Source organism: Ranitomeya variabilis, chromosome 4 (assembly GCF_051348905.1).
Source record: "Ranitomeya variabilis isolate aRanVar5 chromosome 4, aRanVar5.hap1, whole genome shotgun sequence".
NCBI lineage: Eukaryota > Metazoa > Chordata > Amphibia > Anura > Dendrobatidae > Ranitomeya > Ranitomeya variabilis.
In genome coordinates, this window is record NC_135235.1 from 563,041,908 (window position 1) to 563,186,086 (window position 144,179).

The 144,179-nt window shown below is 45.3% G+C and overlaps 1 protein-coding gene across 1 annotated transcript; it reads right to left on the reverse strand.

Moving 5' to 3' along the window:
* Positions 1-5,105: 5,105 nt before the first annotated feature.
* On the reverse strand, positions 5,106-116,511 carry ADA (adenosine deaminase). Its single transcript, XM_077252796.1, has 11 exons — positions 116,411-116,511; positions 45,091-45,152; positions 43,255-43,377; positions 37,950-38,093; positions 37,015-37,130; positions 19,641-19,765; positions 15,467-15,538; positions 15,262-15,363; positions 9,205-9,272; positions 6,270-6,399; positions 5,106-5,951 (listed from the first exon to the last, which is right to left on the reverse strand). Exons 1-11 carry the CDS (start codon positions 116,444-116,446, stop codon positions 5,847-5,849), a joined length of 1,083 nt encoding a protein of 360 aa, XP_077108911.1. The 5' UTR covers positions 116,447-116,511; the 3' UTR covers positions 5,106-5,846.
* Between the last annotated feature and the right edge of the window lie 27,668 nt (positions 116,512-144,179).

The window sequence follows — 144,179 nt, forward strand, 5'->3', positions numbered from 1 at the left end:
AGTTGCGGCCTTACATATCAGTTCTATTGGAACTTCTGCTCGCTCGGCCCAGGATGATGCTATCGCCCGAGTGGAGTGTGCTTTTACAGTCTCAGGCGGGTTCTCCCCTTTGGATGAATAGGCCAGACATATTGCATCCCGAATCCACCGAGATAAAGTGCCCTTCGTGATTCCATCTCCTTTTCTATGGCCCTGGAAGGAAATAAAGAGAGCCCTGCTCTTCCTCCAGGCGCTAGTTCTATCTAAATAGGCTAATATGGCCCTCCTCACATCTAATGTGTGGTATTTTTGTTCTTCCTGATTCGTAGGGTTATCATAGAAGGAGGGAAGAAAAATTTCTTGTGATCTATGAAATTTAGTGCATACTTTGGGTAAGTAGGAAGGGTCTGTTTTTAGGACAATTCTGTCTGGAAATATAGACATAAACAGTGGATCTATCGATAATGCCTGTATGTCGCTTACTCTTCTAGCTGATACCAAAGCAACAAGAAGAGCTGTCTTGATGGAAACATGTTTTATGTGAGCTGAATGTAGTGGCTCAAAGGGGTGGTCTGTTAGAGCTTCAAGGACTAAATTAACATCCCAAGGTGGTACATGGGGAATTTGGACTGTCTCTGACCTTTGGCAAGCTGCGATAAACCTGGCTACCCACCTGTCACCTGCAATATCGTGACCATATAAAGCACCAAGCGCAGAAATGTGTACTTTTAAGGTACTGACTGCCAGACCTAAATCGCGCCCTTTTTGAAGAAATTCTAGGACCATAGGGATCTGAATCTCGTTTGATAGTGCTGTTGGGTAGAGGTTTAAGAATTTTTTCCACACTCTCACATAAATGGATGTGGTAGATTTTGTCCTACTTAGTAGCAGAGTGTCAATTACTTTGTTAGAAAATCCTCTCATTTTTAGCAGCCGCCTCTCAAATGCCAGGCAGTCAACCGCAGACCCTTCACCTGAGGGTGGTTGAAGGGGCCTTGGGAGAGCAGATCCTGATCCTCCGGAAGGATCCACGGGTCTGAAATTGACATAATTCTCAGCCAGGAGAACCATGGCCTCTTGGGCCAAAATGGAGCTATTAAGATCACATGAGCTCTGTCCTCCCTTATCTTCCTGATCACCGTTGGAAGAAGTATTAGTGGGGGAAAGGCATATGCTTTCTGGAATGTCCATGGGACTTGCAGAGCATCGAAGATATCTGGATTGTCGGATCGGAACAATGAAGCGAACCTTTTGACTTGTCTGTTGTGTCTCGTCGCAAAAAGGTCTATCTCGGGAGTACCCCATTTTTTGATTATCATTAAAAAGATACGACGGCTGAGAACCTACTCTCCTTGGCGGAGAGTGTGGCGGCTGAGGAAATCCGCTTTTGGATTGTCGACTCCTCTTACATGCAGTGCTGATAAGGATAGGAGGTGCTCCTCTGCTATGGATAGAATGTCGCCGGCTATACACATGAGAGCTTCTGATCTTGTTCCCCCTTGGTGGTTTATGTATGCCACCGCTGTCATGTTGTCTGAAAAGATTCTTGTATGCGTTCCGTGTAACTGCGGAAGAAATTTACATATGGCATGATAGATAGCCTTCAGTTCTTTTTGATTAGAGGAATCATTCGATTCTCTAGGAGACCACAGACCTTGAACTATTTGATCTCCTAAGTGTGCTCCCCAACCACTAGGACTGGCATCGGTAAAGAGTGTTTTTGAAGGTTTAACCACCCAGGGAACCCCACTGGTAAAATGACTCTGGTCTAACCACCAGGTAAGAGAATCTACCACGTCAGATGGTAAAGATAACCGACTATCCAATTGGCCTTGTAACCTCTCTTCTTCCTGTAGAATTTTATATTGTAATTTTCTACTATGGAATTGGGCCCATGGGACAGCTGGGATACATGATGTAAAGGAACCAAGAAGGGACATCCCTTCTCTTAGGGAAATTAGGGGTTTATTAATCACCGATTGTACCTTGTTTATAATTGCTAATTGTTTAGAGTCGGGAAGAAAGCACCTTTGATTTGTAGAATCTAGAATAAGCCCTAGGAATGTTTGTCGAGTTGTGGGGGACAACCTGGATTTCTCCCAGTTTACTAACCACCCCAATTCCTGTAGGGACGAAATTGTATCAAGTACTCGTTGATGGCATTGGGAAAGAGAGTTGCCCACTATAAGAAGGTCATCTAAATATGGTATTACAAGAGTGTCTTTTAATCTCAAATATGACATTACTTCTGACATTAATTTTGTGAAGACTCTCGGAGCTATCGACAGTCCAAAGGGCATTGCTGTATATTGATAATGCCTTATCTGACCTTCCATTATAACTGCCACCCGTAGATATTGCTGATGTTCAATGAAGATTGGTAGATGGTAATACGCATCTTTAAGGTCAAGTACTGCCATAAAGCAATGGGGAAACAGGAGCTTTATAGTTGATCGTATAGACTCCATTTTAAAGGTTTGGTTTTCTAAGAAGACGTTTAGTCTTTTCAGGTTAATTATTGTTCTAAATGATCCGTCTGGTTTTGGAATCAAAAATAGAGGGGAATAAAAACCCCTTCCTTTTTGATGAGAAGGGACTTCCACTAGTACCCCTTTGGACAGGAGATTTATTATTTCCTGTTCCAAGGCCTCTTGTTGTGAATGAGACTTTAAGGAAGTCAATAAGAATGAGTCCGGAGGGACTCGGGCAAATCTTAATTTAAGACCCGTAGATATAAGGCTAGTTGCCCATGGATTGGAAGTCATTGTCAGCCATTGTGAAGTGAAAAAAGACAACCTACCGCCAACGGGTAGATCTGTCCTAACGGGTTTTATCCTCAGGTTTGAATGGACGTTTTCCGAAAAACGCTCCTTTCTGCTTAAAGTCTTTATTAACCCAGCGGTCTTGGTTTTTATAGTCCTTTCTTCTATTAAACGTGGGTTTACGGAACGCTCTCCTGTAGGATGGAAGATAAGTATTATTGGGGAACCCCTTCTTCCTCTCACCCGCTTTAGTTAGTATTTCGTCTAACTTAGTACCAAATAGGTACTCACCCTGGCATGGAAGACCACACAATTTAGACTTCGTTTGGGGATCTCCTTTCCACCCCTTTAGCCATAAGGCTCGACGAGCCGCGTTAGTCAGACCTGCCGATTTGGCAGCTAGCCGTATGGAATCAGCTGAGGAATCCGCCAAAAAGGCTGTAGCTCCTCTAATTAACGGTATGGAAGAGAGTAATCTATCTCGGGAAAGGCCGCTCTTTAATCCTTCTTCTAAATCATTTAACCAGACCAACATGGACCTGGCAGTGCATGTGGCTGATATAGCCGGCCTGAAGGCTCCAGTACAGGATTCCCATGCTCTTTTTAAGAGGGTATCCGCTTTCCGGTCCAGCGGGTCTTGCAAGGAGCCGGAATCTTCTACGGGTAGCAAAGATTTTTTAGAAGTGGAAGCCACTGCTGCATCTACCTTCGGGGCTTTTAACCATATAGAGAAATCTTCGTCATTAAAGGGATAGCGTCTTTTTGACGAAGACGGCAATCCTCTTTGTCCCTGGCTTTCCCACTCCTTTTTTACTACATTTTTAATTGCTGGAATTACAGGGAAAGAAGGTTTTTTCCTCTCTGACAGGCCTGCAAACATCACGTCCTGTGGTGTTTTAGGGATTTTTGTGTCTTCAATACCCATGGTGTTACAAACTGATCTTACTAAATTATCGATACTGTCTGTGGGAAAGCATGCATCCCGCTCATCATCTGAGGAAATGATCCTTTGGGAACCATCCGAATCTTTATCTTCAGTCCCAGAGGACTGCTCAGACCTGGGGGAATTATATTTTTTTCTACCCTCGGGAATTTTTTCAGAGTTTCGGAAGGCCTGTAATTCTTCCCTAATCATACTCCTTATATCTTCCGACCTTACTGAAGACTCCTCACGTAAGGTGGATTCGATGCAAGACTGGCACAACTTCTTTAAATAATTGTCGGGGAGCGGCTGAGAGCATAAAGCACATTGTATGTGTTTGGTTTTCCCCGTTCTTTTTGCCTAAGGAATATAGACAAAGAGGGGGAGTGTAATCAGCCTAAGAGGGTACACACACACACTCACCCAGTGAGGTTGTTGTTACAATACCGGCTGATGAGGAGGAGACGGAGGCACAGATGGAACCGACCGGCCTGATTTCTTGTCTCTGGCGCTTTTGGAAGAAGATGATCTGCGACTGCTGCTTGTTCGGCTACTAGGCGCAATAGCTGTGACTTCGGATGAAGCCATCGCCGGGTCCTGTGGAGATGCCATGATGGACGCCGGAGGATCAGTGCCGGCGTCCTTTTCTAATGGGGGCCGCCATCTTCTTCCTGCCGCACCCGGAAGTGACCGCTACATCCGGGTCGCGGCTATTCAGTATGCGCCTGCGCTCCCACCAGCATCAGCGCAGGCGCCGTCCTCCTCCTGTTTCACCCCGGAAGTTGCGATCTGCTTCCGGGGGATAGTATACCGGACCCACGCTGCCTGCGCACCATGAGGGATGGCGCCGCAGGATCTCCTTACCCCAGCGATTTGGTCCTTGCAGGTCTGCTGGGTGGATCTCCATGAGCCAGGTGACTCCCCGGACCTGGCCTCACAGTACCTGCCAGCAGAGGGGGGAAGCTGCCATAGGACCCCCGACGCTGCTTCCAGCTTCTGGAGCCCTTGCCGTCCCATAAAGGTAAACTGCGCAAGCGGCATCCAGGCTGGGCATCCTCTTCTCCAAGGGTCTCCCGTAGGAACAGGAAACCAACTGTGGGAGCGAGGGGGACCGCCCCTTTTATCTCTCCATAGGGTTTCCTGTTCCTAGGGGCGGATCCCCTCTCTCAAGTGGGTGCTGTCGTGGCGAAGAGAAAAAAAAGAATTGCCCATATCTCTGGAACCGTTAGACGGATTAAAAAAAAACAAAAAAAAAAAAAACAGAATAATCAAGTGAGCAGCGGCAATACAATAAGAGCAAAAACTCGCCACTTTTGACCTGGTGAGAGGCCCTCCTTAAAGTATACCTTTTGTTGGAATAAAAATAAAAAGTATCTGTGCATGCAAGATTCTACTTTTAAACAAAAATTAATTACTACGTCAAGAAATACAAGAACATTGGGTTGGAAAATGGTCAGAAAATCGTGTATTATAAGTTTTTTGCGTAGCGGATATTGCCATGCATATAATTACAGAGGTGATGTTCCCATTTGGATATTTCTCCAGACTGATGCTCGTCTCCAGTATGAGCGCTGATGTTCGTCAGGTATTGCTTGACGTCAGCTCCATTACCTGCTCTGCACACTATCCTGAGTATACGTTCCTAGTCCTATAGCTTTACAAATGGTGAGAACTCCTCCCCTCCAGCAGGTGGCAGCAGAAACTTCCTATATATTTCACCTGATTATATAGACCCCTAGCGGGGAGGGGGTGGGTTATAATCCAGTATAGATTTTTGGCAAGAATATTTAGTGGCCACGGGTAAGAAGTGAAGATAACTCTAAATACTGGCATAGTAACTGCTCTGACAAGAGTCCTATATCCTCAGTCAGGCACTATCCATTCCTGCCCACTTGCAATTTCTCATTGTATTGGGTTAGAACATTAGAATAAAGGGTCTTTATATTTATTTTTTTAGAGATCGGAAACACTGCCCCTCTCGTCTATGGCTTTGTTTAAGCTGCAATACCAGACACTGCCTTCGGACAGGAGTGGCGCTGTTTCCTATGGAAAAGTATACCCTTTTTACTAATTAATACAAAGCGGCCTGTCATACAGATATCCCCTCCTGTAAAATGTGTTCTGTTGGGAGGCAGAGCAATCAGGAAAGATGACAACTCCCACAGTCCTGCAGCGCGTTATGTTCAAAAGCCTGTGGTCAGCACCATGTCATACGCTTCATATAATTTATAGACAAGTTCTTTCTTTTCCTTCTCGGGTAGGAAGCTGGACATTGCTGCGTTAATGTTCTGAAATTAGAGAGAAGAATGAGCGTTACAATGGCGGTCTCGTAAGAAGAGAGCTTTTTTGTCACGAAATAGCAAAAATGGTCAGTAAATTCAGACCTTGAGTCGCCCCCTACTGGCAACTTATATCTTTACCTGGCTGTTCTTCCAGCCTGCGACAACTACTGATTGATAGAGGGGGACTAGGAATGTAATGGCTGTCCCCATGTATAGCTGAGGGAAAGCGGGAATTGGATTTTTTTGTACAACATGACAGATGAGGGTGACAAAGATTTCTGTATGGGGGTTGGGGGAGGGCGTTATTTTTAGGATCCCCCTTACCACTCGCTTAAATTCATCCTCTGTAAACTCCATGTGTTTAGCTGCGATGTTATAATCCACATCCAATGTCGATCTGAAGATCAGCGGGTCGTCTGTGTTCAGGGAGTAGTTTGCTTTGTCTTTCATAAATCTGCCGAAGAAAAGGTAGAAGCTGATCACATGAGCAGTAAAAAAGGCTCATACGTGCGCCACTGAATGATACATAATCCTCTAAAATACTCGTCTAACATGCTGTGGTGCATAGTCTGTCTCCCACCGGCCACTGTCTGGGTCATGTGCTCAGTAGTCGAGTTTTTTAAGGTATGCCTACGGAAGAAGCAGAAAGGGCAAAACGCGCGTCGGGGCGTTGGGGAAACCGAGGTAAACACGCACGCCACCGGACATCCACCTATAGGTAACTTTGTATGCCTGGGTCCTTATTATTGAGATAGGGGAGTCTTGTATATGTCAGGGATCACCACGCTATGGCTTTATTTAATATTATTGCATGCTATGAACTGCACATAGTACTTTAGCATGGATATAAAATGGGATGCAATTAGCACCTAATATGAGATCCATGTGATTCTGTGGGCTTTAATGACTTGGTATATGCCATAGTTAGGTGGTTTTCAATACTCCTTTTGGATTAATTGTTTTGGTACGGCCATTTGGGTGTTTTTTCTCCACGGTTCCCCCATGGGGTATGGTTCTGATAAAATGAAGTAGCTTTTTTTAATATGTATGTTTATTTGGTTCTATTGTTCTCAATAAAAGAAATTGAAATTTTATTCATGGTTGGCTTCTTTAAGAAGGCGGTAATCTGACCGTCATCTTTGGGTGTTTTGTATATTTAGGGTTTGTATTGTTTTGTTATTTGGGTACTTTATGGCAGGCTGTGTTCACACGTTCAGTATTTTACCTCAGTATGTGTAAGCCAAAATCAGGAGCGGAACAATCAGAGGAAAAGTATAATAGAAACACTTCACCACTAGTGATGAGCGAGTGTGCTCGTTACTCGAGTTTTCCGAGCATGCTCAGGTGTTCTCTGAGTATTTTGGGGGTGCTCAGAGATTATGTTTGTGTCTCCGAAGCTGCATGATTTGTGGCTGTTAGACAACCTGAACACATCCACGGATTGCCTGTTTGTTAGGGAATTCCCACATGTATTCAGGCTGTCTAGAAGCTGCAAATCATGCAGCTGCGGGAACTCAAACATAATATACAAGCACACCGAAGATACTCAGAGAACACCCGAGCAGGCTCGGAAAACTCGAGTAACGAACACACTCGCTCATCACTAATCACCACTTCTGTATTTATCACCCACTCCTGGTTTTGGCTTACAAATACTGAGGTAAAAAACTCACCAAATACTGAATGTGTGAATGTGGCCTAACATTTCATTCTTGCTTCTGGCAACATGAAGTGAGGTCCAACACTGATAATCTAGTCAGAGCTCATTGAAATGTTCCCAGTTCAGCGTCATATAACTTCCACCAGAAGGGTTGTTCATTTCTGGGGACAATTTATTTTGTTTACTTAAATGTATGAATTTGGGGCAAAAAAATCATGTTTGGTTTCATTAGGACACATCTACCATTTGCTTTTTACACCCTCTGTGTCCAACAAATTTCTTTATCCAACAGCGCCCTTCCTGTACAAAGGCTGTGTTTGGAATTGCAGCTAACAAACCCAGCCATAGACAAGGATGGTGTCTATTATTGCTGGCTGTAGAATGAGTTACTTGAGAATCTTTTAGACATTGGACCATGAGACGACGTTCTTGTCTTTCTTTTTTTCCAACTGCTCTCAACTAATTTATGGCCTTAGACCACATCAGAGTTAATGTGCAGGGACCCAAAGACCCTTTAAAACCCAAACTGTGCAGCATGTATAATGCAACCCAATTTTAAAACAAATTTTTAGCCCCAACTACATGCATTCAAAGGGAACCTGTCACCCCCCCAGGCGTTTGTAACTAAAAGAACCACCTTGTGCTGCACTAATGCTGCATTCTGACAAGGTTGCTCTCTTACTTCGGGTCCCTGGCACTGCTGTAATAATCGTTTTAGAAATTTGTCCCTCATACCTGTGAAATCGCCAGGGGGGCAGGTGTTTCCCCCCCTAATCCAGACGCCTCACAGCCGTCACTCAAGGCCTCTGTGTGTCGGGCGCCGCCTCCTCTTCCTTCATTAGCGTCCCCGGCACCTGCGCTGTAAATTCGAAGGGCAGCGCAACTGCGCATGCCCCCCCCAAAAAAAATAACAGCGTAGGTGCCAGGGACGCTACTGAACGAAGAGAAGGTGGCGCCCGGTGCGCAGAGGCCCTGAGTGATGGCTGTGAGGCGTCTGGATTAGGGGGAAAGACCTGCCCCCCTGGCGATTTCACAGGTATGAGGGACAAATTTCAAAAGCGATTATTGCAGTGTTGGCACGGACCCGAACTAAAAGAGCCACCTTGTCAGAATGCAGCATTAGTGCAGCACAAGGTGGCTCTTTTAGTTACAAACGCCTGGGGGGCGTGACAGGTTCCCTTTAAGTAAAAAAAAAAAAAAGTGGAGAACCACATTAAAATGCCAATGCTGTAGTGAACCCCAATAATCTATGCATAAAACGCAGTGCTGTAGCCCACCTTGCCTTGGAGAGTTGTAACCATAGCAGATTGTCACAGTGATGTGAGGTCCATGCTGACGTTACTTAGGTATGTGACAGGATTGCACTGTAAACACAACTCTACAGACCACGGGTGCGGACCGGCGGAGAATGGAGACTGCAGTTACTAGTTCTGCAGGTGACACTTCTGACAACCTGTTATATAGCGCAACCATCTGTGGCCAGGTGGGGCTGCCACTAACTGTGCCTATACACCAGGAGATGTGACATCAGACAGACGAGTGCGGCTATATTGTGGGGAACATTTTGGCAGCCGCTGGCCATGAGCCTGTATGACTTACTGTTTCACAGGATGTTTGGTAAAGTCTGGATCACAGGCACCAGTAAGGTAACTGGACCACGGACAAGTCTATAAAGTAGAAACACAAGGTAAATGGATGATCCAAGAAGCTTCTAGAGAGAAACAGGTGGAGAGGATCACAGAGCTATATAATATTACTGCACCATTATACTGCTGTCATTGCACAAAGTGTGACTACTGTATGGTATGCCGCACTAGCTATATTATATATATTGCTAAAAATATAAAGGGAGCACTTACACAACACAATGTAACTCCAAGTCAATCAAACTTCTGTGACATCATCCTGTACAGTTATGAAGCAACATTGATTGAGGATCAATTTCTCCTGCTGTTGTGCAAATGGAACCGACAACAGGTAGAAATGATAGGCAATTATCAAGACTGCCCCTATAAAGAAGTGGTTATGCAGGGGGTGACCACAGACCATTTCTCTGTTCTCATCCTTTTTGGCTGTTGTTTTTGTCACTTGCATTTTGTCATTGCTCTCACCCCTAGAGGTGCTGTACAATAGCATGAGGCGGAGTCTACAATCCACAGAAGTTGCTCAGGTAGTGTAGCTCATCCAGGATGGCACATCAATGCGAGCTGTGGCAAGAAGGGTAGCTGTGTCTCCCAGCACAGTCTCCACAGCAGGGAGCAGATACCAGGAGACATGGAAGGGGCTGAAGGAGCAGGACCACTACCTCATCTTTTGTGCAATGAGGAACAGGAGGAGCAGTGCCAGAACCCTACAAAATCACCCCCAGCAGGGTGTTTTTCTTACAGCCCAACACCATGCAGGGCAATTGGCATTTGCCAGAGAACACCAAGATTGGCAGATTCGACACTGGCGCCCTGTCCTCTTAACGTATGACAGCAGGCTCACACTGACATATGAAAAATAGGGAGATGCAGTGGAAAACATTTTGCTACCTGTAACATCCTCCAGCATGACCGGTTCGGCTGTGGGTCAGTAATGGTGTAAGGAGGCATTTCTTTGGAGGGCTGCACAGCCCTCCATATGCTAGCCAGAGGTGCCCTGACTGCCATTATGCCATTAGGTACCAGGATTAGACCCTCAGATTCTTTGTGAGACCATATGCAGGTGCAGTGGGCCCTGGGTTTCCTCTGATGCTTGACAATGCTAGGCTTCATGTAGCTGAAGTGTGTCAGCAGTTCCTGCATGATGAAGGCATTAATGCTGTAGACTGGCCTGTCTTCCCCAGACCTGACCCAATCGAGCACATCTGGGACATCATGTATCGTTCCATCAAGACACCACAGATTGTCCAATAGTTGACTGCTACTTTAATCCAGGTTTGGGAGGTGATCCCTCAGGAGAACATACGTCACCTCATCAGCAGCATGCTCAGACGTTGTAGGGAGCTCATACAGGTATTGTCAGGACTCTGAACATTTTTTACCTTTTGTGCATTACTGCCCTTTTCCAAGATGGCATCTTTGGTCTCATGTGCACTGTGTCTTCCTGCTATATAACTCCACCCCAGCCTTTAGTCTGTGCTAGAGTATTCTGCCTTGCATCCAGCTCCTGACCTCTGATTACTCCCTGGCTATATACCTGCTCCTGTGAACCTGTGTGATGATCCTGCTACTCTGCTCGGAGTTCCTGCTGCATACACCAGTTCCAGTAATCCTCCTTCATCTGCTGCTCGTGTTTACTTCCATCTGCATTTGCTGGACATGTAAGCTGTTTGCTGCTCTGCAAAAACCTGAGACTATTAACCAGGCCTCCCTGGTTGAGCTAAGATATTATTTGAACTGCCTTATAAGCATATCTATCTGTGTTTGGACTAAGACAAGGATTTATTCGTGTCAAGTATCCTCAAGAATAACTGTGCTTCATAGACTTTCTGCTTGATTGCATTTTCCTCTGAAGTTTCCTATAGACTGCTAAGCTGCATTTAATATTTACACCAAGTGTTGTGGACTTGAGTTTCTCTCTGCACCTGTTTGAATCACCGTGTGATAATATAGACTTTACAACTTATAAAACTGTGTCCTGTAGTTGTCTTGTTCCACGCAAAGAGTCTCCTGAGTTATCCCCTATAATTATTACAGGATACTCTAGCCATAAAAAAAAGGAGACTGCTGGGACAATGACTGCAGAAAGCAGATTAGAACAGGTGTTTTCCATAATTAGATCACTGCAGAAAGATGTGGAAGGTCTGCAAAAGAAGTTTGGAAGCTTTGAACACAATCATCAAGTGTTTGGACAAACTTTGCAGGACTTAAGCAACCGCATGGCAGCCCAGGAAAACAAACTTGCCGGCATAGAGTCCCAGTATGGACGGGCTTTTCAGGACATAAGCACGCAAATAGCTGCACAAGTGACTTTACCCTCTGGGCAACCGCCACCAGCTAGCCCACCTAAGTTGCCCCCATTCAGATTTAATGGTGATCGCGACAAATTTCGTGGCTTTGTGAATCAATGTATGCTATATTTTGATGTGCATGCTGACCGTTTTCCTACTGATAGATCCAAAGTATTGTGTGTAATAATGCTACTGACCTCACGAGCGCTTGCCTGGGCAAATCCGATGATTGAGTCTCGTGACCCACGGTTAAATAACTTGGATGATTTCTTGGCCGCTATGGCAATAATGTTTGATGACCCTAATCGCCGTGCAACTGCTGAATCTGCTTTGTTATCTTTACGCCAGGCTAAATGTTCTGTTATTGAGTATGCCACTGAATTCAGGAGATTAGCGGTAGATACCAATTGGGACAGTTATGCACAGTTGCCTATTTTTAAAAGGGGTCTGTCTAGTATTATAAAAGATGAACTAGCTCGCTCTGAGTCACCACAAGCGCTAGAGACATTTATACAGCATTGTGTGCGCATTGACATTCGCCTTACTGAGCGTAGGCAGGAGAAATTTGCTGCATATAACCGTATTTCTAACTTTTCCCTTCCTTCCAAAGAGCTTGCAGGTAAAACCTCTCGGGAGGTGGAGGAGGTGCCCATGCAAATTGATTCCGTTCAGAGGTGCGAGATCAATGAGCGCCGGGAGCATCGCCTTCGTGAAAGTCTATATTTCTACTGCGGCCAGTCTGACCACTTGTTGATCAATTGTCCTAAGTGTCCTAGATGGCCTAACAAGGTGCTAGCAGCAGTAGGGGAGTGTGACAACTGTGATGATGAATCTGACATCTCTGAATGTAGCCTGCCTTTAAACGCTGTATTCCATTCACTTTCTATGACTTCACCCCCCAAGGAGCTGAAGGAAAAGAACTCTCATTGTTCTCTCCCTATTAAGATCCTGTGTTCAGGATAGTGGATTTCCAGTGCAGCTATGATTGACTCTGGTGCAGGTGGCAATTTCATGGATATCACATTTGCCAAGGAACATGGTATTGAAATTCAGCAAGAAGCCTCTCCAATTACCATGGAAACAGTGGATGGGTCACCTTTAATCTCTGGGCCTGTGGATCAGGAGACCGTACCCCTTAAAATTTTGTTGGAACCTAATCATCAGGAGCAACTTTCTTTCTTAATAATTTCTTCTCCTCATTTTCCTGTGATTTTAGGCATTCCTTGGTTGCGTTCTCAGAACCCAATTATCAACTGGGAGACCAATGAGATTATCTTTCCAACAAGGAGCAACTCAGCGTTAACAGAAGCTGTCCCTGAGTCCACGGCTACGGAACCACATGTACAGGTATTTTCTTTACCTCCTGCATATAAAGAGTTCTCTGACATCTGTGACAAGAAGAATGCAGATCAGCTTCCTCCACACAGGCATTATGACTGTCCCATTGAGCTGCTTCCTTGGGCAGCTATTCCTTTTGGTAACGTATACCCATTGGCGGCACCCGAGCTTCAAGCCTTAAAGGAGTATATTGATGAAAATCTGGCCAAAGGCTTCATACGTCCTTCTTCCTCACCAGCAGGGGCACCTATATTTTTTGTAAAAAAGAAGGATGGGACCCTGAAACCCTGTGTTGACTATCGGAAACTCAATAAGGTAACCGTACGAAACCGTTACCCTTTTCCTCTGATTCCCGAATTACTGGAAAGAGTCCGCCATGCTAAGGTGTTCTCTAAACTGGATCTTTGTGGTGCTTATAATTTGGTGCGTATTCATCCAGGGGATAAGTGGAAGACAGCATTCAGATGCCGGTATGTACACTTTGAATCTCGTGATGCCCTTCAGGCTTTGTAATGCCCCTGCAACGTTTAAACACCTTGCTAATGACATTTTCAGAGATTTGTTGGACCAGTTTGTGGTGATCTATTTGGACGATATTCTAATCTTTTCTGACTCTCTACAGGAACATGAAGAACATGTCAAATCTGTTTTAAGATGTCTGAAAGAGAACCATCTGTATATCAAGCCAGAGAAATGCGAGTTCCATCGTTCTGAGATACAGTTCTTAGGTTATACCATCTCTCCCCAGGGGCTGAACATGGAATCTGGTAAGATTCAGGCTATCCTTGACTGGCCGGTACCCAAGAACGTTAAAGAGGTCCAACGTTTTATTGGTTTTTCAAATATCTACAGACGCTTCATTCAAAATTTTTCTGATATTGTCCATCCCATTACTTCCTTGACAAAGAAGGAAAAGCCACATACACTACCGAGCATCATTTCCTTATCTTGAGGCATTTTCTCTGAAGTTGGATCAGCCTGTAATTTGATTTTGAGTACCATTCCAAACCCAGATCTCCAGGCGTTATTAATTTTGATTTACATTGATAATTTTTATGTTTTATTGCATTCCACTATGTAATGAATAAAGATAGATATATATATATATATATATATATATATATATATATATATATATATATATTCTCTATCAGTGTTGCTACATACATGTGAGTGCACATCTCCTAATGACGTGTCTAAAGGCCCCGTCTCACTAAGCGATTTACCAACGATCACGACCAGCGATACGACCTGGCCGTGATCGTTGGTAAGTCGCTGTGTGGTCGCTGGGGAGCTGTCACACAGACCGCTCTCCCCAGCGACCAACGATCAGGGGAACGACTTCGGCATCGTTGAAACTGTCTTCAACGATGCCGAAGTCCCCCTGCAGCACCCGGGTAACCAGGGTAAACATCGGGTTACTAAGCGCAGGGCCGCGCTTAGTAACCCGATGTTTACCCTGGTTACCAAAAAAAACAAACAGTACATACTCGCCTTTCGGTGTCCCTTGCCGTCTGCTTCCTGCTCTCACTGAGCCGCCGTACACTGAGAGCAGAGCGCAGCGGTGACGTCACTGCTGTGCTCTCACTTCTCACTGTACGGCCGGCAGTCAGTGAGAGCAGGAAGCAGACGGCAAGGGACACCGAAAGGCGAGTATGTACTGTTTGTTTTTTTTGGTAACCAGGGTAAACATCGGATTACTAAGCGCGGCCCTGCGCTTAGTAACCCGATGTTTACCCTGGTTACCAGTGAAGACATCGCTGGATCGGTGTCACACACACCGATTCAGCGATGTCAGCGGGGCCTCAACGACCAAAAAAAGGTCCAGGCCATTCCGACACGACCAGCGATCTCGCAGCAGGGGCCTGATCGCTGGTACGTGTCACACATAGCGAGATCGCTATGGAGGTCGCTGTTGCGTCACAAAACTTGTGACTCAGCAGCGATCTCGCTAGCGATCTCGCTATGTGAGACGGGGCCTTAAGTGCAGCCTGTTACACAGAGATAGGCAGTGTCTGTGGTATGGCACTGCTTATCTCTTCTCTCAATTGACATGAGGCTCTTTAGCAGTGTCAGTGTTTTTTATAGGGACCTCACCCTTCCCATACTGACTTGCAGCAACTGAGCTGCATCTTTGAGGTTCTGCAGGAGCTGGGGCACAAACAAGTATAATACACTATCCAGTTGCTAAAGAATGGATTTATATAGACGTGAGGACTACCTGTCAGTGATTCTGTGATAGAGGAGAAGGAACTTCTGTGATAAACTGCTCATGCAGGAAGAGATGACCAGCGCCTAATACAGTGCCTAATAATGCTGCTTACCTCTGATCTGTCAACGAAATTCTACTATTATGTACTGGTGATATTTAGTGCAGTTCAAACCTCAAAATGCATCTTCTTATTCAGGAGCTCCTTGTATAAGTGTGGATCTTCTATGGTGTGGTATCCATGGCCAATCCTTTCTGCTTTTAGCACCTCCACAGCCTGGAATACAGTAGATCACAATGACCTCACAGCATGAGCAGCTCTAATGTGTCTCATCCAACCACACACTGTCCTGGGGGCCCACTTTCATATAATTTCTTACCTCCTTGACAACACTTGGGGGCCCGACTTCTCCTGCATGGACCGTCCTGTGAATTCCACATCTTTCAGCTTCCTGTAGTCGAGGAAAAGAGAAGGGGACATTTTCCAACACAAATACATAATGTTTCAGATCAACAAACAAATTTAAATATTAGACGATAACACAAGTAAACACAAAAAGCAGATTTTACATTAAAGTACTTATTATTAAGGAAAAGAAAAATCCAAACCTACAGAGCCCTGTGTGAAAAAATTATTGCCCCCCCCCAACATAAATTATCTGTGGTTTATCACAAATTTGGGAAGCGGAGTTCAAATTCCCTAGCCACACGCAGGACTGACTGATGCCACACCTGTTCTCAATCAAGAAATCACTTATATAGGACCGACATGACAAAGTGAAGTAGACCAAAAGATCCTCAAAAGCTAGACATCATGCTGAGATCCAAAGATCCTGTGCTTCTTTTACCCTCACATGTTCCTACAGTCTCAACTCTGTCTGACTCCTCCACTTCGGTCAGGAGCTGCAGAACCTCATGTCTGTACAGCTCCAACTCTCCTCTCAACTCTCACTCTCTTCTCCCTCCAACCACATTCTGACCAACTAACTCACTAACTCCTCCTCCAGCCAGAATATATATAGGGAAGCTCCCCTGAAACTGGGTCTATAGCTCCCCCTTCTGGCCTGGAATCAAAGCATGTTGCATGTATGTGCTACATGTTAAAGGGATCCTTGTCGGGATCCTTGTGGCAACACCACTGTAACAACCAGATTCCTGGGGTGTTACAGTTGCATATAATTGGGGATGTGGTTGTGTTCAGAATTAGTCAAAGTAGTCGTAGTAGTAGTACACGGCTGCCATCAGTTACGATGATTTTGATTAACCCCATATAGTTTAGCTGTTCTAATAGGATTTTCCTGACCTTTTCTTAATTAATATTACAACAAAAGCCATGGTCAGTAAACAGCTTACAACACAGCAAAGGGATCTCAATGTCAAAAGTTATTAAATCAAGGGAATGGTACAACAAATATCCAAAGCATTAGATAAACCATGATGCACCATGAAGACTGTCAGAGCCTATGACTAAGGGCGCCGTAGTGCGCCAGAAACATGTCAGGCAGAGAGTTTCCTTCTCTCTTTTTTTTTATTTGTTTTTTAAAATATTCAAATAAAATTGAAATTTTACTTAAACTGGATGGACGTGCTGAAAACTCCCTTCCTTCTTCCCCATGAAGACTGTCATCAAAAGCAGGCTTCAATTTGGCACAACAGTGACATTAGCTAGCACTGGCCATCCTTCAAAAATTGATGAAAACAGAAAAATGATAACTTGTCCGGGAGGCTGCCAAGAGGCCTGCCACAAAATTAAAGGAACTACATAAATTTCTGTGGGCAGTTTTTCAGCAACTGGAACTGGGGCTTTAGTCAATGTGAAAGGAATTATGAATAGTTATAGATATCAATCAGTTTTGCAAAGCAATCAGGCTTCTACTAAAACGCAGAAGATGGGGATACATTTCACCTTTCAGCATGACAACGACCTCCAAATAACAGAAGAATGGCTCAAGGGCAGGACTGGATCAGAAGAGGAATTCAGAATTTTCTCAAATGGATCCAGTAAAGAATTGTTACACAAAGATGATAGGAAGTTGCATGAAAGGGACTTTGTGACTACACCATCTGTCAGAGGCATGACTTCCCAGTAAACTCTCTACACTATACATTAAGCCGGTGTGTCACATCCATCACAGACACAGTCCTTAGTTTACAGTATTGTTAATGTAGGTGGAGATCAGTGCTTCTGTCATTGATTAAGTACAAAGAAAGAAAAAAAGCCAGCTCACCGATATATGCAAGAAGCACGGAACTTCGTCCTGACTCGACGTGATGCAAATCCAAGTAAAAGAGAAAAATGTTCCAGCTTCTTTGATAAAATGTAAAACTTTAATCCATCATATAAAATAGTAGAGGACACACTCCTGGGACAATGCCATATCACAAGTGAAGAAAGCTACGCGTTTCGACCATACGGTCTTTGTCACAGCTGTGACCTGTGTCCCTGTGGGGGACCTGAGTGAGGACTTGCTTTTTTTGTGGATTGAGTTGAAGCTTTTATTGGGAACATTTTACATAACATTCATGATCACATTTATCCAGCGCTCTACGCTGAGCACTTACATCAGGGTTTCCATCTAGATCTCCAAGTAATGTGACAGATGAAGCCCCCAATGGATCCATTCACTATAATGATGCTGCAGAGTTACTTTGGACTCCGTCTCTGTGTTCAGTAGTGTCCTTTTTTTCAGAAGAGCACAAAACTGTGGATGACGGCACTTTTGTGCAATTCTAAAAAGACAGACACTGATGGATCACAGGCCCTATGGTGTCCACAGTGATTCAATCTGCTTCATTGTAGGGAATCTTCCTCCAGAGGTTCCATCTGAATCACGTAATTCAGAGATTTACACAGAAACCGCGGTGTAAGCGCTCGGTGTAGAGCGCAGGATAAATGTGCTCTGAGCCTTACTGCAATCTTTGGGAGGCAGAATGAAAAAAAATAATCAACAGCATGTGAAGAATTGGTTTTATTTATTTTTTACGAAGTTCCTCATCCTGTATAAGTGATTAGACAACTTTATTCTTCGGGTTGGTGTGATTACAGCGAAACCAGATTTATATTTGGGTTTTTATGTTTGGCTGCTGTCATACACTAAAAGACCCTTTTTCTTGCGAAAACTAGTTTTTGCATCACCATATTTTGAGAGCTATAATTTTTCCATATTTCGTCCATCAGAGTCATGTGATGGCTTGCATTTTGCGGGACGAGCTGACATTTTTATTGGTACCATTTTAGGGCACATGACATTTTTTGATCGCTTTCTATTCTGATTCTTGGGAGACAAAATGAACAAAAACCAAGCCGAACCCAAACAGTAACACGGACTTCCTGGTGAAGTCCGTGTTCGGTGTCCGTGCCCGAACAGTAGGTGTTCGGTACGGACTCCGAACTCTACTGTTCAGATTTGCCCATCTCTACAGATTACTTTTCAAGTCTCATTATTATCACAGGCATGATTACGATGACCGGTATCACTCAATATGTAGCAGACAGCATAGAATCTATTTCTGCAGATGTCCATGTGTCCAACAGGCAGTAGGAATCCAATGTTTGGCCTAGTTGCCAGTGTGAAAATTGCATTTCTTTTACCATACAGAAAATGAAAAATTAAATTAAAAGGAAAAATAAAAAAATACATTGAACATAAAAAGCATTCTAGACAATCAGTTAAGACTATGGGGTATATGACTGCCCATAATATATGTCATATAACATTTATAGATACCAATATGTCATCGCTTGTAGCTTTCCTCAATGTTACCAACTGTCAGACCAGTCTATTGATAGGACAACCCCATTAACCATGTCTAGTTTGAAAATATCAAGTCAAAGGTACAATAGTGGGGTTGTGGAGAACCCCTTAATTAACAATCACTGTATATAATGTGAAACTGTAAGATGTAAGATTGTCATCAGAAGGCTATTAGTAAAGATACATCAATAGGTCGGGACTCAGTGTGCAGCCACTCATTCATGTGCCAGAATCAAAATATTCCTTTCTACAATGAACTGATTAGAAATATGAAGCTACCCAAGGTCAGTGGCAGAAGAGGAACAAGAAGCGGGGCTGTGAGAGCACAGAGCTCTACTGTTCCATCCACTGGCTTCTTACACAAACATAAAATGGCCACAAGCGAGAGAGGTAGAGAATTATCCACAAACCTTGGCCACAGAGCTGACATACGGTACCTAAAATAGACAGCACAGCCAGTAATCATTTATGCCATTCACAGCAGCGTTATCCAACCTATACTTCTCCAGAGGTTGTGAAAACACAACTCCCAGGGTGCCCTGACAGCCGTCAGCGCAAGACCTCCACCCTAAAGTGTGTTCCCTGCATCCATGAATATCAGCCATTGTACTTGCTATGCTGTGTTGGTCTGCATTTTTTTCCCAGGGGTGGTGGGCATGTTATAGACTTCTCTGGGAGGCTATTTTTTGGGTTGCGTTCTACAAGAAACCCACTATGTTCACTCTTCACTTTGTGCCCCCTTGGCTAATGTTTTACAACTAGGATATTGTACATAGTAACGTCATTGTATGCAGGTCACCTCATATGCCTTCCTGTGCCCTGGAGCCGCCTCGAGGTTCAGAGATTCGTCACCAGCCAGATCGATTGCTACTACGGTGTCATTCTGATACTTCTTGCAAAGTTCCACCACCTCTAAGGACCAGTCTAAAGGAGATCAGAAGAAAACATTCAATGCATAGATATGAATCACACCTCTATCACTGAGGCTTAATGTAACGTTGTGTCACTAGGGGCATAACTATAGTGGGTGCAGGGGTTACTATAGCACCTGGGCATCCCTAGACCTCTAAGGGGCCCAAAAGATCCCTTTGGCCCACACGAGAAGACCAATAATATTAAAAAGTAAACTTTTGGGAAATTGTTAATATGTTTTAAGCCCTTAAATACTGAGCATATAGATGGGGATCAGGGTCATGAGAACCCAACGCTCTCTCAAAAGACCTATTAGAAGTGCGCAGCTCAGAAGACAGAAGGACAGAGTTCCTGTCTGAGCATGCACATGCAGCGCCCCAGAGTTCTGGTCGTTGCAGTACTGTGGCTTCGCCGCTAAGGGGAGCCATGGTACGTTCGATGGCACCGAAGGAGTTCCTCCAATCAGGTATCACAGACACCAATATATTTCACAGCTGGGCCTCCGGGGGGAGCTAAGGGTGCTATTCATTAGGCCACTCCTCACCATAGTGGGTAAACTGGGGGTCAGGCAGAAAGTTAGAGAGAACGCTGACGGGATTGAACGGAGCAACACCCTGTGGCAGGGGGTGTTGTGAAGGGAGAGACTGTAGGGTCTCTGCCAGGGGTGGGATCCTGGCAGAGGCTTGGCATTGAAAGAACGTAACGGGTCCGCGCAGGCTCCTGGAAGCGGCGGGACTCAGGAAAGGACTAGAAGCGAGATAGATTGTGCTGAGTGAGAAACGAGATCAAGCAGAAGGAGAATACCAGCAGGGGTTTTGTTGAAAGAGGCAGCACCCTGCTGAGGCGCAATACCGGTGGCCGGAACGCCGAGGGAGTGGATTAGAATACAGCTTCAAGCCATACTCCAAACAGCGGCAGGACAGTCGGTCTCAGGCGGGCTGTCTACCACATATCACCTATGAAGTCTTGGGGGGCAATTGCGGGAGAGGGGCGACTCTAGGGTCCCGGAAGAACTCCAGGCCTACCTGACAAACGGGTGCCATTCCAACCTGAATACAGGGAAGGGGTGGATTGCAGAGGAACATCAAATCGAGTTGTGAGGGAACTTAAGAAACAGACACAACCGTTGTGGGGTTACTTTCCGTAAGCACAGCAGGGAAGGACTACAACACATAGCGCTAGAAGGAAGGCACAGATTTCCACCTGAGAGGAGAACTCTGGAGGTGCCATTGGACCGGCCGGACTTGCGTAGCCTGGTGAACCGTGTTCCGGACTGAGGACTCAGAGATCTCCAGTAAAGAGGTAAAGAGACTGCAACCTGGTGTCCTCGTTATTTACCGCGACTTACACCCCACAACTGCACCGTTCCACCTCTATCATTACTACCACCTATTCCACCGGACGTCCCCCACTGACGGACAGGGCCACGGACCGGGTCTAGCCACCGTGACAACCCCGAGACTGAGACCCAGAGGCCCGGCTCCGGGTACCCCTCGGCCCTGCGGCGGTGTGGGGGCGCTCCAAACTCACATCGGTGTACGGCATAGTAGTAAGCTCATGCCATTCTACTGCATCCGTTCTCTGCTCTGCACTCCAGTCTCCTGAGCTGAACACTTCAAAATGTTGAGCAATTGGTGGGGACTTGGGCGCCAAGCTATCTACTCAGAATGTAAGGGCCTAAAGATAAAAAATATTTCCCAAAAGTTTACTTCCTGTTTAAAGACCTGCCACTGGGCATCCAATCACAGGGTCAGCCATTAACCTTTTGTGGTGAGAGTGAATGACCATTTGCCCGTATAGGAATTTGACATAAAGTAAATCTTGTGATATTATAGCTGAAAAGTACAAAATATAGCACATTTTATGCATGAAACCATAGATTACACAGTCACTACTGAAATATTACCAATTAAAATAAGGAGGATCTAATAATAGGAACTTTTGCTAAATATTATAATTTTACTCCCATGGAGCAAACATTTCTCTTAAGCGTGGGTGGTACTTTCTCCTGTTCTCACTGCTGCCCACTGGTTCCCATTTGGGTGAAGGCAAAATTTCAATTGCAGGGGCTCAGGCAACCACTAGGGGCAAGAAATGTCAATCCTCATTTGTGGTTTCAGATTTTGTCAATGTGTTATTCTAAGTGGGGAGGGACTCTGACAACCTGCACCTTTTTTTTTTTTTTTTTACCGACAACTTAAATAGCAAAATCTTTAAAATTCTCCAGTGTAATGTGAGAACTGATCTTGATGCTCTTGAATTCAGGCTTCACAATATAAATGACTTAATGTTGTTATTTCTTAGGGAATTACTGGTATTAAGCAAAGAATAGCTGCTGACAAGGAGTATCAATGACACAGAACAACTGATGACATTATCTTATTATTTCTTTGTAACTTTGTCTTCTATACCGCAAGGTGGAGCGGATGAATCAGTGAAGCGTCAGTTTCCAAAACTAGATGAGGGGTGGATTTGTGGATTAAACAAGGTCTCTACCAATGAAATCACAGCCCTGTTTTATCCTCATGGCTAATTCATGGCTTGACAAAAAAGGTGATGCAACTTATACCAGAGATACGTTCTGTCTATTGAATGCTATTGAATTATGAGACACCTGGAAGTAAACAATAAAGGCTTCAATTCCATGACAGCAAGTAGTGTTTGAAAATGTGGCCACATAATGTGATGGTGTATGGCTCCTTACCGTAAAGTTATCAGAGCGGTAATTTTAGTATCGCATAATGCCTGCAAACTACCCACACTCCTTACCTAGGTAATCTGGCTTACCTAGCTGAAGAGCGCATGCAGCTTGCAGGGTTACCCAAGTAAGGAGCACATGTGGCTTGCAGGGTTACCTAGGTAAAGAGTACATGTAGCTTGCAGATTTACCTAGCTACGTTGCACGTGCAGCTTGCAGGGTTAACTGGGTAAGGAGCACGTGCAGCTTGCAGGGTTATCTCGGTAAGGAGCACGTGCAGCTTGCAGGGTTATCTAGGTAAGGAGCATGTGCAGCTTGCAGGGTTCACAAGGTAAGGAGCATATGCAGCTTGCACGTAAGGTAAGGAGTGCGTATAGCTTGCAGTCTCTATGCTTCACTGCTTGCAAGCATCACTCTAATTTCACCACTGTACTACTTCCATGCAATTATGCTAAACTGTCAATCTTCAGGAGCGCACCGTCCCCGGCAAAATCAGGAAGCTGGTGAGTGGTGTGTTACTGAAGATACAACTTTCGACAACTTCTATTATTGTGATATTCACTATAAATTTTATAAAATTCCGATAGGTGTTGTTCCAGGTCGTAATTATACGTCAGGTGCTAAGGTAGTAGCTGCTCTCAGGTCCTGCTGCCTGAGGGGCACCAAAGGCACCCCTGCCATGTAAGTCAATTCGGTGCCATGTAATGCTGAGCCAGCTGTAATAGTAATAGTTTTTGGTGTCATCGATGACCATTTGTACCAGATCATAAAAAGGATTACTATTTTTCACCTTAAATGACGCCACAATAGGCTGTGTCTCTTATTGCAACTCGGCAGCATTTAAGTGAATGCAATACCAGACACAGCCCATTGGGAAGAATCACACCATTTCTGAAGTATACAACAGCTGCAGGCTTATGTAGTGGGGATTGTGTTCAGCAACCATTAGATGGTGACTTATAAGTGATCTGCCTGTGACTGTACTTTCTAGTAATCCTCTGTGTAGTGAATGCATGTTCGAAGTTAAAGAGTTCATTCTCCCACAAAGTCTGAGGATTCTGCTGATAGTTGAAGTGTGTAACAGTTTAAAAAGGGAAAGAATACCGGTAGCCATTTTTTTACAAGGTAAGAAAGTTAATGAAAAACAATGAACTCTACCTTGTTTATGGCCTTTCCCCTTCTTCAGTCATGCAGCTATAGCTACCTATGTCAACACCTTCCTGTAGTACGGTACAAGTACGAGTACACAAGCCATTCACTCATTACCTGAAGTTATATCACAAACAAACAGCAGAGGAACCAGATAGACTAGTCTAGAGGGATAACTCCAGGGAACTGAATCATCTGAATGAGACCCATATTTGATATTGAAAGAAACATTAGAGGAACTAGTTTGATTTTGACCCTGTCAAATAATCTGGCAAAATATGGACTTGGTTATTACTCTGGAAGCTGCACAAGGTTTTTATAGTTTTCCCTATATCTATGGTGATGCATGTGCAGGGTCCTGGTCATTGCAGTACTGATGCTCCGCCGCTAAGGGGAGTGATGGTACGTCTGATGGCACTGAAGGAATTCACATGACCAGGTATCACAGACACCAATACACTTCATAGTCTGGCCTCCAGGGGGAGCTAAGGGCGCTATGTATTAGGCCACTCCTCACAATCTGGTAAAACTGGGGGTTAGATAGAAAGTTAGTTAGAAGCTGACTGGGTTGGAACCAGGCAACATCCTGTGGCAGAAGGTGTTGCAGGGGAAGATTCAGGGGGGTCCCTGTCAGGGGTGGGATCCTGACAGAGGCCTAGCGAACAGGAAAGAACGTGAAGGAACCGCGCCTGCACTACATCGCGGCGGTATCTCAAGAAAGGACACAAAGCGAGGTTTATTGTGAAGCAGTGAGAAACGAGATCAAAGCAGAAAGGAGATAACACCCATAGGAGTCGTGCTGTAAGATCGAGGCAACATCCTATTGAGGCGCGTAGCCGGTGGCCAGAACGCCGAGGAAGTATTAGGCTCCAAGCAATACTTCAAACAGAGGCAGGACAGTTAATTTTAGGTTGGCTGTCTCACCAAAATCACCTAAGAAGACATAGGGGGCAACTGTGGGAGAGGGGCGACGCTAGGGTCCCGGAAGAGCTCCAGGCCTTCCCGTCATACGGGTGCGTCCTATCCATATCATCTGGGGACGGAGAAGAACATCAGAATAGACATAAGTTGTGGGAAAGAACATCAGAAACAGACACAACAGTTGTGAGGACTATCCCGTGGTACTACAACACACAGGCGCTAGAAGGAAGGCACAGATTTCCACCTGCAAAGGGAACTCTGGAGGTGCCATTGGACCGTCCGGTCTCAGACAGCCCTGTTACGCCGTACTCTGGATTGAGGATCTTGAAGCCTTCAGTAAAGAGGTAAAGAGACTGCAACCCTGTGTCCTCATTATTCATTGCGACCTGCACCGCACACCACCATTTACACCTTTCATTGGACGCCCCTTAGCAGGGTCACGGACCGGGTCTAGCCACCGTGACAACCCCAGAACTGAGACAGAGAAGCCCGGTACCGAGTACCCCGCGGCCCTGCATCTGGGGGCGCTCCAAACTTGGTGTCACGAACAGGATCTACTTAAGCCTGAAGAATTGGAACTGTGATTTATTGTGCTTGAACTGTGACTTACTGCAAAGACTGTGTATTGCCACTTGTTGCCAAAAGTACCCGCCAAAACCGCCGCCATTGCAGTGTCACGGGGAGCGCAGAGGAAGAAGAAGGGCATGCCATGGGAGGAGACTACCAAAGCGGCGCCAAAAGCGGCGACCGCCCCCTCCAACTACTGCTGCGAGATGACGACCTGCCCAGAAGCAGAGGAGAACCACCCCCTGATTTGCAACGGCGGGAACGAGGTGAAGAGGGAGCTCCACCCCGGAGAAATGGCGGAGCCAGGTGCATGTGCAGCCATCGAATGCGGGACAACGAAGATGATCAGCGAGTGCCCGAGCGACGGCGAAGTGATCCCGGCCTGTCCTCGTCCACTGGAGACGGACCCGAGTCCACTGCAGCTGGAGGATCCGGACCTCTCGGTGCCGCACGCGGCGGAGCCGAGCCAGCCCATCCCGAACATGGAGCCAACCGATGCGAAGCAATGGGGGTCGGAGCTGCATCAGGAGACCGTCCTGGAGGAACCGCAGTCCAGGCTGCAGCCGATTCCAGTGTCCTTGTCAACGGAACAGATCGACATCGGTGGAATCACATCAGACGCAGGTATGGAAAGCGTCCCTGCTCCCCCAACCGATCCTGCTCTCCCGACCGACCCTGCTCCCGTGACCGCTCCCCAGCCCGACAATAACCGAGTTTTCACCGCTGAGCTAGTGATACTGACCCCAGGCACCATGGAGAAGCTGGTGCCTCCGCTACCAACCACGATGGGGGAACCGCTAGATGTGAGCTTAGAGGGGGTGACCTTCCAATGGGACACCCCGCGGATCGGGCCAGACGGGGCCAGGCAGGAGGGCCTCAGCATTGCTGCGCTCACCTGGGAACAGTATAAACAATGCTTAATTCGACAATGGCAAAACCGAAGGGAGACAGAACCAAATGACCCACCGAGAGTACAGAGATCAAAGACTGAACACAACAGGAGGAACCTGGTCAGGCAGGGGACTGTACTAGCCTTCTACCCGAAGCGGGGTTGGGGCTCTATACAGGAACCGGGACTGCCGACTGACATCTTCTTTACCAGCTACAATGTGAAAACTCCATCCCGCAATCGATATGACAATCAGCTACCATGTAAAGGGGACCAGGTGACCTACACCCGCCACCGGAGCGTGCAGGGGTGGTGCGCTCGAGACGTCCAATGGTGTGAGCCGGTAGTAGCGCCACCCGCTGTCCCGCTGACGACCAACCCTGATTTGACCAACACCACTACTGTTGCTACGGTGTGTATTTTTGCTGCCACTGAACTTGCAACCACAGCCGATATTCGAATCCAGACACCGGGTGATCTGGCCGTGTCTGGGAGACCAACTAATCATACTGATACTGCATCTGCCGAGGACAGAGGACCACAACCTCCCCGGCCGGCGAGTGTCCGCCACCAATTGATGCAATGTAATCTTCTATGAGGATAAACCTCGGAACCACGAGAATGTATATAGTTAACTGTTCGTCTTTTTGTGCTTCTCTGCTGCTATAACCCAACCAGGGTTATCACTTAAAGGGATCCCTTAGTTGACCCGGGATCCCTATTTTGCCTATTTGATTGGTTCATCACTGTTTTAAAGACTACCGAATCATGGACGGTGAATGATTCACAAACTGTTTTGTAAATAGTTCGCACCCTCTTAAGGGTGCCCTCTACTGGTTTTACAACAAAGAGAACTCTTTGCGAAGAAACTGTTCCTGGGAACAGCCTTGGAGTTCCTGCCTACATTGACTTGCAGCTTGAGTAGCTGCACTACCTCAAAGAGACTTGGCTCCCTCTTAAAGGGAATGTTTGTTAGTTGTATTTAAGATACAATGTCGCCTTGAAAGAGAATAGATAGAAATAATGTTTTACATAGAAAAGTTATATGTAATTAGTTAGTTGATTATAGGAAATGTTTAATAATGTGTTAGAGAATGAGGACAGGAAAGTGAACCCATAGGGGTTAGTGAGTGAGTCCTCCTAGGAGCCATAGAGAGATGGCTCGATGATACTGTACTAAGAAAAGAGGCAGTAGGCCTGGGCAGACAGACAGGCGGTCCTGCATGAGACAATCAGAGAGTAAAAAGAAAATATTGCACTTAGGAAAGAAAGATGAAGAAAAGTTAATTTATATTTTAGAAGTTTTATCATAGGCCTTTAGTGGATCCAGGTTATACGTCCTTAAAGGCAATGTTAAATTATTGTTCAGAATTTGCACTCAGTAGAATACCCGGCTGGGTAATAGAAGTTATTTATAGACTGTTATTTAAAAATAATAAACCATGTTTGTAACGTTCAAGAGTCCTCACCTCCCATAAAGGAAACACTGTTACTTTCACTTGTTATTTGTTTACTGCATTTCAAAATTTGTATGTCTTTTGCTGACATGTATTGTTGTTTTCTTCCCAGTCCGGGAGTACTGGATTTAACCGGGGGGGGAGTGCAGCGCCCCAGAGTCCTGGTCGTTGCAGTAGTGATGCTCCGCCGCTAAGGGGAGTGATGGTACGTCTGATGGCACTGAAGGAGTTCACCTGACCAGGTATCACAGACACCAATACACTTCATAGTCTGGCCTCCAGGGGGAGCTAAGGGCGCTATGTATTAGGCCACTCCTCACAATCTGGTAAAACTGGGGGTTAGATAGAAAGTTAGTTAGAAGCTGACTGGGTTGGAACCAGGCAACATCCTGTTGCAGAGGGTGTTGCAGGGGAAGATTCAGGGGGGTCCCTGTCAGGGGTGGGATCCTGACAGAGGCCTAGCGAACAGGAAAGAACGTTAAGGAACCGCGCCTGCACTACATCGCGGCGGTATCTCAAGAAAGGACAAGAAGCGAGGTTTATTGTGGAGAGTGAGAAACGAGATCAAAGCAGAAAGGAGATAACACCAATAGGAGTCGTGCTGTAAGATCGAGGCAACATCCTATTGAGGCGCGTAGCCGGTGGCCAGAACGCCGAGGAAGTATTAGGCTCCAAGCAATACTTCAAACAGAGGCAGGACAGTTAATTTTAGGTTGGCTGTCTCACCAAAATCACCTAAGAAGACATAGGGGGCAACTGTGGGAGAGGGGCGACGCTAGGGTCCCGGAAGAGCTCCAGGCCTTCCCGTCATACAGGTGCGTCCTATACATATCATCTGGGGGACGGAGAAGAACATCAGAATAGACATAAGTTGTGGGAAAGAACATCAGAAACAGACACAACAGTTGTGAGGACTATCCCGTGGTGCTCAGCAGGGAAGTACTACAACACACAGGCGCTAGAAGGAAGGCACAGATTTCCACCTGCAAAGGGAACTCTGGAGGTGCCATTGGACCGGCCAGTCTCAGACAGCCCTGTTAACCGTAATCTGGATTGAGGATCTTGAAGCCTTTAGTAAAGAGGTAAAGAGACTGCAACCCTGTGTCCTCATTATTCATTGCGACCTGCACCGCACACCACCATTTACACCTTTCATTGGACGCCCCTTAGCAGGGTCACGGACCGGGTCTAGCCACCGTGACAACCCCAGAACTGAGACAGAGAAGCCCGGTACCGAGTACCCCGCGGCTGTTGTGAATTCTGTTTGTGGGCTCCCCCGGTGGTGTTTTATGGTAGTGCCACTTATTTGCCTTCTTCTATCCTTGATCACCTGTTGACACCCATTAGGGGAGTTTCCTATTTAAGGCTGCTTGGCTGCTGGTCTGATGCCGGCCAACAATGTATCAGTAGCATTCTGTTGCATTCTCCTGCCTCAAGATCCTGTTCAGCTAAGTTGAATTTTGTTTCTAGTTTATGCTATTTTTGTCCAGCTATTTGCAATGTGACTCTCTGCAGCTGGAAGCTCTCGTGGACTGAAATTGCCACTCCAGTGGCATGAGTTGTCACTGGAGTTTTAAAGTAATTTCAGGATGGTGTTTTTGAGTAGTGTTTTGAAGTTGACCGTGAAGTGACTCTTTCCTGTACTTCTGCTATCTAGTAAGCGGACCTCACTGTGCTAAATCTGCTGTTCATCCTACGTATGTCTTTTCCTCTTGACTCACCGTCAATATCTGTGGGGGGCTGCTATCTCCTTTTGGGGTTCATCTCTGGAGGTAAGGCAGGCCTGTATATTCCTCTGATAGGGGTAGTTAGATCTCCGGCTGGCGCGTGGTGTCTAGGGCATCGTAGGAAACACTCCCCGGCTACTTCCAGTGTCGTGTCAGGTTCAGGTCACGGTCACTTTAGTTCCCATCACCCGAGAGCTAGTCCGTTGTTATTTTGATTTCCCTGCCATTGGGAAAATCATAACAGTTTGGCCGGCCCACATGTGTTAAAACTATGCACTAAAGCAGGAAAGGATATGAAAAGGTTTTTTTTCCTTCTGTGTTTGGAAAGTGCACCTTAGTTCTTATTTGTACTCCTTGCTTAAACTGCAGTCTTCAGCCTTTTTTTTTTTTCCTCTCCTCTTAATCTCTGAATGGCTTTGGTTACACCTGTTTGAATCATGGATCCTCAGAGTTTGGTTGCAGGTCTGAATAACCTGGCTACAAAGGTCCAGAACTTACAAGATTTTGTTATACGTGCTCCAATGTCTGAACCTAAGATCCCTATGCCTGAATTTTTTACCGGAGACAGATCCCATTTTTTGAATTTCAGAGAGAATTGTAAATTGTTTTTGTCTCTGAAATCTCACTCTGCTGGTGATCCTGCGCAACAGGTTAAAATTGTTATTTCTCTATTGCGGGGTGACCCACAAAGTTGGGCATTTGCATTGTCGCCAGGGGATCCTGCGTTATTAAATGTAGATGCGTTTTTTCTGGCTTTGGGGTTGCTTTATGAAGAACCTAATTTAGAGATTTTGGCTGAGAAAGCCTTGATAGCTCTTTCCCAAGGGCAAGATGAAGCTGAGATATACTGCCAAAAATTTCGTAAATGGTCGGTGCTTACTAAATGGAATGAGTGCGCTCTAGCAGCTAATTTCAGAGAAGGTCTCTCTGATGCCGTGAAGGATGTCATGGTGGGGTTCCCTGTGCCTACAGGTCTGAATGATGCCATGAAATTGGCTATCCAGATTGATCGGCGTTTACGGGAGCACAAATCTGTGCACCATATGGCGGTATCTTCTGAGCAGGAATCTGTGCACCATATGGCGGTATCTTCTGAGCAAAAAACTGTGCACCATATGGCGGTATCTTTTGAGCAAAAACCTGTGCACCATATGGCGGTATCTTCTGAGCAAAAACCTGTGCATCATTTGGCGGTGACCTCTGAAAAGGCACCAGAGCATATGCAATGCGATAGTGTATTGTCTAGAGGCGAACGACAGAATTACAGGCGCAAAAATGGGTTGTGCTTCTATTGTGGAGATCCAGCTCATGTTATATCAGCATGCTCTAAACGCATAAAGAAGGTTGATAAAAAGGTTGATAAATCTTTTTCTATGGGTACCTTGCAGTCTAAATTTCTTTTGTCCGTGACATTGATTTGTACTTTATCATCTGTTACTGTGGATGCTTATGTGGATTCTGGCGCCGCTCTGAGTCTCATGGATTGGTCCTCTGCGGCTGTGGAGGCCTTTCGGGAGCTTAAGCGCCGCTTTTCTTCTGCTCCTGTGTTGCGCCAGCCTGATGTTTCGCTCCCGTTCCAGGTTGAAGTAGATGCTTCCGAGATCGGAGCAGGTGCAGTTTTGTCGCAGAAAGGTCCTGACTGCTCAGTGATGAGACCATGTGCGTTTTTCTCTCGAAAGTTTTCGCCCGCTGAGCGAAATTATGATGTTGGAAATCGGGAGCTTTTGGCCATGAAGTGGGCATTTGAGGAGTGGCGTCATTGGCTTGAGGGTGCTAGACACCAGGTGGTGGTCTTGACTGACCACAAAAATCTAATTTATCTTGAGTCAGCCAGGCGTCTGAATCCTAGACAGGCGCGCTGGTCGTTGTTTTTCTCTCGATTTAACTTTGTGGTTTCATATCTGCCTGGGTCTAAGAATGTGAGGGCGGATGCCCTCTCTAGGAGTTTTGAGCCTGACTCGCCTGGTGATTCCGAACCTACTGGCATCCTGAAGGATGGGGTGATATTGTCAGCTGTCTCCCCAGACCTGCGGCGCTCTTTGCAGGAGTTTCAGGTGGATAGGCCTGATCGCTGTCCGCCTGGTAGACTGTTTGTCCCTGATGACTGGACCAGTAGAGTTATTTCGGAGGTTCACTCTTCCGCGTTGGCAGGTCATCCTGGAATTTTTGGCACCAGGGATCTGGTGTCTAGGTCCTTCTGGTGGCCTTCCTTGTCTCGAGATGTACGTATTTTTGTGCAGTCTTGTGATGTTTGTGCTCGGGCTAAGCCCTGCTGTTCCCGGGCCAGCGGGTTGTTGTTGCCCTTGCCTATTCCTAAGAGGCCTTGGACGCACATCTCTATGGACTTTATTTCTGACCTTCCTGTTTCTCGTAGGATGTCCGTCATCTGGGTGGTGTGTGACCGTTTTTCCAAGATGGTTCACTTGGTACCTTTGCCCAAATTGCCCTCCTCCTCTGAGCTGGTCCCTCTATTTTTTCAGAATGTTGTGCGTTTGCATGGTATTCCTGAGAATATAGTGTCTGACAGGGGTACTCAGTTTGTGTCTAGATTTTGGCGGGCGTTCTGTGCCAGGATGGGCATCGACTTGTCTTTTTCGTCTGCATTCCATCCTCAGACTAATGGCCAGACTGAGCGTACTAATCAGACCTTGGAGACTTACTTGAGGTGTTTTGTGTCCGCTGATCAGGACGATTGGCTTGATTTTTTGCCATTGGCAGAGTTTGCCCTTAACAATCGGGCCAGTTCTGCCACTTTGGTTTCTCCAATTTTTTGTAATTCAGGGTTTCACCCTCGCTTTTCGTCCGGTCAATTGGAGTCTTCGGATTGTCCTGGAGTAGATGCTGTGGTTGATAGAATGCATCAGATTTGGGGACAGGTTGTGGACAATCTGAAGTTGTCCCAGGAGAAGACTCAACAGTTCACTAATCGTCATCGGCGTGTCGGTCCTCGTCTTTGTGTTGGGGACCTGGTTTGGTTGTCTTCTCGATTTGTTCCTATGAAGGTCTCGTCCCCTAAGTTTAAGCCTCGGTTTATCGGCCCTTATAGGATTCTGGAGGTTCTCAATCCTGTGTCCTTTCGTTTGGACCTCCCAGCATCTTTTACTATTCATAATGTTTTTCATCGGTCATTGTTGCGGAGGTATGAGGTGCCGGTTGTTCCGTCTGCTGATCCTCCTGCTCCTGTGCTGGTTGAGGGTGAGTTGGAGTATGTGGTGGAAAAGATCTTGGACTCCCGTGTTTCCAGACGGAAACTTCAGTATCTGGTTAAGTGGAAAGGCTATGGTCAGGAGGATAATTCTTGGGTGACAGCATCTGATGTTCATGCTCCTGATTTGGTTCGTGCATTTCATAGTGCTCATCCAGATCGCCCTGGTGGTTCTGGTGAGGGTTCGGTGCCCCCTCCTTAAGGGGGGGGTACTGTTGTGAATTCTGTTTGTGGGCTCCCCCGGTGGTGTTTTATGGTAGTGCCACTTATTTGCCTTCTTCTATCCTTGATCACCTGTTGACACCCATTAGGGGAGTTTCCTATTTAAGGCTGCTTGGCTGCTGGTCTGATGCCGGCCAACAATGTATCAGTAGCATTCTGTTGCATTCTCCTGCCTCAAGATCCTGTTCAGCTAAGTTGAATTTTGTTTCTAGTTTATGCTATTTTTGTCCAGCTATTTGCAATGTGACTCTCTGCAGCTGGAAGCTCTCGTGGACTGAAATTGCCACTCCAGTGGCATGAGTTGTCACTGGAGTTTTAAAGTAATTTCAGGATGGTGTTTTTGAGTAGTGTTTTGAAGTTGACCGTGAAGTGACTCTTTCCTGTACTTCTGCTATCTAGTAAGCGGACCTCACTGTGCTAAATCTGCTGTTCATCCTACGTATGTCTTTTCCTCTTGACTCACCGTCAATATCTGTGGGGGGCTGCTATCTCCTTTTGGGGTTCATCTCTGGAGGTAAGGCAGGCCTGTATATTCCTCTGATAGGGGTAGTTAGATCTCCGGCTGGCGCGTGGTGTCTAGGGCATCGTAGGAAACACTCCCCGGCTACTTCCAGTGTCGTGTCAGGTTCAGGTCACGGTCACTTTAGTTCCCATCACCCGAGAGCTAGTCCGTTGTTATTTTGATTTCCCTGCCATTGGGAAAATCATAACACGCGGCCCTGCGTCTGGGGGCGCTCCACATGTATGATTTATGTCACCATTGTGTGCTTGGCTAGTAGGAATGTTGGTTAGGCACCCAAGGGTTAGCCATGGTTGGCCAAGATGTAACGATCATGTGGATTTACAGTTTTCATGGAAGAGAATCTACAGGTTTCACAAGCTCTTCTTATGGGATAGTCATAGTTGCCTTCTCGTGTCCATACAAGTACAGCTTACAATAATGTTCTGGTCTAAGATTGTAGCCTTCATGGGGACAATTCTATCCTCTTACCTACTGGCACAGGCAATCGATTGAAGACATCTTTCCACAGAGAGAAACCTTTTGACTTTGAATATGCATTTTGTTTTTTTGCTGGTCTTCGTTTTTAGCACTAACCTACCACTAGAATTCCCAATCTCATACGTCAAGCTCAACACAGTGCCAGTTTCCATGCACCAGTGTATTGTGTTGTGATATTGAGGTCAACTCTCATACCAATATTGTCTTTAGGAGGCAATTGCTATCTCATAAGGGGCATCATGTGATTCCTGTAGCTGGCTAGTGTGGACTGGGCTACTGACAACATGTCAAACTGGTCCTGGAGGACTAAGTGAATCTTTGTCTGACCAGGAAGGAACACTGTGTACTGCATTGTAGTATGGGATTGTAATAGGATGCAGGTACTGAGAGTGTCACCACGGAACAGATAGACCAACAGTTGAGGGGTTTATTAACAGGAATCAGGTTCTCCTCACAGGGGGGAAGAAGTGGAATATAACTAACAATATAATAGTGCAAAAATATGGGAGTCAAACAGTGTAACAGTAGAAAACGGAATTTCTTGGGAAAAAGAACACTTATCAGTCTGATGAGGACTTGCTTGAAGGTTCGTCTTCTCCAACGTAGGTGCCGAGATACAGCGGCACTTGTCGTCTCTCTGTTGTCCATGGGCTGAGTAGTCTGTAGGAAACCGCTGCCTGGGGTTTCGAGAGTTAATGTGATATACACCGGCTCTGAGTCTTTAACTTTTACCGCACAGCCTATCCCGGGAAAATGATGGTCAGTCTATTAATAAGTCTCTCAACAGGAATCAAGGGCTCTGCACTGGTACCGTGGGTACCAGGGGTCACAGTCTCTGCACGTGCCACTGTCTCCGCATGGGTGTCAAGGCGCCCCTCTCCAGTCACAGCAGAGTCTGCTTTCATGTACTCACAAGATGCAGTCTTTTTGAGCGATCTCCCTGTATTTGTCCTCTGACCAGGAGCTCTTTCTTTCCCGGAGTGCAGCTGCGTCCTGCTCTGACCGCTGCTCACGCTGCTCTGACCCTTGCACGCGCACCTTTCCCGCTCTCAGCCCGGCTTCCTTTCTGCCCCGGTCTCTAAGTCTGCCCCCTGGGGAACCTGTAGCACAGCTCAATGGTTCCAGGCACGGAGCCGAGAAGGTAACCGCCCCCGGACTCTTCTTGTGCTTCACCTCCTTACAGGATATTAGCAGTGGGGGAAGACACTCTGTTACTCTGCAACTGTACTGAACATCATTGTTGTTCCGTTTGTAAAGAAACCAAGATATGAGCCTTGCTGATTACACTGGTCAACAGCATTTTTGGTGCCAAAGATATTTCATCGAATTTAGGGTATTTTTGGGGTGCTGATTCTGAATATGTCATCAGTTTTGCCAGATTGGCTGAAGTTTTTGAGATTTTTGGTATCTTATTTATAGCACTTGTTGGTAAATGGGACGCATCATCTCATTAATTTCTTTGGATTAGTACTTGAACTGAGCAGTTCTCAATATAGTTTTGTGTTAATTAGTGTTCTAAAAGTTTGTTCATAGCTTGATTTTTGCACTAACTTTATGTTGTTGTCTGTTTTCCAGTGAAAAGCATGAACTCATCAAGAAGAAGTTGTCTTAACGATCCAGACTCATTCTGTTACATTTGTGGTGAATACACACTGCCAAAACATAGAAGAAACATAACAGACTTCGTAAAAAAAGTGTATTTTGCCTATTTTGGGGTTATGCTTGGGGACCAAGACAAGTTTTGGGCACCACACATAGTGTGCAAAGCATGTATCGAATTATTACGAAAATGGAGCAAAGGACAAAGAAAAAGCTTCAAATTTGGTGTTCCAATGGTGTGGAGAGAGCCAAAAAATCATCATGATGACTGTTATTTATGGTAAACACAGGTACAGGCACATCTTCACAATGAGGGACAGGCCTTCTTGCAGATTCCATGTTACTCCCATTTTCGTTTCTTATGCTTATTGAATCCTTGCACTTGCACTGCACAGAAATAACAGTCATCATGACTGTTACAAATGTAACAGAATGAGTCTGGATCGTTAAGACAACTTCTTCTTGATGAGTTCATGCTTTTCACTGGAAAACAGACAACAACATAAAGTTAGTGCAAAAATCAAGCTATGAACAAACTTTTAGAACACTAATTAACACAAAACTATATTGAGAACTGCTCAGTTCAAGTACTAATCCAAAGAAAGTGCTATAAATAAGATACCAAAAATCTCAAAAACTTGAGCCAATCTGGCAAAACTGATAGCATATTCAGAATCAGCACCCCGAAAATACCCCAAATTCATTAAAATATTTTGGACACCAGAAAAAAAAATTTTTTTTGTTGACCTGTGTTATCAGATGTTGGAGAATGTTATCAAGAACTCAAGTAAAGCTGTTTTTAAACTTTTTAAAACAGTTGTTGGTCTCCCTGATTCATCGCATGAAGTTAAGGACCCCATTCTATCATAACGCTTGTGGTCTAAAAAGGGGTAAGTAACAAGTCCCAATAAAGCACATGCACACTCAGGGGCACCGTAGCAGAATGTTTAGGAATGTGGAAAGTGATGTCGACCAGATCCCTCCCTTACATATCCATAACTTAGAATGCTAGGGTCTCCGTATAGCACCCCGTAGAGGCTGTGCGAATGGCTTTGTCCCTAAGCTCAATTCTAATAAGTTTTATATTTTATGCAATTAACCGAAAAAATATTCATACCCAGTGAACTTTTCAAAATTTTTTCACATTACACGCACAAGATCTCTGGAAATGGACTTGTAACCTTGAGAATGTTGATATGTTTTAACAATATTGGTTCTCAAGTCCTCAGTTTTCTTTTCCTTGCTCTATTTTCCATGCTTCGTGTGGCGCACACAGGCACACAATACAAAGATTGAGTCAACTTCTCCCCTTTTTATCTGGTTTCAGGTATGATTGTCATATTACCCACACCTGTTACTTGCCACAGGTGAGTTTGAACGAGCATCACATGCTTGAAACAAAGTTGTTTACCCACAACTTTGGAAAGGTAGCAAGAATTTTCATTTTATGGAACAATTTAATTTCACAGATGGTAACACTTTCACCCATAACTATATATATGAACAGATTGAACCATTTTGATGAATTTGGAGCAAAACAAAAAATTTGCAAACACCAAAATATATAAAAAAGCAACTTAAAAAAAATGCAATTTATGAATCAGGCCCTCTATCTTCCTATCACATATAGTTATTTTGTCAACCTATATAGCGTATGTCCTAGGCACTGCGCACTGCCATATGAATCAACGCAGGCTATGCTTTACATAGCACGAACCCAATACTTCATACAGGACAGACAGTGTCCTGCTCATTCACTGTTATCTACAATACAAAATATGCCAGGATAGAAGATAAAAGAGAGCAACGGGGGCTGGAATACATTACTTGGCATGTGCCGCATGCAGCATAGAATAGACCTGGCTTTGATGTTGAAGGCTTTTTCTCCTTCCCGTAATCCTTGATTAACAAGGTTAACTACATCATCCGGTGTGATGTTCCCTCTGTGGAGACAAGAGTGGTACAAGGACATTAACCTGTTATTAATGCAGTCCGGCTAGTGCGTAGCTAATGGAAAAGTCTATGGTAATGGTAGACACTAGGTGGCGCTGTGGATGTTAGTCTTCTCTGCCTCTGTTAGATACAGGGATTTGTATTGTAGACCAATAGTTATATAACTAGGGAAAAAACGTGAATATAGCAGAATAATGCCACCCAGGTACTCTTTCCCTCTGCATGAAGTGATACTCTTATAACATCTTTCAAGGGTGTTTTATAGGTCTGAACTAGACTTACAGGTAGCTCTATAGATGACACTACAGAGACAGTTTTATTCCTTATGATGAGCTAATATTCATATTTAAAGAGAATCTGTCACCCTATTTTGCTATGTAATCCGATGGCACCATAATGTAGGAGCAGAGTTCCTGAATTCTGCGATGTGTCACTTATTGGGCTGTATTTTGCTGTTTTAATACAATCAGTGTTTTATCAGCAGGAGATTGTCACTACATGACAACTGACCTTGTGCCTCCTAGTCCAACCTCATGCCCAGCACTGATTGGCAGCTGTCACTATACAATGTAAAGACTTCCCACCGCAGATGGATCACAAGGAGAACTAATACCCAGAAGCAATGTATGATAGGGAACTATAGGCCGCCAGCTATAATGTCTAAAATTTAAAGGGAATCTGGGAAATTTTAGAAGATGGTGAACATATCATCTCATCATGAATCTTTAGGATATGTCTATAATGCGGTGATGGATGTCTTCCCCATTAGGTGAGGTATGGACCCTGCCATCTAAAAAAACATCACTTACTCCTTCTGTCCCCATGGGATTGGGTCCACTTTGGAATTGGCCATAAGATGAGGGCTGTATCTGACCTCCACATACACTACCCCTTCCTTTGCTTTCATTTCGACAAATTCATAAGCGACCCTCTTAATGGCATCTCTGTCACCTCTACAAGAAGAAACAAATCGATCATTCATCATCACAGTGAAACAACATATTTTAAAGGGATTATACATGGAAAGACAACACACAAGTTGTATCTGCTATTACAGCTTAGTTGCTGTTGATTTGTCCTGCCACCTTGCTCAAACCACTTTATGAAACAGGAGTGTTGGACGAATGGCGTACACCTCTCTGTCTGCCTCGCCACAAATCCTACTCCAGTCCCTGCTGGAGTAAGATCAATGGTGTAGCGAATGCCGCCGCCGCTTGCTCTTTGTCTCAGATGGGTGAAAATGACATGAGAAAGGAAAAGCTGCAAAATTTTAGCAAAGCCTCGATTTTCATCAAAATTATGCGACTTTTCAAAGTATTTGACACCAGAATACTGGCATAAAAGCTTTCATGAATCAGGCTCTATGTGTAGACATACCCAAAGGATGTGTTCACACTCAGTCTTTTTGCTGAGTTTTTAGAGTAAAAACCAAACGGAATCTCTTGAAGTCCCCCTCAAAAATGTAGTTTCTGCTCAGTTCCCCTTCAAAAACTCAGCAAAAAGGCTCAGTGTGAACACACCCTAATGAGGAATGTACTAATTACACAGACATCTACAAACATTCCTAATGAGGCTAATCCAGAGGTCTGGAGAAGTCAGATCGTATTGTGTCATCGTTTGGGGTCTTCCCCTTCTCAAGGGAAATAGCCTATTTTCACATCGCATGATGGAGGCCCAGTCATCAATGATAATCGGCTTGTGATGTAGAATCATGAGCCAAACCTGATGTTCTAAAAAATATATTTTTAATTTCCTGCGTGAGCCAACTAAAATCCAATTTTTCATCATAAAACTTTGGAGTGCTGCCTCCATTTGGTTCATGTAATTTTTATAAATAAAATGATCGATAGTTCATATAGCGTACACCTTACATGTATATCGGGTGTGGGATGCGCATGTATTGAGCACAATCAGGAGTTGCATCACACATACCGGGTGCCAGCTGTGTTATAGAGATAGCACCTGCCTCTTTCAGCAGCCACCAGAGCTACCTGCAATCGCTGCTGTTTTACCACTAAAAGGGAACCTATAAGCAGGTTTCCCAATATGCACTAAAGCCAACCACCCTTAACTCCTCCTGTACCACAGTCCAGCAATGTGTATTTAATCCCCCGACTCCTCCTGCATATCCAAAAAAAACCTTGTATCATTCTCCCAGGCAGTATGCTATTGAACGTGGTCTGGTCTAGTGCGATGGGCATTGTTTTTCTTTGCCTGTCTCCTCCTCTATCCCCACTCTTGTGCCTCCTGCCTCGAATCACGTGAATGATCCATCCTACGTCATCCCTACAGAGCTAGAAATCTCGCACCTGCGCAGTTGAAGCACAGGTCTGTACAGCCACACATTGCTCTACCCTGCTAAGTCCTGTAATGAGCATGTGCTGATACTAGCAGAGCAATCATGCTGGTGTCTGTATAGTGCTGGGGAAATTAATGGCGCTCTATAAGCGAGTTTTAAAAAAAATAAAATATCAAATATGGAAGGCCCCTTTCGCTGTCATACCTGTCACAGGTTGGCCTTCCTAGGAGATCGTTAAATGTTGCAATACTGTGGTGTTGCAGTATATAGTACAAACAATCAAACAAATGCAAGTTCAGTTAAAATATGGAAAAAAATGTAAATTAAATAAGAAAGTTTGGATCGCCACCATTTCTCCATACAAAAATAAAGGGGAAAAAATGTGATATCATCAAGTCCGCAAAGGTCCAATCTATCAAAATATAAAATTATTTAAGTCATGCGGTAAACATCATGTAGGAGAAAAATTAAAATGCCAGAATTGCTGTTTTTTTGTCACCTCACCTCCTCTAAAAAAAAAAAAAAAAAGGGTTCAGTACTCCAGTCATGACTAAGGACTCATAATGGGAAATTCATCAAAGTGTTTCTGCCAGAAAGTTTGCGGAAAACACTGAAAACTTTTGCAACTTAGGCTACTTTCACACACAGCATATTTGCTGCGTATTTTTACGCGCGCGTATTTTGCTGCTGCTTTACCTGCGTTTTTTTACGCAGGCAAAAAACGCAGCTGCTTTCACACACAGCGTTTTTTGCTGCGTTTTTTGCAGCTGCGTTTTTTTCAGCATTGTGTACTGAAAATAAAGTTTGTTTGAAAAAAAAAAAAGGGGAAAAAAAAAAGAGTCATTGAGGTCATTTCCTGTCTTTATGACTCAGAATACAATACACACTGGAGTTAACATCACGTCGATTCTGCCAGCTGCAATGGCCTTGAGCCAAAGACGCCTCAGCAAGCGGAACAGACATCAGCTGGGGTTTACTAACCCCACTGTCACTAACCCCAGGTTACTAGGGCAGGCGTCAGTCTGATTTCAATCCTTTTTTTTCAGGACAAAAACCGCAGCTCTTGGCAGAAAACGCAGGTGCGTTTTTGGTGCGTTTTTGATGCGGTTTTTAGTGCGGTTTTTTATGCAGTTTTCTCTGCAGATTGTCTGTGTTTGACACAAATAAAGCTTTAACTGCAGTGGGGGAAAAAAAAAAGAAATGATGTCATTTCCTTGTCCAACCCTTTTCTTCTTCCATCCTTCATTTTGGGACTAAACACCAAAATGAGTGGACGTGTTTTGAATGACAGCGCTCCGCAGAGTGCTGAGCGTAGGCCAGATCACAGCCCGCGGATCCAGCTCTATCCAGCTATTTAAGTCTACGTTCACATTTGCGGTCTGCGCCGCAGCGTCGGGCGCCGCATGCGTCATGCGCCCCTATATTTAACATGGGGGCGCATGGACATGCGTCGCACTTGCGTTTTGCGCCGCATGCGTCACTGCAGCGCACGCATCCGGCCGCAGAGGACGCAGCAAGTTGCATTTTTGCTGCGTCCAAAATCAATCAAAAAAAGGACGCATGCGGCGCACAACGCAAATGTGAACATAGCCTAAGTGCCACGTATTTAAGTGCCACGTATTTAAGTGCCACGTATTTAAGTGCCACGTATTTAAGTGCCACGTATTTAAGTGCCACGTATTTCAGTGCCACGTGCCACGTATTTCAGTGCCACGTGCCACGTATTTCAGTGCCACGTGCCACGTATTTAAGTGTCACGTGCCACGTATTTAAGTGCCACGTATTTCAGTGCCACGTATTTCAGTGCCACGTATTTCAGTGCCACGTATTTCAGTGCCACGTGCCACGTATTTCAGTGCCACGTGCCACGTATTTAAGTGCCACGTGCCACGTATTTAAGTGCCACGTTTCACGTATTTCAGTGCCACGTATTTCAGTGCCACGTATTTCAGTGCCACATGCCACGTATTTCAGTGCCACGTGCCACGTATTTAAGTGCCACGTATTTAAGTGCCACGTATCACGTATTTCAGTGCCACGTATTTCAGTGCCACGTATCAAAGTGCCACGTGCCACGTATCAAAGTGCCACATGCCACGTATTTCAGTGCCACGTATTTCAGTGCCACGTGCCACGTATTTAAGTGCCACGTATTTAAGTGCCACGTATCACGTATTTCAGTGCCACGTATTTCAGTGCCACGTATTTCAGTGCCACGTGCCACATATTTCAGTGCCACGTATCAAAGTGCCACGTGCCACGTATCAAAGTGCCACATATTTCAGTGCCACGTATCAAAGTGCCACGTGCCACGTATCAAAGTGCCACGTATCAAAGTGCCACGTGCCACGTATTTAAGTGACACGTGCCACGTATCAAAGTGCCACGTGCCACATATTTCAGTGCCACATATTTCAGTGCCACGTATCAAAGTGCCACGTATCAAAGTGACTGAGCGCCGGCCCTAAAGTGAAAGTAGAGCGGTGACGTCACCGCTGTGCTGTTAAGGCCGGAGCTCAGTCAGTGTCAGGAAGCAGAGGCTGGGGGACGCGCAGGTGAGCATGTACTGTTTGTTTTTTTTACTTTTAGGCTGGTAACCAGGGTAAACATCGGGTTACTAAGCGCGGCCCTGCGCTTAGTAACCCGATGTTTACTCTGGTTACCCGGGGGCCTCGGCATCCTTGGTCGCTGGAGAGCGGTCTGTGTGACAGCTCTCCAGCGATCAAACAGCGACGCTGCAGCGATCGGCATCGTTGTCGCTATCGCTGCAGCGTCGCTACACACACACACAGGGGCGGGGGCTTCCCTCTTCCTGTCCGACGTCACGTCCGGTCCTGGGTGTCAACCCCTCCGTACAAAGACGCCGACACCCAGGACAAAGGCGCTGTGTGTGCACGTTAATATGGGGCCCTAGGGGGATACGCAGACACGCCGCTGCGTAAAGAATTGACATGTCAATTCTTTTTACGCCGGCGTGTTTGCAGACAAAAGCGCCGCGTTTTTTTGCGGTGTGTCTGAACGGCAAAGTGAATTTCTCATTCACTTTGCCGGCAGACGAAAATGACATTGCGCATTTTTGAAAAGCGCCCGCAAAATAGCGCTCAAAAATGCGCTATGTCTGAAAGTAGCCTTATGGTGTTTTCAAGCCAGTTTTAAGCAGCTCTGCAAAAATGGTCAGAGCAGGACAAAGCTAGGGTGGGACAGTACGTGGCTATGCCTGCCCGTCAAATTAATCAATAGCCAGAAATGTTACTCCAGTCCCTGACTTAAGTGATATTTCTGGCATGGTGCATGAAGATACTGTACATGCCACTGATGAGATGCGCCAAATTCATTAAATGACATGTGCGGCCCTTATTAAGAACGGGGTACAAAATGCCAGTCTTTTGGAAACCTGTTAGCTGTAAATTACTTTCTGATGGATTTTACAACTATTTCATAACAATATAAAAGCTTTTCATCTGGAGAATCAGAATGCTTTTTCCCATGTGCCCACAAATCTGGTAAAGTCCTGCTTATGGCCGCCATATTGGCTCCTGTTACTGTATCTCATCCCAAGCCCAGTTGGGCCTCCAGGTTGTCTGAGCCTTCACCTTATTAACTTTTCCTGTGTTTTCCTTTATATCAATAACCCCAGAAGATTACACAACAACAAACAAAGAATTCGCCTGAGGACGACTTTTCTTCACTGACTATTGGGATCAGCGTTCATTGCACAATCTGGGAACATCTGGTATATAAATGGCTACACATGGGGGAAGACAAATTAGAAATTGTAATGACAGGAAGCTGGCGGCGGCCTGCTAGTGACTCACGCTATGGCAGGCATGTAATGGTTGAATTTGCCCAGAAATTCTGTCAGACTTAGAGGTTCATCATATGATATGACCTTAAGGAGTCCTTCCACCGTGTCCGCTGGGATTTTGATCTGTCTTCTCCTGCATGGAAGAAAATTACACATTAGTAGAAATATAATAAAAACACAACAACTGTCTACAACAGCTCTATAGTAGGAGAACCCTCACAAACAGCAACTCATAGCTTAGCTCCATACCAAAGATTAATATGGACCTCCATTAAGATGTTGGTTTTGCTACCCTGTACAAAAGAGTTTGGTATTCGTTTTCCCAATCCAAGCCCTTTTAAATTACTTCTGGGCCAATTCCTAACCCCTTTGTTTGCCAAGATATATACTTTCTGTGGAGAGGGAAGTCCTGCACAAGTTCTAGAAAAAAAACTTTTTGATAGTGAGGGTAATCAATGAGCAGAACAGGCAGCCACAAGAGGTGGTGAGTTCTCCTTCAATGGAAGTCTTCAAACAGAGGCTGGACAGACATCTGACTGAGATGGTTTAGTGAATCCTGCATCGAGCAGGGGTTTGGACATGATGACCCCGGAGATCCCTTTCATCTTTATCATTCTATGATTCGATGAGTTCTCACTGTTGAATAAGAAAATAAATGGAAAATCCAGGAACATGTCTCCTCTCCCATCGACGCTATCGTAGTCGCATGGCCTGATTCTGAACTTGAACTACACATGCGCTTGCTCAGCTTCCTCTCCTCTGTGAGTATGACATAAGGAGCTTTTCAAAAATTGGATTAATATCAATAAAATACAGGTAAAATTATGGCATATGCAGGACATCCTAGTCCATTCTTCAGCTCAGTATCAATTTAGTCTACAGGTAAAGAAAGAACAACCTGAGAGAGACTGGGACATGCTGTCTGGCAACCATATAAAACAGCTGTGGCTGTTAATCAGTTTATCAGTAGTAACGCACCAAGTCTCTAATAAGTTGTGAAGCAAAAAGTAAAAATGAAGCTGGAAAGCTGAGAAGGAAATAAGATAGTCCGGCTATTGCATACTTCTACCTGCGAAAAATCATGTTATTATTACAAGACTGTTCTGTGAGGCAAGGAAGGACGGCCCTGTGTAAATTTTCCCTTGATTTAAAATGCATTTCCTTCCCCAATACCCATCATTAAAGGGGCTATCCAAGAGTATTAAATATTTTTCACTATGGGCCCAAAAACTAACAGGCAGATAGTTGCTACTACCTGCCTGTTGTGCCCGGCGCCGTTCTCTGCCTTCAAATAGTGGTCACAGACTGCTCCTCATGGTGGTTCTGCGGCTTCTGCTGACATCATGTTGATGGAGCAGGGGCTTCTCATCCACTCTGCTGTTTATGGGGCGTGACTGCCAACGTGATGCTGATTGACAGCCGGCTCTACATTGCCTAAATGATGGAATTCGGCTGTCAATCAGCATGACGCCAGAAGTCACGTGCCGTCGACATAGCAGCCCGGAAGAAGATCGGCTCTTTTGACATGGAGCAGCTGAATCACCGGCAGGAGCAGTCGGTGACCTCCCTGAGCTGGTGCCGGGTTCAACAGGTAGGTAGTTGCCTTTGTTAGCAACGACCTGCCTTTCTTTATTTTTACTATGGCCTAAAAACTAACAACTGTAACTTGGTTAATAAAGTGTAGAGCATTTTATAGTTGAAATACAGTCTATATTTGTTTTCCATTTCAGTTTCTAAATTATTACTACTTTCAGATTGTATTTTTTAAGGTGGTGGTGTGTGTGGTTGTTCTTTAATACATAAAAATATTAACTATTACCAATATACAGCATGATTAGATTATTACTTTGCAAAATGGATGATTGTCTCTGGTTTGAAGCTTCCATCCAGGTGAACATGAAGCTCAACCTAACGAAAAGGAAAACAGAAAAAAAAAATAACAAACATAAGTCGAAAAGTTCATAAAAAACCAATTGTACAATGGAAATTTCACACAGAGACTCCCTTCCCATAGTTGAAAACACAATACCATTGTGCATTATAAGTCTGGGATCACAATCTTCAAATTGGACCCTCCTCCCCACGATGGATACCTTTTATAGATTTAGACCAATGGGAAATCTGGACTACCTGATGCTAGAACAAACATATTTTGGAGCTTTGCGATTGTTAGTATGGTAATTATATATTATATATACAGTACAGACCAAAAGTTTGGACACACCTTCTCATTTAAAGATTTTTCTGTATTTTCATGACTATGAAAATTGTACATTCACACTGAAGGCATCAAAACTATGAATTAACACATGTGGAATTATATACTTAACAAAAAAGTGTGAAACAACTGAAATTATGTCTTATATTCTAGGTTCTTCTAAGTAGCCACCTTTTGCTTTGATGACTGCTTTGCACACTCTTGGCATTCTCTTGATGAGCTTCAAAAGGTAGTCACCGGGAATGGTTTTCACTTCACAGGTGTGCCCTGTCAGGTTTAATAAGTGGGATTTATTGCCTTATAAATGGGGTTGGGACCATCAGTTGTGTTGTGCAGAAGTCTGGTGGATACACAGCTGATAGTCCTACTGAATAGACTGTTAGAATTTGTATTATGGCAAGAAAAAAGCAGCTAAGTAAAAAAAACGAGTGGCCATCATTACTTTAAGAAATGACGGTCAGTCAGTCTGAAAAATTGGGAAAACTTTGACAGTGTCCCCAAGTGCTGTGGCAAAAACCATCAAGCACTACAAAGAAACTGGCTCACATGTGGACCGCCCCAGGAAAGGAAGATGCAGCGCCCCAGAGTCCTGGTCGTTGCAGTATTGTCGCTCTGCCGCTAAGGGGAGTGATGGTACGTCTGATGGCACTAAAGGAGTTCACCTGACCAGGTATCACAGTCACACATTACACTTCACACTCCGGCCACCAGGGGGAGCAAACGGTTCTATGTATTAGGCCACTCCTCACACTCTGGTAAAACTGGGGGTTGGATAGGAAGTTAGGGAGAAGCTGACTGGGTTTTGTCCAGGCTACATCTAGTGAGAGAAGAGGTTGCTTGGGAAGATTCAGGGGGGTCCCTGTCAGGGGTGGGATCCTGACAGTGGCCTAGCACAGGACAGATCGTTACGGAGCCGTGCCTGCACCTCATTGCGGCGGCATCTTAAGAAAGGACACGAAGAAAAGTATATTGTGGAGAAGTGAGAAACGAGATCACAGCACAAAGGCGATAGAACCAGTAGGAGTCGTGCCCCGAGATCGGCAACATCCTTCTGAGGCGTATAGCCGGCGGCCGGAACGCCGAGGAAGTAATTACTTTGAACTACGGCAGGGCAGTTAACTCTAGGTTGGCTGTCTCACCTTTACACCTAATGAAGACAACGGAGGCAATTGTGGGAGAGGGGCATCTCTAGGGTCCCTATAAAATAACTCCAGGCCTACCCCGTCATACGGGTGCGTCCTATCCATATCATCTGGGGGACGGAGAGAGAGAACAGAAACATACACGACAGTTGTGAGGACTATCCCGTGGTGCTCAGCAGGGAGGTACTACAACACCCAGGCGCTACTAGGAAGGCTACTGATTTCCACCTGCAAAGGGAACCTTGGATGTGCCTTCGGACCGGCCGGTCTCAGCGAGCCCTGTTAGCAGTGCTCTGGATTGCGGATGCCGAAGCCTTCAGTAAAAAGGTAAAGAGACTGCAATCCTGTCCTCGTTATTTACTGCGACCTACACCGTCACCTACATCTTTAATTGGGCGCCCCTTAGCAGGGCCACGGACCGGGTCAGGCCACCGTGACATCCCCAGAACCGAGGGACCCAGTACCGAGTACCCCGCTGTCCTGCGTTTGGGGGCCGCTCCAACTTGGCGTCACGAACAGGATCTACTTAAGCCTGAGGAATCAGGTCATGTGTGCCTTGGAACTGTGACTGAATTCTGCTTGAATCGTGATTTATTGCAAAGACTGTGTATTGCTATTTGCCGCCAAAAATTCCCGCCAAAACCGCCGCCATTACAGCGCAACAAGGAGTGCAAGAGAAGAAGAAGGGCGTGGATTTGTGGGCGTGGACAAACTGAAGAGCGCGAAGAACAATGGCCACCCAGTCTAAGTATTTCTGTACCTTGAGGATGTGTCCGTCAGCAGCCGAGATCCGCCTCCTGATTCTCAATGGAGGGCGGAGAAAAAGAAAGAGAAACCGCCCACGAAGGAGAGAACGGAAAAAGGACCAGGAAGAAGAAAACCACGTGGAGGACGCCATGGCGAGCTGCCCAGGACCAGAGCGTGGGGTCACAGCAGGGTACTCCCCCAGCTACCCGGAGGGGCACCGTAACCAGACCTCCACCGCTGTTACTGATTTCCTGCAGGCCGGAATGGAGGAGTTGATTGACCAGCTCCTGCAGATGCGGGTAACCACCAGGACCGCATACCGGACGACACCTGCGGAGAATTCCTCATCACCACCACCGCTCCCTATATCGCTACAGGAGCCGCTGCCAACACCGTCGCGGACGCCGCCGCCAGCAGAGCCAGCCGACATCGAGGACACTGCTGCGGCAGGTAAGGATGCCGACCCTGCTCCGGTGACTGAGAATCTATTGATAGGCCCCGTCGCAGCGCCACCTGCTGCCCTGACTAAGACTACCTCTGAACCGACGAGTCCCAGCACTACTACTACAGTGTGCATTATCTCTACTACTGAACTTACTACCAAAACTGACATTCGAACCCAGATTATACCTGAAAAACCGATTAGTGACATTGATACCGCATCGGATGAGAAGTCGAACACAGATCTTCCCAGGCCAGGAAGTGTTCGCTACCGAATGATGCCTTGCAACCTACCATGAGAATAAACCTCGGAACCATGAGTATGTAAATAGTTAACTGTTTGCTTTCCTCCTGTTTTGCTGCTTTAAACCCGACCAGGGTTAGTTCTTAAAGGGATCCCTTTGTTGACCCGGGATCCCTATTGTTTTATGTTTTTGCACAAGTTCATCATTGTTCTAAAAGACTGCCGAATCATGGACGGTGAATGATTCACAAACTGTTGTTGTATATGGTTTGCACCTTCTTAAAGGTGCCCTCTACTGGTTTTACAACAAGAAGAGCTTTTTGAAAAGCCTGTTCCTGATTACAGCGCAGAAGTTCTTGCTTTAAACAGACTTGCAACTTGAGAGTTTGCACTACCTCAGAAGAGACTTGGTTTCCCTCTTAAAGGGAATGTCTAATTGTTGCACTTAGCTTAACCCATAACGTGCCTTAAATAGTTAGACCGTAATAATGTTTTACATAGTAGTAGTATGTAGTTAGAAAGATAGTGATAAGAAATAGAAATGTTGATAATGTTATATGAATAAAACTGAAGTTAAAGTGATTAATAGAACTGATGATAGGAAGCCAAGGAAAGATGCAGTAGGCCCGTGGGGGTAGACAAGAGAGTCCGGCATATGAGAAAGAGAACTAGAAAAAAAAAAATGTTGATTTGCACTTTTAGTCTTATAGTATACCTTTAGTGGGTCCAGTATACGCCCTTAAAGGAAAAGTTAAATTATTGTTCCAGAAAAGTTTGCACTTAGTAGATAGTAGATAGTAGATAGTATGCCCGGCTGGGTAATGATAGTTATTTATAGCTAGATATTTAATAAGTGTTATTTAAAATCTTCAACACAATGTAAATATGTTTCTGTTTGTAACGTTCAAGTGTTCTCACCTCCCATAAAGGGAAGCACTGTTAAATTTATTTGTTTACAGCATTCTAAAATTTTGTATGCCTTTTGCTAACATGTATTGTTGTTCTTCTTTTCCCAGTCCGGGAGTACTGGATTCAACGGGGGGGGGGGGGGGGGGGGGGTGCAGCGCCCCAGAATCCTGGTCGTTGCAGTATTGTCGCTCTGCCGCTAAGAGGAGTGATGGTACGTCTGATGGCACTAAAGGAGTTCACCTGACCAGGTATCACAGTCACACATTACACTTCACACTCCGGCCACCAGGGGGAGCAAAAGGTTCTATGTATTAGGCCACTCCTCACACTCTGGTAAAACTGGGGGTTGGATAGGAAGTTAGGGAGAAGCTGACTGGATTTTGCCCAGGTAACATCTAGTGAGAGAAGAGGTTGCTTGGGAAGATTCAGGGGGTCCCTGTCAGGGGTGGGATCCTGACAGTGGCCTAGCACAGGACAGATCGTTACGGAGCCTTGCCTGCACCTCATTGTGACGGCATTTAAAGAAAGGACACGAAGCGAAGTATATTGTGGAGAAGTGAGAAACGAGATCACAGCACAAAGGCCATAGAACCAGAAGGAGTCGTTGTTGTGAATTCCGTTCTGGAGCTCCCTCCTGTGGTTGCTAATGGTATTTTTGTGAGTTCTGCCCTTGGGCTCCCTCTGGTGGTTTCGAGTGGAACTGCTGCTCCGTTAGGTAGCTGTAGCAGCTGCCATCACTGATCGCCTTGCCTGGGTTTGTTATTTAAACCTGCTCTGGGCTTTAGTTCATGCCAGCTGTCAATGTCTTAGGTTGGATTTGGTTCTCTCCTTGGATTTCTCATATGGCCTGTCCTTGTCAGCAAAAGATAAGTTCTGCTAGTTCTTGTTCGTCCATTTGCTTTGGACATTATTGCTTTGCAAATATGTCTCTTTTTGTCCAGCTTGTCACTATGTCATATTCAGGCTAGCTGGAAGCTCTGGGAAGCAGATTTGCCCCTCCACACCGTGAGTCGGTGTGGAGTTCATTTTTGTAAACTCTGCGTGGATTTTTGTAGTTTTTAATACTGACCGCACAGTATCCTTTTCTCTCTGTCTATCAAGTTTAGTATTGGCCTCCTTTGCTGAAAACTGATTTCATTTCTGTGTATGTCATTTCCCTCTCCACTCACAGCCAATATTTGTGGGGGGCTATCTTTCCTTTTGGGGTTTTCTCTGAGGCAAGATAGCTTTCTATTTCCTTCTTTAGGGGTAGTTAATTCTTAGGCTGTGAAGAGGTGTCTAGGGAGAGTCAGGAACATCCCACGGCTATTACTAGTGTTGTTGTTAGGATTAGGGACTGCGGTCAGTAGAGATACCACCTTCTCAGAGCTCGTCCCATGTTGCGTTTTAGCCACCAGGTCATATCGGTGTGGCCTCTTAACCACCAGGTCATAACAGTCGTGCCCCAAGATCGGCAACATCCTTTTGAGGCGCGTAGCCGGCGGCTGGAACGCCGGAGGAAGTAATAGACTCTACGCATTAGTTTGAACTACGGCAGGGCAGTTAACTCTAGGCTGGCTGTCTCACCTTTACACCTAATGAAGACAACGGAGGCAATTGTGGGAGAGGGGCGTCTCTAGGGTCCCTATAAAATAACTCCAGGCCTACCCCGTCATATGGGTGCGTCCTATCCATATCATCTGGGGATGGAGAGAGAGAACAGAAATATACACGACAGTTGTGAGGACTATCCCGTAGTGCTCAGCAGGGAGGTACTACAACACCCAGGCGCTAGTAGGAAGGCTACTGATTTTCACCTGCAAAGGGAACTCTGGATGTGCCTTCGGACCGGCCGGTCTCAGCCAGCCCTGTTAGCAGTGCTCTGGATTGCGGATGCCGAAGCCTTCAGTAAAAAGCTAAAGAGACTGCAATCTTGTGTCCTCATCATTTACTGCGACCTACACCATCACCTACATCTTTAATTGGGCACCCCTTAGCAGGGCCACAAATCGGGTCAGGCCACCGTGACATCCCCAGAACTGAGGGACCCGGTACCAAGTACCCCGCTGTCCTGCGTTTGGGGGCCGCTCCAAAGACCAAGAGTCAAATCTGCTTCTGAGGATAAGTTTATCCGAGTCACCAGCCTCAGAAATCGCAGGTTAACAGCAGCACAGATTAGAGACCAGGTCAATGCCACACAGAGTTCTAGCAGCAGACACATCTCTACAACAACTGTTAAGAGGAGACTTTGTGAAGCAGGCCTTCATGGTAAAATAGCTGCTAGGAAACCACTGCTAAGAACAGGCAACAAGCAGAAGAGACTTGTTTGGGCTAAAGAACACAAGGAATGGACATTAGACCAGTGGAAATCTGTGCTTTGGTCTGATGAGTCCAAATTTGAAATCTTTGGTTCCAACCACCGTGTCTTTGTGCGACGCAGAAAAGGTGAACGGATGGACTCTACATGCCTGGGTCCCACCGTGAAGCATGGAGGAGGAGGTGTGATGGTGTGGGGGTGCTTTGCTTGTGACACTGTTGGGGATTTATTCAAAATTGAAGGCATACTGAACCAGCATGGCTACCACAGCATCTTGCAGCGGCATGCTATTCCATCCGGTTTGCGTTTAGTTGGACCATCATTTATTTTTCAACAGGACAATGACCCCAAAGCATAACCTGCAACACGGCTAATGAAGGAAACAATGACAGACATTGAAAAGCCCAAAAACAAAAGAAAATTACAGGACATTTCGAAGCATTTTCATCAAGACCAGTGACACTAAAGCTGGCAGTACACATTAGATTAAAATGGTTTGACGAACAATTGTTCATTCTGTGATGGCCCCATACACAAGTCAGATTGGCCGATGAGCTCCACTATTCAATGCAGCCAGTACCGATCATGTAGAAAATCCAACAATTAATTAATGCTTCGAGAGATTACGAGAGTTTGTTGATGGGTCACTACATTCTAAGTCGGCCATTTCCATTAACTTTAATTTTATGTGTATGAGCACCTTAAAGGAGTTGTCCCAAGACCAAATTTTAATCAATAGATCTTGGAATAATAATACGTTCCACAATTTGATTTGTTTGAAAAAAAATGTTACTGCGTTGAGATAATTTTGTAAATGTGTCTCTGCTGTGTACTGTGTAATGGCCGTGTTTGACCATACAGGGACATGGTCTCATCATACCACAGCTCCTGGGCAGGGGAGGAAGCAAAATAAAGTATACAGACAGGACACCATGGGGTTCGCAGCTGCTGCTTTCTGTAAGGCAAAACATTTCCCTGCCTTTTAAAAACATGTTTTACCTCTGTAGGGATTCATTCTCGCAGGTAGCCATTAGGAAGTATTCATACAGGCAATGCTGTTTGGTGCAAACAGGTGCAGTTTTATTGCTTTCATAAACCTCCAAGAGATTTAAAACCAAAACAGCTTCTTCTGGTCACAAAGGTAGCACAGCAAATAAACAGTTCATGCTGCAGACACATATATGTTAGTGCAGGCTAACTCGAACAGATTACAGTCCTTTTCTCACGGAGCAAACTTCATACACAGAAGAGGCACGATCCCCCTCGATATCCCCTTCAGCCCGAGCTCCAGCAAATTCCATCACACAGACTGCTCAACTTTCCTAGCTTTTTCATGTACTCTCCAAACAGAGAGAGACTCTGGCTTGTCTCTCTACAAGCTACAGCTTACATTTTGACTGGACACTCACCAGCTTCAGCACACTCGATTCTGCTCAATCCAACAGACTGACACACACTGAGTCAACACTGGCCAGGGGTCTTATTCAAGTTAGATGCATCTACTCTAGACCTGCAGTGCTAGGATTTAACCCAGTCCTACCTGGCTTTGCTACACTTCACAGATAAAATCAGCATTGGTCACATGCTGCAATGTCTTGTATAGATTTTTCTTTCCGCAAAAATGCTCTTTTTAGCCTAAAATAAACGCATTTAGGTAAAAAAAAATGCCCCTTTAATTCATAATTCAGTTGTCCCTAGCCTCAATTTTCCTAAATATCTCCGTGATAGAACTGGGCATAGAGTAATGAGTATGATGAATGACCTCCAGGAATAAAGTATGACCTTAATCATCTATTTTTGGCAAAATAACATTTTCTCCAAAAGAATTTCACTAAGACTTATTCCCTGTAAGATCTATATTAAAACAGCTGTGTGAGCATCTGGCTGCCAAATTACAATTGCTGGATCTGGTTCCACCTTCTCATTGGGGAATACAGCTCTGCCATCATAACTATATCCCAAAGAGGAAATTGACTTCTCCATCCATTTGAAGGCCCTAAGTTTCCATTATGAGAATTGCTGCTTACCCTAAGGTCAAATTACTTTTCCCAATAACAAAAACAGCTGGCTTCCTCTATCCCAGGAGGCATTACTTCACAATGTCACATATACAAAACATTACGAAGTGATGAATCTGGTGGTGCGGGCCTATGTGAATAATCTAACCTGCATTCTCTTGAGGGAGGACAACTGTTTGGAGTCAAAGGGAAAGGTAAAGTGCAAAATTAGGGCATATTTTTTGATACACAGTGCCTTGAAAAAGTGTTCATAACCTGTGAACTTTGCACATTTTTTTCACGTTACACCCACAAACAAATGTATTTTATGTGATATTCCAACACTAAGTATCAAGTATTTGTGAAGTGTAAAGGAAATGATACTTGGTTTTCCTATTATTTTAAAACTATAAATTTGAAAATTGTGACTTGCATTTGTATATGTATTCTCAGTATAATGAAAGCTGTTCTGTGAAGGCCTCGGTGGTTTATTTAAGAACACTATGAATCAAACAGCATCATGAAAACCAAAGAACACACCAGACAGGTCAGGGATAAAGTTGTGGAGAAGAGTAAAGCAGGGTTAGGTTATAAAAAAAATAAAACAAGCGCTAAATATCTCACAGAGCTTCAATCCATCATCCAAAAATGGAAGGAGTATGGCACAACTGAAAACCTACCAAAACATGGCCGTCCACCTATTCTGACATCCTAAGCAAGTAGAGCACTAATTAGAGAAGCAGCCAAGATGCTCAGAGATCCACAGCTGAGGTGGGAGAATCTGTCCACAGGACAAGTATTAGTCGTATACTCCACAAATCTTGCCCATGTGGCACAGTGGCAAGAACAAAGCTATTTTTTAAAGCAAGCTATAAGGAGTCTCTTTTGCAGTTTGCAAACAGCCATGTAGGGGACACTGCTAGCATGTGGAAGAAGGTGTTCTGGTCAGATTTAGACCAAAGTAGAGCTTTTTGAGCTAAATGCAAATTCCTATGTGTGCGGAAAACTAATACTGCACATCATTCTGAAAGCATCATCCCCAAAGTCAACCATGGTGGTGGCAGAATCATGCTGTGGGAAAGCTTTTCTTCAGCAGGGACAGGGAAGTTGGTCAGAGTAATGGGAAGATAGATGGAGTTAAATGTAGGGCAAAACCTATTAGGCTACGTTCTCATGATGTGCTTTTGTTGAGTTTTTAATGTAGCAGAATATCTGCACCAATTATTTAAACTAGGTTACTTGAATTTTGGTATTGCATTTTTGTGTGTGTTTTTAGCATGTTCTTAACACTGCAGTTTGTCTATTGTTGGTGTGTCATGCTTTAAATAAAGATGCTTTGTTTTTTATACTTCCTAGCATTTAGCTTTGACAAAACTTTATTGACATACTGAGGTGAGGATTACCTGCATTTTTTGTCTGTTTCTGCCACGGAAACGCACTTAAAAAACGCGTTTTTTACCTGCGGAATTTCTGCCCCTTATGCAAGTCTATGTGGAAATTTCATACAGAAAACTCAGTGTACCTGTAGTATCCCAGTACCTGATCTACAGCTCCTTAGTGAAACATTTGTTGAGTGGTAGTGGATTTGTTCCATTGTGCCAGAACTACTCCCTGAATCCATTCCAGTCCACACTGAGGGGACACCATTGGCCAAATAATCACCACCATAAAGAAGTGAAGCCTGATACAGTGAGGAGAGATAAGGCTGAGCAAGCACCCTCCTGCCTACTGTGCTTCTATCCATCATGTCTGCCACACCACAAACTTTGTCCTACCAAACCCCTGCAATAGGGAACAGTAGGGCCAAAACTGTGTGTAACTCCATACTATTACTGCGTCGCCACAGGGAAAAGCATGTCCAGCTTCACCGAATCCGTAAAAAAGAGTTTTCTTTATTCACATACTATTAAGCATAGAGGATACAGACTTCAGCACAAGCCATATGGGTAAGAATCTCAACGCGTTTCTGGAGACTAAGCTCCCTTAATCATGACCTCACAGGGAGCCAACTCGTGACAGTCCCGCCATCAAGTGTAGCATTACCTGCACTGTGCATAATATTTCCCCCAATAGCAAGTGAAACGAACCGTGCTCCAGCTGCCCTGAGAGACTCTAAACTTGTTTGAGAAGAAGAAGACTCGTTCTTTTATACGCATAATAAGCAGTGTAACCTATACTGTGAACTACCGTCACTTTATCGTCATTAAAATTGCACAAACATCACGGGCGCTCCTGCACCCAGACATCGCCTCTACAGGAGGGCCCCCAGGGGTCCTATACCATCTCTGTAAGTGCCACCTCCTGCTATTGACAATTGTTGTGGACACGATGGAAGTGTTTAGAGGTCCAGCGACCCACTTCAGCTACCATGACATTGAACTCCGCTACCAGTGAAACTACATCTCCCAGCTGGCCCCTCTGCAACATCTGGGCCTCACCATTAACTCAAAACATACCTGTAAGAGAAATGGACATGCTGGAATTTGAAACACTCAGCGCAGGACAGTTTATGCTGCGTTAAAAAAAAACCACAGTGGGCATGACATTTCTATAAATCCTATCCACTTTGCTGGAACTGGAAGACGCTGTGTTTTTGATATAGCAAAAATACACAGCGCACTAAAATTTTATCGCGGGAACCTAGCCTTAGAGACTGCAAAGGACTTTACACTGGGTCGTAGGTTCACCATTCAGCAGGACAACGACCCTAAATACACTGCCAGAGCTACAATTGAATGGTTTTGATTAAAACATATTCATGTGTATGAATGGCCCAGTCACAGTCCAGACCTAAATCCAATTGAGAGTCTGTGGAAACACTTGAAAATTGCTCTTCACGGACGTCTTCATCCAATCTTACTGAGCTAAAGCGAGTGTGCAAGGAAGAATGGGCAAAAATGTCAGCCTCTAGATCAGTGGTCCCCAACATTTTTTACCTTGAGAGCCACATTGCGCTCTGAGAGACAGTTGCCAGCCACAATTTGGGCGAATTATAGAAGCCATATTGCGATCAATAATGGATAACTAGTTATCACTGGGGTTAATAGCGCTCTGACTTTGTGTGGTTGCTGCACTGAAAACCAGCTATTGGGAGGAAATTAACTTTATTCTTCCCAGCAGCCTCAGGCTTTCAGTCCTATAGACACGGCTGGTGCTTCCGTCACCGCTCAATGAGCGGCGGCTGTAACCACATCCCAACACTGACTGTTGGCTCTGCAGTGCATCGGTACAAAACCGCCTGTCAGTCAGTGTCGGGGTGCTGTTACAGCCGCCGCTCACTATGCACTGAGTGACCAGTCATTAAATTGCAGTTTCAGACCTTGATATATATGAATGTGTGACTAAGGCCTTTGGCTAAATTCAGCTGTCCGTGTTTTACATTCCGAGCACAGCCTGTGATTTGTAGAGTAACCATGGTTCTCAACTTTATAGCTTCATAGGTATATACAAATCCACCATGCCTATGGCGTGTCAATTTCTATTTTACACTTAATCAGTACCCTTAGGCTTTGTTGACACGTTGCATTTTTGCTGTTTTTTTTTCTAAGGCAAAAAATAATCTCTTGGCAGTAAGAAACAATGAAAAAAAAAATCTGACTCTACCTCATCAGGTTTTGATATCAAAAACACAGCAAAATCTCATACCTGCATTTCTTCTGCATTTTTTGCACCACCTATTGCTTTCAATGGTGAAAAACTCTGAAAGAAGTGACATGCTGCATTTGGCAAAAAACAAGGTATCTGACAAAATAGTGAGGACAAAATAGTGAGGACAAAATAACCCAAGCCGTGTGCATGAGATCTCTGAAGTCTCATAGACTTTGCTGGTGCTGTAAAACACAGCTGAAGATTAGCATAAAAAAATGCTGAAAAACATGCAATGTGTGAACATAGCCTAACCTCATCCTCCTCTACATGTGTTCCCTCACAGCGTGGTATCATTTTCATGGTCTCCACAATGCCCCCCACACACAGTGTGAGGTCTCCACAGTATGCACACAGCTCTGCTACATATACACATACACACCTTGCATGTGCCCTGCTCCATGTCTCTGCTGACTAGCCATTGGATGTCTCCGCCATAGTTCAGTCTGTGCAGAGACTGAATATCTTGCCAGGACCTTTAGGTCAGGTGACAAACAAACAATGGGGTGAGTCCTGATTGGGATTTGGTTTAAATAACAATGTGTTCAGATTTATATATGACTAGATGGTGGCCCGAATCTAACGCATCGGGTACTCTAGAATATGAATGCGTAGTGTATAGCACAGCCCACGTAGTACATTGAGCAGCCCACGCAGTACATTGCGCAGCCCACGCAGTACATTGCGCAGCCCACGCAGTACATTGCGTAGCCAACGCAGTACATTGCGCAGCCCACGCAGTACATTGCGCAGCCCACGCAGTACATTGCGCAGCCCACGCAGTACATTGCGCAGCCCACGCAGTACATTGCGCAGCCCACGCAGTACATTGCGCAGCCCACGTAGTACATTGCGCAGCCCACGTTGTATATTGCGCAGCCCACGTTGTATACTGCGCAGCCCACGTAGTATATTGCGCATGCCACGTGGTATATTGCGCAGCCCACGTAGTATATTGGGCAGTCCACGTAGTATATTGCGCAGCCCACGTAGTATATTGCGCAGCCCACGTTGTACATTGCGCAGCCCACGTTGTACATTGCGCAGCCCACGTTGTACATTGCGCAGCCCACGTTGTACATTGCGCAGCCCACGTTGTATATTGCGCAGCCCACGTTGTATATTGCGCAGCCCACGTTGCATATTGCGCAGCCCACGTAGTATATTGCGCAGCCCACGTAGTACATTGCGCAGCCCACGTAGTACATTGCGCAGTCCACGTAGTACATTGCGCAGCCCACGTAGTACATTGCGCAGCCCACGTAGTACATTGCGCAGCCCATGTAGTACATTGCGCAGCCCACGTTGTATATTGCGCAGCCCACGTATATAGCAATGTGGGCATGATATCCCTGTTAAAAAAAAAAGAAATAAAATAAAAAATAGTTATATACTCACCTTCCGTTGGCGCCTGGATCCAGGAAGCGGTTGCCGACGCTTGAGATCCACCGAAGCTCCGCCGAGCCGCTCGCGCCGGCCGCCATGTTCCGTTCCCAGGATGCATTGCGAAATTACCCAGAAGACTTAGCGGTCTCGCGATACCGCTAAGTCTTCTGGGTAATTTCGCAATGCATCGCCGGGAACGGAAGATGGCGGCCGGCGCGAGCGGCTCGGCGGACTATGGAGTGTGAGTATAGCAGGTTTTTTTATTATTATTATTTTTAACATTACATTTTTTTACTATTGATGCCACATAGGCAGCCTCAATAGTAAAAAATTGGGGACACACAGGGTTAATAGCAGTGGTTACGGAGTGCGTTACCCGCGGCATAACGCGGTCCGTTACCGCCGGCATTAACCCTGTGTGAGCGGTGACCGGAGGGGAGAATGCGGCGCCGGGCACTGAGTGCGGGGAGTAAGGAGCGGCCATTTTCTTCCAGACTGTGCGCGTCGCTGATTGGTCGTGGCAATGATCGTGGGCGTTTTGCCACGACCAATCAGCGACTTGGATTCCATGACAGACAGAGGCCGCGACCAATGAATATCCGTGACAGACAGACAGAAAGACAGACAGACAGAAAGACGGAAGTGACCCTTAGACAATTATATAGTAGACTAGCTGAAGAGCCCGGCGTTGCCTGGGCATAGTAAATATCTGTGGTTAGTTATAGCACCTCACTTCTCTTATTTTCCCATCACGCCTCTCATTTTCCCCATCACATCTTTCATTTTCCCCCTCACATCTCTTTTTCTCCCTCACACCTCTCATTTTCCCCCTCACTCCTCTTATTTTCCCCCTCACTCCTCTCATTCCCCCCTAACACTTGTCATTTCGACCTCACATCTGATCTGATTTTCCGATCACTCCATTTTCCCTCACTCCTCTCATTTTGCACTCACACCTTTTTATTTTCACCTCACACCTCTCATTTTCACCTCAGTATATACATGTTTGTCATCTCCCTTATATATAGTATACACCTGTATGTCATCTCCTGTATATAGTATATACCTGTATGTCATCTCCCCTGTATAAAGTATATACCTGCTGTGTGTCATGTCCCTTGTATATAGTATATACCTGTATGTCATCTCCTCCTGTATATAGTATATACCTGTGTGTCATCTCACCTATATATAGTATATATCTGTGTGTCATCTCCTCCTGTATATAGTATATACCTGAATGTCATCTCCTCCTATACATAGCATATACCTGTATGTCATCTCCTCCTGTATATACTATATACCTGTAGGTAATCTGCTCCTGTATATAGTATATACCTGTGTGTCATCTCCTCCTGTATATAGTATATACCTGTATGTCATCTCCTGCTGTATGTAGTATGTACCTGTATGTCATCTCCTCCTCTATATATAGTATATACCTGTGTGTCATCTCTCCTGTATATAGTATATATCTGTGTGTCATCTCCTCCTGTATATAGTATATACCTGTGCGTCATCTCACCTGTAAATAGTATATACCTGTGTGTCATCTCCTCCTGTATATAGTATATATCTGTATGTCATCTCCTCCTGTATTAGACCTCATTCACACGTTATTTGGTCAGTATTTTTACCTCAGTATTTGTAAGCTAAATTGGCAGCCTGATAAATCCCCAGCCAACAGTAAGCCCACCCCCTGGCAGTATATATTAGCTCACACATACACATAATAGACTGGTCATGTGACTGACAGCTGCCAGATTCCTATATGGTACATTTGTTGCTCTTGTAGTTTGTCTGCTTATTAATCAGATTTTTATTTTTGAAGGATAATACCAGACTTGTGTGTGTTTTAGGGCGAGTTTCGTGTGTCAAGTTGTGTGTGTTGAGTTGCGTGTGGCGACATGCATGTAGCGACTTTTGTGAGATGAGTTTTGTGTGGCGACATTCGTGTAGCAACTTTTTGTGTGTCGAGTTGCATGTGACAGGTTAGTGTAGCAAGTTGTGTGCAGCAAGTTTTGCGCATGGCGAGTTTTGCGCGTGGCGAGTTTTATGTGTGGTGTCTTTTGCGTATGTGCAAGTTTTGTGTGAGGCAACTTTAGCATGTGTTGCAACTTTTGTGCATGTGGCAATTTTTCCGCGTATGCAAGTTTTGCGTGTGGCGAGTTTTCCATGAGGTGAGTTTTGCACGTGTGGCGAGTTTTGCATGTGGAGAGTTTTGTGCGTGGCGAGTTTTGAGCGGCGACTTTTGTGTTTCGACTTTTGTGTTTCGACTTTTATGTGGCGAGGTTGGTGTATGTGTGGTGAAATGTGCGCTGAGGGTGGTATATGTGTTCGAGCACGTGATAGTGTGTGGCGCATTTTGTGTGTGTGTGTTCATATCCCCGTGGTGGTGTGGTGATTATCCCATGTCGGGGCCCCACCTTAGCAACTGTACAGTATATACTCTTTGGCGCCATCGCTCTCATTCTTTAAGTCCCCCTTGTTCACATCTGGCAGCTGTTAATTTGCCTCCAACACTTTTCCTTTCATTTTTTCCCCATTATGTAGATAGGGGCAAAATTGTTTGGTGAATTGGAAAGCGCGGGGTTAAAATTTCACCTCACAACATAGCTTTGACGCTCTCGGGGTCCAGACGTGTGACTGTGCAAAATTTTGTGCCTGTAGCTGCGACGCCTCCAACACTTTTCCTTTCACCTTTTCCCCATTATGTAGATAGGGGCAAAATTGTTTGGTGAATTGGAAAGCGCGGGGTTAAAATGTCACCTCACAACATAGCCTATGACGCTCTCGGGGTCCAGACGTGTGACTGTGCAAAATTTTGTGGCTGTAGCTGCGATGGTTCAGATGCCAATCCCGGACATACACACATACATACATACATACATACATACACACATTCAGCTTTATATATTAGATTGGTTGTTTGTCTGACAGTGTGATTTTTTGTAAAATTTCTTGTTGTATTTTTATATTTTTCTTTGTCTTATGCTAAGACTGTATTCGATTATGTAGTGGGAATAAGGAGTTTGGAAAAATAATTGCTTATTATGTGTATATTTGTATTAAAGCAAAGTGGGCAGTACCTTGTGAGTGATTGGTGTGCATGTGCCACCACACTATATAAGGCCAGTCTCACACGTCCAAATAATTCCGGTACTGGAAAAATCGGTACCGGAGTTATCCGTGTCCGTGTGTCCGTGAGCTCACGTGGCATATCAGTGTGGCACACGAGCGGCAGCCGTGTGCCGCCCGTGTGCCGACTGAGTACCACACAGACCGTGCAGGAGAAAGCGCTACAGTATTATTATTATTATTATTATTTATTATTATAGCGCCATTTATTCCATGGCGCTTTACATGTGAGGAGGGGTATACATAATAAAAACAAGTACAATAATCTTGAACAATACAAGTCACAACTGGAACAGGAGGAGAGAGGACCCTGCCCGCGAGGGCTCACAATCTACAAGGGATGGGTGAGGATACAGTAGGTGAGGAAGCACTGTCTTCCCAGCGTGGCTCCGGTAAGTGTGGTGACAGTTTTCTCACGTACCAGAGACACTGACTCACGTAGACACATTAAAATAAATGTGTCTCTGCACATGTCAGCGTGTTTTCACGGACCGTGTGTCCTTTTGAAAAACACAAAGACATGTCAGTGTTCGTGGGAGCGCACGGATCACACGGACCCATTAAAGTCAATGGGTCCGTGTAAACGCGTACTGCACACGGATGAGTACCACACGGACCGTGCAGGAGACAGCGCTACAGTAAGCGCTGTCCCCCAGCGTGTGGTGCTGAAGCCGCCATGCATTCCTTCTCTCCAGCAGTGTTCGCTGGAGAGAAGGAATGAAAAATCAATGTTTTTTAATTATTTTTGTGTTTAAAATAAAGATCCTTGTCACCTGCCGCCTCCCACCCCCTGTGCGCCCGCCCGCTGGCATTAAAATACTCACCCAGCTCCCGCGATGCTTCCTCTCAGCGCCGCAGCTTGTCCTGTATGAGCGGTCACGTGGTACCGCTCATTACAGTGATGAATATGCGGCTCCACCCCTATGGGCGCACAGGGGGTGGGAGGCGGCAGGAAAAAACGGTTTGGTTATTGTGATCAGAGTGGCATCAGTTTTTCTCAGAAAGGAAGGGGGAAAAAAAAAGTCTCCTACTTCTCCAGTCTGTCAGACATGGAAAAGCAAACTGCACTCTGATGTCATCCGAGTGCAGTCCAATTTTCTTAATGGACCATCAGCTTTCATTGGCGATCTTGATATGACACTCAGATCAAAATCAGATCTGTGCACAGCCCCATACTATACCATAGGTGCAAGTGCTGTCTGTGAAAACCACAGATGGCACTCATACTAGAAAATCTGTCGTGTGCAAGAGCTCTAAGGACTCATACTCACTTGCGTGAAATACGGCCGAGTCTCGCAGGTTAAAGCCCGGCTCTGCCGCCGGCACTCCAGAGCGGAGCGTGCAGCCACACAGCAATACATGGAGCTCCACGCTCGGCTCCCAAGTGCCGACGGCAAAGCCGGGTGTTACCATGCGAGACTCGGCCGTATTTCACGCAAGTGAGTATGAGCCCTAACTCTGATACTATATTGCATCAATTACAGTGAATTAAAGTGACATACAAATAGCATCCCCTGTCAGATCACTAATTCTTAGTTTGGCCAGTTTTAACCCCTTTCTGACTTTAGACGTACTATCCCGTCGAGGTGGTATGGGCCCGTATGATCACCGATGGGATAGTACGTTTAACGTGATCAGCCGGACTCACGGGGGGACCGCGGCCGATCGGGGCCAGGTGTCAGCTGACTATCGCAGCTGACATCCGGCACTATGTGCGGTCATGGACGGGGTTGGGGCTAAAGTTAGGGTTGGGGCTAAAGCTGGGGTTAGGGTTGGGGCTAGGGTTAGGGTTGGGGCTAAAGTTAGGGTTTGGATTACATTTACGGTTGGGATTAGGGTTGGGATTAGGGTTAGGGGTGTGGTTAGGGTTATGGTTGGGATTAGGGTTAGGGATGTGTTTGGGTTAGGGTTTCAGTTAGAATTGGGGGGTTTCCACTGTTTAGGCACATCAGGGGCTCTGCAAACGCGACATGGCGTCCAATCTCAATTCCAGCCAATTCTGCATTGAAAAAGTAAAACAGTGCTCCTTCCCTTCCGAATTCTCCCGTGCGCCCAAACAGGGGTTTACCCCAACATATGGGGTATAAGCGTACTCAGGAAAAATTGGACAACAACTTAAGGGGTCCAATTTCTCCTGTTACCCTTGGGAAAATACAAAACTGGGGGCTAAAATATAATTTTTGTGGAGAAAAAAAAATATTTTTTATTTTCACGGCTCTACGTTATAAACTGTAGTGAAACACTTGTGGGTGCAAAGTTCTCACAACACATCGAGATAAGTTCCTTGGGGGGTCTAGTTTCCAATATGGGGTCACTAGTGGTGGGTTTCTACTGTTTAGGTACATCAGGGGCTCTGCAAATGCAACGTGACGCCTGCAGACCAATCCATCTAAGTCTGCATTCCAAACGGCGCTCCTTCCCTTCCGAGCTCTGCCATGCGCCCAAATGGTGGTTCCCCCCCCCACATATGGGGTATCAGCGTACTCAGGCCAAATTGGACAACAACTGTTGGGGTACAGTTTCTCCTGTTACCCTTGGGAAAATACAAAACTGGGGGCTTAAAAATAATTTTTGTGGAAAAAAAATATTTTTTATTTTCATGGCTTGGCATTATAAACTGTAGTGAAACACTTGGAGGTTCATAGTTCTCACAACACATCTAGATAAGTTCCTTAGGGGGTTTTCTTTCCAAAATGGTGTCACTTGTGGGGGGTTTCAATGTTTAGGCACATCAGGGGCTCTCCAAACGCGACATGGCGTCCCATCTCAATTCCAGTCAATTTTGCATTGAATAGTCAAATGGCGCTCCTTCCCTACCGAGCTCTGCCATGCGCCCAAAAAGTGGTTTACCCCCACATATGGGGTATCAGCATACTCAGGACAAATTGCACAACAACTTTTGTGGTCCAGTTTCTTCTGTTACCCTTGGGAAAATAAATACTTTGGGGCGAAAAGATCATTTTTGTGAAAAAATATGATTTTTTATTTTTACGGCTCTACATTATAAACTTCTGTGAAGCACTCACTTGGTGGGTCAAAGTGCTCACCACACATCTAGACAAGTTCCTTATGCGGTCTAGTTTCCAAAATGGTGTCACTTGTGGGGGGTTTCAATGTTTAGGCACATCAGGGGCTCTCCAAACGCGACATGGCGTCCTATCTCAATTCTAGTCAATTTTGCATTGAAAAGTCAAACGGCGCTCCTTCCCTTCCGAGCTCTGCCATGTGCCCAAACAGTGGTTTACCCACATATATGGGGTATCAGCGTACTCAGGACAAATTTTACAACAACTTTTGGGGTCCAATTTCTCCTGTTACCCTTGGTACAATAAAACAAATTGGAGCTGAATTAAAAAATGTTTGTGAAAAAAAGTTAAATGTTCATTTTTTTTAAACATTCCAAAAATTCCTGTGAAACACCTGAAGAGTTAATAAACTTCTTGAATGTGGTTTTGAGCACCATGAGATGTGCAGTTTTTAGAATGGTGTCACACTTGGGTATTTTCTATCATATAGACCCCTCAAAGTGACTTCAAATGTGATGTGGTCCTTAAAAAAAATGGTGTTGTAAAAATGAGAAATTGATGGTCAACTTTTAACCCTTATAACTCCCTAAAAAAAAAAAAATGTTGGTTCCAAAATTGTGCGGATGTAAAGTAGACATGTGGGAAATGTTACTTATTCAGTATTTTGTGTGACATATCTCTGTGATTTAAGGGCATAAAAATTCAAAGTTAGAAAATTGCGAAATTTTCAAAATTTTCGCCAAATTTCCATTTTTTTCACAAATAAGTAATATCAAATAAATTTTACCACTATCATGAAGTACAATATGTCTCGAGAAAACAATGTCCGAATCATCAGGATCCGTTGAAGCGTTCCAGAGTTATAACCTCACAAAGTAATTGCTGGTGGGAGCGGGTGATCACATAACTGCAATTTGCATATTTCTGCTCAAATTCTGACTACACGTGCTCATCCTCTCTCAACACACTTCTAATGGAGCACGTGTAGTCGGTACGTGAACGTAAATATGCAAATCACATACCTGTAAACACGTGGCAGCATGTTCGCGCCGCCAATACAGGAGAATCCTGACAGAGTGTGTACCTGTGTTTTTTGTGTAAATTCTTTCCTATATCCTTCATGTGTTTGTTAGTTTAAAGCAAACTAGTTAATTCTCCCACAATGTCAGGGTGCTGATAATTCAGCTGAAAGCTGAAATCTGCAACAGGTATTAGATAAATGATAATTACTTACGGGTAATTTGATTTTCCAGATCCATGACAGCACCGTTACATGAGAGATGGTCCCGCCCCCAAGAACAGGAAACCTGCATAGGAGATAAAAGATGGGGGCGGCACCTCTCTCCTCAGTTTGTTTACAGAGAATGTAAGGTAACCGCTATGTTAGTTTTAGGCATATAAAAAATTATATTTAACTCTAAGACTATTTATCTATTGTTAAGTGGTTATTACCCCATCTTTCATTTGTGTATATATATATATTTTTTTTTTTTTAAGAGATTTTTTTTTTTTTTTTTTTTGTGAAACACACACCATCACCAAGATAGGGCGGGAACTAGAGCGGTGCTGTCATGGATCTGGAAAATCAAATTACCCGTAAGTAATTATCATTTTTTCCCTTCCCCATGACAGCACCGTTACATGAGAGGAAGAAATAGAAAGAACCTCTAGGGTGGGACAACAGCAGATAGTACTTTCCTACCAAAGGCAAGATCTGATAGCCCCAGATTCAATCTATAATGGCGGAAGAAAGTAGAGGGTGAAGACCATACTGCTGCATTACAGATTTGCTCTATCGATGCATTTGCCCTCTCTGCCCAAGATGTGGAAATAGCCCTCGTAGAGTGGGCCGTAACACCAGGTGGAGGGACCTGTCCCGAAGAGGAATAGGAAAGTGATATGGCCATACGGAGCCAACGTGCAATAGTCGACTTTGTGGCCTTTTTTCCCCTGTTTGCCCCCTGAAAGGAGACAAAAAGGGCTGAAGACTGTCGCCATGGTTTTGTCACTTCTATATATTGAAGAAGGCAACGTCTGACGTCCAAGCAATGGAAGGTTTCTTCTCCCTGGGATTTTGGGTTGGCACAGAATGAAGGCAAGATTATCTCCTGGTCCCTGTGAAATTTCGAGTTGACCTTAGGTAAGAAGGCCGGATCAGATTTTATAATTACCCTATCCTCCAGAATTTCAGTATACGGAGGGTCAATAGATATAGCCTGAAGCTCACTAATGCGTCTGGCTGAGGTAAGGGCAATCAGGAGAACTGTTTTTAGAGTTAGCGCTTTTTCCGATATGGAGGAAAGAGGCTCGAAGGGAGAGGAGGTCAAGGCGTTTAAAACTAAATTTAAATCCCAGGGAGCGACCTTTGGACGAGGTTTGAATGGTCTGGCTGTAAAGGAGGCCCGAATGAACCTACACACCCAGGGGTGATCAGCCAATTTTTGGTCAAACAAGGCGCTAAGCGCCGAGACTTGCACTTTTAGAGTGCTGGTAGATAATCCCCTCTCCAGACCCTTTTGGAGAAACTCTAGGATTTCAGATATAGGGACCTTCTGAACGGTATCAGTTATCCCTCGGCCTGAGAATTCTAAAAATTTTCCCCATACCTTTTGGTATTTATCAGTTGTGACTTTTTTTCTACTGGACAGTAGAGTAGTAATTAACGGATCCGAGAACCCCTTTGCTAGCAGAAGTCCCCTCTCAAGTTCCAAGCAGTGAGGTGTAGGCTGTGAACCTGAGGATGTGTCACCGGACCCTGGTGCAGAAGGTCTGGGACCTCTGGAAGTATCCACGGGTCCGAGATGGACATACGTCTGAGCCAAGTGAACCAAGCTCTCTTTGGCCAGAAGGGTGCGATTAAGATTATGCGTGATTTCTCTTCTCGGATCTTCTTCAGGACTGTAGGGATCAATGGGATCGGGGGAAACGCATAGGCTAGTTGGAATTTCCATTGGTGTAGTAACGCATCTACTCCTTCCGGGTTCTCTTTCGGGTCTAGAGAGTAGAACCTTTTTACTTTCCGATTCTGCCTTGTGGAAAAAAGATCCACTTGAGGAAGCCCCCAGACTGCACAGATTTCTCCAAATATTCTTTGATTTAGCGACCACTCGCCCTGGTGCAGGACGTGACGACTCAGAAAATCTGCGACAAAGTTTTCCGACCCCTTTAAGTGTGTACTTGTGAGGGATAAAAGGTGGTTTTCGGCCCAAAGAAATAGTCTTCCTGCTTCTTCCATTAGGGAACTTGATCTGGTTCCTCCCTGTCGATTTATATACGACACCGTTGTGCTGTTGTCGGATAATACTACCAAATGTTTTCCTTTGAGATCTTCTTCTGATTGAAGAATTGCTTGCCTTACTGCTGTTAATTCCCTCAGGTTTGAGGAGGCTGATTGCATCTGTGGATCCCATAGACCCTGTAGGATCCGATCTGATAGGTGTGCTCCCCAACCTAACGGGCTCGCATCTGTGGTCAGTATCACCGGATTGTGGATTGACCATGGGACCCCTTTTTTTAGATTTCCGGAATCTAGCCACCAGCTTAGAGAGTCCCGGACATGTTGTGACAATACGATTTTTCGGTTTAGATTGTAGGGTATTCTTGTTTGTTCTGACAGGATCTCCCACTGTAGGTCCCTTGAATGAAGTTGTGCCCATTGGACCGCCGGAATTGTTGCAGTAAGCATGCCTAGGAGGGACATGGCTTCCCTCACCGAGACGTATTGGGCCACCTGTATTTGTGTTATTCTTTGTTTTATGCCCTCGATTTTCCTGTCTGGAAGGATACAGATCTGTTTGATTGAATTTAATTGGATCCCCAGGAACTCCTGTATCTGGGCCGGAATCAATCTTGATTTTTTTAAGTTTATTATCCACCCTAGTTTGGTTAGTAGCTCTCGTACTGTCGTAACTGCTTTTATGCAATCTTCTTGATTGTCTGCTATCAAGAGGAAATCGTCTAAATAGGGCACTAGCAGAATGTTTTCTCTCCTTACGAAGGATGCTACTTCCGAAATTATTTTTGTAAAAATACGAGGAGCTACCGATACCCCAAAGGGGAGACATTGGTATTGTAGATGGGTGTAGACCTGCCCCAGCTGCACAACCAACCTCAGGAATTGTTGATGCTCTCTGCTGATTGGCACATGATAATAGGCATCGGTAAGGTCTATCACTGCCATATAACATCCTGGATACAGCAGTTTTACCGCCGTTCTCAGAGTCTCCATTTTGAATTTTTCTACTCGGATGAATTTGTTTAATTCTTTTAGATTGAAAATAGTTCTTAAAGATCCATCCGGCTTTGGAGTGAGGAAAAGGGTGCTGTAAAATCCCCTTCCTATTTCCTGCGAAGGTACTCTTACCAGGACTTTTTTGTCTAGAAGAAGACGAACTTCTTTTTCGAGAACCAACTGGTTCTTTTTGGCCACACGAGTAACTTTCATTCGGTGGGGAGGAAGGGAGATGAAATTTAACCGTAGACCGTCTGTTAGCAAGTTGATTACCCATTGGGACGGCTGTAAGGTTACCCACTGATGGACAAAAAACCGTAACCTTCCTCCCACCTGGAATATGGCGTCATTGTTTAGGGTCTGGTTTTGGGGGTTTATTGAAAAGAAAACCTCTTTCTCTTTTCTCACCCCAGGGTTTCCCCCGTGTGGTTCTATCCGTTGGGCGGCCTCGGCCCCTACTCGATCCTCGAAAGGACCGACGATTGTCATACCAACGTCTTCTAAAGAAGGGAGGTGGAGGGAAGTGTTTTTTCTTGTCCGCCGCTTTTTCTAAAATCTCATCTAAAGCGCTGCCGAATAAATATTGGCCCTCACAGGGGACTGCACAGAGCTTCACTTTGGATTGGAAATCAGTATTCCAGTTCTTTAACCATAACGCCCTTCTTCCTGAATTTGAAAGGGCACTAGCCCGGGCAGCAAACCGCACAGAATCAATGGCAGCGTCCGCCAGGAATCCCGCTGCATTTTGAAGTGGAGGGATGACTTCCAGAAGTCTGTCTCTTGGACATTTGTTTTTTATTTGGTCGCTAAGTTCCTCCAACCATTTAACCATGGCACGGGCAGTACAAGTAGCCGCTACTCCAGGTTTAAACGCCCAAGTTGAGGCTTCCCAGGCTGATTTTAGAAAGGCATCCGCCTTTTTATCTAGGGGGTCTTTTAGGGCCCCCATGTCCTCGAAGGGAAGTGCTATGCCCCTGGAGGTACTTGCGATAGCCGCGTCCAACTTAGGCGCCTTTTCCCATTTCTCGCAAATTTCCTCACTAAAGGGATATTTACGTTTCAAGGCCTGGGGAACTGAAATCTTTTTATTCGGTTTTTTCCATTCTTTTTTAATGAGATTTAGAATGTTATCATGAAACGGGAAAACTTTTCGTTTCTTATCCTCCAAATTACTGAACATAGAGTCCTGCACTGTTTGCTTCTCTTTTGGCGTCTCAACCCCCAGGGTGGACCTGACCAGTTTTAGCAACTTCCCCACATCTTCTGATAACACATAAGGCCGGCCACACTCTTCATCTGAAGAGTCCAGGTCCGAACCCTCGTCGGGCGGAAGCTCACCCAGTTCACCCTCGGATTCTACGTCAGATGCCTGGGCAGACGTAGGGAATGGGTTTACGGAGCTCTGCAGTCCATGATGTTTTAACTGCTCCTTTACAGTGCTTTGTACTTCGCTTCTAACAATATCTTTTATATTCTGAAGCAAAGATGATGACTCTTCAGACACAGTTTTTTCTATGCATGAGCGGCACATACGCTTTTCATACGTTTTGGGAAGGCTTCTATCACAGAGTGCACATACTTTATGCTTTTGTTTAGAGGTGACTTTTTTTCCCACGACAGGTTGTGGGATTTCAGCTGGGATCGTCGATTCCTTCGGATCTGCCATCCTGCAGGAGACTGTTCCCAGCGCCTGCTTGCCGCCTTGTCAGTTTTAAATATGGCGGGCAGGAAGCGGTGTGTGCGCCTCTGAACTTCCTCCCCCCCGGGGAGTGTCAGCACACCGCTTCTTCAGCGTGTAGCGTCACTTCCGGTTCAATCCCGGAAGTTCCCCCATTCAGTCGGCGCCAGCGTCGTGATGGGAACGCTCACTCTTTTTCCCTCGGCCCAGCCTCCGGCCAGGAGCGGACGCCGGGGAGTCCGCAGTGGGAAGGACGCACCTGCAGCTCCAGGTATGGAGGCGACGCGCACACGCCGCCACCGCTGCTCCCACCGCGGACCTCGGTCAGAGACCGGCCAAGCACGGGAGACCTCTCCCCATGCAGCACCGCAGGTTCCCCGCAAGAACAGGAAACCAAACTGAGGAGAGAGGTGCCGCCCCCATCTTTTATCTCCTATGCAGGTTTCCTGTTCTTGGGGGCGGGACCATCTCTCATGTAACGGTGCTGTCATGGGGAAGGGAAAAAACATTAGTCTCCAATCATTAGCGTAGCTACCGGGGGCAGAGGGGGCCATCGCCCCGGGCCCGGTGCTCTGAGGGGGCCCACCCGGAGCTACGCTACTGTAACTGCATCGGCGTGCGCAGCGCCGATGCAGTTACATTCTGTGGCAGAGCAGGGAGAATCAATCTCTCTGCTCTTCCGCTATGGGGCCCCTGAGCAGGCAGGGGGGCCCGATGCCAGCAGTGGGCCCCCGCCGTCATCGCATGGTGAGCTGTATCGGCAAGTAGCCGATACAGCTCACCGCATTGATGAGGGAAAGAGCGCTGCGCTCCCCCTGTCAGCGTCTGACGTCACTTGCAGACGCCGACACTGGCAGTGGGCGCGGTGACGTCACCGGCCTGCGCCCGCTGTCAGGACAAGAGTGGGAGCAGGGAGCGCCGCTGGAACAAGGAGGAAGAGAGGTGAGTATTGTGGGGGGGTTTTATGGGGGCTGCCTAATACACTACAGGATCTGACTATGGGGGGGCTGCTGCCTAATACACTACAGGATCTGACTATGGGGGGGCTGCTGCCTAATACACTACAGGATCTGACTATGGGGGGGCTGCTGCCTAATACTACAGGATCTGACTATGGGGGGCTGTTGCCTAATACACTACAGGATCTGACTATGGGGGGGCTGCTGCCTAATACACTACAGGATCTGACTATGGGGGGGGCTGCTGCCTAATACACAACAGGATCTGACTATGGGGGGGCTGCTGCCTAATACACTACAGGATCTGCCTATGGGGGGCTGCTGCCTAATACACTACAGGATCTGACTATGGGGGGGCTGCTGCCTAATTCACTACAGGATCTGACTATGGGGGGCTGCTGCCTAATACACTACAGTATCTGCCTATGGGGGCTGCTGCCTTATACACTACAGGATCTGCCTATGGGGGGGTGCTGCCTTATACCACAGGGTCTGCCTATAGGGGTACTGCCTTATACTACAGGGTCTGCCTATAGGGGTACTGTCTTGTACTATATTGAGGACTATCTGGCACATTATACTATATGGAGGTTATCTATGGGGCCATCATACAGTGTGGGGATTACAGTGAAGGGGCCATCATACAGTATTGGAGCCATCAAACAGTTTGGAGTCTACTAAGGGGTCAGTATACTGTGTGGGTGGTACTATACAGTGAGGGAGCATCATGCTTTGTATAGGGGAGCTGTACAGGGGGCGACTCGGGACATTATTAAATGTAAAGTGGGCACTTATTGCTATAGGGGAACTCGGGTTACTGTGACAATCAAAGGGGCACACAGGGCAATATTACTTTCTAGAGGGCAAAATATGGGCAGTGTTTTCTAGGGCACTTGCACCTGGCATTACTATATTATAGAGGGGGTGCTTTAGAATTTACACAGCAAGTGCAGTAATAGGGACACATACGGCAGCAGCGGCTCAGTATTGGGGTATCAGGTGCAGTAATAGGGACATATACGGCAGCAGCGGCTCAGTATTGGGGTATAAGGTGTAGTAATAGGGACATATACGGCAGCAGCGGCTCAGTATTGGGGTATCATCAGGATGAGGAGTTTGTGCAGGTTGGGAATAGATGATGATGGGGCTGGAATCTGAGGCCGGCGTCACACTAGCGTGTTTTACGGACGTATGAGAGGTGCAGAAAATACGGATTGCATACGGTACAATGATTCTCTATGGCCCAGCTCCTATCTGCCGTATTTTACTGATCCGTATTATACGGTCTTGTACGGCCGTAGAAAATCGCAGCATGCTGCGTTTGTCACCGTATTGCGCAAAAAATCCGCCAATGAAAGTCTATGGTGGCGAGAAAAATACGGATTACACACGGACCATGCGTTTGACTTGCGAGAAATACGCACCGGTGTTATAGAGAAAAGACGGCAATTCAGTGCGGTGTACAGTAAAATCGCACTGACAGAATAGAATAGAATAGGTAGAATAATTGTCTACACATAGAATGGGTATATATATATATATATATATATATATATATATATATATATATATATATATATATATATATGTCAGTGAGACACATATATATATATATTTATATTTCATACAGTGCTAGATATCATAAAAGCCGGTAATTCAATTGCCGACTTTTGCTATCTCCTTCACAAACCCGACATGATATGAGACATGGTTTACATACAGTAAACCATCTCATATCCCTTTTTTTTTTGCATATTCCACACTACTAATGTTAGTAGTGTGTATGTGCAAAATTTGGGCGATCTAGTTATTAAATTAAAGGGTTAAATCGCGGAAAAAATTGGCGTGGGCTCCCGCGCAGTTTTCTCCGCCAGAGTGGTAAAGCCAGTGACTGAGGGCAGATATTAATAGCCTAGAGAGGCTCCATGGTTATTGCCCCCCCCCCCCCCCCCCGGCTACAACAACAGCTAGAGGGCCCAAATTTTGTACACACACACTACTGACATTAGTAGTGTGGAATATGCAAAAAAAAGGGATATGAGATGGTTTACTGTATGTAAACCATGTCTAATATCCTGTCGGGTTTGGGAAGGAGCTAGCAAAAGCCGGCAATTTAATTACCGACTTTTAAGCTATCTCGCGCTGAATTAAATATAAATACAGTATATATATATATATATATATATATATATATGTGTGTGTGTCTCAATGACATATATATATATATATATATATATATATATATATATATATATATATATATATATATATATATATACTGTATATATGTTTTAACGAACATTTGAGCCCATAAATCCATTAGATGTCGGTTTTGCAAGTCTGCGAGAAAATCCACACCCTGCCTACGGATGACATACGGATCACTATTTTGGGAACATTTCTGCGTATTACGGCCGTAAAAAACGGACCGTATTTTCATACGCTGAGTGTGACGCCGGCCTGAGAAGTGAAATGTGTCTTTGTTGTAATCTCTGCAGATGAGTCCTTGCTGTAAGGGTATGTGCACATGTTCAGGTTTTTTCGCTTTTTTTTTGCGATAAAAACGCTATAAAAACTCATTAAAAACGCATACATTATGCATCCTATCATTTAGAATGCATTCTGCATGTTTTGTGCTCATGGTGCGTTTTTTTCCACGAAAAAAAACGCATCGCGGTAAAAAAAGCAGCATGTTCATTAATTTTGTGTTTTTTCACGTTTTTCCCGCTATTCTATGCATTGGGAAAAACGCACAAAAAACGCATAAAAAACGCGGCAGAAATGTCCGGTTTTTGTCAGGAAAATTTCTGCCAGAAATCCTGACGTGTGCACATAGCCTAAGAAGTAATAACCAGGAATGCGAATACATACTAGATAATCCAGGGAAAAGTACCAGTGTACATGTAATAGTGACCTGGATTTAAGCCATTGCTCCAACTGCAAATATTAGAAAATAGGAGAACCAGGAGCCGGAAGTAAATAACGTATAAAAATCTTTATTAATTTAACAATGCTAAAAACACAACACGAGTAACCATAACAGGTGTTCCACAACACCACATAAATGGGGGAAAGAAAACCACCCTACACCTCAAGACCCCCAATGTTAGGAGCGGTGAAAAATAGGACTGCTTAGAAATACTTAGTACATATCATTGATCAAATGTAGCAGAGAGAAGTATCACATAAACACCGCAGCCCCCATGGATCAGGGGCAATTATAAGCAAGGGAAGCTGAAGGATAAATGCTGCCGTATATATATGGGCTGAAAGGTATAGTACAGGTGCCAGCCGCTGGCTATCATAAGTGAGCCCTCATATGGCAGTGCAGCGAAAATAGCAAAATGCTTACCAAGGCATGGAGGACAGGAGGGGAAGGGGGTCCCGCCGGTGGACGAGCCCGACGCGCGTTTCGCAGCGTTTTCGCGCTGCTTCCTCAAGGGGATGTGGTATCAGGTAAGATAGGACCTGCCTATAACCCCCTGACCTGAATCACATGTGCGGCAGCAGCCAATCCCAGTGGCGCTGTCGGCGCATGCGCACTGCGGCAGGCAGGCCCCGCACAAGGACCTGGCGTCAGACCGAGCACGCAGGCCGGGAAAGGAGATTCCAGGCATGCGTGCAAGGGACAGAAGACGCCAGTCCATGCGCGGCAGCCGCCCGCACACAGAGCGATGCGCACGGCCACAAGGAGGCGTGCGCTGCAAATTAAATATGGATTCAGGTCAGCCCATGGATACAGATAAAAGGGAAAACATCTAAGAGTTGTGGACATTGATGGTACATATGGCCACCTAACCCTAATGCGCCAAATAGTAATAACAGCTTCATAACAGACATAAGTCAGATAAATAATAACATAAGTTTGGCGCCGAAGATGATGTTGGTATCTTCATAATATTGACCACTCAGGATGTTTCAGAGATCCACGGATATGTTAGATGTAGTAAGTCCAAAGGGATAAATGACATAGATGGAGGGAAGGGGACCAAGGCAGCGCCCGAGGATTACTGGTAACAAAAATAAGAAATTACATAAATTAAAAACAAGTTAAAAACAAGAAAAAAACCACCAGAGGGAAAATAGTGATAACAAAACGATGGGTAAACCTACATAGAAAGAAACCTACATAGAAAGACAGGATTGAGGCTGAATGGCGAGGATAAAAAAATCCCGACTATAGGAAGGGGGCGAAACTAAGGGATTCATTAAGACCTTTGGGGGTCATAGTATCGAGCAAAATGATCCACTTAGTTTCAATTTGGGCTAGACGCTTTTTGTTATCCCCTCCCCTGATGCCCAGATGAAGGACATCAATCCCCCTCACCTTTAATAGCCTCTCATTGCAATGATGGTGAGACCTGAAGTGGCGGGGGATTGTTTTAAGTTCCACCCCGGGGGACACCGTCCTGGCCGCGCCAATGTCCCGCACATGCTCCCTAACGCGAACTCTAAGTTCGCGCGTAGTGAGGCCAATGTATATCCTGGGGCAAGGACAAGTGGCGTAATATATAACATTAGTAGTCCCACAGGATATACGTTCTTTAATCTGAAACGTTTTTGAGCCATCACTGGAGACGAATTCAGAGCAGTGCAGGACATTGGCGCAGGAAAGACAGTGTCCACACGGGGTGCATCCAGGGCGGGGGCCACCGGTGCCAAAAAAGTTCCTTTCTGGAGCTGGTGTATAGTGGCTCCTCACTAGCATGTTGCTGAGATTAGTGCCTCTTCTGGGAGTCATAAGGGGAGAGGCACCCAGGGTGGCACACAGGGAAGGCTCAGCCTGAAGAATCGGCCAATGCCTTTTCAATATGGACCGCATACTCTCCCATTCATGGTTGTAGGTGGAGATGAATCTAATGTGTGCATCTCCACCTACACTACGGCGCCGGGCCCTAGAGTGTAAAAGATCACTCCGTTGTGTTGAACATGCCCGGTCGTATCCAGCCTTAATAGATCTGCGGCTATAGCCACGAGCCGCAAACCTGTTTTTTAAATCAAGGGCCTGTGATTCGAACCTGGCCTCGGTGGAGCAAATCCGCCGCGCCCTGAGGAACTGTCCGACCGGGACAGCCCTAATGGTGGCCGGGTAATGAGCCGAAGATGCGTGTAATAAAGAATTGACAGCGGTCGGCTTTCTGTATACATCCGTCTGGATGCGCCGGTCAGAATCGACCTCCAGATGGATGTCCAGGAAGTCGACCACAACCTCACTACAATGGTGTGTGAGTCGGACATTGAACAGATTTTCGTTAAGGCACTTCATAAAGTCCCCGAGCTGGCGGGCAGACCCCCCCCCACAAAAACAGAATATCGTCGATATAGCGATGCCAGCACAGCACATGGGCAGCAAGTGCAGCGCCCCAGAGTCCTGGTCGTTGCAGTAGCATGGTTCAGCCACTAAGGGGGGCCATGCTGCGTTCGATGGCACGGAAGGAGTTCTCTGAGCAGGTATCACAGTCACCAAGACATTTCACAGCTGGGCCTCCGGGGGGAGCTAAGGGTGCTATTCATTAGGCCACTCCCCACCATAGTGGGTAAACTGGGGGTCAGGCAGGAAGTTAGAGAGAACGCTGACGGGATTGAACGGAGCAACACCTGGTGGCAGAGGGTGTTGTGAAGGGAGAGACTGTAGGGTCTCTGCCAGGGGTGGGATCCTGGCAGAGGCTTGGCATGGAAAGAACGTAAAGGGACCGTGCCTGCTCAGCATAGCGGCGGTGCCCAAGGAAGGACTAAGAAGCGAGATAGATTGTGCTGAGTGAGAAACGAAATCAAGCGAAAGGAGATACCAGTGAGGGTTGTGCTGAAAGAGGCAGCACCTTACTGAGGCGCACTACCGGTGGCCGGAACGCCGAGGAGGTAAAGAGTTTCAAGCCATACCTCAGACCTACGGCAGGGCAGTTAGCTTGAGGCGGACTGTCTCACGCATCACCCAGGAAGGCAAAGGGGGGTACCAACAGGAGAGGGGCGCAGATAGAGTCCCGGAAGATCTCCGAGCCTCCCCGTCATACGGGTGCGTTCCTACCATAGTATCTGGAGGGACGAGAAAGATCATTGCGAATTAAGTTGTTGTGAGGGAACACGAGAAACAGACACAACAGTTGTGGGGTACTTTCCGTAAGCACAGCAGGGAAGGACTGCAACACATAGCGCTAGAAGGAAGGCACCGATTTCCACCTGCAAGGAGAGCTCTGGAAGTGCCATTGGACCGGCCGGACTTGCGCAGCCTGGTGAGCCGTATTCCGGACTGAAGACCCAGAGAGCTTCAGTAAAGAGGTAAAGAGACTGCAACCTGGTGTCCTCGTTATTTACCGCGACCTGCACCCCACAACTGCACCGCTACAACATCACTTATTGCACCGGACGTCCCCCACTGACAGACAGGGCCACGGACCGGGTCTAGCCACCGTGACAACCCCAGGACTGAGACCTAGAGGCCCGGCTCCGGGTACCCCTCGGCCCTGCGGCGGTGTGGGGGCGCTCCAACTTGGCGTCACGAACAGGATCTACTTAAGCCTGAAGAATCAGGTCATGTGTGCCTAGAGACTGTGATTTATTGTGTGTGGACTGAACTTTATTGCAAGACTGTGTGCTGTGCCAGTTGCCGCCAAAATCCGCCGCCATTGCAGCGCTGAGGAGAGCGCAGGAAGAGAAGAAGGGCGTGGAGTGGGCGTAGACAAGCTGGAGAGCGCGAAGAATAATGGCCGCCCAGTCTAAATATTTCTGTGCAGTGAGGACGTGTCCGTCAGCAGCAGAGATCCGCCTCCTGATCCTTAATGGGGGGCGGAGGCAGAGAAAACGAAACTGCTCACGCAGGAGAGAGCGGGAAAAAGACCAGGAAGCGACCCACGTGGAGGACGCTATGGCCAGCAGCTCCGAACCCGACAGCGGGGTTGAAGTGGAAGTCTCCCCTGACTACCCGGACGAGCCCAGCAGCCTGTCCTCTGTGGATAACACCAAATTCCTGAGAGCCGAGATGGAGGATTTATATACCCGGCTCCTCCAACTGAATGTGAGAATCCAGGCCCCGCATCAGGCGGTGCCGGCAGCGGGTTCCCGGACATCGGAGGAACCAGCGGGACCTGTTGCGGAAAGTGGATTCGTACCGGTGGGTGAGTCCCCCGGTCCTGCCCCACCAGCCGAGGGTGTGTTAGTGGGTCCCGTAGCAGCACCGCCTCTCCCGGGGACCCATAGACTTCAGCGCCTGTTACCATGGGAGGAAGCCACGGGCATGGAACACCGTATGCGAGCCCCTATCACCCCTACTCCCTTGCCGTGTGAGGTCAGTGCGGAGCACACGGTGTGCCGCTGGGTGAACCCTGGATCCAATCTCATGGGGTTCCCCGGGGTGGAGACCCAGAAGGGAGAAATGGTACAGGCCCTAAGCTGGGAAGAATATCAGACCCAGCTAGAACAGCGGTGGCAAGAGGAAGAGAGAATACATCAGGCCAAACGGGAGGCCTACCATCAAAAAGATTTGGCGGTTAAGGATCGGGCCCGCAAGGACCCCACCACCCATCAGGCCCCGCGCAGGCAGGGCATTGTCACCATCTTCAAGCTCCAAGGAGGCTGGGGCTTTATCAAGGAACCGGGGCTGTATGCGGAGGTCTTTGTCAATCGCCGGGATGTGGAGTCGCACCTCAGAGAAGGTCACCCGGATCGGGACCTCTACCCGGGGGACAGCGTTACCTACACCCGGCACTTTGGAGAAAAGGGGTGGTTTGCTCTGAATGTGCACAAGCAGGAGAGGCCAGCCCCTGTAGCCAAGGTGTCACCGTGTGATCGATTTGAAGCCACTCCGGTCGCCTCCACCTGCCTGGCTGCGGAACCTGGAGCCCGCAGGTTGATCACCGCCACCACAGCAGTGGCCAAGGGAGTGCCTCTTCGGGTGGTTGAGACTCCTGAGGAGCCAGCGCAGAGAGCAGTGGGAACCCAGACCTTCATCGCTGCGCACGATCTGGTCATACAACAGACCCGAACACATGGGGTGTACCTGGCAGTAGGAGTGGATCTGAACCCTGAACAGCAGGGATCCACCTGCCGGGTGGCGCCTCGTGGAAAGTTTTGAAAGTACTATCATTGGATGGAAAATGTTAATAGTTAACTGTTCATTCCTTTAACTGTTCCTGTTTGCTGCTAAACCCGTCTAGGGTTAAAGGTGACCCCTTTGTTGACCCGGGGTCACTGTTGTTTTCCTGAAGTTTATACAGTTTAAAAAAAAAAAAAAAAAGAGAACTGTAGAAATCATGAACTGCGCATGATTCAAACTTTCCCTTGTAAATAGTTTGCACTTTCTTAAGGGTGCTCCCTACTGGTTTTAGTCAAAAGACACTTTGCGAAGAAACCGTTCCTACTGGTCCTAGTTGAAGACACTTTGTGAAGATACCGGACCGGAACTTTGCATGAGACTGGTAGGCTGAGAAGACGAGCTACCTCAGAGAGACCTGGTCCCCTCTTAAAGGGGATGTGAAGAATTGTAATTGAAAGCGATACTGTTACAGAACAGTAATGTGGTAATGATGCCTTGAAAAGAAAATGTAACTGTTTTACATGCCGAGTTATATGTGTTGAATTTGTTAAAATGTGAAATTTGAATAATGTTTTGAAGACAGGAAGGATGCAGAGAGCCCGTAGGGGTAGAAGTGGAGGTCTGCATAGTTGAAAGTAAGAGAAGTAATAATGAGGGTGAGGATAGAAGGTAAACCCTGCGTCCCCATTGAAAAGTTACTTTGTTACTAAGGACAGAGAGTGAACCCGTAGGGGTTAGAGAGTGAGTCCTTAAAGGGGCCGAGTAGAGCTGGCTCAGAGTTCTTCAACCGAAAGGAATGTTATGTCTATACTGTGTATAGTAGCGAAAGGCAGTAGGCCCTGGCTGAACAGGGCGGTCCTGTAGAAGAAAGGAGAGGCAGTAGGTCTGGTGCCGTAGGGACAGGCGGTCCTGCAGGTTCACAAGAAGGAGAATGTAAAGTTGAAATGCCTTATAATGTGATTATAGGAAGGCCTTTGATAGACTAAGAGTGTGAGTTTCTTAAAGGCAATGTTAAGTTATTATTTCAAAAATTGCACTAAATAGAATACCCGGTTGGGTAACAGAAGTTATTTATACTCTGTAAATTATAAGGTTAATTATGTTTGTAACGTTACAAGTGTCCTCACCTCCCATAAAGGGAAGCCTACTTAAGTATACTTATTGTTATTTGCACTCAACAAAATTGTATGTCTTTTTGCTAACCTGTATTGTTGTTTTTCTTCCCAGTCCCGGAGTACTGTGTTTAACCAGGGGGGAGTGCAGCGCCCCAGAGTCCTGGTCGTTGCAGTAGCATGGTTCAGCCACTAAGGGGGGCCATGCTGCGTTCGATGGCACGGAAGGAGTTCTCTGAGCAGGTATCACAGTCACCAAGACATTTCACAGCTGGGCCTCCGGGGGGAGCTAAGGGTGCTATTCATTAGGCCACTCCCCACCATAGTGGGTAAACTGGGGGTCAGGCAGGAAGTTAGAGAGAACGCTGATGGGATTGAACGGAGCAACACCTGGTGGCAGAGGGTGTTGTGAAGGGAGAGACTGTAGGGTCTCTGCCAGGGGTGGGATCCTGGCAGAGGCTTGGCATGGAAAGAACGTAAAGGGACCGTGCCTGCTCAGCATAGCGGCGGTGCCCAAGGAAGGACTAAGAAGCGAGATAGATTGTGCTGAGTGAGAAACGAAATCAAGCGAAAGGAGATACCAGTGAGGGTTGTGCTGAAAGAGGCAGCACCTTACTGAGGCGCACTACCGGTGGCCGGAACGCCGAGGAGGTAAAGAGTTTCAAGCCATACCTCAGACCTACGGCAGGGCAGTTAGCTTGAGGCGGACTGTCTCACGCATCACCCAGGAAGGCAAAGGGGGGTACCAACAGGAGAGGGGCGCAGATAGAGTCCCGGAAGATCTCCGAGCCTCCCCGTCATACGGGTGCGTTCCTACCATAGTATCTGGAGGGACGAGAAAGATCATTGCGAATTAAGTTGTTGTGAGGGAACACGAGAAACAGACACAACAGTTGTGGGGTACTTTCCGTAAGCACAGCAGGGAAGGACTGCAACACATAGCGCTAGAAGGAAGGCACCGATTTCCACCTGCAAGGAGAGCTCTGGAAGTGCCATTGGACCGGCCGGACTTGCGCAGCCTGGTGAGCCGTATTCCGGACTGAGGACCCAGAGAGCTTCAGTAAAGAGGTAAAGAGACTGCAACCTGGTGTCCTCGTTATTTACCGCGACCTGCACCCCACAACTGCACCGCTACAACATCACTTATTGCACCGGACGTCCCCCACTGACAGACAGGGCCACGGACCGGGTCTAGCCACCGTGACAACCCCAGGACTGAGACCTAGAGGCCCGGCTCCGGGTACCCCTCGGCCCTGCGGCGGTGTGGGGGCGCTCCACAAGCGGTGGGCCCCCGTCGCCAAAGATCTCCCTCTCCCAGGCGCCAAGGAAGAGGTTGGCATACGAGGGCGCACACGCCGCGCCCATGGCTGTGCCGCGCTTCTGAAGATAGAAACTGTCTCCTGTAATCCTCGGGCGCTGCCTTGGTCCCCTTCCCTCCATCTATGTCATTTATCCCTTTGGACTTACTACATCTAACATATCCGTGGATCTCTGAAACATCCTGAGTGGTCAATATTATGAAGATACCAACATCATCTTCGGCGCCAAACTTATGTTATTATTTATCTGACTTATGTCTGTTATGAAGCTGTTATTACTATTTGGCGCATTAGGGTTAGGTGGACATATGTACCATCAATGTCCACAACTCTTAGATGTTTTCCCTTTTATCTGTATCCATGGGCTGACCTGAATCCATATTTAATTTGCAGCGCACGCCTCCTTGTGGCCGTGCGCATCGCTCTGTGTGCGGGCGGCTGCCGCGCATGGACTGGTGTCTTCTGTCCCTTGCACGCATGCCTGGAATCTCCTTTCCCGGCCTGCGTGCTCGGTCTGACGCCAGGTCCTTGTGCGGGGCCTGCCTGCCGCAGTGCGCATGCGCCGACAGCGCCACTGGGATTGGCTGCTGCCGCACATGTGATTCAGGTCAGGGGGTTATAGGCAGGTCCTATCTTACCTGATACCACATCCCCTTGAGGAAGCAGCGCGAAAACGCTGCGAAACGCGCGTCGGGCTCGTCCACCGGCGGGACCCCCTTCTCCTCCTGTCCTCCATGCCTGGGTAAGCATTTTGCTATTTTCGCTGCACTGCCATATGAGGGCTCACTTATGATAGCCAGCGGCTGGCACCTGTACTATACCTTTCAGCCCATATATATACGGCAGCATTTATCCTTCAGCTTCCCTTGCTTATAATTGCCCCTGATCCATGGGGGCTGCGGTGTTTATGTGATACTTCTCTCTGCTACATTTGATCAATGATATGTACTAAGTATTTCTAAGCAGTCCTATTTTTCACCGCTCCTAACATTGGGGGTCTTGAGGTGTAGGGTGGTTTTCTTTCCCCCATTTATGTGGTGTTGTGGAACACCTGTTATGGTTACTCGTGTTGTGTTTTTAACATAGCCTAAGAAGTTGTCATGTCGGTCTGGGTCAGATGGAAAAGACCGGAAGAGTGAACATCTCCATCAGAAAACATAAGCGGTAAGACATTATCTGTAACTGTGCTGTGATCTCTTATATGTTCTGTAGGACTGTATTTACCACTGACCGTATGGTGGTAATATCTATGTTGGTTCTCCTCCACTGTTAGGGCGCGTCACTGAATTGTAATCAAGGATACCTGGTTAGGGGCCCACTCAGAAGCTTCGCCCCCACTGAACCAAAACCCTAGCTACGCCTCTGTCTCCAATATCTAATCACCAACATGTGAGGTAAGAAACCTCCCTAGTTTTGCTGAGCCAGGCTCGTGCCCCCACGAACTATGATCCTCGCTGACTTAAAAAAACACATTATTGTTTGCTGAATCACAGAGAAAAGCCATTTAAATGATTAGTTAACGATTAAGACCAAAGGGTAATGATAACAAATAAGAAGGTCACTAATGAGTAAGGAATTTACAGTCATGTATTGAATAGGAGGGAAAGCAATTACAATCTACTACTAGATAGCGGGCACAGGCCAATATTTCTATAATTTTAACCTGAGGTATTTTCCCCCTTTTTCTTGTTCCTCTTCCATTAATACTCAGAGATCTGAAGAGTCTGAAGTAGGGGCAAGATTTGTACCTCTTATGTTGGTCTCGTATGAAGCACATTGAATCAAGTGACTGACATAAGAGGTTGATTCTTAATATAGTACAAGGTCAGAGGTCTAAATCTCTTGAAGGGTAGTCCAGGCTTAGGAAGAGTTTGCATTTTCCCACCTTTTCTGCACAGGCTGTGACTGGTATTACATGGAAAAGATGCAATACCAGAAACTGCCCATAGACAAGCACGGCGCTGTTTCTGGAAAGAAAAGAAAATTAACACCATCCTACCATTGAAACCTAAATTTGAGCGTCACATGCCAGGAGACCAGGTGATTTCTAGATTACGTTCCTATATTTTTAGAACACTCCATCTGTGATCTCCTGCCAAGAAGACGATATTAACATTCTGAAGATATTATTTAACGCCTGAATCGAAAGATAATTAATCAGTTACTTGAAATGCATTTACTAGTCACACCGCTAGTATCGTAGAGTCACACAGAGAATATTTAGTTCACATTCAGTTACCAAAATTGTCCTATTCTTGGAGATTTTCCATCAAATTGCAAGGTTATACTAGGTAAGGGATATGCTTGACCTATGGGTGCTGTGCGCCAGGCCAACATGCAAATTACCATGTTATGGCTCAGTACAACCTCACAGTATTACAGTCGGAATACAGCACCCAAAGATAGAAAAAGCAAGGTTGTCAGCTCACCCCGTGTAGTGGAAACACGTGGCAAGGTTCAGTCCAAGCAAATCCAAAGGAATAGATGAGACTAATAGATTGTAAGCTTGAGAGCAGGGCCCTCACTCCTTTTGGTATCTGACTTGTTATTCCGTAATGTCTTTATTGTCTGTAACTGTAAAGTACTGCAGAATATGTTGGCGCTATAGAAATGAACCATCATCCACTATGCAGTAAAATAGATTTCCAGCTGTATTATCTGTATTATCTTCTTTTAAGTAACATGGGCCACACAAATGTGGCAGCACATATATGGATTTCTGTAGTCCCAATTCAGATATATGGTACAGTTGCAGAAATTTTTGCAACACCCTTATGCCAAGAAAATTCTCTAGTGTGCCAGTTAGACTAAGAAAGTGGGCACTATATATCCCTCAAAACTTCCAGGGAGCAATAATGTTACTGTCAGGCTCACTTTGTGATGTGGACCACTAAGGTCTGGGTGGGTGCAGAGTCTATGGGCGTTGGTACAGCTGGCAGGATGGCACGTGTGCGGCGAGGACGTGGTATGCTCAGGAATATAAGAAGAAACTGGACGGATTCAGTGAAGTCGGCAAGGAAAGCAGCTGGTTAGTACAGTGTTCACGGGAGGTGGAGTACACAATACAAGAGTCTTGAAACACAATCCGAAGACACAGGTGTCTATGTCAATGGGCCTTCAATTAGGTTAGGGAGGTGATGTCATAGATCCACGCTGGCCAACCTGCAAAATCTGATGTCGAGCACAACAAGGGGCAGCGGACCAAGATGAAGTAAGCGAAGTCCGGGATACCTGAGACGTGTGTAACAGTTACCACTTAGAGCATGCTCATATGGACCTGAAAGAGGTGTCGAGCGCTACTCACTCTTGTGTTAGGAGCCTGGTGGTGCTGATAAGTTCTCGTCTGAACCTACCAAGATGCAGGTATCACACAATTATCCTAATAACTGGGAATGGTGTATTAAACCTGCCGATCATGCACGTGTAAGAGGAAGCAATGGTACCCCTGAAGAGCCCCTGGGTGATGTGGCCTTAGTGAGGAAAGACTGCCATCTGCTGGCTGGACAAAATCATGCGGCACCAACTGGCACCAGAAAAGTTGCAGGGGGAACAAGTTCATGTGCAGGACCCGGTCAGGTGCCTTGGATGATGGAGTTTCCAGAAAAAGACGTACTGCGGGACAAAGCCTGGATTTGGCGCCAGTGAGAGGAATGGTGCGAAAGTGGGCCAGTGCCGATGCTGAAGCCAGTGTGACAGGCCACAGCAGAGAACGTGCACCTGCACAGTGCTGGATACTGTTAGACAAGGCCCGGATGAAACCCGTTGAGATTCAAAGACTTGAAGACCAGACCTGCACTGGTCAAGAGTCCAGGCTTCGCCAGTCAAGATTAGGACATTATCCCTACATTGGGACCCAGCCCTCTCTTCCCCAGGCCTAGGAGACACACACCATTGGTCAAGCACAGAAGATCTGCAAGGAGACGTTGACCAGAAGTGGATTCCTATGGTTACAGAAGGACAACACGAGTTATACTTCCAGCCATAACGTACAGGGGTTGGCCTGGATTAGGACATCAAGTGGGGTGGTGGCCTGTTGGAACACAGGAAGCTCAACATTCCTTGATAGACTTTGTTTGTGGCCTAGTGGGAAAACCCGATGACCCCCACTAGGGCAATTGTTGCAGAAAACGCCAACGCAGTAGCTCCTAGGAACCGGTGTACAACCTTTGTAGGAAGGACACAATTATAAATTCACTTTACTGTAAGTTTATTGACTTATGGTTTATTGCAGGTGAATGGTAACAATAATTAGAAATAAATAATTAGTTCCTTGACTGTTCCCACCACGAGCCTCCTTTGCATTGCATTACACACGCACCCCCCCCCCCCCCACAAGAGCTTCACAAGTAAAAATCAATAAATAAACAGCCCATTCTTCTTCCAGGCCTCCGACTTGTGTACTGAAAGCTCAAATTGTCAAGAACGCCAGGGTCAGCTCCTTCAGAAATGAGCCAGCTATGTAAATATCACCTACGTGTCTTTGTTCCTCTCAGCGTGCCTTCCTTGCAGTAACATTGTAGAATCGCAGGCCCCAAACACAACATTTGATAGGAAAAAGCAGAAATCTCTTCAATCTATTTCCTTCTAATTTCACCACCCCAGACAAAAGATCCCTCTAATATTCTATCTATATCCTCTATAAACAAGCGGCTACACATACAGTAGATTCCCATTCATACATTTTAACTTATGAACTTTAGGGTATGTGCACACGTAGAATGGTCCACTGCGGATTTGATAAATCCGCAGGGCAAAAACACTGTGTTTTTCCTGCGGATTTATTGCGTTTTTTTGTGCGGATTCCACAGCAGTTTTACACCTGCGGTTTTCTATTATGGAGCAGGTGTAAAACCGCTGCGGATTCCGCACAAAGAATTGACATGCTGCGGAATGTAAACCGCTGCGTTTCCGCGCGTTTTTTTCAGCAGCATGTTGACTGCGGATTGCGTTTCCCATAGGTTTACATTGTACTGTAAACGCATGGGAAGCAGCTGCGGAAAAGGTGCGGATCCGCAGCAAAATCCGCAGAGTGTGAACATAGCCTTACTCTCTGCAATCCTAGCTTCAAAGTCACTGGTAACACATTGCCCACTCCCAATTGACTCACTGGTTGTGGGTGTAGTCGGAGATGATCTGGTGACTGTTATAAGCCAAACATGCTATGTTCATCCACTTGCAATGGAGTAGTGCTATTCTCATCCTTTGTGATGTTAATTAAAGCCCTGGTGACCCAGAGGTGGTATTTGCAGTATGTGTCTCTTCCCCATTATCCCGTAGTATGTATGTCCGCAAGGGCATGGTCCTCTCCCCTCTGTACCTGTCTGTCATTGTAAATTTGTGTACTGTAAATGATATCTATAACCCTGTATGTAACCCATTTCTCATGTACAGCACCATGAAATTAATTAAATCCCATATTCTTGCCGTTGTAATTGTATTAAATCCTTAGTGAATTAGTGTTTGTTTATGAGTATTGTTTTCAGAGACTATTTGTTCATATGTCCTGTCTGTGGCGCAGCATGGGCTGCCAGTACCTGGGGTAAGGCAAGTGTTATGCCTCCTAACTGTAACACTACCGTCCCGGGTATGCCAGGCTCCTCTTCCTTCTCTTAAGTCCGCTGTCCTCTGTTGAGCTCCACGTCGGTTTTTTTCTAGCTGCTCAGGGTGGATCAATGACATCATCTCCCTAAACCTATTTAATGATCAATAAAACACACGTGTGTCTTGGGATTGAGACTCTAGTGCTGTTTGTACTTGCTTTCATCCCTGCTGGGTAACACTTTATACATCCTGCTGCTCCTGAGATTTTTGCGTGTCAAGTCCTTGCTGCCCACGTGCCTTCCTGCTTGCTTCATCAATGCCCAGGGTCCATTTGCCCACCCATACCTGAGGCTTAGAGAATCCGCTTCACCAGCTGAGCCTAACACTAAGGGCTTGTTTCCACTTGCGAGAAACACGTCCATGTCTCGCATGTGGAAACCAAGCTGTGGCGCCGGCACTCCAGAGCGGAGCGTGCAGCCGCATAAGAACACATGGAGCTGCACAGCTCCGCTCCAAAGTACCGGCGCCAGAGCTTGGTTTCCACATGCGAGACACGGACGTGTTTCTCGCAAATGGAAACAAGCCCTAACTCGGTAATAATGCTCTCTGAGTGACAAAACAAAATATTGCACCTAGCGTGCCCCTTTTACAAAAAGTATTAATTCCACCTATAATAGCAATGATGTTCTATGAGCGCCTTCTTCAAAAGTAATAATGCCACCTTGGTGCCACTCCTTACAAAAAAAAGTTTATATTCTTCTAATCAAAGTGACCAGTCCTTTCGCCTTCCGTACAAAGCGGGGCCTGGCGTAGGCGGTGACACCATTGACCCTTGACACTGATGTCTTGTAAGCCATGTCACTACGGTAACCTATGGCTCCCTGCGCTACCACAGAAACTAAGTATATATATCTTGCGTATTGCAGATACAGTTCAATGAAGTACAGATATTGCGGCCATGTTTACAGCCCTGGATCATTATCACTAGCAATGATTGTGCTGTCAATCTTCCACTTCTGAGAGGGGCTATGTGCAGTATCAGGTGTAGTGCTGTGGCCATTCTCTACTGATCTGATTGCATTATGTCGATTCCCTGGTGCTCAAGGGCACTTACCCTATTATTGTGTAAGTCAAGAGACTTAAGGTACCGTCACACTAAACGATATCGCTAGTGATCCGTGACGTTGCAGCGTCCTGGATAGCGATATCGTTGTGTTTGACACGCAGCAGCGATCAGGATCCTGCTGTGATATCGCTGGTCGTTGATTAAAGTTCAGAACTTTATTTGGTCGTCAGATCGCCGTGTATCGTTGTGTTTGACAGCAAAAGCAACGATGCCAGCGATGTTTTACAATGGTAACCAGGGTAAATATCGGGTTACTAAGCGCAGGGCCGCGCTTAGTAACCTGATGTTTACCCTGGTTACCAGTGTAAAATGTAAAAAAACAAACAGTACATACTCACCTTCGCGTCCCCCGCCGTCCGCTTCCTGCACTGACTGAGCTCTGGCCGTAAAGTGAAAGTGAAAGCACAGCGGTGACGTCACCGCTCTGCTGTTAGAGCCGGCACTCAGTCAGTGCAGGAAGCAGACGGCGGGGGACGCGAAGGTGAGTATGTAGTGTTTGTTTTTTTACATTTTACACTGGTAACCAGGGTAAACATCGGGTTACTAAGCGCGGTCCTGCGCTTAGCAACCCGATGTTTACCCTGGTTACCCAGGGACCTCGGCATCGTTGGTCGCTGGAGAGCGGTCTGTGTGACAGCTCTCCAGCGACCAAACAGCGACGCTGCAGCGATCGGCATCGTTGTCTGTATCGCTGCAGCGTCGCTTTAGTGTGACGGTACCTTTATAGCATATCACTGCAGCATGCAGCCGGCCATACTGTGCAAAAGGACACCTTCTTCTTTTTGTGCACAAGACCACAACATACCGCTTACTAAACAGAGAAATAACTAGTAGAGAGGAAAATATTTTGCAATGTTCAACCTTAAAAATAACCTTAGTCATCACTTTCAAAATGTTTAGAGAACAACGATACTATGTTTCAACAAACTACACGGATGAAAAACTTGCAAAAGTAGCACATCTGAACTGTTGGAATAACGCTTATTATTGTATATATTGCAACAACTACTGTTTAATAGTGCATACGTTTCTGTCTCCAGTAATAGTGTTATATTGCCCGTGAAGCACTGTTAAAAAAATCCCCACAAACACAGAAAGTTCCTGTTCACTGTGGGTGTAGCTGAAGCACATTTTTACTTTCCCTTTGCAAGCTGACAGACTAGATACTAAGATCCTAAGCTATAAGGAATATCAGTTGTAAGCTGTATTAGGGCTGTCCCACACGTCCAGATAATTCCGGTACCGGAATAAATCGGTACCGGAGTTATCCGTGTCCGTGTGCATGGGAACTCACGGAGGCCATACGTGCGGCACACGTGTGCCGCCCGTATGGCGAGTGGGTACCACACGGAGCGTGTGGTACCCACTCTGCATGGTGCTGAAGCTGCGATTCATATCCTCTCTGCAGTAGCGTTTGCTGCAGAGAAAATATGAAGAATAGTGTTTAAAATAAAGATCCATGTGTCCGCCGCCCCCCCACCCCCTGTGCGCCCCCCCACCCCCTGTGCGCCCCCCCCCGCTGGTCAGAAAATACTTACCCGCCTCCCTCGCTGCTTCCTGGTCTGGCCACGGCTTCTCCTGCATGCGGTCACGTGGGGCCGATCATTTACAGTCATGAATATGTGGCTCCACCTCCCATAGGGGCGGAGCCGACTATTCATGATTGTAAATGATCAGCCCCACGTGACCGCATACAGTAGGAGGCGCGGCCAGACCAGGAAGGAGCGAGGGAGCGGGTAAGTATTTTCTGACCAGCGGGGGGGGGGGCGCACAGGGGGTGGGGGGGCGGCGGACACATGGATCTTTATTTTTAACACTATTCTTCATATTTTCTCAACAGCAAACGCTGCTGGAGAGAAGATATGAATACCGGCTTCAGCACCATGTGGGGGGGACAGCGCTTACTGTAGCGCTGTCTCCTGCACGCACACGGACCCCAGACGGAGAATGTCCGTGTGAGGTCCGTGTTTTACGCGGACCCATTGACTCTATTGGGTCCGTGTAAAACGTGCGCTCCCACGAACACTGACATGTCTCCGTGTTTGGCACACGGAGACACGGTCCACAAAAAATCAATGACATCTGCACAGATGCATTGATTTTTATGGATCTACGTGTGTCAGTGTCTCCGGTACGTGAGGAAACTGTCACCTCACGTACCGGAGCCACTGACGTGTGAAACCGGCCTTATCTTTGTTCCTGAATAATTATATATTCACAGTTGAAGGGCTGGACTGTACAGAGATTAATCCGCTGCCAACATGAACATCTTTGGATCATTATTTTTACTTAAATGCCTGTATTTTTGTCTGTAAACCATGTTAGCATTTGAGTATTCTTTAAAGGGGTTGCCCGCTACTTGGATAAGCCCCTTATTAAATGCTGGAGTCCCTCAAGTAAAATAAGAAAAGCCTATGCTTATTTGCAGAGTTTGTGTTAAAATTGTTGTGTTACAGTCACTTATTGGATGTCCGCTGTGACGGAAGATAGATGAGCAGCAGCCGATCAGTGGCCGTTAATTAGCTGCTGGGTTCATTGGTTGACATACCAATGTTATATGAGCTTTGGGAGCTCCAACGCAGACATTGCTGGAGTGTGCGTTTCTTACTTTACTTGGGAGAGTGGCGCATTTAAGGGGTTGTCCAAGAAGTACACAACAGCTTTGACATTGTGCTCCGTTTGACTTTTGCAGCCTCTATTTACACATTACATAGCAAGGCAGAAAAAAATAGCTCACTGATGGATTTCATCGTTAAGGCTGCCGTCACACTAGCAGTATTTGGTCAGTATTTTACACCAGTATTTGTAAGCCAAAACCAGGAGTGGAACAAATAGAGGAAAAGTATAATAGAAACACGTCACCACTTCTGTATTTATCACCCACTCCTGGTTTTGGCTACAAATACTGATGTAAAATACTGACCAAATACTGCTAGTGTGACGGCAGCCTTAGGCTATGTGCACACATAGCGGTTTTTACCGCGGATCCACAGCGTTCCTGCAGCTGCGGGTCCGCAGCAGTTTCCATTGCGTTTACAAATACATGTAAACCCTATGGAAACCGCAATCCGCTGTGCACATGCTGTGGGAAAAACCGTGCAGAAACGCAGCGGTTTACATTCCGCAGCATGTCACTTCTTTTGTGCAGAATCGCTGCGATTCTGTACACATAGGAATGCATTGATCCGCTAACTTCCCGCATGGGGCTATGCCCACGATGCGGGAAGTAAGCGGATCATGTGTGGATGGTACCCGAGGTGGAGGAGAGGAGACTCTCCTCCAGGCCCTGGGAACCATATTTGTGTAAAAAAAAAAAGAATTAAAATAAAAAATAATGATATACTCACCTCTCAGCGCTGCACGCGGCCGTCCGGTCTCAGGGTTGCTGTGCGAGCAGGGCCTGCGATGACGTCGCGGTCACATGACCGTGACGTCACGAAGGTCCTTCTCGCACAGCATCTTTGGAACCAGACCGCCGCGTGCAGCGCCGAGGAGATCGGGACGTCAGAGGGTGAGTATATAACCATTTTTTATTATTTTTAACATTACTATTGATGCTGCATATTGCTGCATATGCAGCATCAATAGTAGGAGTAAACCCGCTGCGGAAACCGCAAGACAAACCGCGATAAATCTGCAGGGATAACCGCAGCGGTTTTGCCCTGCAGATTTATCAAATCCGCTGCGGGAGAACCCTTCAGAGGACCCTGCAAAGTGTGCACATAGCCTAAATCATTCAGGGGCAGACACAGACAGAAGAGGGTCCCTAAACTAGATCAGTATATGGGCCCTTTACAGTCCAAAAATGCACAATTCCACTTGATTTGGAGATAGAAAAGGGCCCCTTTGCCTTCCTGGGCGACTGCACAGGTTGCACCAATAATATGTCCGCCTCTGAATTACTTGTCCTATACACTGTGGCTGCATAAGTTTAATACAACCAAACTGAAAAAATGCTTTACCTATATTTAAGTCTTACAAAAAAAAGTACAAAGATGTCCATATCCTTTAATCAATGTAATGATTGGGCTTACCATTGTGGATATGCAAACAGATGTCACAGAGCACAGGTGTCAAACTCATTCTCATTGAAGGCCACATCAGCATTATGGTTGACTTCAAAGGGCCACTTGTAATTGTAAGGGCTCATATAGATGTCTGTGCAAAATGATTCGAGCACGGACTGCAATGCACAGACTGGCCAGGGGGATATAAGAGCTGTCCATGGACAGTAGTGCTATAAGAGAGCTGTCTCTGGGTAGTAGGGCTATATGTACTGTCCCTGGGTAGTGAGGCTAAAAGTGCTGTCCCTGAGTAGTAGGACTATGGGCACTGTTCCTGGGGAGTAGGGCTAAGAGAGCTGTTCCCGGTTAGTAGTGCTAACAGAGCTGTCCCTGTTTAGCAGGGCTGAGAAGAGCTGTTCCTGGGTAGTAGGGATAAGAAAGCTGTTCCTGGGTAGTAAGGATAGGAGAGCTGTTCCTGGGTAGTAGAGATAAGAGAGCTGTTCCTGGGTAGTAGGTAAAAGAGAGCTGTTCCTGGGTAGTAGAGATAAGAGAGCTGTTCCTGGGTAGTAGGGATAAGAGAGCTGTTCCTGGATAGTAGGGAAAAGAGAGCAGCTGTTCCTGGGGAGTAGGGCTAAGAGAACTGTTCCTGGTTAGCAGGGCTGAGAAGAGCTGTTCCTGGGTAGTAGGGATAAGAGAGCTGTTCCTGGGTAGTAAGGATATGAGAGCTGTTCCTGGGTAGTAGAGACAGGAGAGCTGTTCCTGGGTAGTAGGGATAAGAGAGCTGTTCCTGGGTAGTAGGGATAAGAGAGCTGTTCCTGGGTAGTAGGGATAAGAGAGCTGTTCCTGGATAGTAGGGAAAAGAGCTGTTCCTGGATAGTAGGGATAAAAGAGCTGTTCCTCAGTAGTAAGGATAGGAGAGCTGTTCTGGGCAGTAGAGATAGGAGAGCTGTTCCTGGGTAGTAGGGATGAGAGCTGTTCCTGGGTAGTAGAAGGAGCTCTGTCCCTGGGGAGTAGGGCTAAGATAGCTGTCCCTTAGTAATAGGGCCAAGAGAGCTGTCCCTTTGTAGTAGGGCTAAGAGGGCTGTCACTAGATAGTAGGGATAAGAGAGCTGTTCCTGGATAGTAGGGATAAGAGAGCTGTCCCTGTTTAGTAGGGCTAAGGAGAGCTGTCCCTAAATAGTAGGGATAAGAGAGCTGTTCCTGGATAGTAGGGATAAGAGAGCTGTCCCTGTTTAGTAGGGCTAAGGAGAGCTGTCCCTAGATAGTAGGGCTAAGGAGAGCTGTCCCTAGATAGTAGGGATAAGAGAGCTGTTTCTGGTTAGTAAGGTTAAATTCAGCCTGCTTATTCTGCCTCTGTGCCTTGAGTTTGAATCCCAAGTCATAGAGTGTCGCTTCCCACTCAGGATCCACCTCCATAAGCCACCACAACATCACACCAATTGCTCTGGTGGCCTGGGTTATTCTCTATTTCCATCATCATAGCTGCTGCAATGGAAAGATATAGCCAACTACTACTTGGCTGGCAACCACAATGAAACAAATCCCTTGGCAATTGCTGTGAGCAAACACGTAGAAATGCATGGTGTTTATTCAGGCAAAGCTTCTAGAGCTGTAGACCCTATTTCCAGATGTAAAACAACCAAATTCTCCATACCCCCAAAGTAGTGATCTCCAACCTACAGGCTCTCTACAGCTGTTCAGAAACTGCAACTCTCAGCGTGCTGGGAATATATAAAAATGAACTGTCCCACTAAAGGGGATAACTTCCCGATCGCTGGGGGTCCAGGCTCCCTACCAATCCCGAGAATAAAACAGTGATCTATCATGCGCACTGCTGCACCATTCATTCTTATTGGGACCACACTTTGCACACCTGGTTTTAAGTGCTCTCTTTAGAATGAATGGAGCAGCAGTTCGCATGATCGACCACAGCTTTATGCACACTGGAGAGTCCCAGTTCTCGGGATTGGTGAGGGTCCCAGTGGTTGGATCACCAGCAATCAGGAAGTTATCCTTTATGCAGTGGCTAGAGGATCATTTTCAAATTTGAGAATACCGCTTTAAGTAGAGGATCTGGCATGGATCTCAGCCTGGGAAGACTTGCAAGAGTCTATTGAAAACAGCAGGAGTAGATTTGTTTCACAGGGAGACCTGCAATACTTCAAACTAGCAAAGGCGAATGACAAATAGGGGCCCAACAATCTGCAAAAGGGATTGTCCAAACCAGTGCACATAGCAAAATCTCCTCACCACTTTCAGGTATATAAAGCTGACAGTAAATACGCAACTAGGAATTATTATTAGGTATTTATGTACAGAATTTTGTATCTGTACTAAGTATATATTACAGTAAACTGCTGTATAAAAAAGTAACACAATAAGCTCTTAGGGTAATTGGACCCAGATATTAAAAGGTTATTCCCATCTCCAAGATCCTATCCCAATATGTAGTAAGTTTAATAAGTTTAGCAAATCCTTCCAACGTAGAATACCGTATATATTGTTATATTGTACAGGTATAGTGTACAAAGAACAACCGTGTTCTCACAGAGTTTGTACTGTGATGTAAAGCAGGGTGATAATATACCTTTAACAAGGTCCATGGTATAAACCCTTGTTTGCTTTTGTGATACAGAGACATTTGGCAGGTGAGAACAATAACACAAGGTCTCACCATACATGTTCCTGCACCAACTATGGACACAAGATAGAGAGGTCTCACATATTATACAATGTAAAGGGAACCCAATACCAAAAAGTCAGACCCCATTACAGACAATGTCATTACACCTCACATACACAGGGCAAGATATATAATGCAGTATCTAATGTGCCATCCATTAGCCTTTGGCCATTGCCTTCTGCTTGTACGGAGGGAGGTCAACTGTTTTCACATTTTCCAAAAAAAGAGAAAAAAAAATGATGGCACTCACATCCAATAAAACATTCCTTTATTTAGTGCATGACACAGGCACAACAGGAATGGCGCTGACACCTTCTGTGGACAACGGCCGTTCCGCGCTGACTGCACATCAACGGGTTCTAATAGATAGGAGAAGAACAGTCAGCACGAAACAGCCGTTGTCCACAGAAGGTATCAGCTCCTCTCCGACTGTACCCATGCATGGACTAAATAAATGAATGTTTTATCGGCTGGTGAGTGCCACCTTTTTTTTCTCTGTTTTTGGACTACAATTGATTCCTTCATTTTTTGGTGTGCGCCCGTATTCCCTCAGTTGTCTGGTGTCCAGCTTACAAATAGGTAGATTTCAATTTCAGCTGAGATAATCACATGAGTAGGTGCCAGCAATACACCTCTTTTCAAATGTTTTCATGTTTTAGTGGCTCATAAATTTGAAAGATAGGGTGAGCCTCAGTTAGGGTGTACCCACCTTGCCCAATGTCAGTTGCACATCCACCATGATATAACCTCCCTTACTTCACAAGCATCATTAAGAATCACACGATGAGTTCTAAAATCCAACGATTTGATGGAGATACAGTTTTGATTGCACAATTTAGACTAGAAAAAATGAGACTGAAAAACTGATTAGTTGCTCTTAGTAAAGTCTACTAGCCAAATCAACTTTACTGATCTATAAAATCTGCATTGGATGGGTTTTCTCACCTATACAACCCAGTGTTTCTAGCAGGCATGTTACATGCGAACCATCGAGCCCTCTGCTGCACCGTGGACATACCATTGGTGCAACCTATGCAACCGCACATGGGCCCAAGTGGAAGGCGAGTCACTTCTACCTCCAAAGCAGGTGGAGTTGTGCATTATAATGAGCTATTGGTATCCAAAGGGTCCATGTACTGTTATTGCACAGGGGTCCTACTTTATGTTTGTCAGTGGTGACTATATATCCTGGCCAACAAGCTACAATGGCTTGTTGTGTGCTCCTCCTCAGCACCAAATAGCTGGGGCACATGCTCCGTAAGCCACCCACCTAGTCATAGCTGGATTCCAGCTATGTGCTTTAGAAAACACTTGCAGCTGCAAATACTACAATTTAGTGACCCCAACAGCATCAGAGGAATCTGGCATTCGTACAACAGCAACAAATCGTTTTTGTAGTAATTACATTGCAGAAATTTAGCATCTACAGTAATATTGGTGGCACACACAGATAAAACAAAATCGTCAGAAAGGTCAACTGCCAAACGTATTTCCATTATGAAAGCCTTATTATTGAAGAGGATGATTAGCAATATCCTAGCATCAAGTAATACTGATTCCACCTGGAGATCTACTGAGCACCACTGCATTCACCCTAGCTCCTATGTCCCCAAAAAAACAGTGTACACAGATTATTTTTGTCTCCATATCTGCCATACGAGGAACAATTTTTCTTCCTATTGAGGACCCATGAGGTCTGGTGCAAGACGCCACCACTGATGCTTCCCCTTACTCTAGAGGACTCGATTTCCCCTCGGGAAACTTCAAGAAATCCTCTCAGAAACATGCTGGGTAAAGACACAACCCTAATCCATCATGACTTTCAGAAGTGATGATCTCGAGAGAGCACTTACTCTCCCTGGATATGATCACAGCTAGCAGAATTAATATGAATACGAAAATAAATGTGGACACCTTCTGCCCAGCGCATTAAGAGCCTGGAGGACAAATACATATGTTCCTCACATCAGAGTCCCTGCCCTATACATTGATTTCCCGGCAGTGAGCTTCCGGAAAATGCCAGAGGCCGCAAATGCGACATTTAGATCTCGGCAAGTCATGCAATGGTAAGGGTGTGGACTGTCTTGCCCTGTTCCTATCCCTGAAGACGGCAATTGCGTAGTGTGTATAGTGTCATGCGTTTTCATACATGTATTGTGCTATGGTAATGTGAAGAGATAACATACAATATGAGTAGTGTATAGTGTAGGATGTGCATAGGGTAAGCGTAGGACTGTATAGATTAAGAATAGGCTTAGTATATATTGATATAGGATAAGATATACAGTGGCATGTGAAAGATTGGGCACCCCTGGTCAAAATTACTGTTATTGTGAATGGTTAAGCTAGTTGAAGATGAAATGATCTCTAAAAGGCCTAAAGTTTAAGACAACAGATTTCCTTAGTAAAATATTATATATAAATATTTTTTTACCATATTTATACAATTTAAAAATTGCAAGAAGGGCTGATGCAAAGGTTTGGGCATCTTACATGATTACTACCTAGTAACACCCCCTTTTGCAATTATCTCAGCTTGTAAACACTTTTTATAGCCAGCCAAGAGTCTTTAAATTGTTTAAGGGATTTTCATCCATTCTTCCTTGTAAACTTCTTCCAGTTCTGTGAGATTCCTTGGTCGTTTTGCATGCACTGCTATTTTGAGGTCTAACCACAGATTTTCAATGATTTTCAGCTTGCGCCTTTTGAGGTTGTCTATTTTGGATTTTGACTCTGTTCCTTTGTTCTTTTCAATCACTGTTTATCGTTTATTTATTCTTATATGATGTCTAAATATATGTTCATACGATTAAATAAATTTGACGTGTCTGTAGGATCATTATCCATTTGTAGAAGCCATCCTCTTTTAAACTTCAGCTTTTTTTCAGATGCTGTTATGTTTGCATCAAGAATTTTATGAAATTTTATTGAATCCATTCTTCGCTCTACCCGTTAAATGTTCCCCATACCATTGGCTGCGACACAACCCTAAAGCATGATTGATCAACCACCATACTTAATGATTGGTGACATGTTTTTTTTCCTGAAATTCTGTGTCCTTTTTTCTTCCCACATACCTTTGATCATTGTGACCAAAGAGTTCTATTTTATCCTCATCAGTCCACAGGACTTGTTTCCAAAATGCATCAGGCTTGTTTAGGTGTTCTTTTCCATACTTCTGTTGCTGAATTTTATGGTGAGGACACAGGAGAGGTTTTTTTTTTCTGATGACTCTTCCATGAAGACCATATTTGAGCAGGTGTCTCTGAACAGTAGAACAATGTACCACAACTCTAGTGTCTGTTAAATCTTACTGAAGGCCTTCTGCAGCCAATCGGGGGTTCTGATTTGCTTCTCTAACATTATGAGCAGCTCTCACTGACATTTTGCTTGGTCTTCCAGACCTTATCTTGACTGTTCCTGTTAATGGCCATTTCTTTATTACATTTCGAACTGAAGAAAGGACTTGAAGCTTGAAAACGCTTTGCTACCTTCTTATAGCCTTCTCCTGCTTTGCGGGTCTCTATCATTTTCTGCACCTTTGCTGCTGTTTTTTGGCACAAAGTTAGAGAAGGCTGGGTTATTTTAAAGCTGGGAAATTTGCATCACCTGGCCTTTCCTAACAAGTATAGTGAACAAGCCCTAACACTAACAGGCTAATTAAGGTCTGAAACCTTGGTCAAAATTATCTTAACACACAAATCTCAAAGAGCCCCCATACTTTTGCATCAGCCCATTTTCCTTTTCGTAATTTTTAAAATACAAAAGATGTAAATATATATTTTTGCCTATAATGCAAAGGAAATGTGTCATCTTTAACTTTAGGCCTTTTAATCTTCAACTTCCTTAACTGTTCACAATTACAGTAATTTTGACCAGGGGTTCAGAAAACTTTTACATGCCACTCTAGTTAATTCTTTGGGCTAGCCCACAGTGGGAGGGGATTAGTGAGGTTACAAAAGGAACTGGCTTCCTGGTAGTTGTCATATAAGGAAGTACAGTGACAAGGTCAAGTTCAAGTGCAGTGGGCTGCTAGGGCCAGCATGTACCAATCGTTTGAGGCAGTGGGAGGCTGTACCGATATCTCTTGCAGACATTCCGGCAAAGTTAGGAGCCCAAGGCCCAGTGTCTACACATACATCTCTACATCATGCTGTATGGGGGAGCTATTGATCAAGATACAAGGGCTGAATAACAGGAGAATATGAGTTATAAACTTCATAAAAAAACAGTAAATCATTTGGCAATTTAGCACTGTCAATAACCAGTGAGGGAGGCATCAAAATAAGCATATGAAATGGAGGCAGAGAACAGCACACTAATATGAACATTTTATAAGGGCTATATTCTTAGTGTATGCTGTCAGTTTGGCTGACAGACTCCCTATAAATATTCGCCCTCAATCATTACTTAAGATTCATAAATCGCCCAGACAAGTTCCTTGGATGAACATCCCATTGTACAATCTGGTAACCATAACCTGTAATATTATATTTTTCAAGAAAGGCATCCAGGCCCTCCCTGAGTTTTGTCAATGCATTGACAATTACGACTTTGCGTGGGAAAAAGTTTCATAATCTCACTGCTCGTACAGTAGAGAATACCTGTCTGATGATGAAACCTTCTTTACATCTAGAATGAATGTACATATGTTACGTAACATTTTGCATTCAGTTAATTCTTGGGTGTATTCCAGAAATGCGATAAGCCATTATACGTCAGTCAGTTACACCATTACAACCACTGACTGGTGAAGTGAATCACATAGATTATCCCCACACAATGGCACCTGTTATTGATGGATATAATAGGCAGCAGATGAAGACACAGCAGGAAAAAAAAGTGTGAGGAAAAAAGCATGGACCAGATTTTGATGGCTAGATCATTGGGTCAGGGTATCTCCAAATGGCAGGTCTTGTGGGTTGTTCCTGGCATTCAGTGGGTAGTGCCCACCAAAAGTGATGCAAGAAAGGACAACTGGTTAATCAGAGACTGGTTAACCTACATCTAGTAATGGCCCATCTGTACTGACTCCACAGAAAAGCTACTGTAGGGCAAATTGCTGAAAAAGTTACCTCCGGGATAGCCTGGGACCAGTCAGAGGCCCCTTGTTGACACCTGTACACCATTAAAACCACCTGCAATCGTCTGATGATCATTTTTTTTAATGCAGATGGATGGTTGCGTGCGTCACTAACGTGGGAGAGTGATGGCACCAAGATGAGCTCTGGGAACGTAACAAGCTGGCAGAGGCAGTTGGATACTCTGGACAATGTTTTGCCAGGAGACCTTAGGTCCTGGCACTCACTTTGACACATATCACAAACCTGAATACTGAAGCAGACCAAGTACAACCCTTCACAGCAACAGTTATTACTTGTTGATTGGTAGTGAAAAATCCTAAAAGGTTACATTTAACTCCTTCCCACCAGGGCCAATATTCATTTTTTCACTTTTGTTTTGTACTCTCCTTCTTCAAAGAGTCAAGGGCTTGTTTTTATTTTCACAATGTATTGTAGTTGTAGCTGAAGTTGAGTTGTAGTTGCGGTGATGGTAAGGTAAAAAAAATAATAGAAAATCTGCCATTGATTTTTTGGGTTTTGTTTTTAAGTCATTGATTTTGTGGTAAAAAATGACCTGGTAATATGATTCTACAGATAAGTACGATTACAGCGATACCAAACTTGTACAGTTTTTATGTTTTACAAAGAGGGACGGGCAATTAGGCCACATGAGATCCGGTGAATGTTGTGGAGGGACGAACAAGTGGTACAAACTTAATTCTGCTCATTATTAGTGATGTACACTCACCGGCCACTTTATTAGGTACACCATGCTAGTAACGGGTTGGACCCCCTTTTGCCTTCAGAACTGCCTCAATTCTTCGTGGCATAGATTCAACAAGGTGCTGGAAGCATTCCTCAGAGATTTTGGTCCATATTGACATGATGGCATCACACAGTTGCCGCAGATTTGTCGGCTGCACATCCCAAAGATGCTCCATACAAGGCAGGATGGATCCATGCTTTCATGTTGTTTACGCCAAATTCTGACCCTACCATCCGAATGTCGCAGCAGAAATCGAGACTCATCAGACCAAGCAACGTTTTTCCAATCTTCTACTGTCCAATTTCGATGAGCTTGTACAAATTGTAGCCTCAGTTTCCTGTTCTTAGCTGAAAGGAGTGGTACCCGGTGTGGTCTTCTGCTGCTGTAGCCCATCTGCCTCAAAGTTCGACGCACTGTGCGTTCAGAGATGCTCTTAGGCCTACCTTGGTTGTAACGGGTGGCAATTTGAGTCACTGTTGCCTTTCTATCAGCTCGAACCAGTCTGCCCATTATCCTCTGACCTCTGGCATCAACAAGGCATTTCCGCCCACAGAACTGCCGCTCACTGGATTTTTTTTCTTTTTCGGACCATTCTCAGTAAACCCTAGAGATGGTTGTGCGTGAAAATCCCAGTAGATCAGCAGTTTCTGAAATACTCAGACCAGCCCTTCTGGCACCAACAACCATGCCACGTTCAAAGGCACTCAAATCACCTTTCTTCCCCATACTGATGCTCGGTTTGAACTGCAGGAGATTGTCTTGACCATGTCTACATGCCTAAATGCACTGAGTTGCCGCCATGTGATTGGCTGATTAGAAATTAAGTGTTAACAAGAAGTTGGACAGGTGTACCTAATAAAGTGGCCAGTGAGTGTATATTAATTATTATGACTCAGCATTGAGCACAATTAAGTTTGTGACTAGCTGCTACTGCTAATACTTGTTATGATAGAGCTTCCTGTAACTTGTATTCTTATCATTAGGACCAACTAATGAAAACCATATACTGTAATTTACTGCTTTTTAGGGCTCGCTCACATGAGCATATTACTCGAACAAGTGCTATACGATGCTTTATCGTTTAGCATTTGGCCCAATGTTATACTATGGGGCCACGCAGATCTTTTTTTCTCATGCTGAACCAGCATGAGAAAAAACCACAGCATGCTGCAAGTGGCTCAGCAAATCAGACCACGTGCATCCATTCAAGTCTATGGGCGCTTGTGAAACATAACACCGCACTCTGATGTCATCCAATTATGTGTACACAGACGATGGAGTAAATAAAGGGTTTTCCCAGCAGCAAAAGTTCATTTTAATCAATAGATCTAATGACTAATAATAATTTCCACAATTGGATGTGTTTAAATTACATGTTCCTGTGCTGAGATAATCTTATAAATGTGTCCCTGCTGTGTACTGTGTAATGGCCGTGTCTGATTGTGCCTGGACATGGTCTGATCATACCACAGCTCCTGGGCAGAGGGAAAGTGGGGAGAAGTATACAGACATTACAGCGTGTGATTACAAATGTGAAATGAATCTCTCATCCAAGAGAATTGGATCACAGTAAACTAGCACTTGGCTCAAACTTGGATACGAGTTTGAGCCGTGTGTCGTTTAGATAATCGATCCGATTCTCCCGCATGAGAGAATCATCGCTCGTGTAACCCCGGCCTTAGAAAGTTAATATAAATCAGTAAGTTATAGTGCTCCTGTTTTATCAGCCCTTGTAGTTTGATCAACAGCTCCCAAGACAATATGATGCGCCCACAGAGTTTGATGTCCCCACATAGCCCCTCAAAAGGTATGATGTCCCCACAAACAGTATGATGTTCCCATAGAGTATGATGTCCCCACACAGCCTTCCACACAGTATAATGTCCCCACACAGCCCCCCAAACAATATAATGTCCTCAAACAGCCCCCCATACAGTATCATGTTCCCATACAGCCCCCCCCATGCAGTATGATGTCTCCACACAGCTCCACACTCAGTGTGATTTCCCCACAGAGCCTCCAACGCAGTATGATATCCCCACAGTTTCTGAAAATCTAGAAAAATAAATCAGTGACCGTATTCACTTTACCCCGTTCCTCCGATGCGCTGCTTCAGTCTGGCAGTGTACTGAGGCACAGCTGGCGTAAGGTAGTCATATCCTTGATCCATCAGGGTATACACCAATATCTGCATCCCAAGTAAGCAAATACCTGTGAAATGGAGACACTTAGCAAAGCGAAGCAGTGTGGTGCTGTATTCTTTGCCCGTCCCTGTCTGCACATGGACAGTCAAAGAAGCACACTTTGCCAAGTTGTATTAAGGATAAAAAATATTCTGAAAAAAAAAAATTCCCTTGCATCATCATTTTCTGAGACATATAAGCCATTTTTTCATCCTCGGACCTGTGTGAGGTCTTGTTTTTTTGTGTGACAAGTTGTTAGTTTCAATGGTACCATTTTTGGTACAGAAGATGTTTTGAGTGCTTTTTATTGCATTTTTGGGAGATGTGTGGTGACAGCGAGAAATGTTGACACAGGAATCTTCCGCCATCACAACCCATTGATACCCTGCAATGTCGTTGTGGGGGAGCATGATGATTGGATCTGGAATACCTCTCCAGTGCCACTTAAATGCTTGACAGCGACATCTAATAGGTTCAACAGCATCAATCAGACATACAGGTGCTTCTCACAAAATTAGAATATCATCAAAAAGTTAATTTATTTCAGTTCTTCAATACAAAAAGTGAAACTCATATATAGAGTCATTACAAACAGAGTGATATATTTCAAGCAATAATAATAATCTTTATGTTTATTTAGCGCTAACATATTCTGCAGCGCTTTACAGTTTTTTGCACACATTATCATCGCTGTCCCCAGTGTGGCTCACAATCTAAATTCCCTATCAGTACGTGGGAGGAAACCCACGCAAACACGGGGAGAACATACAAACTCCTTGCAGATGTTGTCCTTGGTGGGATTTGAACCCAGGACTCCAGCGCTGCAAGGCTGCCGTGCTAACCACAGAGCCACCGTGCTGCCTATTTAAAGTGTAGTTACACAAGAAAAATGATGATACTAGGTCAAACAAATACCGTATAAAAAAAACACTTTATTAGCAATTATTAAAACGAAGACAACAAGTGTAAGAGAGGTGATACAAAAATGGCGACATAAATGGGGACGTTATAAAAATAGCAGGAGGCACGTACTCAGGAGATGCTCATACCTAATTGCAAAGTAGACTGTCAATCCTGGGGACGCGGAGGCGATCCGGGGGGCGGAGGCGCGTCCCCAGGATTGACAGTCTACTTTGCGGTGGGTAATTTGTACGGCGGATTACTTTAGACCATGGCCTGATTAGTGATTCTGTCTTCACCACTAGTCCTTTATTCTATGTGTACTCAGTATTATTTAGGGCTGTGCGGAATAAGATTGTTAAAGATGACTGTGGTCTGTATGCATTTTCTCAGGTCTCCGCTCGCAGACAAAGATCCCTGCCAGTAATTACCATTTTCCTATTTTTTCTTATTTTTTCTTATATTTTATAATACTCTATGGGTATCAGCTGAGCAATTAGGTATGAGTATTGACTTGCATCTCCTGAGTACGTGCCTCCTGCTATTTTTATAACGTCCCCATTTATGTCGCCATTTTTGTATCACCTCTCTTACACTTGTTGTCTTAGTTTTGATAATTGCTAATAAAGTGTTTTTTGATACGGTATTTGTTTGACCTAGTATCATCATTTTTCTTGTGTAACTATGCTAACTTGATGATGGGTCTTTAAGTCCCTTAGACTATTGGTACAGATTGCTGATTCATTAAGTATTACCATTGTAGTTGGCCGTATAAGTTGCTATCTATTTCAAGTGTTTATTTCTGTTAATGTTGATGATTATGGCTTACAGACAATGAAAACCCAAAAGTAATTATCTCACTAAATTAGAATAATTAACAAAACACACCTCCAAAGGCTTCTTAAGTATTTAAAAAGGTCCCTTAGGGAGGGGCGTGGCCTAACTGCTGATGGAGTAGGTCGCACAGAGTGGGAGCTCCTCAGCCAGGATCCCTAAAACGGCACTTATCTACCTTCTCTGCTGTATTCTTAGCCTCCACGATATCGCCGCTGATCCCTGCTGCAGTGGTGAGTGCATGGGGAAAGCGAAAGCAGGCGCCCGGGACCCCTCAAGGAGAATTCCTGATTTCTTTGCCGCTGCCCCGCAGCTCCCGCCGACAGCCAAGATGGCGCCGTCCCCTCCCAGGTCTTCCCGCTCTGCGCAACGTAACGCTCAGGCGTCGCAATCGGGTGGTGCGGCGCCGAAGTCCAACGCTGCAGCGTTCAAATCTGGCGGAGAGGCGTCGCGTTCAGGCGCTGCGGCGTCGGATTCGGCTGATGGTCCGGTGACTGCTGCTCTCCTCAAAAACCTTCTTGGAGACCTCAGAGCTTCCATTCAAGAGGATATGCGCAATATGTTGGCTGAGCTTAAAGGGGAAGTGGCGGAACTGGGTAACCGCACAGACCGTCTGGAGCGTAAGATGGCGGAGCTGGTCTCTTCACACAATGACCTCTGGGACGCTCATGAGGCCCTGCAAACCATGGCTTCTAAAATCCAATCTAAAGCCCTGGATCTGGAAGATAGGTCCAGGAGAAACAACGTCAAACTCAGGGGCATTGATGAATCTATCTTGTCAGGAGATTTGAAACTCTTCCTGCAGGAATTTGTGGCTGCAGCTCTTCCTCAACTTGCCCCTGAGAAGGTCATAATTGATCGTATACACAGGATCCCTAAACCGTCTGGCCTGGGTCCCTCCGTCCCAAGAGATGTGTTAGCACGAATACACTTCTACGAAATAAAGGAAGAATTTCTACAGGCTCTACGGAAAAATCCAGCGCTTCCTGATAAGTTCGCGCGCATTGCTGTTTTTCCAGATCTCTCCCCAGGTACTTTGGCGCTTCGGAGGTCCTTTGGTCCCTACACCACCATCCTCAGAGAGAAAGGTATCCAGTACCGCTGGGGATTTCCTACCAAGCTGCTCATCCGTAAAGATGGTTCGATTACTACCTGCTTAATTCCGGCCCACGCGGCCTCCGCTCTCTCCAAATGGGGACTCGCGACTCCTGATTCTCCGGTTTCTGCATCCTTTACCAAGACTGGAGGTAACAATGGCCCCAGGGCCCGCATTGTTCCTGATTGGGAGGAGGTCTGATTTCACGGCTTTTGTGGCTCCTGGCTATTTTCCCACACGGTTGTACTCTGGTTTTTTTTTTTCTCTTTTTATTTTTTCTTGGTTTTGCTGCTGTATTGAGTCCTCTTTTGAGGTTCTCTACAGCTTTCTTGTGCCCCATAGGTGAATTGTTTTTTGGATCCTCACCTTTTTGGACTCAGGGTTTTCCTGAATGGACTCCAGTCCGCTAGTTTATTTGTTGCTTGTTGTATGTCTTGTTTGTGTCCTCCCTTTCCCTTCCCCCCTCCCCCCGGTCTGCTCGCATATATGCTTTAATTCATTGACCATATTGTGTTTTCTTTTATTCACAGATTGTCAGTATTTGATGTTTATCAAATTGTTTTTATGTTCTCATTATGAGTATCTCGCTATTTTCAATTAATGTTAATGGTCTTAACTCCCCGGGCAAGAGGTCTGTTGTGTGGCGCCAATTAGGTAAATCCCGCCATGATATTTTGTGCCTTCAGGAAACGCATTTGCTGGAATGTGACAACCAGAGAATGCACTCAGGCTTATATCCGCACCAGTTTTTTGCTAACGCCCCGACTAAAAAGGCGGGAGTAGCCATTTTCTTTAGTAGGTCCAATTCCTTTCAATTGGTCCGTTCCATTGCAGACCCGCTGGGTAGGTTTATTGTGGTGTTATGTCTCATTAACAATGTACCCTATACCATCGCCTCGATCTACGGCCCTAATGTGGGGCAGCTTAGGTTCCTGGAGGGGGTTTTTCAAACCCTTCACGATATCCAACATGGTCACCAGTTGATTGCTGGCGACTTCAATGTCCCAATGTCTAAGGATTTGGACTGTTCTGCCTCCTCGCTTTCAAGATGTGAAGCGGGGCCCTTAATTAATTCTTTCAACCTTCATGATATTTGGAGATATCTGCATTGCGGCGAGAGAGACTACACGTTTTTGTCTCCCAGGCACGGTTCCTATAGCAGGATTGATTTTGTGCTGGTGAATGACGTGGCTCTCCCTCATTGTATTTCAGCAGATATTGGAGGCATTACTTGGTCGGACCATGCTCCGGTGTCCCTCACCCTGAAGGACCCCCTGGCCATTAGACCCCCCGGACATTGGCGTCTTAACGCCCATTTCCTTGCTGACCAAACCAACTCCCAATGCATAGAGGCGGCTCTGGGTGAATTTTTCGCCTACAATGACACTCCTGATATAGCGGATGACACCCTCTGGTTTGCGCACAAGGCGGTAATTAGGGGCCACTTCATTAAACTGGCTGCCAGGGCTAAGAGGAAGTATAATGCGGTCCTACACTCGGCTCTGGAGGATTTATCTCGTCTGGAGTCTGCTCATAAACTATCTCCTACCCCAGCCCTTCTTTCTGACCTTTCTAGGGCCCGTATACATGTCCGTAACCTTCTGCTCCATAGAGCTGAGAGGAACCTGAGGAAATCTAGAGCGAAGTTCTACGCAATGGGGGACCGAGCGGGCGCTCTCCTGGCCAGACGTGTAAGGAAGAGAGAAGCTCAGTCTAAGATCCCATTCTTACTTAGGACTGACGGCTCCCAGGTGAGGAACCCGATTCAGATTGCTGAGGAGTTTGCCTCCTATTACTCCTCGCTCTACGACCTCGGGTCTGACCTAGGGATTCCCCAGCCTTCGCGGGAGTCAATTTTGGCGTTCTTGGATGGGGCTAATCTCCCCTCGGTTACCCAGGAGCAGCTCGCATTCCTAAACTCCCCCATTGTTGAGTCTGAACTATCACAAATTATTAGAGAGGCTAATAAAGGTTCCTCTCCTGGACCAGATGGTTTTTCCTTTCTCTACTACGCACAGTTCTTTTCTGTTCTCTCCCCTTTCCTCCTGCGGCTTTTCAATGGTTGGATGTCGGCGGGTAGTATTAGGGCTGAGGGTTTGGAGGCTTCCATTGCGACTCTCCCCAAGCCAGGAAAACCTCCAACATCTCCGGGGAATTTCCGCCCGATAGCACTGCTAAACTGTGATGTGAAGATCTATGCCAAGATTTGGGCCAACAGACTATTTGCAGTTCTCCCTAGTCTTGTTCACCCAGATCAAGTTGGGTTCGTCCCGGGTAGGCAGACCAGGGATGGCACTAGACGCCTGATAGACCTTTTGGATGTGGTGGAGGAGGGGGGCATTCCCAGTGTATTCCTGTCACTTGATGCTGAAAAAGCGTTCGACAGGGTACACTGGGACTATATTGAACTCACTTTGGGGAAATTTGGGCTTACTGGACAGATTGCTAGAGCTGTTATGGCGTTGTACTCCAACCCCTGTGCGTCGGTTCGCTCGGCGGGTTTTAGCTCTCGGACGTTCCCTATTCGTAATGGTACGCGTCAGGGCTGCCCCCTTTCACCGATTATCTTCGCTTTGGTTATGGAACCCCTGGCCGCGAGAGTTAGACAGTCGTCGGATATAAAGGGAATTGTGGTGGGGGGGTCGGAACATAAAATCGGTCTTTATGCCGACGATGTAGTATTAACTTGCACTTCACCCCTAACCTCGTTGAACGCCATTACTTTTATTCTAACTGAATTTTCAGCGGTTTCGTATTATAAGCTTAATTTGACAAAATCCACTATTTTCCCTTTGTTTCTTCCAACCTCCCTTCAGGTCCAGATTCAATCGAAATATGCGTTCATTTGGGCCCCCCTGGGATTCACATACTTGGGCATCAAGATAACTAGGTTAGACAACATAGTCCGTGCGAACTGTGAGGAAACCCTTACAGAGGTCAGAAGAGGTATGGATCAGTTATCGAGTGCGACTCTATCATGGATGGCTCGTATTCAAACTGCGAAAATGTTATTTCTACCTAAAATTATGTACCTCTTCCGTTGCCTTCCCCTTTTTATTCCCTCGAAATTTATCTCTGCTTTCCAATCGCTGATTGATAGGTTCGTTTGGAACAAGAAACCGCATAGGGTCAAGCGTCGGATTATGTGTTTACCGTACTCATTGGGAGGTCTGGGTGTCCCGGCGGTTCAATCTTATTATAAAGCGGCGATCCTTGAGCCCCTTAAAATATGGTGGGAAGGGGGTTCACGTCTACCCTGGTTTCTTATCGAATCTCACTTTGCCCCCCAAAATTCGTTAAAATTGCTCTTGGAACTCCAGTTTCTCCGGATTCCCCTTGTGGGCAGGTGTCTCCGCTCTGTCAGGACTGCTACAAAACTGTGGTCGCTGCTCATTCCCTCTCTACTGGGGTTCATGCATGATCATGTCTCTCTAAGGGCTCTGGAATATGCCATTGGACACATATCTCTCTCCTCTTGGAGGAGGCGCGGGGTGCTTCGGGTGGCGGACCTATTCGGCTCAGATGGCCTTCTGTCATTTGAGGTGCTTTCGGGGAGGTTCTCCCTGACCGCCTCTGACTTTTTTCAATACTTCCAACTCCGTAGTTTCCTCAAGTCTCGTCCCTCATTCGGGGCCCCCCCGCCTTTGACAGAGGACTTGGTCCATAGATTTTTTAGACCTTCCACTATACTGTCCCATGGCATTTCCATTATTTACAAAGCCCTCCTATCCTGTGGCGTTGCTGACAAATTTCAATTCATGACCTCCTGGGAGTCCTCGTTGGGTTTTGAGGCTTCCCTGGAGGACTGGCGGTTTGCAATGATACATCCCGCTAAGTTCTCTTCATGCATTGGCCACTTGGAACAGGTAAAAAAGATACAATTACATTGGTATATTACTCCGTCCCGTCTGGCGAGGTTCTCCCCATCTTCCTCCCCCCTCTGTTGGAAGGGTTGTGGTGCTGTGGGGTCGGCTTCCCATGTCTGGTGGTCATGTCCGCGGGTTCGGGCTTTTTGGCGTGAGGTGGAGGCACTGATTACTGAGCTGACGTGTCTCCCCCTTCTGCTGAGTGGGCAGCTTGCGGTTCTGGGTATTTCTCTCATCGACCTCCCCTCCTCTCTCCGGCCCGTAATCTCTAATGTTCTTGTGGCCGCCAGACAATGTATTGCAAAGTACTGGAAGTCCCCGGCCCTCCCCTCCAGAGCCGAGTTGATTGCGAAAATTGAACTGCATTTCTGTTATGAGGTGATTATGGCGCAGGATCTATCGCGGAGGTCCAGGGTTCTTTCGTGGTGGGACCCATGGATCTCCTCCACACACATATCTCAGTCGGCACTTGCCCTCATCTAGCATTTTAATTTAAAATTTTGTTTTTCATTTAAAGTTTAAAGTTTTATGCAAGGCCTCGCGTCTACTATTGTCGCTCGTCATGACTGACTCTATTATTGTGGATTTTATGTGTTTTGCTTTGTCTACATTATGGTCCTATTGTATTATGTACTGGGGTTTTTGTTGCCCTCCTTTCCTTGTTCTCTCCCCCTCCCTTACTCCTCTCCCCCTCCTGATGTTTCTTTTTGAAATGTTGTTTGATATACAATCTTTCAATAAAAATTTATTGGTTTAAAAAAAAGGTCCCTTAGGCTGTTTCAGTAGGTTCCACAATCATGGGGAAGTCTGCTGACTTGACAGATGTCCAGAAGGCAGTCATTGACCCACTCCAAGGAAAGTAAATTTTGCATTTCATTTGGAAATCAAGGTTCCAGGGCCTGGAGGAAGAGTGGAGAGACAGACAATCCAGGATGCTTGAGGTCTAATGTGAAGTTTCCACAATCAGTGATGGCTTGGGCAGCCATGTCATCTGCTGGTGTAGGTCCACTGTGTTTTATCAAGACCAAAGTCAGCGCAGCCATCTACCAGGAAATTTTAGAGCACTTCATGCTTCCCTCTGCCGACAAGCTTTTTGGAGATGGAAATTTAATTCCCCAGCAGGACTTGGCACCTGTCCACACTGCCCAAAGTACCAATACCTGCTTTAAAAACAACAGTATCACTGTGCTTGATTGGCCAGCAAACTCACCTGACCTTAACCCCATAGAGAATCTATGCGGTATTCTCAAGAGGAAGATGAGACACCAGACCCAACAATGCAGATGTAGCGCCCCCACTGCCGCAGGGCCGAGGGGTACCCGGTACCGGGCCTCTGAGTCTCTGCTCTGGGGTTGTCACGGCGGCTAGGCCCCGGTCCGTGACCCTGCCGTGGGGCGCACAGGGGATTACTAGGAGTGGATGATGTAGATGGGGGTAAGGCTGTAGTGGTGCGGTGCAGTAAATAACGAGGACACCAGGTTGCAGTCTCTTTACCTCTTTACTGAAGATCTCTGGGTCCTCAGTCCGGAATACGGTTCACCAGGCTGCGCAAGTCCGGCCGGTCCAATGGCACCCCCGGAGTTCTCCTCACAGGTGGAAATCGGTGCCTTCCTTCTAGCGCTATGTGTTGTGGTCCTTCCCTGCTGTGCTTACGGAAAGTCCCCACAACCGTTGTGTCTGTTTCTTAAGTTCCCTCACAACTCGATTAAATGATGTTCTTCTAATCCTCCGTCCCTCCCTGTTGTTCTGGTTGGGACGGCACCCGTATGACGGGTAGGCTCGGAGCTCTTCCGGGACCCTAGAGTCGCCCCTCTCCACAAGTTGCCCCCCAAGACTGCATAGGTGATTTAAGTTAGACAGCCCGCCTTAGACTGACTGTCCTGCCGCTGTTTAGAGTATTGCTTGAAGCTGAATGTTATGATACTCCCTCGGCGTTCCGGCCACCGGTAGTGCGCCTCAGTAGGGTGTTGCTCCGGTCTTACAGCACGACCCCTACTGGTATTTCTCCTTTTGCTTGATCTCGTTTCTCTCTCAGCACAATCTATCTCGCTTCTAGTCCTTCCTTGGGCACCGCCGCTACCCGGAGCAGGCGCGGTCCCGTTACGTTCGTTCAAGTTGCCAAGCCTCTGTCAGGATCCCACCCCTGACAGAGACCCTACTGTATCTTCCCCCACAACACCCTCTGCCACAAGGTGTTGCCTGGTTCCAACCCAGTCAGCTTTCTGATCTAACTTCCTGCCTGACCCCCAGTTTACCCACTATGGTAGGGAGTGGCCTAATGAATAGCACCCTTAGCTCCCCCCGGAGGCCCAGCTGTGAAATGTATTGGTGTCTGTGATACCTGATCAGATGAACTCCTTCAGTGCCATTAGACGCACCATAGCTCCCCATAGTGGCGGAGCCACAGTACTGCAACGACCAGGACTCTGGGGCGCTGCACTGACGAGCTGAAGGCTGCTATCAAAGCAACCTGGGCTTCCATAACACCTCAGCAGTGGCACAGGCTGATCGCCTCCATGCCATGCCGCATTGATGCAGTAATTGATGCAAAATGAGCCCCAACCAAGTATTGAGTGCATTTACTGAACATACATATCAGTAGGCCAACATTTCGGATTTTAAAATCATTTTTCAAACTGGTGTTATAAAGTATTCTTATTTATTGTGATAATAATTTTTGGGTTTTCATTGGCTGTAGGCCATAATCATCAACATTAACAGAAATAAACACTTGAAATAGATCACTCTGTTTGTAACGACTCTATATAATATATGAGTTTCACTTTTTGTATTGAAGAATGGAAATAAATTAACTTTTTGATGATATTCTAATTTTGTGAGAAGCACCTGTAGCTCCAATCATGGCTGTTCGAGCTGTTCCTGCACTGTATGGAAAGGGCTGATCTCCTGAGCTCACTCCTTACATCCACACCTGTCATATGACATACATGTACGTCACATAACCGGAAGGAGTTAATAGATCTACTACTAATGTCTTAGTGCCAAATACTTAGTACGTGTTCTGAGATCTTGTGGCATTCATGTCTAAATGAGTCAGAGCTGTTTTGCCGCAAAAAGTGTGACTGCAGACTTCTGAATCCTCACAGATTATGCATCGTGCACTGTTGGGAGAGCGGTCGTGTGTCCCCAAGTATGAAATTTGCATATTTACAGCCACATTCCGACTAGACTTGGCAATCCTGGCCATATAAATACAGCGGAGTTCATTTACTAAACCCATCTAACTTTTGGACAGTGCAAATTAGGCACCGTTAAAATGCTGAATGATACATTTGAAGCATATTGACTGATTAGTCTAAGTTTACACTTACTTGTTAGTTGACATTATTTGGTCCACAAATTTATTTCAAATTGTGGTGCAATCTGTACACACGGGATGATGATCCTATCTCCATAGGTTGTGTGTGGTACAGTAACTCATCCCCATTAATTTTAAAGGTACTAAGAAGCAGTACTAGATTCAGCACACAGAAATGTGGGCGCTCAGGTTGGAAGAGAGCAGTTACCCTTCATCTCTCTGAGGATGCATTTACATTGGACAATTATCGGGAACAAGCATTCCAAGGAGCTTTCTTTTCCCGATAGTTGCCAGAGTAAAGGTACCTTCACACGAAGCGACGCTGCAGCGATAGCGACAACGATGCCGATCGCTGCAGCGTCGCTGTTTGATCGCTGGGGAGCTGTCACACAGACCGCTCTCCAGCGACCAACGATGCCGAGGTCCCCGGGTAACCAGGGTAAACATCGGGTTGCTAAGCGCAGGGCCGCGCTTAGTAACCCGATGTTTACCCTGGTTACCAGCGTAAAAGTAAAAAAAACAAACAGCACATACTTACATGCGTCCCCCAGCGTCTGCTTCCTGACACTGACTGAGCTCCGGCCCTAACAGCACAGCGGTGACGTCACCGCTGTGCTTTCACTTTCACTTTAGGGCCGGCGCTCAGTAAGTGTCAGGAAGCAGACGCTGGGGGACGCGCAGGTGAGCATGTACTGTTTGTTTTTTTTACTTTTACACTGGTAACCAGGGTAAACATCGGGTTACTAAGCGCGGCCCTGCGCTTGGTAACCCGATGTTTACCCTGGTTACCAGTGTAAAACATCGCTGGTATCGTTGCTTTTGCTTTCAAACACAACGATACACGGCGATCGGACGACCAAATAAAGTTCTGGACTTTATTCAGCGACCAGCGACATCACAGCAGGATCCTGATCGCTGCTGCGTGTCAAACGAAACGATATCGCTAGCCAGGACGCTGCAACATCACGGATCGCTAGCGATGTCGTTTCGTGTGAAGGTACCTTAAGGAAGCTGCTGATCACATGATGAAATAACAAAACACTCATTCATCAGGTGTCACGCTCAGGTCATGAGATCCGCGGTCATGGAATTCTGTGCCACAACACGTCCGGTTATCCACCACATTTGGATCCTTCAAACGGAACCTGAAAACCCATCTCTTCAAGAAAGCTTACAGCCTGTAATGATCACACGGCCACCTCAACACCATCGGCGCTACCGCAACCCCCGACCTACTGTCTCTTCCCCATTATCACATAGAATGTAAGCCCGCAAGGGCAGGGTCCCCTTCCCTCTGTACCAGTCTGTCATTGATAGTTTTGTTTACTGTGATATTTGTATTTTGATGTAACCCCTTCTCATGTACAGCACCAAGGAATTAATGGTGCTATATAAATAAATAATAATTATAATCCGCGGCCAGTCAGTGTATTGTGGTCCATGATTGGAATGAGATCCACGGATATCTGTATAAGACCTAAGGCTAAGTTCAGATGAGCGTATTTTTGTTCCGTGTGCGATCCTGGTAGAGAACAGACCACACACGGACCTATGCTAGCCTACGTACTAGTACACATGAGCTACATTCCACAAGTGCATGTAAATAATATGCAGGTCCGGCAACTGTCCAATATACAGAGGAGCACACGGGCCAAGTCACATCTGCAATCTATGGACGTTGCTGGCCCACAAAGTTCAGCGCTTCTCTAAACTTAATCTTACTGCTGATTCAAATGTCTAATTTTCACGTAAGACTGATATCAGTGGTTTTCACAGAATATCACTTGGTCCTGTGACAGTCTATGGGGCCACTCACATGTCCGTGATTCTTTGCAGACCAAGAGGTCCGCGTAAAAATGAGGAGACATGTCCGATTTAGACCTGATGGTCGGATCAAATTTGGCAATGCAAGTTAATGGGTCCGTGACATTCTAGTGTGGTGTGATTTTCATAGACTGACAGAACTGTGGAAGGTGGAGAATTTTTTATTTTTTTAATTTTTTATTTCTCCACATACAAGAAAAACTGATGACATTCGGATCACACTCTAATCAAAGTCTGATCAGAATAATCGGTCCGTTGTTCTCGTAAATGGAAATATCAGACATGTAAATGAGTGCCTTGGCAGCATTGTGTTACCTCTCTGATGAGTTACATCCTTTTTACAAATATAAGTCATCCCCAGTAATGGTAAATTTACACAAGATACTTTTTTTTCAAAATTGCTCCATTTCACTGTAAGGCTATGTGCCCACATTCAGGAAAGTGTGCAGAATTTTCCTGAGCAAATCTGGACTACTTTCGCAGGAAATCCGCAAGCGTATTTTTTGCGGGTTTTTTTGCATTTTTTTTTCGCTGATTTTTCGTGTTTTTTTCCTGGAGCTTCCCAATGCAATAATATAGCGGCAAATCTGCAAAAAATCCACAAAATTAATGAACATGCTGCATTTTTTTCCGGGATGCGTTTTTATTACGGAAAAAAACGCAACATGTGCAAAAAAATTGCGGAATGCATTAAAAATGATAGGATGCTTAATGTAAGCGTTTTCTAAGCGTTTTTAATGAGAGATTTCACTGCGCCGCACAAGAATTATAATTACTGCCCGTGTAAAATCCTGATCCATGACACAAAAGGGGCAAGGGACAATATCATAGAAAGTCAATCAATATATAAAAATACCCTAAGCAAGCAGATGTAGACATGCAGATGCATGTCTCATCACTGCAGATGTTGCCGTATGGTTGCTGATCTTCCAGAGCAGAGTGGGGCCAAAATCAGGGCCCCCGTCCATCCATCAATTCGGTACAAACAGAAGACGATAGACTTCTTTCCAGATGATGAAGTAGTTGTGCCTCTAGTCCTATGTACAACTTCAGCATGCCAAATTCCTTAACTCAAGCCAATAGTGAAATGGTTAAACAATTCTGCTGTAAGTTGCTATAACTTTGCAAAGGTTACCAATTTAATGAGCGATGCCCAATTATTTCATCAGCACATTAATCCATATTAGATGCTAATAATATTTCCTGTATCATTGTGCGATCTGCCATGTGGCCAGCACTAGCCATATTGGCAACCATGCGGGTAACCGGTGGTGGTGATACAGTCCGTGCACTCTCATCAGGGGTAATGACTGTTTCATTCATACATCCTGTATCACATTGCACTGATATTAGGTTTGCATTATGTACAAGTATTAGGGTCTGGGGCTGCAGTCCTATGTAAGAGCGAGAACACGAAGCAGAGACAATGTAGCCATGCATTTACCTTGGGTTTATTCAAGTAGCAAGCCTTGCCTTCCATTCTGCTAGTGGAGTTTTCCCTTTGTGCAGCCTGCAGCTGCAGGACAGATAATACTGTCAGGTTTCGCCAGCCCTCCCTCCCCAGTGCTGGCCCAGCCCTTTGTAGGCTTTGCTAGACATGCCTGCCCCCAGCATGGGGCCTATGGAGCATGGACTCTATATAACACAGTCCATCCCGGGCAGAGATAAAGGGCGCAGCACAGTAACCTGCCGGATCAATGTGTGCGGCTCAGTATTTATAGGGGGTAATCAGAGACCTGTCTGAGCTGATCATTAATAACATTGTGCTCAGGACTCACTGCAGCATTATATGGTGATTACGTTACACTACACATAAGGAGATGCGTCGTCCCCAACCTGTCACTGACCCCCGGACATGCTGGACGGCAGCGCAGGTGGGCATTTATGTTATAAGAGGTATAATGGCAATATAATAAAACAGGGGGGTAAATGACGCAGGTAGTTACAGCACACATAGGGGCGGCCATACCACTGGAGAAATTGGTGCAGCGGCACAAAGGCCCAGGAGCTAAGGGCCACTTTTACTTATTGGGCTGCAAAGGGCCTATAATCTGTTCTCGCACAGGGCCCTCTTCTGTCTGTGGCTACCCTGAGTAGATAAAGTGGATGGATACGGCAAAGAAAAACCAAGAAATACATATAGAGAGAGCGTGAGATGGACATATGGGTATATGAGAGAGAGAAATGGATGTTAGAGAGCGTGAGGAAATGAGAGAGTTCAAGAGAGATCTAAATAAGGGTGAGAGATGGATATGAGACAGCAAGAGAGATGAATATTAGAGAGATAGATGGATATGTGACTTAGAGCAAGAGATTTAAGTGAGGATTATGAGAGAACAAGAGAGAGGGATATGAGACAGAGATACAATAAGAGAAATTAATACGAGAGAACAAAAAAGATTTCATAGAGAGATGGATATGACAAATACACAGATATGGATATGAGAGAGCGAGAGAAAATATGATGGATACAAAAGATTGAGAGAGAAGGATATCACAAATAATACAGATATGGATATGACAGCGTGAGAGATGGATATGAGAGAGCGGGAGATGGATGTGAGAGAGCCAGAGACAGATATGAGAGAGCGAGAGACGGATATGAAGGAGCGAGAGACAGTTATGAGATAGCGAGAGAAGGATATGAGGGAGTGAAAGACAGATATGAGAGAGTGAGAGATGGATATGAGGGACCGAGAGACGGATATGAAGCAGCAAGAGACAGATATGAGAGAGAGCAAGAGACGGATATGAAGGAGCGGGAGAAGGATATGAGGGAGCGAGAGACGAATATGAGAGAGCGAGAGACGGATATGAGCGAGAGAGATGGATATAATAGACTGAGAAATTATAAGAGAGAACTAGAGATGGATATTAGAGATCGAGAGAGGATATCAAAAATATACAGCTATGGATATGAGAGCTCGGGAGATGGATATGAGAGAGTGGAGATGGACATGAGAGAGCGAGAGATGGATATGAGAGCTTGAGAGATGGATATGAGAGCATGAGAGATGGATATGAGAGAGTTTGAGATGGATATGAGAGTGTGAGATGGATATGAGAGAGCGAGAAGCAGATATGAGAAAGCGAAAGATGGATATGAGAGAGAGATGGATAATAAAGCGTGAGATGGATATGAGAGCAAACTAAATATGTTAGAGCGGGCACCATCCAATATAAAGGTACGGGATCACCTATTGCATACTACCATAAGATACAACAAACAGAGAAAAGGTATGCAAATAAACAAATGGGATCACCAAGAAAATAATATACCAAATAATAAACCCGCCACCTCTACTTATGTGGTGGAGGCCTTTTAAATGTTTTTAACATGTTCTGTGTGTTCTCAATAAATAAATCGTTATTTGGTATATTATTTTGTTGGTGATCCCATTTGTTTATTTGCATACCTTTTCTCTGTTTGTTGTATCAGATGGATATGAGAGAGCGTGAGATGGATATGAGAGAGCGAGAGATGTATATGACAAAGCGTGAGATGGATATGAGAAAGCGTGAGATGGATATGAGCGAGCGTGAGATGGATGTGAGAGAGCGTGAGATGGATGTGAGAGAGCATGAGATGGATGTGAGAGAGCGTAAGATGGAAATGAGAGAGTGAGAGATGGATATGAGAGAGAGAGACGGATATGAGAGAGCGAGATGCGGATATGAAAAAGCGTGAGATGGATATGAGAGAGCGTGAGACGGATATGAGAGCGCGAGAGACGGATATGAGAGTGCAAGAGATGGATATGAGAGAGTGAGAGATGGATATGAGAAAGCGAGAGATGGATATGAGAGAGTGAGGGATGGATACGAGAGAGCGGGAGATGGATATGAGAGAGCGTGAGATGGATATGAGAGAGCGAGAGATGGATATGGGAATGCGAGAGATGGATATGAGAGAGCGAGAGATGGGTATGAGAGAGCAAGATATGGATATGAGAAAGCGAGAGATGGATATGAGAGAGCGTGAGATGGATATGAGAGAGAGAGAGACAGATATGAGAAAGCGACAGACAGATATGAGAAAGCGAGAGATGGATATGAGAGCGCGAGAGATGGATATGAGAGAGAACGTGAGATGGATATGAGAGAGCGAGAGATTGATTTGAGAAAGCGAGAGATTATATGAGAGAGCGAGATATGGATATGAGAAAGCGAGAGATGGATATGAGAGATCGAGAGATGGCTATGAGAGAGCGTGAGATGGATACGAGAGAGCGTGAGATGGATACGAGAGAGCGTAAGTTGGATACGAGAGAGCGTGAGATGGATATGAGAGAGAGATGGATATGAGAAAGCGAGAGATGGATATGAGAGAGAGATGGATATGAGAGAGCGAGAGATGGATATGAGAGAACAAGAGATGGATATGAGAGAGCGTGAGATGGATATGAGAGAGCGAGAGATGGATGTAAGAGAGCGTGAGATGAATATGAGAGAGCGTGAGATGGATATGAGAGAGCGTGAGACGGATATGAGAGCGCGAGAGACGGATATGAGAGTGCAAGAGATGGATATGAGACAGTGAGAGATGGATATGAGAAAGCGAGAGATGGATATGAGAGAGTGAGGGATGGATACGAGAGAGCGGGAGATGGATATGAGAGAGCGTGAGATGGATATGAGAGAGCGAGAGATGGATATGGGAATGCGAGAGATGGATATGAGAGAGCGAGAGATGGGTATGAGAGAGCAAGATATGGATATGAGAAAGCGAGAGATGGATATGAGAGAGCGTGAGATGGATATGAGAGAGAGAGAGACAGATATGAGAAAGCGACAGACAGATATGAGAAAGCGAGAGATGGATATGAGAGCGCGAGAGATGGATATGAGAGAGAACGTGAGATGGATATGAGAGAGCGAGAGATTGATTTGAGAAAGCGAGAGATTATATGAGAGAGCGAGATATGGATATGAGAAAGCGAGAGATGGATATGAGAGATCGAGAGATGGCTATGAGAGAGCGTGAGATGGATACGAGAGAGCGTGAGATGGATACGAGAGAGCGTAAGTTGGATACGAGAGAGCGTGAGATGGATATGAGAGAGAGATGGATATGAGAAAGCGAGAGATGGATATGAGAGAGAGATGGATATGAGAGAGCGAGAGATGGATATGAGAGAACAAGAGATGGATATGAGAGAGCGTGAGATGGATATGAGAGAGCGAGAGATGGATGTAAGAGAGCATGAGATGAATATGAGAGAGCGTGAGATGGATATGAGAGAGCGTGGGATGGATATGAGAGAGCGAGAGATGGATATAAGAGAGCGTGAGATGAATATGAGAGAGCGTGAGATGGATATGAGAGAGCGAGAGATGGATATAAGAGAGAGTGAGATGAATATGAGAGAGCGTGAGATGGATATGAGAGAGCGTGGGATGGATATGAGAAAGCGAGAGATGGATATGAGAGAGTGAAGGATGGATATGAGAGAGCGAGAGATGGATATGAGAATGCAAAAGATGGACATAAGAGAGCGAGAGATGGATATGAGAGAGCAAGATATGGATATGAGAAAGCGAGAGATGGATATGAGAGAGCGTGAGATGGATATGAGAGAGAGAGACAGATATGAGAAAGCGACAGACAGATATGAGAAAGCGAGAGATGGATATGAGAGAGCGTGAGATGGATATGAGAAAGACAGATATGAGAAAGCGACAGACAGATATGAGAAAGCGAGAGATGGATATGAGAGAGCGAGAGATGGATATGAGAGAGAACGTGAGATGGATATGAGAGAGCGAGAGATTGATTTGAGAAAGCGAGAGATTATATGAGAGAGCGAGATATGGATATGAGAAAGCGAGCGATGGATATGAGAGATCGAGAGATGGCTATGAGAGAGCGTGAGATGGATACGAAAGAGCGTGAGATGGATACGAGAGAGCGTGAGATGGATATGAGAAAGCGAGAGATGGATATGAGAGAGAGAGATTGATATGAGAGAGCGAGAGATGGATATGAGAGAACGAGAGATGGATATGAGAGAGCGTGAGATGGATATGAGTGTTATGATCCTAGTGGCTTAGGATCACAAATCTAACCAGCTAAGTAGAAAATAATAGGACGAGCTCTGGGGATGTGGTAACTGGACTAACCGCAAACCTGATCCTAACCGCACACACTATAGGCAGCCGTGGAACGTTTCCTGAAATCCTAGACGTCTCTTCACGGCCTGAGAAACTGACTACCCCTAAAGAGAAAGTAAGACCTCACTTGCCTCAGAGAAATCCCCCAGAGATATAGAAGCCCCCCACAAATAATAACGGTGAGTTAAGAGGAAAAAGACAAACGCAGAGATGAAACAGGTTAAGCAAATGAGGCCCGCTAACGCTAGATAGCAGAAAATAGCAAGGGATCTGTGCGGTCAGTAAAAAACCCTATGCAAAAATATCCACGCAGAGAATGCGAGAACCCCCACACCAACTAACGATGTGGGGGGAGCAACTCAGCACCCCAGAGCACCAGCAAGCAGGGAAATCACATATTAGCAAGCTGGACAAAAACTCATCATATACTAGGAAACATCTTGAACACAGATGAGCAAAAATAAGCAAACAGAACTTAGCTTCTCTTGGAGAGACTGATAACGGATGTAGACAGGAGCAATCAGAATAGCACTGAATACAACGGCAACAGGCAAGGAATGAAGGACCAGGTGGATTAAATAGGAAACCTAACTAGCAGATGACGAGACAGCTGATCCTGCCAGAAACCTGCAAAATAACAAAAAGAGCCACCAGGAGGAGCCCAAAGAGAGAACTCACACAGTACCACTCATGACCACAGGAGGGAGCCCGGAAACAGAGTTCACAACAGTACCCCCCCCTTGAGGAGGGGTCACCGAACCCTCACCAGAACCCCCAGGGCGATCAGGGTGAGCCACATGGAAGGCACGAACCAAATCGGCCGCATGAACATCAGAGGCGACAACCCAGGTATTATCCTCCTGACCATAGCCCTTCCACTTAACCAAATACTGAAGCCTCCGTATTGAAATACGAGAATCCAAGATCTTCTCCACCACGTATTCCAATTCTCCCTCAACCAGCACCGGAGCAGGAGGCTCAACAGAAGGAACCACAGGCACCACATACCTCCGCAACAAAGACCTATGGAACACATTATGGATAGTAAACGATGCCGGGAGGTCCAAGCGAAATGACACAGGGTTGAGGATTTCCAAAATTTTATAAGGACCGATAAAACGAGGTTTAAACTTAGGAGAAGAAACCTTCATAGGAACATAACGAGAAGACAACCACACCAAATCCCCCACACGAAGTCGGGGACCCACACAGCGACGACGGTTAGCAAAGCGCTGAGCCTTCTCTTGTGACAACATCAAATTGTCCACCACATGGTTCCAAATCTGCTGCAACCTATCCACCACAGAATCCACCCCAGGACAGTCAGAAGACTCAACCTGACCCGAGGAAAAACGAGGATGAAAACCAGAATTACAAAAAAAGGCGAAACCAAAGTAGCCGAACTAGCCCGATTATTAAGGGCAAACTCGGCCAATGGCAAAAAAGTCACCCAATCATCCTGGTCAGCAGAAACAAAACATCTCAAATAAGTTTCCAAGGTCTGGTTAGTTTGCTCGGTTTGGCCATTCGTCTGAGGATGGAAGGCCGACGAAAAAGACAAATCAATGCCCATCTTAGCACAAAAGGACCGCCAAAATCTGGACACAAACTGGGATCCTCTGTCAGACACAGTGTTTTCAGGGATGCCGTGCAGACGAACCACATTCTGAAAAAATAACGGAACCAAATCGGAGGAAGAAGGCAACTTAGGCAAGGGCACCAAATGGACCATTTTAGAAAAACGATCACAAACCACCCAGATGACAGACATTCTCTGAGAGACCGGAAGATCCGAAATAAAATCCATGGAAATATGCGTCCAAGGCCTCTTAGAAACCGGCAAAGGCAAAAGCAAACCACTGGCACGAGAACAGCAAGGCTTAGCCCGAGCACAAATCCCACAGGTCTGCACAAAGGAACGCACATCCCGCGACAAGGAAGGCCACCAGAAGGATCTAGCCACCAAATCTCTGGTACCAAAAATCCCAGGATGACCCGCCAACACTGAAGAATGGACCTCGGAAATAACTCTGCTGGTCCATCTATCTGGGACAAACAGTCTCTCTGATGAACAACGGTCAGGTCTATCCGCCTGAAATTCCTGTAACACCCGTCGCAAATCTGGGGAAATGGCAGACAAAATTACCCCCTCTTTGAGGATACCAACCGGCTCAGAAACTCCAGGGGAGTCAGGCACAAAACTCCTAGAAAGAGCATCAGCCTTCACGTTCTTCGAACCAGGAAGGTACGAGACCACGAAATCGAAACGTGAGAAAAACAACGACCAACGAGCCTGTCTAGGATTCAACCGCTTGGCCGACTCAAGATAAATCAAATTTTTTTGATCAGTCAAGACCACCACACGATGCTTAGCTCCCTCTAGCCAGTGTCGCCACTCCTCAAATGCCCACTTCATTGTCAACAACTCCCGATTACCAACATCATAATTTCGTTCAGCCGGCGAAAATTTTCTTGAAAAGAAGGCACATGGCTTCATCACAGAGCAATCAGAGCTTCTCTGTGACAAAACAGCCCCTGCTCCAATTTCAGAAGCATCAACCTCGACCTGGAAGGGAAGAGAGACATCTGGCTGACATAAAACTGGAGCCGAAGAAAACCAGCGCTTCAGCTCCTGAAAGGCCTCAACGGCCGCAGGAGACCAGTTAGTCACATCAGAACCCTTCTTGGTCAAATCCGTCAAAGGTTTAACCACACCAGAAAAATTAGCAATGAAGCGACGGTAAAAATTAGCAAAACCCAAGAACTTCTGAAGACTCTTAACCGATGTAGGTTGAGTCCAATCATGAATAGCCTGGACCTTGACTGGGTCCATCTCAATAGAAGAAGGAGAAAAAATAAAGCCCAAAAAGGAAACTTTCTGGACTCCGAAGAGACATTTGGAACCCTTCACAAACAAGGCATTGGCACGCAGGACCTGAAATACCATCCTGACCTGCTTCACATGGGATTCCCAATCATCTGAAAAGACCAAAATATCATCCAGATACACAATCATAAATTTATCCAGATATTCTCGGAAGATATCGTGCATGAAGGACTGAAACACAGAAGGGGCATTAGAAAGTCCAAAAGGCATCACCAAGTACTCAAAATGGCCCTCGGGCGTATTAAATGCTGTCTTCCATTCATCGCCCTGTTTTATACGCACAAGATTATACGCACCGCGAAGATCTATCTTGGTGAACCAACTAGACCCCCTAATCCGAGCAAACAGATCAGACAACAATGGCAAGGGATACTGGAATTTGACCGTGATTTTATTTAGAAGGCGATAATCTATACAGGGTCTCAACGAACCATCCTTCTTGGCCACAAAAAAGAATCCCGCACCAAGAGGGGACGAGGAGGGGCGAATATGTCCCTTCTCCAAAGACTCCTTTACATAGCTCCGCATAGCGGCATGCTCTGGTACTGACAAATTAAACAGTCGTCCCTTAGGGAACTTACTACCAGGAATCAAATTTATAACACAGTCACAATCCCTATGAGGAGGTAGGGCACTGGATTTGGGCTCATCAAATACATCCTGGTAGTCCGACAAAAACTCAGGGACTTCAGAAGGAGTAGAGGAAGCAATTGATACCAAGGGAGCATCGCCATGAATTCCCTGGCAACCCCAACTCAACACAGGCATAGCTTTCCAATCCAGGACTGGATTATGAGCCTGCAACCATGGCAGACCCAACACGACAACGTCATGCAAATTATATAACACAAGAAAGCGAATCACCTCCTGATGTGCAGGAGTCATACACATGGTCACTTGAGTCCAGTATTGAGGTTTATTCTTGGCCAATGGTGTAGCATCAATTCCCTTCAATGGAATAGGGAACTGTAATGGCTCAAGGATAAAACCACAGCGCTTGGCAAATGACAAATCCATCAGATTCAGGGCGGCACCTGAATCTACAAAAGCCATAACTGAGTAGGATGACAGAGAGCAAATCAAAGTAACAGACAAAATGAATTTAGGCTGTACAGTACCAATGGTGACAGATCTAGCAAAGTTTTTTGTGCGCTTAGAGCATGCTGAGATAACATGAGCTGAATCACCACAGTAAAAGCACAACCCATTCTGACGTCTATGATTTTGCCGTTCAATTCTGGTCAGAATCCTATCACATTGCATAGACTCAGGTTTCTGTTCAGAAAACACCGCCAGATGGTGCGCAAGTTTGCGCTCCCGCAAACGCCGTTCAATCTGAATGGCCAAAGCCATTGACTCATTCAGACTCGCAGGCGTGGGGAACCCCACCATAACATTCTTAATGGCTTCAGAAAGACCTTCTCTGAAATTTGCAGCCAGGGCACACTCATTCCATTGAGTAAGCACCGACCATTTCCGAAATTTTTGACAATACACCTCAGCTTCATCCTGACCCTGAGAGAGAGCCAGCAAGGCCTTTTCTGCCTGGTTCTCCAGATTAGGTTCCTCATAAAGCAATCCAAGCGCCAGAAAAAACGCATCCACATTCAGCAATGCAGGATCTCCTGGCGCCAGGGAGAAGGCCCAATCTTGAGGGTCGCCGCGTAACAGAGAGATAACAATTCTAACTTGCTGAGCGGAATCACCAGAGGAACGAGGTCTCAAAGAAAGAAATAATTTACAATTATTCTTAAAATTCAGAAACCTAGATCTATCTCCAGAAAAAAACTCAGGAATAGGTACTTTTGGCTCAGACATAGGACTGTGATCAACAAAATCCTGAATGCTTTGCACCCTTGCAGCAAGATGATCCACACTAGAAGTCAGACTCTGAATATCCATGTCTGCAGCAGAACTCAAAGCCACCCAGAGATTAAGGGGAGGAGAGAAGCAGGACAGACTGCAGAGCAGAAAAAAAAAATTTGAACTCAGGATTTCTCTTATCCCACTTTTGCGATGCATTTAACACTTTTGGCCTGTTGCACTGTTATGATCCTAGTGGCTTAGGATCACAAATCTAACCAGCTAAGTAGAAAATAATAGGACGAGCTCTGGGGATGTGGTAACTGGACTAACCGCAAACCTGATCCTAACCGCACACACTATAGGCAGCCGTGGAACGTTTCCTGAAATCCTAGACGTCTCTTCACGGCCTGAGAAACTGACTACCCCTAAAGAGAAAGTAAGACCTCACTTGCCTCAGAGAAATCCCCCAGAGATATAGAAGCCCCCCACAAATAATAACGGTGAGTTAAGAGGAAAAGACAAACGCAGAGATGAAACAGGTTAAGCAAATGAGGCCCGCTAACGCTAGATAGCAGAAAATAGCAAGGGATCTGTGCGGTCAGTAAAAAACCCTATGCAAAAATATCCACGCAGAGAATGCGAGAACCCCCACACCAACTAACGATGTGGGGGGAGCAACTCAGCACCCCAGAGCACCAGCAAGCAGGGAAATCACATATTAGCAAGCTGGACAAAAACTCATCATATACTAGGAAACATCTTGAACACAGATGAGCAAAAATAAGCAAACAGAACTTAGCTTCTCTTGGAGAGACTGATAACGGATGTAGACAGGAGCAATCAGAATAGCACTGAATACAACGGCAACAGGCAAGGAATGAAGGACCAGGTGGATTAAATAGGAAACCTAACTAGCAGATGACGAGACAGCTGATCCTGCCAGAAACCTGCAAAATAACAAAAAGAGCCACCAGGAGGAGCCCAAAAAGAGAACTCACACAGTACCACTCATGACCACAGGAGGGAGCCCGGAAACAGAGTTCACAACATATGAGAGAGCGAGAGATGGATATAAGAGAGCGTGAGATGAATATGAGAGAGCGTGAGATGGATATGAGAGAGCGTGGGATGGATATGAGAGAGCGAGAGATGGATATAAGAGAGCGTGAGATGAATATGAGAGAGCGTGAGATGGATATGAGACAGCATGGGATGGATATGAGAGAGCGAGAGATGGATATAAGAGAGCGTGAGATGGATATGAGAGAGCGTGAGATGGATATGAGAGAGAACGTGAGATGGATATGAGAGAGCGAGAGATTGATTTGAGAAAGCGAGAGATTATATGAGAGAGCGAGATATGGATATGAGAAAGCGAGCGATGGATATGAGAGATCGAGAGATGGCTATGAGAGAGCGTGAGATGGATACGAGAGAGCGTGAGATGGATATGAGAAAGCGAGAGATGGATATGAGAGAGAGCGATGGATATGAGAGAGTGAGAGATGGATATGAGAGAACGAGAGATGGATATGAGAGAGCGTGAGATGGATATGAGAGAGCGAGAGATCGATATAAGAGAGCGTGAGATGAATATGAGAGAGCGTGAGATGGATATGAGAGAGCGTGGGATGGATATGAGAGAGCGAGAGATGGATATAAGAGAGCGTGAGATGAATATGAGAGAGCGTGAGATGGATATGAGAGAGCGAGAGATGGATATAAGAGAGCGTGAGATGAATATGAGAGAGCGTGAGATGGATATGAGAGAGCGAGAGATGGATATGAGAGAGCGAGATATGGATATGAGAAAACGAGAGAAGGATATGAGAGAACGAGATATGGATATAAGAAAGCGAGAGATGGATATGAGAGAACGAGATATGGATATGAGAAAGCGAGAGATGGATATGAGAGATCGAGAGATGGCTATGAGAGAGAGATGAATACGAGAGAGCGTGAGATGGATATGAGAGCGTGAGATGGATATGAGAGAGAGAGACAGATATGAGAAAGCGAGAGATGGATATGACAGAGTGAGAGATGGATATGAGAGATGGATATGAGAGAGCGTGAGATGGATATGAGAGAGAGTTGGATATGAGAGAGCGAGAGATGGATATGAGAGCGAGAGATTGATTTGAGAAAGCGAGAGATTATATGAGAGAGCGAGAGATGGATATGAGAGAGTGAGGGATGGATACGAGAGAGCGTGAGATGGATATGAGAGAGAGTTGGATATGAGAGAGCGAGAGATGGATATGAGAGAGCGAGAGATGGATATGAGAGAGAGAGACAGATATGAGAAAGCGACAGACAGATATGAGAAAGCGAGAGATGGATATGAGAGAGAACGTGAAATGGATATGAGAGAGCGAGAGATTGATTTGAGAAAGCGAGAGATTATATGAGAGAGTGAGAGATGGATATGAGAAAGCGAGAGATGGATATGAGAGAACGAGATATGGATATGAGAAAGCGTGAGATGGATATGAGAGAGCGAGAGATGGATATCAGAGAGCAAGAGATAGATATGAGAGAACGAGAGATGGATATGAGAGAACGTGAGATGGATATGAGAGAGAGACAGATATGAGAAAGCGAGAGATGGATATGAGAGAGAGACAGATATGAGAAAGCGACAGACAGATATGAGAGAGCGTGAGATGGATATGAGAGAGAGTTGGATATGAGAGAGCGAGAGATGGATATGAGAGCGAGAGATTGATTTGAGAAAGCGAGAGATTATATGAGAGCGCGAGAGATGGATATGAGAGAGTGAGGGATGGATACGAGAGAGCGTGAGATGGATATGAGAGAGAGTTGGATATGAGAGAGCGAGAGATGGATATGAGAGAGCGAGAGATGGATATGAGAGAGAGAGACAGATATGAGAAAGCGACAGACAGATATGAGAAAGCGAGAGATGGATATGAGAGAGAACGTGAAATGGATATGAGAGAGCGAGAGATTGATTTGAGAAAGCGAGAGATTATATGAGAGAGTGAGAGATGGATATGAGAAAGCGAGAGATGGATATGAGAGAACGAGATATGGATATGAGAAAGCGTGAGATGGATATGAGAGAGCGAGAGATGGATATCAGAGAGCAAGAGATAGATATGAGAGAACGAGAGATGGATATGAGAGAACGTGAGATGGATATGAGAGAGAGACAGATATGAGAAAGCGAGAGATGGATATGAGAGAGAGACAGATATGAGAAAGCGACAGACAGATATGAGAGAGCGTGAGATGGATATGAGAGAGAGTTGGATATGAGAGAGCGAGAGATGGATATGAGAGAGCGTGAGATGGATATGAGAGCGAGAGATTGATTTGAGAAAGCGAGAGATTATATGAGAGAGCGAGAGATGGATATGAGAGAGTGAGGGATGGATACGAGAGAGCGTAAGATGGATATGAGAGAGCGAGAGATGGATATAAGAATGTGAGAGATGGATATGAGAGCGCGAGAGATGAATATAAGAGAGCGAGATATGGATATGAGAAAGCGAGAGATGGATATGAGAGAGCGAGAGATGGATATGAGAGAGCGTGAGATGGATATGAGAGAGAGACAGATATGAGAAAGCGAGAGATGGATATGAGAGAGCGAGAGATGGATATGAGAAAGAACGTGAGATGGATATGAGAGAGCGAGATAGTGATATGAGAAAGCGAGAGATGATATGAGAGAGCGAGAGATGGATATGAGAGAGTGAGAGATGGATACAAGAGAGCATGAGATGGATATGAGAGAGCGTGAGATGGATATGAGAGCGAGAGATGGATATGAGAATGCGAGAGATGGATATGAGAGAGTGAGAGATGGATATGAGAGAGCGAGAGATAGATATGAGAGAGTGAGAGATGGATATGAGAGAGAGTGAGATGGATATGAGAGAGAGTGAGATGGATATGAGAGAGTGAGAGATGGATATGAGAGAGTGAGAGATGGATATGAGAGAGCGTGAGATGGATATGAGAGAGAGTTGGATATGAGAGAGCGAGAGATGGATATGAGAGAGCGCGAGATGGATATGAGAGAGAGAGACAGATATGAGAAAGCGACAGACAGATATGAGAAAGTGAGAGATGGATATGAGAATGCGAGAGATGGATATGAGAGAGTGAGAGATCGATATGAGAGAGCGTGAGATGGATATGGGAAGTCAAGAGACTGATATGAGAGAGCGAGAAACAAAAGCGATGGATATGAGATACAATCAGACTGCTATTATCTGTTCTCAAACAATTACAACATTTAACATAAATGGTCGAGACTTCCCCTTATGTGAATAAAAGTCTGACTTTGTTCCTTTCGCTTCCTTCTTTTAGGAGGGGGGAGGATATGAAGCCGATATGTAAGCATATTGTGTGTTTGGCCTTGCAGGTTTTGCAGTCATCTGTACAGTGATATTGCTGACAGTCGCTGTCATGCAGCCCTAATACAAGTGGATCAACCCTACAATATTTTTCCTTTAAAAGTTTTTATTGAAGGACAAGATATTCATGTACACAAAATTATGCAATACAGTGCTTCATGCATTAATGTACAATTCAACAACTCATGGGCATCAAATAGTTGAAATACATGTGAATACAATCAATAACCATGAGAGCATAATACTCTACAGTATCACATATTCATAAGAAAGATAACCTTCATTTTAACATATTTTCTTTGTTACAAAACAAACAAGAACTTTTCCATTAGTAAAAGTATCATAACATGAAAGTAACAATTATTAAGTGTGATGTCGCTTCCGTCACACACCATCATAACTATCAAGCAAACCAACAGTATCCTTTCATTATAAAAAACCATCCTAACCCACTAGCAACAATTATTTAATGCTTTGTCACTCCCATCCCGTCCCATCCTATTAGTTAGATCGGATCGGAGGATCACCCGCCACCATCCTAGTAATATACCATGGGGACTGATCAAAACAAGCTATAAGATGAGCTCTCACAACCCTACAATATTTAATATAGTGGGTTTAGAAAGTATTCAGACCCCTTTACATTTTTCACTCTTTGTTTCATTGCAGCCATTTGGTAAATTTAAAAAGGTTCATTTTTTCCCATGAATGCACACTCTGCACCCCATCTTGACTGAAAAAAAAACAGAAATATAGAAATTTTTGAAAATTTAATAAAAAAGAAAATCTGAAATATCACATGGTCATAAGTATTCAAACCCTTTGCTCAGACTCTCATATTTAAGTCACATGCTGTCCATTTCCTTGTGATCCTCCTTGAGATGGTTCTACTCCTTCATTGGAGTCCAGCTGTGTTTAATTAAACTGATAGGACTTGATTTGGAAAGGCGCACACCTGTCTATATAAGACCTCACAGCTCACAGTGCATGTCAGACCAAATGAGAATCATGAGGTCAAAGGAACTGGCCAAGGAGCTCAGAGACAGACTTGTGGCAAGGCACAGGGACCACCAGAAGTTTTCCTAGACTTGGCCGTCCAGCCAAACTGAGCAGTCGTAGGAGAAGAGCCTTGGTGAGAGAGGTAAAGAAGAAACCCAACATCACTGTGGCTGAGCTCCAGAGATACAGTAGGGAGATGGGAGAAAGTTCCACAAAGTCAACTATCACTGCAGCCCTCCACCAGTCTGGCCTTTATGGCAGAGTGGCCCGACGAAAGCCTCTCCTCAGTGCAAGACATATGAAAGCCCACATAGAGTTTGCTAAATAACACATGAAGGACTCCCAGACTATGAGAAATAAGATTTTCTGGTATGAAGAGATGAAGATGGACCTTTTTGGTGTTAATTCTAAGCGGTATGTGTGGAGAAAACCAGGCACTGCTCATCACCTGCCCAATACAATTCCAACAGTGAAACATGGTGGTGGCAACATCATGCTATGGGGGTGTTTTACAGCTACAGGGACAGGACGACTGGTTGTCATTGAAGAAAGCAGGAATGCAGCCAAGTACAGAGATATCCTGGATGAAAACCTCTTCCAGACTGCTGTGGACCTCAGACTTGACTGAAGGTTCACCTTCCAACAAGACAATGACCCTAAGTACACAGCTAAAATAACAAAGGAGTGGCTTCAGAACAACTCTGTGACCATTCTTGACTGGCCCAGCCAGAGCCCTTACTTAAACCCAATTAAGCATCTCTGAAGAGACCTGAAAATGGCTGTCCACCAACATTCACCATCCAACCTGATGGAACTGGAGAGGATCTGCAAGGAAGAACAGCAGAGGATCCCCAAATTCAGGTATGAAAAACTTGTTGCATCATTCCCAAGAAGACTCATGGCTGTACTAGCTCAAAATGGTGCTTCTACTCAATACTGAGCAAAGGGTCTAAATACTTATGACCATGTGATATTTCAGTTTTTGCTTTTTAACAAATTTGCAAAAATTTCTACATTTCTGTTTTTTTTTTTCAGTCAAGATGGGGTGCAGAGTGTACATTAATGAGAAAAAAATGAACTTTTTTGAATTTACCAAATGGCTGGAATGAAACAAAGAGTAAAAAATTTAAAGGAGTCTGAATACTTTCCGTACCCACTGTATGTCCTTCAGTGCATATAGGCTGCCATTGTTCTCGGCAGCACAGGTGCTGTTTACACAGGATGATGAGCTGCCAAGAACGATAATTTTTTTTGCCAAAAAAAAATAAATAATAATTTCACCCAATGAATGTGCATTTTGCTCATTCGTTGGCTGATCAGCAGTCTGTTTAATATAGAACTCAGGGTTCCTATATACAGTACATCACTGTCATTTTTCCAGGTCCTGGTATGAACAGTTTGTGACACCATACTGTCAAATGTACACGTGTCTATATTTAAGGGGTCATTTGTATCTGCAGGGGTTCAGTGTGACAGAATATGATAGACATCCTGTTGTCACCCCTCACAGACTCTCTGCAGTGACTCAGATGCCTTTGTCCTCTGCACATGCTAACACAAAACCCATTCTGCCCCATATAAACTGCCTACATCATGTGGCTGCCTAGTGACAGCACGCAGGAAACAACTGGCAGGTTACAGCCTCTATCTTCTGTTTCTGCTGACTGGAGCCTGGTGCCGCACAATGTGAAACCTAATAGTTCTGTACTTGCTATCAAAACCGTATCTGAATGTACTTTTCTAAAGGAAAGGTAATCAGATGTTGCTAATTATTTTGAAAAAGGACCCAACCCTGCAGTACCTCAATGCAGCCTGTAGGTGGCTATACTACTAAGGCCGGCGTCACACATGCGTGTTTTACGGACGTAAGAGCGCAGAAACTACGTCCGTAAAACTCGCATAACATACGACACAATTATTCTCAATGGGGCTGCTCCTATCAGCCGTATATTACGGATCCGTAATATACGGCTTTCTACGGCCGTAGAAAATCGCAGCATGCTGCGTTTGTCAGCGTATTGCGCAAAAAAATCGCCAATGAAAGTCTATGGGGGCGAGAAAAATACGGATTCCACACGGACCAGCAGTGTGACTTGCGAGAAATACGCAGCGGTGTTAGTGAAAAGTCGGTAATTCAATTGCCGGCTTTTCATTTCTCCTGCACAAACCCGACAGGATATGAGACATGGTTTACATACAGTAAACCATCTCATATCCCCTTTTTTTTTGCATATTCCACACTACTAATGTTAGTAGTGTGTATGTGCAAAATTTCAGCGCTGTAGCTGCTAAAATGAAGGGTTAAATGGCGGAAAAAATTGGCGTGGGCTCCCGCGCAATTTTCTCCGCCAGAATGGTAAAGCCAGTGACTGAGGGCAGATATTAATAGCCAGGAGAGGGTCCATGGTTATTGGCCCCCCCGTGGCTAAAAACATCTGTCCCCAGCCACCCCAGAAAAGGCACATCTGGAAGATGCGCCTATTCTGGCACTTGGCCACTCTCTTCCCACTCCCTGTAGCTGTGGGATATGGGGTAAGGAAGGGTTAATGCCACCTTGCTATTGTAAGGTGACATTAAGCCAGATTAATAATGGAGAGGCGTCAATTATGACACCTATCCATTATTAATCCAATTGTTTGAAAGGGTTAAAAAAACACACACACACATGATTTAAAAGTATTTTAATGAAATAAACACAGCGGTTGTTGTAATAATTTATTGTTCTCTCAATCCATTTCCAGGCCCTCGCTTGGCAAAATAATAAACGCACATGATACATACCTTCTGGTGAACCGTCTCGTCCCACGAAGTAATCCATCTGAAGGGGTTAACTAATATTACAGGCAGGAGCCCTGCTAATGTAGCGGTGTGCTCCTGCTTGTAATTCCCCGGCGAATGAATGAAATGTAGGTCATTGACCTACATTTCCTTCAGTCGCGGTGATGCGCCCCCTGGTGGATGTCCTCATATGACCTGGAGCGTGGGAAAAAGTTCCCAGGCTGCAGTTCATGAGAACATCCACCAGAGGGCGCCTCACCACGACTCAATGTAAGTATAGATCCAGCTTTCCTTTCAGCACCCGGGGGATTACAGGCACGAGCGAGTGGTTTATCGCAGCTCGTGCCTGTAATATTAGTTAACCCCTACAGATGGATTACCTCGTGGGACGTGATCGGACATCAGAAGGTATGTATATTGTGCGTTTATTATTTTGCCAAGCGAGGGCCTGCAAATGGATTGAGAGAGCAATAAAGTATTAAAACAACCGCTGTGCTTATTTCATTAAAATACTTTTAAATCATGTGTGTGTGTGTGTTTTTTTTAACCCTTTCATACAATTGGATTAATAATGGATAGGTGTCATAATTGACGCCTCTCCATTATTAATCTGGCTTAATGTCACCTTACAATAGCAAGGCGGCATTAACCCTTCATTACCCCATATCCCACCGCTACACGGGAGTGGGAAGAGAGTGGCCAAGTGCCAGAATAGGCGCATCTTCCAGATGTGCCTTTTCTGGGGTGGCTGGGGGCAGATGTTTGTAGCCAGGGGGGGGGGGCAATAACCATGGACCCTCTCCTGGCTATTAATATCTGCCCTCAGTCACTGGCTTTACCGCTCTGGCGGAGAAAATTGCGCGGGAGCCCACGCCAATTTTTTCCGCCATTTAACCCTTTATTTCAGCAGCTACAGCGCTGAAATTTTGCACATACACACTACTAACATTAGTAGTGTGGAATATGCAAAAAAAATGGGGATATGAGATGGTTTACTGTATGTAAACCATGTCTCATATCCTGTCGGGTTTGTGCAGGAGAAATGAAAAGCCGGCAATTGAATTACCGGCTTTTCACAGATATCGCGCTGAATGAAATCTAAATATAGAATATATATATATGTGTCTCAATGACATATATATATATATATATATATACTGTATATATGTTTTCCCGAACATTTGAGCACATAAATCCATTAGATGTCGGTTTTGCAAGCCTGCGCGAAAATCTCGCAGTACGGATGCCATACGGATTACATACGGAGGATGCCATGCGCAAAATACGCTGACACACCCTGCCTACGGATCAATATTTTGGGGACATTTCTCCGTATTACGGCCGTAGTATGGACGTATAATACGTGGCGTATTGTCTTACGCCAAGTGTGACGCCGGCCTAAGGCAAAGTGCAAACAATGTGGTAGTGAGTGAAGGCAAGCAAAATTGCTATCAGTCAATACCTACAGTAACTCAATTTTCAAAGCCTAAGGAGGCAAGCACCCTTGGTGCTATACAATCACAAGTCTTGGCCCCAGGTATCCCTTCAGCAGGAGTCTGACCTTGCTAATATTGATGTGTTTAAGGAGGACTGGCCCTATAAAACCTCGTACTACCCCAGCATAATCACAATGCCAAGATACATATTCCAATGCTAAGCCAGAGATGCAGCTTTCTCAAGATATGTCTTCATTTTCTAGAGAAAAGGCTAAAGAGAGATGTGAAATATTTTGGGAATGTAAGCACACCATCCAGCTGGTGGACTAATACCCCTTTAATCATAGCAACACGCCATAAATTCTCTACAATGAGTAACTTTCTAGATAACATTTCAGCAGCTGCAGCGAAGGTTTTATTAGTTCCCATAAATCACAAGTATTTCTAGTCTCTGAAATGAAGGCTACAATGCGGTAGAAAAACAGCTATTCCGCTAAAGATAAATGTCTCTGTTCTGCTCACACTACACTTTCCTTCCTGTGGATTGCGTAAGGATCAATGTTAGGCTATGGGGCCGGTCCAGGGAAAAAAATCATAGCAAGGTGACATTAACCCCTTATTACCCCATATCCCACCGCTACTCGGGAGTGGGAAGAGAGAGGCTAAGTGCCAGAATAGGCGCATCTTACAGATGTGCCTTTTCTGGGGTGGCTGGGGGCAATCTTGCCTTACGCAGGCGTGTACTATGGAGGACAGAGAATGAACTTCAATCCAATATTGCAGCCAGCATGCAGCCAGCGGGTAAGAAAAGGGTGAATCAAACACCCGAAAACCCCGCCCCTATGGCTGAAAATTGTTCCCTCCAAATTCAGGTGACAGAGTCCCTTTAAAACACCATTTTTTTAGGGACCACATCTCATTTGAAGTCATTTTGAGGGGTCAATATGATGGAAAATACCCAAGTGTGACACCATTCTAAAAACTGCACCCCTCAAGGTGCTCAAACCCACATTCAAGAAGTTTATTAACCCTTCAGGTGTTTCACAGGAATTTTTGGAATGTTTAAATAAAAATTAACATTTGACTTTTTTTCACACAAAATTTACTTCAGCTCCAATTTGTTTTATTTTACCAAGGGTAACAGGAGAAAATGGACCCTTAAAATTGTGGGCTAAAAAAAATCATTTTTGTGGAAAAAAAAATATTTTTTATTTTGACGACTGCATTATAAACTTCTGTGAAGCACTTGGGTATTCAAAGTTCTCACCACACATCTAGATAAGTTCCTTGGGGGGTTTAGTTTCCAAAATGGGGTCACTTGTGGGGGGTTTCTACTGTTTAGGTACATCAGGGGCTCTGCAAACACAACATAACGCTCGCAGACCATTCTGAGTCTGCATTCCAAAACGGCGCTCCTTCCCTTCCGAGCTCTGCCATGCGCCCAAACAGTGGTCCCCCCCACATATGGGGTATCAGCATACTCAGGATAAATTGGCCAATACATTTTGGGGTCCAAATTCTCATGTTATCCTTGAGAAAATAAAAAATTGTGAGCTAAAAAATCATTTTTGAGGAAAAAAAAGGATTTTTTATTTTCACGGCTCTATAAATTTCTGTAAAGCACTTGTGGGTTCAAAGTGCTCACCACACATCTAGATAAGTTCCTTAATGGGTCTAGTTTTCAAAGTGGGGACACTTGTGGGGGGTCTCCACTGTTTAGGCACATCAGGGGCTCCCCAAACGCGACATGGTGTCAGATCTCAATTCCAGCCAATTCTGCATTGAAAAAGTCAAACGGAACTCCTTCTCTTCCAAGCTCTGCTGTGTGCCCAAACTGTGGTTTACCCCCACATATGGGGTATCAGCGTACTCAGGACAAATTGCACAACTTTTGTGGTCTAATTTCTCCTGTTACCCTTGTGAAAATAAAAATTTGGGGGCGAAAAGATCATTTTTGTAGAAAAAATGTGATTTTTTATTTTCACGGCTCTACGTTATAAACTTCTGTGAAGCACCTGGGGGTTTAAAGTGCTCACCACACATCTAGAAAGGTTCCTTAAAGGGTCTAGTTTCCAAAATGGTGTCACTTAAAGGGGGTTTCTACTGTCTAGGCACATCAGGGGCTCTCCAAACGTGACATGGCGTCTGATCTCAATTCCAGCCAATTGTGCATTGAAAAAGTCAAACGGAACTCCTTCTCTTCCAAGCCCTGCCGTGCGCCCAAACAGTGGTTTACCCACACATATGGGGTATCGGCGTACTCAGGACAAATTGCACAACAACTTTCGTGATCAAATTTCTCCTGTTACCCTTGTGAAAACAAACATTTGGGGGCAAAAAGATTATTTTTGTAGAAAAATGTGATTTTTTATTTTCACAGCTCTACGTTATAAACTTCTGTGAAGCACCTGGGGATTCAAAGTGCTCAACACACATCTAGATAAGTTCCTTAAGGGGTCTAGTTTCCAAAATGGGGTCACCTGTGGGGGGTTTCTACTGTTTAGGCACATCAGGGGCTCTCCAAATGCGACATGGCGTCCAATCTCAATTCCAGCCAATTCTGCATTGAAAAAGTCAAACTGCGCTCCTTCTATTCCAAGCTCTGCCGTGCGCCCAAACAGCGGTTTACCCCCACATATGGGGTATTGGCGTATTCAGGAGAAATTGCACAACAAATTTTGTGGTTCATTTTCTCTTTTTACACTTGTGAAAATAAAAAAAATTGGTTCTGAAGTAAAATGTTTGCAAAAAAAAGTAAAATGTTCATTTTTTCCTTCCACATTGTTTCAGTTCCTGTGAAGCACGTAAAGGGTTAATAAACTTCTTGAATGTGGTTTTGAGCACCTTGAGGGATGTAGTTTTTAGAATGGTGTCAAGTTTGGGTATTTTCTGTCATGTACACTGCTCAAAGTGACTTTAAATGTGAGATGGTCCCTAAAAAAAATGGTTTTGTATATTTTGTTGTAAAAATGAGAAATCGCTGGTCAACTTTTAACCCTTATAACTTCCTAACAAAAAAATTTTGTTTCCAAAATTGTGCTGATGTAAAGTAGACATGTGGGACATGTTATTTATTAACTATTTTGTTTGACATATCTCTCTGATTTAAGCATAAAAATTAAAAGTTTTAAAATTCCAAATTTTAAAAATTTTCACCATATTTCCATTTTTATCATAAATAATCGCAAGTAATATCGAAAAAATGTTACCACTAACATCAAGTACAATATGTCATGAAAAAAACATTCTCAGAGTCAGCGGGATCCGTTAAAGCGCTCCAGAGTTATAACCTCATAAAGTGACAGTGGTCAGAATTGTAAAAATTGGCTCGGTCACTAAGGGGTTAAAAAATTCTCCTACTAGCCCTTAAAATTAAAAACTTGAGGCTAAAACAACAATTTAGTAATAAAAATTAAATTTATTCTGTCTTCACCACTCAAAGGTATAAAATTTGGTGAGGCACATGTGGTATTAATATGATCACTGCAGCACTAGATGAAGTAATTGGGAGGTGTAGTTTGTAAAATGAGCTTACATATGGGGGGTTTCTGTTGTTCTGACACCTCAGGGGCTCTGCCACTGTGACATGGTGTAATAGGGTGCAGGGTTGGAACAGACAGACCAACTGTTGAGGGGAATTTATTAACAGGAGTAATAAATTTATTAACAGGAGTAAGATTCTCCTCGCAGGGAGTAAACAAAGGGTTAATAGAGATAAATCAAACAGTAAACAGTTAAGCGGAATCAAAAGGGTTAACGAGTGTTCTTATAACTTATCAGTCCAGGGAGGTCCTGACTGGTGGGTCCTTATTCCAACGTGGGTACAGTCACCAGCAGTGCTTGAAGATCCTGAAGTCTCTTCTCTGTGTCCTGGGAACTGGAGACTCCGGGGTTAAGTCTTTTCTCCCAGTGAAGCTGCAAGCAGGAAGTCACACAGCCACTCTGCTGCGAGTCTCTGTATATTAGGCTGACAGTCTCTCTCTCTCTCTGCAGCAAGAATACACACACTGAGCAGTTTCCTTAGTCACACTCAGGGGTCCTGGCTTGTCAGTGCGGTCACCGGGGCTGCGCGCTCAGGTCACTGTAAGGGGATACGTCGCCTCTGATTATGGAGGCTTCCAAGTCCACACTCTCACTCCAGCTTTCACTACGGCTGGTATTTAAGCCTCAGTGCCCTCACGGGGAGCACTCTCTCATGGGGAGCGCGGCGCTGCAGCCTGCTTTCTCTCTGGCACGCTGTCCCCTCTGTCTGGCACGCTCTGCTCTTCCACACTTTTCTGACCACGCCCCCCTCTCTTCCTCTTTCCCCCAGCCGTCACATGGTCCCTTTTGTCCAGGGCAGAAAGTCTTCCCCCCGACAACCCAGCTGTCTGACTAAGTGGTTCCAGGTAAGGAGCAGGGAAAGCAACCTCCTTACATTGGCACCCTCAAACTATCCCAGCAAAATCTACACTCCAATATAATGCCTCTTACCTTTTGAGCTTTGCACTGTGCCTCAAAGTAGTATTCCCCCACGCAGGGCCGGACTGGCCATCTGGCAATTCTGGCAAATGCCAGAAGGGCCTGTCTGGGCGGGGCTGCCTTGTCTGCTAGGTTGTTAACAGAATTGATGTTCTCAAGATACCCATACTGTTAAGAGTTGTGATGGAGCACAAAGTCGCTGACTCTGTCACTTACCCCACTAGGCCACCGGTATCATTAGAAATATTGATCTTGTAGAAAATCTTCCTTTCCTCCATCCAGGGTAATATTAGTAATATATTCCATCTGGTTCATGGGGATGGGGACAACATGGGCCTGTGTGATTTCAAATGCCAGGGCTGAATTTTAGCCCCAGTCCGTACCTGCCCCCACATATGGAGTATCGGCATACTCAGGAGAAATTGCACAACAAATTGTTACCCTTGTGAAAATTAAAAAAAAGTAGGGCTAATATAACATTTTCGTGGTGAAAATGTTATTTAGGTTATTTTCCAAATGGTGTCAATTGTGGGGGATTTTCACTGTTTAGGCACGTCAGGAGGTACATCAGCGGCTCTCCAAACCCGACATGGTGTTGGCTAAATATTTCAGCAAGTTTTGCATTAAAAAAAATCAACTGGTGCTCTTTCTCTTCCGAACTTTGCATGTGCCCAAACAATGGTTTCCCCTCACATATGGGGTATCAGCATGCTCAGGAGAAATTGCACAATACATTTTGGGGTCCATTTTTTCCAGTTACCCTTGCAAAAATAAAAAAAATTGGATCTAAATTAAAAAATTTGTGAAAAAAGTTAAACATTCAATATTTTTTCACATTCCAAAAATTCCTGTGAAGCACCTGAAGGGTTAATAACTTTCTTGAATGTGGTTTTGAGCACCTTATGAAAAAATTAAAATCGCTGGTCACCTTTTAGCAATTATAACTTCCTAACAAAAAATAATTTTGTTTCAAAAATTGTGCTAATGTAAAGTAGACATGTGGGAAATGTTATTCATTAATTATTTTGTGTGACATACAGCTCTGGCAAAAATTAAGAGACCACTGCACATTTTCATAAAAATCAGCTTCTCTACATGTCTGACAGCCATTCCATTCCAGTGTCAGTTGAATTCCAACCAGAGTACACCTCATTCTACTTAATGTGCTTCTGATTAGGTGATCACCTGAACCATAATCTTTGTTAAGGGAGGAAAGTATAAAAAACACTGCTGTGGTGTTCACAATCCTCTTGCAATAGGACAAACTGGATGGCAAAACAAGTGCTAGTAATATCCCAAAAGTAATAGGAATGAAAAAATAACTTTTAACCATGCCAAAGGAGTTGAAAAGAAAAGTCTAGTAGAGGGAAACAGTGAGCATCATGTTGCCTCCATCCTTAAAATTTCTAAGATGGTACTCCATTACAACAAGGTCAAGCAGCAGACATTGGGGACAACAAGGCTATAGACTGGCAGAGGGAGAAAACGACTATCCACTGACTGGGATGACTATCATCTTTAGAATCATAGAATGGTAGAGTTGGAAGGGACCTCCTGGGTCATCTGGTCCAACCCCTTGCTCAAAGCAGGATTCACTAAATCATCCCAGACAGATGTCTGTCCAGCCTCTGTTTGAAGACTTCCACGGAAGGCAAACTCATCACCTCTCGTGGTAGCCTGTTCCACTCATTGATCACCCTAACTGTCAAACAGTTTTTTTCTAATATCTAATCTGTGTCTCCTCCCATTCAGTATCATCCCATTGCTTCTAGTCTTTCCTTGTGCAAATGAGAATAAAGATGATCCTTCTACAATGTGACAGCCCTTGAGATATTTGTACACAGCTATTAAGTCTCCTATCAGTCTTTTTTTTTGCAAGCTAAACATTTCCAAATTCTTATCACCCAATAGAGAAAATGGAGTTCAAGTCCATAAATTTAAAAAGGTATAAATTTATTACAACGATAAAGATTTTGTACACACAAGGTCCATGATAATATAATTACAATTACTGATAGTCATACAGGTTTCAGCGGATAAAACAGGTGGAAAAGAAATGGTGGGTATGCCAGAGATTTACCATATATCTTATGAAATAAAGTGCAAAGTGCTGTATTATAAAGAGGGAAAAAATTAACAAGAGGAAGGGTGATGGATGTAACACCTAATAGCATAAGGGTCAGTGCCCTGTCAATATCATGCCCCTCATACCCTGGACATCTTACCCATAATGTATTGTTTGGCTCCCCACCGTGCAGCCCCAAGGTGCGTTTCGCGTTGGCTTCGTCAGGCACTGACCTCATCTGGATACAGTATTCCAGATGAGGTCTGACCAAAGAGGAGTAGAGGGCAATATTGACTTCACATGATCTAGACTGTATGCTGCTGTTAATACATCCCAGAATTGTGTTTGCCTTTTTTGCTGCTGCATAACACTGTTGACTCATGCTCAGTCTGTGTTCTATTAGCATGCCCATCTTATAAGAATGTCACTCAGCAACCGTAGGATGACATCAAGTGACCTACAAAAGGAATGGCAAATGGCAGCTGGGGTGAAGTGCACAGCAAGAACAGTTCATAACAGGCTCCTAGAGGCAGGACTCCAGTCATGTAAAGCTAGAAAAAGCCTTTCATCAATGAGAAGCAAAGGAGAGCCAGGCTGAAGTTTGCCAAAGACCATAAGGATTAGGGACCATAGAGGACTGGAGTAAGGTAATCTTCGCTGATGAGTCTAATTTTCAGCTTTGCCCAACACCTGGTCATCTAATGGTTAGACGGAGACCTGGAGAGATGTAGAAGCCACAGTGTCTTGCACCCACTGTGAAATTTGGTGGAGGATCAGTGATGATCTGGGAATGCTTCAACAAGGCTGGAATTGGGCAGGTTGTTCTTTGCGAAGGACATATGAATCAAGCCGCATAAAATATCCTGGAAAAACAGTTGATTCCTTCTGACCAGGCAATGTTCCCCAACTCTGAGGACTGTTTTTTCCAGCAGGACAATGCGCCATGCCACACAGTTAGGTCAATCAAGGTGTGGTTGAAGTATCACCACATCAATTCCCCATCATGGGCAGCCCAATCTCCAGACCGGAACCCCAATGAAAACTTCTGGAATGTAATCAAGAGGATGATGGATAGTCACAAGCCATCAAACAAAGAACAACTGCTTAAATTTTTGTACCAGGAGTGACATAAGTAAATACAAGTAAATACATGAAATGCACATGTCAAAAATGCATATTTACCACAAAATATGTGAGCAATCAATGTCCGCCCGTCCCAATGCGTGTCGCTACTAAACAGTAGCTTCATCAGGGGAAGTCAAGTGAAGCTACTGTTTAGTAGCGACACGCATTGGGACGAGCGGACATTGATTTCTCACATATTTTGTATTTACTTGTTAACTTTCATTCTTCCATGATGAAGTTGTTTTGATATTGTTATACACCGGTTTTATGCTTTATCCAGTGTGCAGGCATAATAGTACATGTAGCACCATTTTGGTCAGGCTATTGCTTAGCCATTAGCTATCTGTTCATATAAAAGACATACATACTATCATTTAATTGATACTCATTTGTTATACTGTTTGCTTACCCTTTTTAGTCATCATAGGATTAATCGTATTTTTATTTTTATTATAACTTTTTTGGTGACAGGATAGACTGGTATTTTGTGGTTTTCTTTATTCTAATACAACTTACATGGAATATTGTTGAATGATTGTTATTTTCTTTTCATATTCTTTGTATCATCTTATCTCTTGGACATATCTTATTCAATATTTTCAATTCGTTGGAATTTTTTGTCCTTTATTTGTCTGCCCATGTTCTTTTACACAGTCATTCTTCTGGGTGATTGCTTTTATATGTTTTTTATGGTGTGTTTTTTGTACTTATTTGGTCAATAAAGCTTTTGTAATTTGATTATATTGGTGTGAGTGTGGAGCGCCCCAAGACGCAGGGCAGCGGGGTACTCGGTACCGGGTCTCTCTCTCGGTTCTGGGGATGTCACGGTGGCCTGACCCGGTCCGTGGCTCTGCTAAGGGGCGCCCAATTAAAGATGTAGGTGACGGTGTAGGTCGCAGTAAATAACGAGGACACAGGGTTGCAGTCTCTTTACCTTTTTACTGAAGGCTTCAGCATCCACAATCCAGAGCACTGCTAACAGGGCTGGCTGAGACCGGCCGGTCCGAAGGCACATCCAGAGTTCCCTTTGCAGGTGGAAATCAGTGCCTACCTACTAGCGCCTGGGTGTTGTAGTACCTCCCTGCTGAGCACCACGGGATAGTCCTCACAACTGTCGTGTATGTTTCTGTTCTTTCTCTCTCCGTTCCCCAGATGAT

Coding starts and splice junctions, on each gene's coding strand:
- ADA (XM_077252796.1), bottom strand. CDS start 116,446: ATGGAAGGCAAGGCTTGCTACTTGAATAAACCCAAG. Junction 19,766..37,014: donor CTGCATGCGGCACATGCCAA/GTAATGTATTCC, acceptor GATCTCCTTTAG/ACTGGTCCTTAGAGGTGGTG. Junction 9,273..15,261: donor ATAAGAAGATGCATTTTGAG/GTTTGAACTGCA, acceptor TCTACTTTATAG/ACTTGTCCGTGGTCCAGTTA.